Source organism: Euleptes europaea, chromosome 5 (genome assembly GCF_029931775.1).
Source record: "Euleptes europaea isolate rEulEur1 chromosome 5, rEulEur1.hap1, whole genome shotgun sequence".
In the NCBI taxonomy this organism is placed as follows: domain Eukaryota; kingdom Metazoa; phylum Chordata; class Lepidosauria; order Squamata; family Sphaerodactylidae; genus Euleptes; species Euleptes europaea.
Window position 1 is genome coordinate 59,378,500 of NC_079316.1, and position 144,179 is coordinate 59,522,678.

The 144,179-nt window shown below is 42.4% G+C and overlaps 2 protein-coding genes across 4 annotated transcripts; one reads left to right on the plus strand and one right to left on the minus strand.

Moving 5' to 3' along the window:
- Window positions 1-12,266: 12,266 nt before the first annotated feature.
- Window positions 12,267-87,331, plus strand: MXI1 (MAX interactor 1, dimerization protein). Of its 3 annotated transcripts, none has more exons than XM_056850087.1 (6): window positions 12,267-12,622; window positions 28,015-28,147; window positions 50,037-50,066; window positions 83,429-83,543; window positions 85,251-85,422; window positions 86,676-87,331. In XM_056850087.1, exons 1-6 carry the CDS (start codon window positions 12,391-12,393, stop codon window positions 86,837-86,839), a joined length of 846 nt encoding a protein of 281 aa, XP_056706065.1. In that variant the 5' UTR covers window positions 12,267-12,390; the 3' UTR covers window positions 86,840-87,331. The 3 variants fall into 3 exon arrangements, with proteins under 3 accessions (XP_056706065.1, XP_056706067.1, XP_056706066.1); XM_056850089.1 differs by lacking the exon at window positions 12,267-12,622 and adding an exon at window positions 26,727-26,784; XM_056850088.1 differs by lacking the exon at window positions 12,267-12,622 and adding an exon at window positions 27,354-27,511.
- An 11,236-nt stretch (window positions 87,332-98,567) lies between these two features.
- Window positions 98,568-109,910, minus strand: SMNDC1 (survival motor neuron domain containing 1). Its single transcript, XM_056849872.1, has 6 exons — window positions 109,848-109,910; window positions 106,312-106,431; window positions 103,706-103,848; window positions 101,825-101,986; window positions 100,584-100,737; window positions 98,568-99,026 (listed from the first exon to the last, which is right to left on the minus strand). Exons 2-6 carry the CDS (start codon window positions 106,429-106,431, stop codon window positions 98,889-98,891), a joined length of 717 nt encoding a protein of 238 aa, XP_056705850.1. The 5' UTR covers window positions 109,848-109,910; the 3' UTR covers window positions 98,568-98,888.
- Between the last annotated feature and the right edge of the window lie 34,269 nt (window positions 109,911-144,179).

The following is a 144,179-nucleotide window of genomic DNA, read 5'->3' on the forward strand; positions in this document are numbered from 1 at the left end:
CCTTAGCTACTAAAACCTCTGCACTCATATGTCACCACACTGTGACCAAATAATATTCCAAGGGACTTCATCTTGTTCTAGGCTGAAATTTAGTTATTTATCTTATGTCCCGCTCTCTATCCCAGCTAGGGTTGCCAGGTCCCTCTTCTCAACCGGTGGGAGATTTTCAGGGCGGAGCCTTAAGAGGGTGGGGTTTGGGGAGGGGAGGGACTTCAATGCCATAGAGTCCAATTGCCAAAACGGCCATTTTTCTCCTGGTGATCTGATCTCTATCAGCTGGAGATCAGTTGAATTAGCAGGAGATCTCCTGCTACTACCTGGCAGTTGGCAACCCTAATTCCAGCTCAGGCTGAGCTCAGAGCAGCTGACATCCTTAAAACATCATACAATATACAACAATAAATATAGAAAAATAATTTCAATTTTAAACCAACATTCTGTAACACTAAAATCTGTGTGCCCATGTTTCGGCACACAGGCCCGCAGCCAGCCTGCGGTAGAGCAGTCAGGGTCCCCGATTAACTCAGATCAGATGAGGTGGAAAGAAAGGGAAGGGAGGGCAGCTGTGATGGAAACCCTGCAGAACAGCAGTAAATCCCCCAGCGACCCAATAATTCCAGGAGGGATTTTTTGGGAATTTATGCACTGCTTTCATTCGCCATTCTGGATCTGCACAAAGCAAAGAGTTCACTATTTCAGTTTCTGCCTTTCTCTCCCCCAACATAGACCACAATCCAAATAGACAAGATCCTAATCTCCTGTGTATGATTCCTGCTGGCTGTTTGAGGTGGACCACCCCTACTCTTTTCTGCTCACCCCCTGCTAGCAGTGGCAGTGCCCACTGTAGCTGGTAGAGTGGAGGGATCCTACCTTACAAATCTGTAAAATAAATAAAAAGTGAAACCTACATATTGTCTTATATACTCATACTCTGCATCTAGGCTTGCTATTTCCCCACTGAGGGTAGATCATCTTCCTTTAAAGCCATTTCAGCAGTGGGTCATCACCATACCCCGTGGCAGTGAATTATATAAATTAACTATGTGTTGTGTGAAACAATTCTTTTTATCTCCTGTACACCTGCTGGCAATCAATTTAATTGGGATTAGTGGTGTGAATTATGTTGTTTCCATTTTTATCTCATTTTTGTTTCAAAGGTTTTGTTTGTTTTCATTCCATTCATTTTATTTTAATTTGTATTGGTTTCAATAGAAACCTAATTCAGGCTGTAACTTCTTTGTTTTCCATTGACATTTTCAAGAGTTGTACCATTTACCAAAGGGATCCTCTGTGACAAAGTTCAAGCTAATAGGAGAGCAGGCCCCATTTTATTAGCAATTATATTTCTTACGCTACAGAGTGGGCAGCGGGAGGTGTTTAGAACCTCAAGAAGGCGGGCACAGTTGTATAATGTATGTTACCCTCCTCTATCTCCAAATCATTTCTGAATAAATTAAATTTCACCAGTAGAGCTGCCAGTTCCAGGTTGGGAAATACCTGGAGATTTTTTGGGCAGAGCCTGAGGAGGGTGGGGTTTGGGGAGGGGAGGGACTTCAGTGCCATAGAGCCCAATTGCCAAAGCTGCCATTTTCTCCAGGTGAACTGATCTCTATTGGCTGGAGACCAGCTGTAATAGCAGGAGATCTCCAGCTAGTATCTGGAGGTTGGCAACCCTATTCACCAGTCTTATTACATACCTCACTGATAACTTTTCTCCATTAAGAAAACCCTCTGTTTATTCTGACTTGGCTTATCTTCCTGTTTGTTATCAATTACATATCCACATGAGGACCTGTCCTGTAATCCTGTGACTTCTAGGTTTATTTAGGTATCTTTGGTTAGAAACTTGTCAAAAGCTTTTTGGAAAACTAACAGTGAGCTCCTAGGCACACTTACTTCACTGAATCTTTTCAGGATTGTGTGTTTAAGTGCCTTCACATCACAGCCGACTCTGTAGGGTTTTCAAGACAAGAGACTAACAGAGGTGGTTTGCCACTGCTTACAACTGCCTAGCAACCCCGGACATCCTTGGTGATCTCCCATCTAAATACTTACCAGGGCTGACCCTACTTAGCTTCCAAGATCTAACAAAATTGGGCTAGCTTGGGCTATCCAGGTCAGGGCTCTTAGGATTATACTGTATGTATATAATGTACTTTAGATCACCAAGAAATTACTAAAGGTTGGTAAGGCAGGATTTTCATTTGCAGAAGCCATGCTGTTTCATTGTTAGTAAGGCTTCTTCTTCTATGAGCTTAAATATTCTAGCCATAATAATACTTTCTATCATTTTAGCTGGAACAGAAACTGGATTGACAGGTCTGTAATTTCCATCCTCAGTCCTCTGCTAAGAGGCTGATCTTAGTGACATTGCATATTTTTGTCCAGTAATTTCAAATTACTTCTTGTGTGAATGTCTTCTGACCGTGGTGACTTGTTAATTTGTAATTTGTCAGCTAGTGCTCAACTTAATTCTTTGTTATTACCATTATAATTTCTGAACCTGTATCCAAGCCTTTACTAAGGGGTTGCAGTTATGCACGATGTTCATATGAAGACTAAAGTAATTTGTGTGAGTTAAGTACTGTAAAGTTGCTTCCGACTCATGGTGACCCTATGGATAAATGTCCTCCAAAATTTCCTATCGTTAACAGTCTTGATGGCTTCCTTTATAGAGTCAATCCATCTCATATTGGGTCTTCCTCTTTCCCTGCCGCTTTCAAGTTTTCCTAGTATTATTGTCTTTCCCAGTGACTCTTGTCTTCTCATAATGTGACCAAAGTATGATACCTTCAGTTTAGTCATTTTAGATTCGAGGAGCAGTTCAGGCTTGATTTGATCTAGAACCCACTTATTTGTCTTTTTGGCGGTCCATGGTATCCATTACTCTCCTCCAACACCACATTTCAAAGGAATCTACTTTCTTCCTGTCAGCTTTCTACATTGTCCAGCTTTCACATTCATACATAGTAATATGGAATACTATGGCATGTATTACCTTACTCTTGGTCTCCAGTGACACATCCTTACACTTAAGAACTTTTCTACCTCTTTCATGGCTGCCCTTCCCAGTTGCAATCTTCTTCTGATTTCTTGGTTGCAGTCTCCCTTTTGGTTGATGATGGAGCCAAGGAATTTCAGTTTCCTCATTGTCCACCTTAAAGCTGAGTTATTCTGCAGTAGTCATTACTTTTGTCTTCCTGATGTTCAGCTGTAGTCCTGCTTTGGCACTTTCCCCTTCCTGGACACTTGCATAAAAGCTTTCAATTTCTTACTCATCAGCATCTGTAGCTGGGGCATAAACTTGAATCATGGTTATGTTGATAGGCTTTCCCTGAAGTCTGATTGATATTATTCAGTCAGACTTTGCATTATAGCCTCTGACTACCTGTGCTACATCTTGTCTCACTATTAAAGCAACTCAATTTCTTCTGTGTTTGTCATTCCTTGAGTAAAACACTTGTAATTTTCGGACTGAAAATCTTCTAATCCAGTCCACTTTAGTTCACTCACTCCCAGTTTTGAAATGTTTAAACATTCTGTTTCTCATTTTACAATTTCAAGCTTACCTTGATTCATGCTACTCACGTTCCATGTTCCTATTATATGTGTTGAACAGCTATGGACTTCCCTTTTGCATCCATTCATGTAAATGTCTTTTTGGCTTTAGTGTAGTTGCATCATTAAGTATAGCACTACTATAAATACCAATATGCTCATTTTGAGGAGAAATTGCTTTCAAATGCTGACCTTATTCAGCTGGATGATTATGTACAGTAATATGCCCTGATTCAGAGTCCCAAATGCACTTCATACACGGAGTTCCTACATGGTGAGCATCCCCGCTCAGTTCCCTGGAGAAAGGACCTACATACCTTTTGAAATGAATGGGGAAGACCTTGTGATTGGGCAAACTTCCTATGTAAATCCAAACCCTGTGCAAATCAATAAATACATACTTACATAAAATGGGGAAACAATTTTTTACTTCTCAAAAAAATGGGTAAAATTACCTAGTTCTGTTTCTCTCTGAATTGTGCAAGCTAGATGTAAAGATGCACAAGCAAGATAAAATATAACGGAATGGTTAGTACTCATTGTCTCTAGCTCAGATGGGTGGTTTAGCTTGTTTAACCTTTCCCTCCTGCTCACTTCTCCCATTTCATTAAGCAAGACATAGCGTTCTGTGACATAATTGCTTGCAGCAAGATGATATGACAACAGCCTATTCCTTTAGAAATGTACTTATCTTTAGAGAGAGAGAAAATATCTTTAACAAACAGGGCACTCAGTCCTTCATGATTTGAATCAATTATGTCAGTGGGAATTCAATCTGTGACCTCTTTGTTGATTTGCACAGGTTGGCCTCATAATGCCAGGAGAAGCAAATCTGAGTAAGGTGCCTGACTGTTCCAGGGCCTGAAAGTCTTGTTCTGAGATCATGGAACAGGAACAGGGAAATTCTGTTGGACTTCTTAGGTGTACTTTCCCTTCACAATACACAGGCATGCATGAACACGCACACACCCTACAGCTTGCCATTGAAACGGCGCTTATCAATAGAAGCACATGGCTATCTTGGAGAGTGCGAATCACACCGTCCTGCCTGGTTTCTGCCTTTAGAACACATTGTCCCATACTATTATCCATCAAAATTGTCTGGAGTTCAAACAAAGACGCCGCTTCATTTATTACAGCACTCCTCTGGAAATACGCTTCTCGTGAAACCCCAGCCAAGTCTACCAATCTTGATATACCACTTACTTTACTTAGATAGAAAACTAATGTGCTATGATGTTTAAATCACTGAGTGGCTTGATCAAGCCAATAGGAGCACTGAGACTTTGCAACTCAATACATAAGAGTTTTGCTGTGATAGATCTACTGTTCCTGGCCACTGGTCTGGTTTGTGACAGTTAAGGTGTAAGATTGTATACATGTCTGAATTGCTTTTGCACTGTGTGACATATGTGCCAGCCCAGAGGTGTGGAATGTTTTAGTGGTGACCAAAAAAGAACATTAATCAACGTTAATCTGGATACTCATCCATATAATCTTCTGATTGTCTACTACTCCAAGTACACATGTATGTGTACATTGAGACAGCCAAAACTGCTCTAGCATTTTAAATTTAATCTTCCCTTTCCCTGAAACATACATGATTTTTTCAGCATATGTTTGGAGACCTTCTTGAAATATTTATATTTGTTCATTAACAAATATAGTCCTTCAGCGATAGTAGACATTGCCTTCTGTGGCATATGGTATTTTATTAACTGAATTGATCCACGTGGTTTGATTCCATAAAGTGCAGGAACATGGCAACATTGTATAATGTCAATGTATTTACTGTGAGACATCCTACTGGCTCAGTTAATTAAGGTGTGAGGTTGTTTATAGACAGATGTAGCAGCCTAACAGTGCCATCTTAAGCAGTTATATCCTTCCAAGCCCAATGACTTCTGCAGACATAGAAGAGTGTAACTCTTTTTAGGATTGCATTGGACATTCCACTGTATCTTGCAAGTGAGAAGCATAAAAAGACATAAAACAATGTTGAAATTGTACACAATGTCGCTATTTTAGTCTCTGTGATATTATCAGGTATTCCAAGTTAAACCAAATTGTATGTATGTGGTCCTGAAATTACAGATGCAGTTAACATGATCAGAAGCCTGAGCAACATTTGTCCAAATATGTATATGTACATGATGGACTACAACTTAGCTGTCTGTAATGGTGGTGCAGATGGTGTTCTAGATGACTCAGGTCAGGCCTGATTCACATATAAAAGTGCCCTTAAGAAGCCCTAACCATTTAGTTAGTTTTCCTATATCAGATCATATAACTCCTAGCCCGAGGTACACCTTAGTAATGTTTCAGGTTCGTTATGAGTATAGTACACTAGGATACTATTAGAGAATCTCCGCTACCATTTTAAGTTTTTACTAAAATATGACTATTGTTACATAATTAAAGGACAGCAATTACATGAGTCCATAAGAGTTTCTTACCACAAAAATAAGCAGGTTACTTGCAAGGAGCCCTTCAGAGAAGAAGTTCTTGATCAATTCAACTTCTCCTATACATAAGATTTTAACATCGTCTCCTAACAATAGCTAATTGTCCTACTTGATAAGGGCACATATTGTTGTCTAACTCATTATCTCATAACTTCAAACACCAAACAAATTCATCTATCCTTGAAATGTCTTCTTCAAACATATTAAAAATGTTAGTTCATCCTTACTACTTTTTGAGCCCATTCCTGAAAGGGGGGTACATTGCAGTGGCTGGGAGCAGCACAGCTGCGCCGCCTCTTTAGAGACTTTCTGGCCGCTGCGGAGACCAAAAAAGAAAAAGAAAAAAAAAGAATTAAAAAAAGGGGAAATGCCCCATTGCTTGAGGGAACACCCCTTCCCCTTCACACCAGCGCAGGCTTTCACTTCCAGAAAATCCCTGCTGGCATGGCTGTACTGGCAGTGAGGGCTGGTGGCTTCTGGATGCCACCGTGTTTGCCCCCACTCCAGTGTAGGTGCCACCTTATTCCATGATAAGGTGGCACCTATGCCGGTGCAGGGTCACATCAGTTCCTAAGGAGCTTTACCCCCCCTTCGGGAATGGGCTGCCCATCTTAACAAAATCTATATCAAAATAGAGATTACAAATTTCTCATGAATACCTTTTGGCCTTCAACCAACATACCCATCCTTGAACAATATCTCCACTTCTGTGGAGTTGGACAGATGCTCTCTGCACCCGGCCCTCAACAAATAATATCATTAATAATAGGTTAGATGACTTTTAATCTACACAAGGCTCTTATTGTGTTACTACAGTTGTTGTTCCTCTCCAAGGCTTTTCCAATCTGAACTCCCTTCTTGCATGCTTCACTCAGAACCCAGGCTAGCTCTGTTTCTGCGCACAGAGACATTTCCCATGAGGTGTTTTTTGTCAAGTCCAGCAACTGTTCCCTTATATTTCCAGCCACCTCTGTGACCATGGCATGGGGGTTTCATCTGAAAGAACTCCTGGAGCAAATGACAGTCCTAAAGACAACCATCCAATTGCCAGGAAGTGCATGGATAGGAATATATTAAATGCTGTGAATAGTTAGGAGACAATTCCATGTTATGTGACATTATAAAGTTACATTCACAATAGAGAATACAGAGCCACCCATTCATAGTGGTAAAGCCCAAGAGATCTATATAAAATAGATGAAGGAACAAGCAGTGATGCATATTCTTTCATTTCCTTGGCAGCTGAAAGAAAATCCAAAGGTGAGGTTTACAGTGTCACCCCAAGTTGGTCTTCCTTAAGGACCCTTTCTAGTCATCTCTGTGGACTTACAATTGATCCAGAGATAAGCTACAGCAAAGGCCTCCGCAGGTAATGAGAAAAAGGGTGGTGATATAGGGAAGACAGAAAGTGGGAGAATTTCTAACCAGCCAGGAAGGAGGAAACGGACATCTAGGCAGAAGTCTGTGGTGTCTATCTCACCTTTTCTGACTAAAATCCAGAGAAAGCAACTAGAGGCTGAGTTCATGCTCTAGCTTGCCCTGTGTAGGATACCGGTTGCAACTCCACCCCCCAGGGAAAAGGCAGCTATGCCACATGGTCCTGATATAGAAAGCTGGGGAATCACAGAGATGAAATCACAAATGGTTACATCAGAATTAGCACTGACTCTCAAGCTGATGTGCTGCATCTGAATGGCAGTCATCCACAACTCTCTCTCTCTCTCTCTCTTAAGTGGCAATTAAAAGGCAGTAGTCTTTATGATTGGCATTTTAATGTATCTGCTGGACACTCTTGGTTAAAAATAAAAGATATTGCAGAGTGAGCCTTACACGTATACTTCCAGAAATATGAGACATAAATGGAATATTCATTTATTTGTTTAAAATATTTATATCACTCACTTTTAATGTGAAAACATATACAAGGAAGTTTAAAACTTAATGTAAAACCATAAAACAGCATAGAAAAAATAAAAAAATGAATAGACCCACAAGATAAAATTCTATCAGCAGGCCTAGCTATAAAAGGAGTCAGGAAGTAAAATCAACAAGAAGAAAATTGTCGTTAAAGCGAGCAAAAAAAATCAATAAAAGAATATCAAAATTAAAACAGGCCAGTAGCACTTAATAAAAAAAAAACATTTAAGAGGTAATGAAATGTTCAGACTCAACAGTGAAGTTTCATAAAAGGACAAGGCAAAACATGCGATTAAAAAATCAGCCAAGGTAGCATTAAGACAAGGAGCCAAGGATATAAAATTACAAAAAGGCCCCAGTGAATAAAAATCTATGTGCCAGGCACCAGGAAAGGGAGAATGTTCCATAGCCTAAGTGCTGCCACAGAAAAAGCCCTGTTTTGATACACAACCACATTAACTCTCTATCAGCTGCTGGAATGGGGGGAATCCACAAAGCTGGGCCTCTGGCAAAGATTCAACTGACAGGGCTAGAAGACTGCCCTTCAAGTACACTGGGCCACTTGCTTTATAGATAAGAACCAGCATTTTGAATTGTGCTTGGAAGCTAACTGGAAGCCAGTGCAGATCTCTCAAAGCTGACTCTATTGATGCAAGGAATCTAGTTTATACATTTTGAACCAGTTGAAGCTTCTAAACAGAGTTCAAAGGCAACCCTACAACAAGTACATTGCAGTAGTCTAACTAGATGTAGTCAGTGAGTAGATAATTACTTTTGAAAAAGGGCTGGCAAACCGATCTAAGTTGGTTATAGGCACTCCTACATGCTTCTGAGAAGGTTTTATCCTCCATCTGTAGCCCCAGATCTAAGTGGTATCCAAGCTGAGAATCTGCTACTTAAGGAAGAGTACAACTCTGCTCGTAACAGGTTGACTCTGAAAACCCTGACTGGCATGTTTATCCACCAATGGTACCCAGTTTTATTCAGATTGAATTTCAGCTTATTGGTACTTATCCAGCCCCTAACTATAGGCAACAATTAAGGACCTCCACTGACTCACCTGGTTCTGGTAAACAGGAGAAATGGAGTTGGGTGTCAGCTGTATATTGCTGACCCTTCTACCTAAAACTCTGGATTACCTCTCCCAGTAGTTTCATATAGATGTTGACAACTGTGTATATTCCACAGTACTATTTACACACTTTTCATTTGGGATGTATTTAATACCAAGAATGTATGCTATAGGATATAGTTGTCTGTCTGCTAAACGTACAGACAGTGTGGATGGAGGCGGGTCAGTGGTAGTGGAGGAGCAATTTGTATACACTCTTGAAGTGTTGCTGTCACTAAAACTAAAGTTGCTGTCACTAAAACTATGACTGATTCCCATGTTGTGTTAGTATCACATGGACATTCCATATCATATGTAAAGTCTGGATTATGTGTGTAATTCTATACCCATATCTCATAAACTTGGCAATCCATGAGCTTTGGGATGTTATGGGAGCTGACAGTCAGCTGACCAAGCAGGTGTGGTTTTGTGAATAAATACACTTCAGTTCTCCACATAGCTTTCTGCCTCATCCCTTCACCCTTAAGCTTCCAACCCTTTCCTGTTATTTACATCTTGCTTCCCCTACTCCATTCTTCAACCCATCAGACCTCTGTACTTCTCTAACACTCCTGAAAATGCCTCAAAATATGGCAAATTTGGTGAAAATTCAAATATCACAACTGAAATAAATTATGCAAATTATAGCTCTATATATCTGCCTGCCACAGTGCAGTGAGTCATTAACGCAGCCCTTACAGAAAGCATGGAAGACTGAAGGCTTATCCAAATAATAATTTCAAAGGCTGGAAACCAGTGATAATTTTTTCAGAGCTGAAGTAAAATGACAAGAGGCCCACAGTGTGCACTTTTAACCGTACTTCAACTTCTATTCACAACTTTCATTCTGTTGTGCTTCAGAAGCCTGCAAAGCCTGTTTGACTAGAGATGATACTCTGGGCAAAAGAATGAATATGTACACTAAGAGAAATTATACCTCTCTTATATGTGTTCATAAATTAGAGCAGCGCAGTCTTTGTGTGGTGCTGCGAGGGCTTTTCTATTGTTTTATTTCACAGTCAATGCACATTTGTTAATCATTTGTTTATGAGATCCTAGTGTCTTCCCCCCTCAGCAAATACCCTTCTTTTGTGGGGAAACAACAATTTCTGTATTCAAACTGCAGTATCTTATCACGGGGGATATGTAACATATGTGCGCAGTATACCCACAGCTAGGGTATCCATTGAAGTTTACAGCGTTGTTTGTTCTGTGGTAGAGCAAGTGTCAACAAGCACGTATTGGCTAATGCTTGCCACAGCACTGACCCTATTTTCCCATGTCAATTTAGGAATGTTTTAAAAGCATTCTGCATTCAATTTCTAACTTCCAGGGTCTGTGTGTTGTCCTCTGCACCACTCAAATGGAAGCACTCATATAGGCTCTTGAAATGTGGGGGAAGAATCTGATGGCTACCCCCACCTCTAAGCTGTGTGTGTAAACTTTCCCCCATTTCATTCTAGGCTGTGTGACCTTCCCAACAGCTGGGATTCACATCTATTCCAATTTCTTTTTAAAAAATCAGCATTCCCTCTGAGCAAGGCTACGTACCCCATACCTTGCACAAGAACAGGATGTTCCATTGTTAACACTGAATAACAATACTTCAGCCCTCAAAATAAAATTAAGGGTCATTTTCTCATCACTTCATTTAAAAAATAAAAATAATTTCATTATTTTCAGTATGACCCTCATTTTGTTTTTTATTTCTTTCCCATTCTTTATTGTCTTCTCCTACCCTTTTCTCTTCTTCCTCAATTACTGTGTGAGCCAAGCTCATTCCCAGTGAGGAATCAGTCGCCAGTGAGGAATCAGTCACCATCCCAGCCAAGCAGGCAAGGAGCGGGCACAGGAAGAACTTCTCCCACTCCCCATCACCTTGGAGAGTCTCTCTGACAGATTCAAGTCATGTCTAGAAGAACATCTGAGGCACCAGGGAGAGGTACGCAGAGAGATTCTCTGCCTGCTGGTTCCTGCCAAACCCCATCTTGGCCAGCCGGGTTGTCAGCAGCCAGGAGCCAGAGATTGCCTGCTTATGCCAACCTTCTGCCTGGCATGGCTGGGCTTTCAACAGCACTGGCTGGTTTTATAAGAGGGTCAGAACAAAACTGGCATGTCAGTTACACCATATCCTCTCCCCTATAACATTCATGCCTTCTAAAAGAGACAGCCAGATTCCAGAATAACAGCAAGTTCCCAACGTTTACTAATATGTCTTTTTTTAAAAATTGATTTCTTATAATGAATTTTTTTTTACATAGTTAACACACTTTTTAAACGGTCAGCTAAGCTCAAGAGAGATACAATATTCTCTTCAGGCTGTTTTCTTCACTTTTCCTGTACAGAAAACACTTCCTTCTAAAAAACAACCAGTTATGGAGTCCATAACATGAAGCAGCCACACATATGTATCAGGCTGGGAACATACAGCAAACATCTGTGGTCTATACAGTGTTCATGCTTTTCTTACACAAGAACTACTGTTATGTTGGGTTGGGGAGGCAAAGGAATAGGACTGCTTTGTGAGGTTTATAATCCAGTTTCACAAATAAACAGATAGCGTTGTAAAATTGCTTATGCCTGGTTGCTATTTGTAGAATGTGAAAAACAGAGAAAGATGTAATAGCCTAGTCTGTCACAAACAGTTTTTGTGTGTTCGTGCATGTGCATGGGCTTATGTTAATCAATTTTATGCTGAACTGCTTTTGAGTTTATTTAATATTGCATTTTATCCCATCCTTCCTCTAAGGCGCAGAGGTATATATAGTTCTCCTATTTTATTGTCACAAAACCCCCGAAGGGGGAGGTAGGCTGAGAGAAAGAGAGTTACCCATGTTCCCTCAATGAGTGTCATAGCAGAGGGCAGATCTGAGCTGAGGGCAGATCTCCCAATCCAGTACTCTAACCACTGCACCACACTGCTATATGTTAATAGTCATTAGAAAATTAAACCGAAACAATGATATTCAAGTTTGAAATTCTATGGGGTTATTGTGATGGAAGGATTATACAGTGTCTTTTGAGGCAGACTTAAATTCCACTCTTGGAAACAGAAAAATAGAAAGAACAAAATACTTTTAGGTTCACCATCTTTGAAAGGGAGAGAGAGAGAGAGAGAGAGAGAGAGAGAGAGAGAGAGAGAGAGAGAGAGAGAGAGAGAAATCGACGAGCACTAGGACCTGCCCGGAGTCTTTGAATGAAGAAGTCCCTTGATTCATTCAATCTCTCCTAGACATACATACACACACACACACACACACAAACTGCAACAAGAGGAGAGAAACAGAAAGTCAGCCAAAAGGGCTTTAAAAAATTTCAAAGTTTCCATTCGCAGAAGCAATGGGGAAACGTGGCAGGCCGAGGAAGGAATTCAAATGCGAGGATGATGCTGTGGAGCCTACTCTAGGGCAGCAACTGCCAGTGGCAGATAATATGTCCAGGTGCCCGTTCAGTGACATATTCAACACCAGCAGTGAAGACTCCATGGAGAAGATCAACACTTTCCTACAGAACGTGCAGATTTTGCTGGAAGCAGCAAGCTACCTGGAGCAAATCGAGAAGGAAAACAAAAGTAAGTGGAGTTTTGGTTTTGTTTGCCTCCTTCTTCTGCGGCTCCTTAAAAAACAAAAAAACAAAAACCCAGCCAGGCATGTGAGGTGACAACAGAAAATGAAGAAAATGTTTGTGAAGATGCAACAAGACAGAGGGAGCTGAGGCTACTTGTCCAGGCTAAACTATGGGTTAGTTGCAGCCTTACCATCACATATTAGGTCCAGCGAAAATGTTCTGTATACATATGTACATAATATAAAAATACTTTTTATAATATGCACCAAGAGATCGCCATAGAAAATAATTCATCTAAGGAAACCTTGTTTTGTTTAGTTAACTTTAAAAAAAAGAACAACCGTGATGTCTATGAAGTGACCCAAAACAATGTGGTCACGTCATAGATACATTTTGTAGGCATGGTTTTTGCAGAATCCCAAGCTTTCATAAAATGCTCGGAACGTGTTTTTTTTTTTTTTTTTAAGCTCAGCGCAAACTAAGGGATTGATTGGGGGGGGGGGAAGCAAACTTTACGATTGACCAGGAAAAGCGAAAATACTTCGAAGCTTTTTTCTAAAAAAAAAAAAGGGGGGGGGATTGCTTGTTTATGAGTTCCAACTCTTGAGTCCTCCCCCCACCCCCGCAGCCGAGAGGACGTGATTCCCTCTCTCCTCTCAGCACAGTGCAGAAAGGATACCCAGCCGAGTATAAGTGGAAGGAACAAAAAGGGGAGACGCAAATATATATATATATATATATATATATATGGATGGATATATTCCCCCCCCCTTTGGAAAAGGATTTACCAAACACCCCTCCCTCTGCTGGTTAATGTTGCTGTCAGCGAAAATGGTAATCCACAGAGAATCCCTCGTTTGCAACGTCTTTGAGCAGACTCTTAGAACAATAACGTCAGGGAATCGTGTTTAATCTAGTCTAATAACAACCAAGGTCAGGGGTGGGGGGAGAAGGAAATGCATAAGGAGATGCATCGCCTGAGCCCCTGCAGTCGGGAAAAGCCAAAGGTCCCCCCCACCCTCCTCCCCCCCGGTTCAAGTTTATTATTTGTATGTTTGGAGCGCTCTCTCACTGCTGTGGTGTGGGGTGGTCCAAGAAACCGGGCCTTATTACAGATTCATCGCCCCCCCCCCCCGGGTAAATTTCCATTGCAGTTAAAGTAGCTTAGCCTTTGTTGATCGCTCTCGCTTTCTCTTTTTAATGAACTAGTGGGTATCTGTGGATTGTTTCCTGGAGGCTTGTGCGGAGGGCCAAGGCTCCACTACGCCTCCTCTCCACGTAGCAAAGGCCTCGGCTGTCACCCGTGGAAATATTTTTGAGAAGGCAGCGTGTTTTGTTTCCTCGTCAATCCAGTTCTGCCTCGGCCGCTGGGGCAGACTTTCCGGATGGAGAGAGCAGGCCGGCCTTCGCTTCACACCGCCCCGATCACTGAAGGGAAAATGAGCAAAGTTAAAAGGTTCTCCCGCTTTCCCTCTTGGTTTCTCCCTTTCCCTGGGAAGTCACGTAGGCAAACAGCAAACTGGCCAGGTAGCCAAGGGGGGGGGGGGGGAGCTGGAGACAGGCTGCTGCTGGCGTGTGCCGCCCGAGGCCACTTGGCCAGGATGGGACTCATCAGTTTATGTGGTCACCTCATTTCATCAGCGCAGGTGAGGGTGTCTATAACTGTGATGATCTGAAGAAGTGAGCTGTGGCTCACGAAAGCTCACACCCTACCAGAAAATATTTTTGTTAGTCTTTAAGGTGCTACTGGACTCTGGCCCTTTTCTACTATAACTCTGATGAACTGGGCCAGCCTCGCCTGCTTCCCAGTGCCGCCACTCGCAACAAAGGCAAACGACCACAAACACTTTGGGCCTTAAAGTACCCATTCCACCCACCCACCCCAGAGACTTTTAAACCCGATTATTTCGATCTTCGCGTTGTTCTCCACCTCTCCCCCCCGCCACCCCCTGGGCTCCTTTGTCTTATTGACTGCTGCAGGTTAGAGAGAGAACGAGAACGCCTTCAGTGAACACCCCTCACCCAAACAGAACCAAAGCGCATCGTCGTCACCTGGCACTTTCAGCATTGAACATGGCCACGCCAGCTTCTTTCATAGAGCTGGTGGGTGCTGACAATAGTTCAGCCAGGGCCTCAAAGAGCAGCTTTTGCTTACAGTGGAAGCTCTGTTTGGTGTTGCAAACTGTATTTCGGTTTCATGGTATTTTCATACAGCCTCTTCCAATCAGCCAGGAATATGCCGTAGGAGACATGCACGCTTTCACGCCCTTGTAATTAATCGCTTGCCTAAATCGAAATCGCCAGGTGTGTCCACCAGAAAGGCCTATCTTCATTTGGGATGTAAACAAGACTTATCATTGTGATTTTTTTTTTAAAGATCTGTAAAGTTTTAGGACACTCCCCAGGCCATTTGGCTCAAGGGGAAAGATCTACATTGGCTGTGGCTGTAGCAAGCACTACACCATTAATAATAATAATGCCTCAGTGGAGTGCTGCACCCCCTCTGGTCCCCATTGCATTCTGTCGGTTTGTGGGGTCTAATCCCCCCCCCCTCAGTGACAGCTTCACTATCCGGAGAATATAAATTATCCTTTGGGTTCTCTTTTTCTTTTGGAGGATTAAAAAAAATAAAAGAAGAACGGGAAAAGAGTGATGCATTGCCAGTTTAGCTCAGAGCTGCAACGAGTTTCCAGGGCGAACTACGCGTTTGCATGCCTAAAACTTTTTTTTAATGAGCCTCCCCGACGCAGATTGGTGCAACTCTGCAAAGACGTCCACAAGGCCCGGACGCTCGGGCCGCGTCCATTCCCAGCCCCAACCCCCACATTCTCCTGCAAAGTTTCATTGAGGCCACAGCCCACACCGCCGCTTCCTCGGCTGCCCTCTGATCCGCCTGGCTGGGTTACAGTATAATCAGCCTCAGCTCCTCCCCCCTCTCAGAACCACATGGTTTCCACATGGAGACAAACTCCTCTCTCTGGATTGGTCCTCCTCTAACTCGCTGGGCGCGGCTGTTGCGGCCGCCTCCGCCAATGAGAAGCGGCTTTGCCCCCATGATGTCACGCGTTGCTGAGCCTGGAGATCAGTGGGCGGGGCCTGCAAGCGAGCGAGCGTCCTTGTTGGGAGTTGTGGTCGGATGATGTCATAGTCTCCGCTTAAAGCAACAGAGTTCTTGCTCGCGTGAACGGGGCTCGCCGAGTTAAAAGACGTGGAATAACAATAAGGGCACGAATGGGTGCCGCGCCTGGAAATATCAGAGTGCAGTCCTTTCCTGTTTGTGCAATAAGCTAGCCAATGGTAGATCTCCTTGTAAATTCCTGCTAGATTGCGAAGCAAATGATTAAATGTTTTCTCCGTGGTGCATTGCTTCTCTTTAGTTCAGATGGGCTCGGATTGTCTCTAGAGGGGAAAAAAATATCGGCTTTTTTGTGTCTTACGCAGAGAGAGGTTTGTTTTTTGCTGAGCAGTAAAAGTTATTTATGTTTGAAAGGCGGAGCTTCTCTGTATTTACTTTTCCCTTAGCAAGATCTGAGTCCAGCAAGATATCAGAAATTTAATATGGCTGTAAACGTGTAAATACTGACATTTTCCAGAATGTTTGCAACCTACTGTCGCACTTTGCTTAGAGGAACCTCAAAGACTTGTGAATGCAGTGGGGCTAATTCGTTACCGTAAACCTTCGACTGCATGGGATAGTCGGATTCACAGTCGTCTCTTGTTTACTAGCTGTACATTTGATCTGCAGTTTTTCTGTACTGAATTGCAGAGACGTCTTTGCAAGACGAATGGGAGTTTAAGAGAAAGCCGCTGCTTGTTTTAAGTTGCTATTGAAATATATTGGTTTTTTTAAAAAAATATATCAATGCAGAAAGCAAACCAGTCTAGCCTACTAGAAATTCCCGAGGATGTCTTGAGATCTAATATTAGGAAAAACAACATGTGTACAATTTCTTTTGAAAATAAACAAATGAGTATGGGAGTAAATGGAAAAAAAGAAAGAGGGGGCAATCCTGGCCTAAAAAATAGACTAATATTAGCAATATTGTGTCAATTCAGCGACCTTTATGCTCTTATATTTAAAAGATTAGCGTTGCCTTAAAATTGTTTGATGGCATCTTGTACTCCACCTGGCAATTTAAAAAACCCATTACATGTTTGTGCTTCTCACTTTTCTTCTGCCTGTTTATCAGATTGTGGTGGGAGAGCTGAGAGGCGTGTTATATTTTCTGATTCCCATATACCATATGTCATTGTCTTTACACTGCTGGCAACTGCTCGAGGGCAATATTTGCATTAATTTTATAAAGCACAACACCCCAGTGTAATTAACAATAATAGCCATCATTATGGTGACAGCAATACATTTTGCAAACATTTGAATATTTATAATGTGTTTTTAAAAACTGCATCTCAATTTCACTCCTAAATGCCATTTTTAATCAGAAATCCCTTTGCACCGCAGCTCCATTCATTTTCGTTTAAACATGTGCAAGAGTGTATGCTCTATGTCTCTCCAGCATGGCAGATTCACTGGAGAAAGAAGGGCATTTGTTTCAAACAAAGGAAAAGGAATTACTGAAAGAGGTCTCCACATTATTGGCTACAGAACAAACATGTAGAAGAGTATATTTTGACGTTCAGTAGGGAGCAGTTGTTCAGATATGAAATAAAACCCTTTAGCCTCCCAATGCAAGAATGTGGACTCCATTTGTAAGCTCACCCATGGAATAATAAAGGGTTATTTTTTACCTTGTTGGCATCTTTAAAATCCTCCCCAGGCTCCAGAGGTACGACACCTTTCATTTCTCTAGAAGAAGCATTTTGCTTAAAAATAACAGTGACTAATACTGTTCCAACATGATGACAATCAAATTTTGGGGCAGCTGCTGCACCCCTCTAAATGTACACCTGGACGATTTATTTCAGTAATACAGAGTTGCTTTCATGGGTAAGTAATCCTTTTAGACGGTGGTGTAGCTGTGGAGGACAGGTGACCCAAGACAGGCCTCTGAACAGGTACACAAAACATACACAGTGAACAAAATTAATGCAATGCCCATATAGAACACAGAGAAAACAAAAGTTTAAAACTACAGTGATGCGTAGAGATCACATTATTTAACAACAAAACAGATGCATGTCCAAACGTCAACAACTGAATACATTATGGCCCCACAAGGTAGCGAGCCATGTGGGCAGCTGCAATGTGTGAAAGCTCCTTCCTGCATGGATAGGCTTCATTGCGTGGAGACTTTCCAGGACTGTGTGGTAGCACTGATGTGCACACGATTATGTTGAACTATGGGTAAAGTGGCTTTAACCTTATAGATCCCATGAATCGCATGAATGCAATTTTCAGTACTCTCCCCTGGAAGGTCGTAAGGTGTGAAATGGTCCTGAGAAAGGCGTTCCAAAGTCAGGGACCAAAAATGGAGAGTGCTGGCCCGATGGCTCCCTGATGGTGAAACCTCCCAGTTCCTTTAAAGAGCCGTATGGTTAGTTTAAATTTCTATGAAAGCACACTGCATGGGCATCACCTGTTTAGGATTTACTCAGTTCAGGTAGAGATAGAATGGAAAACTGAAGAAGGCTGGAGGGAACAAGGCTGTGTTTGAATGGTATTCGCCATAGAGCCTAAAAACCACTTCCAGCCTGTGAGCCAGCCTGTCATTGCCACTGATGGACTACATAGGGAATATTATCACTGATATTCTTCAACCACACCTATTTCCTTTTAGTAAGAGGTTGCCTGGGAGGTGTTACAAAGAATTTATGGGTGGAAGCTCAAATCTGACAGTCAAAGTGGCAGTGCGGAGAGTCAGTGTGGTTTAGCAGTCAGAGAGTCAGGCTAGGATCTGGGAGGCACAGGCTAGAATCCCCACTTTCCCATGGAACCTTTATGAGTGACCTTGGGCCAATCCTATTCTCTCAGCCTTACCTGCTTCACAAGTTTCTTGTGAGGATCAAATGGAGAAGAAGAGAATGATAAAAGCCCCTTGGGTCCCCATTGGGGAGAAAGGTGGAATATAAATTAAGTAAACAAATAAATACTGTGGACAATATCTTTTAGAGCCCATGTCACTGGTGACTCTCAAAGGGAATATAAGGCTTATCTGTTTATTTGCTGAACGTTTGTATAATCAATAAGGAAAAAAAAAATTCTCATCTCGTGCATGGACCTAGGAGCTTTACTGTCGATATACCTGTCAAAGAAATGTATTCATATTAGTATTAATGCTTCAGTAAAAGTAACAACTTTTATGATATTTGCTAAGTTTATAGGGTTGCCAACCTCCAGACACTAGCTGGAGATCTCCTGCTATTATAACTGATCTTCAGCTGATATAGATCAGTTCACCTGGAGAAAATGGCCGCTTTGGCAATTGGACTCTATGGCATTGAAGTCCCTCCCCAAACCCCGCCCTCCTCAGGCTCCACCCCAAAAACCTCCCTCCAGTGGCAACCCTATAAGTTTAAGGTATGTGGTTGCATATATCTACTCTGGCAAAGGGTCAAATAAGGTCTTGCAGAAGACTGCTGTTCTTCTAGGTCATAGTAATCGTTTCTTAATATATAGCTGCTCAAATATTGAGAATCTCATCCATTATTTCCCCTTTTCTTTCCTTCTCTACCACATATATCTGGTAAAAAAAATGTCTGACCTCAGTGTTGCCTGAAGCCTTAGAAACCAGATGGCAAATAAAAGCAATCTAATGATGTATTATTTTAAATCTCATGATATATAAGCCTCTTGCAGTTTGGATGAGAACTCACTTGCTTTTTCTGAACATCAGGGCTTGGCAGACCTGATGAAGAAGGCAGTGGAAGACAACAGGGATGTGTTGGATGGAGTAGAAGAAGGGCAGACAGAGCAGGGAGAGAGAAAAATGATTCTGCTTCCAGATGTCTTGTTTAGCTTGCAATGTTGGTAACTAGTACAGAGCAAGCCTGATGTCAGCAAAACTGCTAACCACACTTCTCTTACCACTTTGCTTTTGACATGCCACTAGGAAAACATTGGCGCATATCCTTCATGCTTCTTTCAGCTCATGGAATGACAAGTAGCAACTGCACCAGATGGTTTTTGAAATGTCCATCGTATTTTTCATTCCCCAGTAATATTACTCCCAGGATAATAAAATGGATTCATTTATGGATTAATGTGGCATAACATGGCACATCGTGGATTAATGTGGTAATGGAACAATCAGTGGTGGCTACTGATTTAGCTTGGGAAGGGCACCTGACAATTGGCAAGGTTTCTTGTACGGAAGGGGTGCACTTAAAATTGCATTGGTATTGGTCATCCATATGGATTTTCCTGGAATATGTGAGTGGGGATATTGGATTCCTACCAGCTTCTGTTCATGGATTGTCCAAGAAAAATCCTTTTGAACTAGCAATTTCAATGTAAAAATAGCCCACAGTTTCCTCCAAAGGAATGACTCCAAAACCATTCCCATAGGGGGACAATAACCATATCAGAAGAGTCTTAAAGTCTGCTTGTTTCAAACAGGCTACTGCTTTTTGCTGTTTGTCCCTAAAGAAAAATTCAAATGGCCATATACTATGGAGACGACGAATCTTTATGCTCATGGTGACCCCAAATTACTAAATGCTGAGAACTGGGCATGAATGCCTGAGGGTTGTTCACAGAAGTCACTCTCCAAAGTAGCTGGCATGTTCTTCTCTGTTCGCACTCCCTTCTGTGCATGACAAGTGTGCAAGTAGCGTTCCCAACATCCAGGTGGTGCCTGGAGATCTCCTGGAATTGCAGTCCATCTCCAAACTACAGGGATCCATTCCTTTGGAGATTAGGGCAGCTTCAGAGAGTGAACTCAATGGCTCAGTGAACCCTTTCCCCAAACTTCACCCTCCCCAGGGTCCATCACTGGCAACCCTAAGGAAAGGGAAAGTTTCGTCCAAGACCTGGCAACAACACCAGGATTCAATCTTAAAAACTACCTGATCCAAAATTAAAAGTCTAAAGATGGAGATTGGGGAGGGTCAAAGCAAGTATATCTATATCTGTATCTATCTATCTACAGATATATATCACAGGGGCCTGACCTGGATGGTCCAGGCTAGCCGGATCTCATCAGATCTCAGAAGCTAAACAGGCAAACCACCTGTCTTAAGTCTCTTGACAACCCTACAGGGTTGCCATAAGTTGGCTACGATTTGATGGCACTTAACACACACATATTCTCCAGGACATACAATTCTTTTGCACTTTGTGTCTCACAGCATGTAGTTCTAGAATGAGAACAGAGGCTGATAATGCAACCCTAAGCCTTTTACTCAGAAGCAAGTCCCACTGAGCTTAATGGGACTTACTCCCTACTAAGCATGCTTAGGATTGCAGCCTGAATCACAGTAATGTCCAGAGCCTGTACATACCTAAACTGGGATTTAGCAGTGCCATCCTAAGAACCCTTTTCTGGAATATACACCACTGAATAGACCTGAACAGGATTCTAAATAAAGATGCTTAGGATTTCTCCCTAGGTCTCTTATCCACACCATCACAGCAGCTGTCTTGTTAGTTTGTCTTGAGAGATACTGATGACTGGAAATAACTGTTTGGCATTTCAATGAACTTTAGTAGGCTACTCAGTCATCTGAAATCATTTATGTTAAGGTACACGAATTTCCATTTCACTTTTTTCAAGTACTCTTCCTGTTACAGGTTAAAAAATTGCAATCAAATGGAAGTTAGCATTGATTTTCATGGAAGCTGAATATTGTTTTAAAGCCTCTGACAACTCCATGTAATGCCCTTTGTCTGTTCTAAGGCTACAAAATAGGACACACAAGTTACTTTAAATATTCATATTAATATGTTTTTGAATATCGACATTACCTACACATTTTTACAATCTTTGCTCCAGAATGAAAACATCTAAATCCCAGTTTCATAATATATTTCCCTTTATAAAGTGTTTGTAGATGGTGGGAGAACATTTCAACCTTCCTGGAGATACTGTTGCAGTTACTGTTGTGTCCGGCCCCCAGAAAGGTCAAAGGGAATACGCAACACAAAAGTGCTGAATTAGAATTCATCAAGAAATTAAACACCTTCTGCCATACTGGCTTCAACTTGAATTTCCTTGCGTACTTTAACAGCCCATTCCTGAGGTTGGGGGCTGAATGGGCTTATGAGGCAGCATGACCCTACACCGGCATCCATGCCACTTGCGCCGTGCAATCTTGCCCACGCTGGCATCCCGGGAGGGGTTCTTGGGGGGTTCTGGGAGGCGGAGCTGCCGCTGGGCAGCTTCCTATCCCCTTTCAGCCCGGGAATCCCCTTAAGCAATGGCGGAGCTGCCCCACCTTTTTGGTGGCACAGCATCGCTGTTTTCTATGGGGCTTTCCCCAAAAAATTTCCATTAAAAAACAAACAAATAGCCCTTTTTTCCTCCCATGGCAGCCACGAAACCTTTGTTTCTGGCTGCTGCAGCTTTGAGGAATGGGTTGTAATTTCAAATCACTCAACAGAACCATCTTTTAAATGGGCTGTAATCTCAATATATTGTATCATACTACAATGCCCCAGTTAATTTTCTTATGTTTTGGGCTGTTTCTTCCTCACTTAGTCGTTGGTTATCCTATTTCATTACATTTTGTTTATTGGCACCCCATGTGAGGCTGGAAGCTCTGACCTCTCTCATCATCCATGGTATGTCACAAGCTAATCCATTCCAGTCTCTTACACAGAGAATCACACCTGAAAGATCTGCGATGGGATTCACATCAAGCCATTCTCTGCCTGCCCTACCCTTCTGTAATTTTCCATGTAAATAAGTGGAAATTATTTCCGCTTCATAGCATCTGATGAAGTGAGCTCTGACTCTTAGAAGCTCATGCTGGAATAAATGTTGTCAGTCTTTAAGGTGCCATTGGTTTAAGGGACAGTACTGTTTCATATCAGGGCAAACCCAGGCTGTTTGGCAAGCTAGCAATTCAGATCCATGCTTGTGAATGGGCTTTTGCCATGTAGATGTCACCTCGGATTCAATTTGCTGCTAATTGTAAACCAGTGTCACTTACAAATTCATTATGAAGGCTGGCAATACAGGTCTGTTGAAACATCATTTAACACTGCTAATGCACTTGGAAAAACCTTTCACAAATTGTCTTTTGAGGTATAGTCAGTATTACTTGGGGTAGAAAGTACCGTCTCCCCAAAAACCACTGAGCCTAAAACACACTTTCACATGAGGCAGGATCTAATATTAATACTTGCTGTTAGTAGCTGTGATATTTTTGCCACCCCAGGAATATATTTCTCTGTTGTAAGGTAAATATTCTCCAGGTTCTTCAGGAGGGGCTATCAAGTTATTAGGACAAGTTGTTATCTCTCCAGAGTATTTAGAACAATTCTCTGAACCAGAGTTTTCTGAATACATGGATATTATTTTACTCGAAAGTGTTTTAGGGATGGGGTCATAAAGCTGTTGTATACCTCTGGGTACTTTTTGTGTGTGTGTGCAGAAATAAAACTGTAAGCGGTAAGTGGCTGTATTGTGGGGACATTGCTTACTAATGTGCTGATTATAACATCCTAAAAGGAGAAAATTCTAGAGCCACTTCTCTGTGCATTCTGCCAAGAAAAGTGCAACTGGTGTGGAAATTGACTCCCAAGCCTACTATTAAAGAGTGAGACCACAGCCCATTGGAGTCAAGGCTGCTAAACGTATTGCCCTGTAGCTCACATTCACATTCCAATACTGGACTTACACAGCATCCCTGGTTGGAACCTGTATGTGTCAATAGCATGAGTTCTGAGGGTTATTTAATTTGTATAATTTATTCAAATTGTGGTGTTTGGGTTTATGTAGCACTAGGACATTTTGGAAAGTGAAGGTGTAGTAAAACTGGGGGACTGTGAACTTCAGGCGGCTAGAGGCAGGGTGACAGGAATCAGCCGCTTGGAGCCCCCTTGGTGAATGTGGTGGGTCGACTGGAGATCTGCTGCAGTGGTTTCCGATTTTGGCAAGTGCAGTAGATCTACACAGGTTTACCCTATTTGGCGGGCAAAATTCCCATGACAAGTTATTGACTGTTGGGGGGGGGGGTGTCAAAACTTTAATGGAGCTGTGGGAACTGTAAAAGTACAGAGGTTGCTTATCCAGTTCCCAGCATGCTACTAGCTCCCTTTTTGTTTTTGCCGTCAAGTCAAATTTGACTTATGGGGACCTCTGTTGGAGTTTTCAAGGCAAGAGATGTTCAGAGGTGGTTTGTCATTGCCTGCCTCCGTGGCACAGCCCTGGTATTCCTTGAAGGTCACCCATCCAAATACTTGCCTTCTTAGTTTTTGAGATCTGGTGAGATCAGGCTAGCCTGGGGCTATGCAGGTCAGGGCCCTAGGACTAGGTTTTAAGGGCTAGAAGTCATGAAAACTGAAAGCTCTGGAAGAACACCTTGATGCAGTATTATGAAAGACAAATGTCTTGGTCATTTAAACTTGTCTAACCAGATTCCCTACTCCTCCACATGAAGCCTACTGGGTGACCTTGGGCCAGTCACAGTTCTCTGAGAACTCTCTTGGCCCATGTGGAGGCAAGCAATGGCAAACCACCTCCGAATGTCTTGCCTACGGGGTCACCATAAGTCAGCTGTGACTTGAGGGCACTTTCTACCAATCCATATAGATCTACAAAGCTCATGGTGTGAGCGTGGGACAGTTTCTCAATCTAATCCACCTCACAGGATTGTTGTGAAGATAACAGGGGAAGGGGGTATGCCATACAGTGCCCTGCATTCCTAAATTACGTTAGGTTGGGGAAATTCCTGGCAAATAAATAAATAGGTTTGACAATCATAAGCTCAGAGTGGTGCCACCTCAAACTTATTTTTACAAGGCTGACTTACACTCAGACCTGATCTTCCTCTAAAGAGTTCAGACAGACATGCTCTGTTGATGCCTGTGTGATAGAGGTGGGATCATGATGATCCTGTCAGCAGTTTCTTCCCCCTGGCTCAGAGGAGCTGGCCATTAGCACAGCCTAGATGGGAAGCCACCTCTATAGAAACCCCTTGAACCTACTGGTACATTGTATATATAGCATTTTAACAACTGATAGAAAGAACCATAGGACTCTGCCTTGGGGTCTTTTTACCCCAAGCATTCTTTACTTTACTAGAGTTGCAACCCTATGCAAAGTTATTACAATCTGTTGAAATCAGAGGGTTTAGACTGGAGCAAGCCTGCAACGAACTGCACTGTAAGCCTCCATTAACACCTCCTCCGTTCTGTCTTAATCTATTACAAGCTGCAGACTTTAGTTTTCCATCCTGCTAAGCAACATCTGTTCCCCCCCCCTTTTTTGGGTTGTTGCTTAATAGCCATCCAGCTTGTGAAGCGTTTTAATGAACCTGAAATCCAGCTTGCTTCTTTTGTGGCTTTTTAGCTGGCCCTAATAAAGGTAGTCTGCTGCTACTAGTTTTGGATTTATTTTTCCCCCTTGCTGGATGTAAAGTCTGAAAAATTCCACTTGGATTGTAACTTTTAGTGGTTGCGTTTCCAGAGCTTCTTTTGCTTACAGTTAATTAGCATCAGTCAACCTGCAACATAGGCAGTGTGCTATCTGCTCAAGTCTTGCGTTGTTGTTGTTAATTGTTGCACAATGGCTTTGATCTTCAACAATAAAATATTAAGCATTTAATATCAGCTAAAACACATCTGACCAGCAATTACAAATCACTGCAGAAAAGACTCAAAACTAGCAAGGAGGTAAATCTGCCATAATAACGCTAGGGGCCTTTCATGCAGTCGTATTGGGACGTCTAAACTGAGCCATTCGTATCCCGTCCTGATAAAGACTGCAGAATTTGAAAGTTGGAAGCACTCGTTTCTCGATTCGTTTGACCTTGTATTTTTACAACATTCAGGGTGGATTACCAAGAGGGGCCCCAATCCAGGACAGTGCCTGGAGTATCGTTGCTTTAGAGAGCGCTCCCACGTAGAAAACCTACCTAAAATGCAAGATTTTTTTTTTTTTTACTCCAGTGCTCAAAGTGAAGTCACCCCCACTGATTCCAGTGGAAATGAAACTTACTTCCAAGGGTGCGTGTCAAGATTCGGCTGTTTAAACTGGCAGCTTAAAAAAAGAAAATTAAATCAAAACAAAAAATGCATTCTCGTGGTTTAAAAAACAAACAAAAACGTTCGTTGTGTAATGACTGTTCCGATACTTCAACTATAAAGGATTGCTGTCAATGCTAGGAGGGGGGAGAGAAAATTGCGAATCCGTCCATGCAAGCAGTCTGGAATTCAGTTTTGTTCCAGCAGCTCCATCCACGTCAAGGGCAAATGCTTTGCCACAAACAAAACAGGAACCCCCCCCCCCCAATCTTATGCCCGCTGCTGGGTATTAAGTGGCGAGCTTTTGTTGCATGTCAGACAGGCAAGGGTTAACGTTAATGAACCAGTGGTCAGCACAGTATCCACTGCGGACGCGTTTGCTTGCCATTGTCTTTAGACCAAGACTTGGGTCTTGGGTCTTGGGTGCGTGCGTGTGACCGATCTTAATGACAATGAGCCGCGATGGACGATCTCATCCCTCGTTCCCAACCAGGGGTCCATGGACCCCCAGGGGTCCACGAGAACTAAATTAAGGTCTGCGAAACAAAGTTATACACCCATAATAAATTAATATTTTCAATTAAAAGTTCTCTATTATAAAAATATATATTCAAATATTATTCTAAGTTTAATGTTTAACTAACAGTTATGATTAAAGTTTATTTTCAAATTCTCGGAATTTTCATATTGGACCTTGGGGTCCCTGCACCGAACAAAAAAGTCCTAGTGGTCCCTGATCAAAAAAAGGTTGGGAACCACTGCAAGTCTAAATGGTAGCAGTCTCAATTAATAAGTCAGTTCCAGAACTTGTCACCCGCAAGTACCGTAGATGCAGAAAAAGGGGGGACGGGAAAGCCACCCAAAAGATCACACAGCAACCTCCCCCGCCGGGCCAACGAGCCTCATAAGAGAGAGAGAGAGAGAGAGAGAGAGAGAGAGAGAGAGAGGACTTCCCACAATGCACCTGCAGCTGCCTGGGCACGCGTCCGGCACGGAAGCCGCGAACTACATTTCCCAAGAGGCATCGGGGCCGAGTCTCGTGGGTGTCCCCTCCCCCTCCCCATGATTTCTAAGCAGAGGTAAACAAACTGTGGCGAAGGCAGAGACTGACGGCGTCTGCGGCAGGAGGCGGAGGGGAACGGCTAGATCCCAGGGAGAGGGGCTTGGACCACCGGCGCAGGGGTGGAGAGGAAAAGTGTAGGATCGCGGGGAGCAAGCAGCGCTAGGGCGAGAAGAGTGCGGGGGAGTTGGGGGGGGGGCTGAACCGTTGGTGCTCGGATGGCAGGAGGAAGGGTGCGGGGGCAAGAGCAGCGGCAAGGCTCGATGCTGAAGGGGGGGATCTGAGCCAGCCCAGGGCCAGAGGGGAAAGAAGCAGGGCTGGAGATCTGGGTTAAGGACCAGGAGATGAAGCAAGAAGGGCAGGGAAGCAGTTCCGAGCCGGACAGTTCAGGAAGCAGGTGGCTAAGATTCAGGGGACGGAGTGGTTAGATTTACCAAATCTCCCCCCCCCCCCACACACACACTGGTTAACTTACTGAAAGCAGCAAAACAGACTGCCGCAGACTTCCTGCTTGCTATCCTGTTTTGTTGTGTTTATTTCCTGGGGGACTTCTCTTGGAGTCACTTAAAAAAAAAAAGTCACTTGCAAGTGTAATAAGAAGGCCTCCCCTTTGTAAACCAGGAGCTCAGGAGAAGGTCTAGGGTGCTAAGGAGGCCTTTTCCATCCAAGGGCTATGGAACGGGTAGAGATGATCAACATCCAGCGCCTTCTGGAGGCAGCTGAATATCTGGAGCGCAGAGAGAGAGGTAACTGGATTGAGGAAGGGCTGCGGGGGTTGAAGTGCCGCCTCCCCAAGGAAAGATGGAGGTGAATTGTTCCTGCTTGGGGGAGGACTTGGTGGAAGGGAGCTGCACATGCTGTAGAAAAACGGAGGGGAGAAAGTTGCAGTGAATAGCGTAGGGAGCTATTCCGAAGTAAATCCCATGGGTAAGTGCGGTGGGGCTTCCTCCCAGGAAATTGTCTTAATTGCACTGCAGCCTTGGTCTGTCTCTTTCCTGAGATCTGGGTCCAGGTCAGGATGCTCGATGCGAACTTGCAAGTGTTTCCTTTCTTCCTTGAAAAGGAGGTTCTCCCTCTGACAGGTCTCTTTAGTCCCACTTGAGCTCTGGCTTCTGTTTCTCTGGGTTATTTGAAGTCATAAGTGCTCGCTGAAGGTGACGTCAGAGTGTCTTCTCTAAGACTATACATCCTTGGAATCTGTTGCTTGTTTCTTAGGGACTGATCCTTCTCTTCCCCTTTTGCTGTGCAGAGTGCGAACATGGTTATGCGTCAACCTTCCCTTCCATGCCGAGCCTTGGACTGCAGGACCCAAAGCCACCACAGAGGCTGAGCCGGGCCAGGAAGCATAGCAGCGGAGGTAGCAGTACAGGCACTGCTAACAGGTACAATCTGCAAGGTTCTGAAAGGGGAGCTGCCAGGCTGCACCAGAGAGAGTGTTCCAAATACTTATGTGCATAAGGGGCAAGCTAATATGTATTTCACTTGAGCTTTAGATGGGAAGTCCTCTTACTCCCCCACCCCCCCAGTGCTTGGTAATCTCCAGGTTTTTAATAGAAACATTTCCATACATGTTATTTTGGTAGCTGGCTCTTTAAATCTAGGAGAGCCAACCAGCTAGCAGGTTGTCTGCTGTTTGGCTTCTTATGGGTTGTACCAGAGATCTTTTATATAATTGTCATCATTCTTGCTGAAGACTTTCCTATTCAAGGATGCTTATACAAGGATGCTTATACAAGGTTTTCTAGGAAAACCAGTTATGATTTTCAAGTCAGGTCTTATGTGTGTTTACTAAAAAATGTCCCACTGTGTCCAGTGAAGCTTATTCCCAGGTTTAGGGGTATAGTCTAAACATGTTCAATGGGAGAGTAAACCTCTAGGTTTCTGGGGTTAACCAGAACAGTGCCCAAAGAATTTGCTTCAATAGTGCCCAAAGAATTAATCGTATAGTCCTTTGTACGCTACTTCTGTGCGGCATTTTTAAAAACACATGTTTGATACAGCCTAGATGCTGATACCCCAGAAAACTCCCAACTGGACGAATAGTTCGTTAACAGTACGCAAATAGTATAATGCGGAGTGCTCTGTGTCCTTCATATGATATGTACTATGTTGTATGGAAACTGAGCTAGTTTACTAATTGGCAGGAGTGAATGAGGTTACTGCAATACAAATAACTGCAGGGTGCCAAGGGTAAAGAGATAATATTTTGGACTCTCACAGAGTGTCTTATGCAGAGAACTAAACTTGTAGTCTGATTTTTAGCTATGATATTCTCCCATGAGAGAATGCTACAGCTTCTGGTGAATCATCTCATTCAGATGTACCCTAGAACCGTGTTGGCAAACCTATGGCACGTGCGCCGACTCTGGCACGCGTAGCCCTCTCTGCTGGCACGCACGTCTTCCTCCCCCTTCCCTGCACTCCCCGCCGCCCAGCTGGGTGGCTGGGGCTTTGAACCGCACTGCGCCGCCGCACGGAGCGGTTCAAAGCTCCTACCCCCTTTGCTGCACTCCCCGCTGCCCAGCTGGGCGGCTGGGGCTTTGAACCGCGCTGCCGTGCAGAGCGGTTCAAAGCTCCCGCCCCCTTCCCTGCACAAAGTGTTGGCACTTTCCAATAAATAAGTGGGTTTTGGGTTGCAGTTTGGGCACTCGGTCTGTAAAAGGTTCGCCATCACTGCCCTAGAAGAAAGGGCAGTGTTTATTTCTTGAAAAAAATGTGTGTGAGGATTATTGATCATGCAGGGATTATCAAACTTATTCAAATCAAATGATACCTTCCAGTTTAGCCATCTCTTTTTCATAATACCATGCACGCTTCCTGTGGATGCCATTTTAGGTGAAAGTGATATCAAATTAAACGATGAATTAATGCAGATTTGACCATCAAAAGTAGTTTTGCCAATCACAACCTGATAGAGCTAGAAGTGAGGCCATTCCATAGATGTTCAGGCAAAAATGCTGCGTGGGAGAGGAATGTAGAAAACAGCAGAAGTTGGGCTGTGTGCAAGTGTATGTGTATGCAGAGTAAGAGGAAGGAGAAACTAAGAAGGAAGGAGTGAAGAAAACTGGGAGTTAAAGGAAAGATGTACTGAGGCAATGAATGGCTGAGGAAAATGGTTATTTATGCTATAGGGAAAGGACAAAAGGGCGAAAGTGACTGAAAATCTGACGGCTTCTGTCCAGCAGGCAGATAATCATACATGTGGCACTCCATGCAGCACACTGGATAGCCCCCCGACCCCTGCTGGCTTTCTACTTTCATAATTGGTATTTTATTAATAAATTTATTATTATATTATTCTTTGATTTTTAAACCCCACACTCTTCCTATACCAAATAAGATTTATTACCCACCTTACACGTCCCCAGGCTAAGAGCCACAGGGCAAGAGCCCTTCGGCTCGTGCCTCTGGCGAGGAGGGGCCTTTGCAATGTATATGCTCACAGCCCTTGCCTTTCACACCCAAGCTCCACCCAGCACCAATCAAAACACCCCCTCTTTAGGAGCAGCAATCAAGCTTTAAGACAGCAATCAAGTTTTAATCACCCACTCACTCTCTGGCACAACAAACACAATGCTCTCCCTGCAAACCTCACTTAGTTATTTCTCAGTTGATTTAGGTTTAGTAAGGCAAAATTTAGGACTTACCCCTGCCTGTAGTCCCCAGCTCAGCTGATTCAAATGCAGGTTTTTACACTGAGGCATATTAGAACATGTGTAGTTATTTCTTTTTTTTGTAAAGGTAAAGGTCCCTGTGCAAGCGCCGGGTCATTCCTGACCCATGGAGTGACGTCACATCCTGACGTTTCCAAGGCAGACTTTGTTTACGGGGTGGTTTGCCAGTGCCTTCCCCAGTCATCTTCCCTTTACCCCCAGCAAGCTGGGTACTCATTTTACTGACCTCGGAAGGATGGAAGGCTGAGTCTTGGTTGAAAATAAATGATTTAGAATATTTGCTGTGAAGGAATTTTATTCCTTTTGCATCAGCATGAGGAGCCTGCACAGTTTATAATGTTTGGCTTCCTTAGCTAATTCCACAAAATCATGTTTTTGTAGCATTTTCAGTTCTGGCTCATTTTTCCATCTCTTTGAGTCGAGTGGCAACTGTTAAGCACCAGGACTCCCAGCCCTGAAGCACATATATTATCTCAGAAATTTTCTAGTAGAACTGCAGTCTGGGCAGGCATAATCTAGGCATTCACTTAGCATGTGCATCTTTCTTGTTTTCTTCAACTGAATAGGGGGAGGGAGACAGAAAGCAGTGAATTAAGGATTGCTGTGAAGGTTGAAAGGCTGATTATGCTGCTTTTGCTTTTTTTTCTCCCAGCCCTGATATTCCTTGACTTTCTGGCTCTGTGTCTGTCCAGGATGGGTGAGGAACAGATTCCCACAGTCGTTTGGTCTTGCATAAGCATTGCAGAGAAAGCTGGGAAGAGGCAGCACCTGGTGTATGCATGTGAAGGAATGAGGGAGTGTGGATAATCTGAACCCTTTTAATGTCAAAAGACATGTTATGTGGGGAAACCATGATGGTCTGCTGCTATATTTACCATTAAAAGGCGACAGTGTGGTCAGTGGATTGTAGCAATGGGGTGAGTAGGTAGGGTTTAACCCCTTTCTGTTGTGGAAACAGGATATGAGAAATCATCTCTCATGTGCTGTTAGCTCCGACAAGGAAAAGTCTGCAATAGTACAGTTTGGATGCAATTCCCTCCAAGTATAATAGTAGTTCTGGGGATGGGAAATTCTATCTGAGAAAGAGACTGGGAGAAAGGGTTCCCCCCTCCCAACCTGAATGTGGCAGCCCTGATCCAAACTGATCCCCCTAACGCTTCTTTTGTGACATTGAAGTATACACCTGCCACTGTGTTTCCAGATCTGCCACATAATGTGTAGGTTAACCCTTGGATAGAATGCAGATGGCCATGGTGATAGTGCAGAGGTGAGAGCCCAATCATCAAGTTTCCCCCCTCCTAACAGTAGTCTCAGCAGAAGAAACGCCCTTGTGATCAGATCGTCCCTGTAAATTGGTTCTTACAAAGGAGGAAACTAAATGAAAAAGCGACAGCTGCATTTGTGCTTCATGTGCCACATCTCAAAGAAGGTGGGAGAAGAGGAGGGTTGTATCTAACTTATAGAACAAAATGTATATGTGAACTAGGGGAGCAGAGCCTTCCCTGTTATTCCAAATTGTCTCAATTTTGTCAATTCCAGCCTACCTTTGATACCAGAATTCAACCAAGTTGGGAGAAAAGTGCTTGAGGTGACACATGCTCACCTCTGCTTTAGAGATTACGCACGTAAAACAAATGCAGTGAATCTAGTTTGTCCTTCAGTTTTCCTTCCATAGTATAATACAGAACTATTTTTTATGTCCCTCATGTGGTGAGTACCAAGCTGCAGTGATACGCCAACTAATGTGCTAATTGGCAAGACATGAGTAAGGTTGTGAACAAGTTTGCTGCGGTTAAAAAAAATCACCTTGCAGGGTTCCTTAAAATAGAGAGAATATTTTGTAGCTTCAGGGAGTGACCCGCAAAAAGCTAAACTTGCAGTTTAGCATTTCCCCCTAGTTTCTGCGGGGCTCTCTAAGGAGGATACTTAAATCTGTCTGACTGCTCGTTCTGGACTGTATAGTGGAAGTAGATATTTTTACTTACAACGTTTATATGCTGCCTCTTCAGAGACCTGCCCAAGACAGCTCACATAATAAAACATGATAAAATAATTAAATCGATAGAATTCACAACTATTAAACTCACAGCCAGTGTGGTGTAGTGGTTAAGAGTGGTGGTTTGGAGCAGTGGGCTCTGATCTGCAGAACTGGATTTGATTCCCCACTCCTCCACATGAGCAGCAGACTCTAATCTGGTGAACTGAGTTGATTTCCTCACTCCTACACATGAAGCAAGCTGGGTGACCTTGGGCCAGTCACAGCCCTCTTGGAGCTCTCTCAGCCCCACCTACCTCACAGGATGTCTGTTGTGGGGAGGGGAAGGGAAGGTGATTGTAAGCCAGTTTGATTCTTCCTTAAGTGGTAGAGAAAGTCGGCATATAAAAACCAACTCTTCAATAAATCTCAGAAGCATAAAACACCTAGATTCCAGGGTCAAATAGAGTGGAAGTTTTACAGGTCCTACAAATTATAAACTCTGTGACCCCTTGGTCCCCTTTGTTTTGGGCACTTTGTATTTTAGCATTTGCTCATTGTGGACAGAGGGGTTGGGATTGGATGTGCTGTTTATAAAGGGATGTGTATTTTGTTCCATTATAACCAAAGACAGTTTAAAATATCTTCTTGGCTCTCAGTGGCTTTTGTAGCCTTTTTTGTTGATGATGTACTCCACCAGCACTGATTGTGCATAACCCTAAACTGAGTCAATAGTAGTTGTTTAGGAAGAAAGCTTGGTAGCTTGTCCTCTCAATGGCCCTTCGATTGCTGAAGCATTACTGCATGAGTGGGAAATCTAGTAAGTCCCACCCCATGTGTTTGTGCATGGAGACCTTTCTAACATAATCAGGTTGATGAAGTTAAGACGGGCTGTTGTGTAAGCCAACTGTCTCACTAGGTTCATAAAAGGATGCAACAAATTGATGGAGGATAAGAGCACTGGTGGCTATTGGTAGATCTGGTCAGAAGGTCATGTCCAGTTTATGCTGAAAACTAGAAACAAAATAATTCAGACTGGATCTGTCCGTAATCAACTTGTGATGTCTTGTGCCAGTCCTCTGAACCACCTGATCAGAACAGATAGAGCTGAAACCTACAGGGTTTGGGGATCATATGTTCCCCAGTGTTGGATTGCTTCTCCCCTCTCTCCATGGCTACTTTACACTGCTCGCCTGTAAAGGTCAATAATTCCTATAATTCTTTGTCCTTTACCAGCCCCATTCTTAACAAGTTGTTCTGAATTATACGGAAGCTGAAATGTTGCCTTTGGAAGAAATGACGCATTTGCATATTTATACAAACATAATGTTGTGAGCCCAGAATTTGGGCTTGTTGATGTAGAAACTCAATTTCCTTTGCAAAAGTAGGTTTTTAAAAACAAGGCCTAGATCTGCCCCTGACCATAGGGAACATTACATTTGTCTACAATAGAGAAATGTTGCAGATAGAGAGAAGCATAAAACGTCAAGGGAATATTGACTTAGGAGAAGCATCTGCAGAATGAGGTTTTGCTGTATACATTTGGAAACATCTATGTTGATAAAGCTTATTGAGAAATAAAACTGTTTTATATAAAATATTTTCAAGGACAATTGGTTATAAAGATGGCCAAAAAAAACCCCATTATGGCACTGCCAAAAAAAGAAGAAGAAAAAAAGGAAACATTTACTGATTTATGAATCAGTCACTGAATGGCAATGTGCAATGTATGGCCCTCTGCCATTCTTTTTTTTTTCTTTCTTTCTTTCCAAAAAATAGATCTAAAAAAAATCAATAATACAGGTATTGGACAAGTTTTTTGTTAGTCCAGAAGACATTTGACATGACCGATACATGATATAAAAATAATCCTATTTTATATAGTTCCAGGCACACTGTTCAGCCCTTCATGGACTGACAATGAGTGGGTTTCGCACTGAGCTAAAACATGTGCATTATATGAATGTTTTCTTGGCTTTCAAAAGGTACTCCCTCCCCCCTTTAGGACTTTTACATCCCTGTATAGAAAGGTCCTAAACAATCTGTAAGTGTGTGGCTATTGGTGGCGGGTGGTGGTGGTGAAAGGAAGAAACCCATGATTGAGGCAACTGGGCTGATGCACCATCGCCCCAGTCCATTTGTCTGCAATTGATTAGTTAGGATAGAACATACAACCCATTGAAATAATGTGGTACGGATGAGAATCTCATTCAATTGTATATATTCCATCTACATTCTTCTCAACTTGTCATGTGTAACTATGCACAATTAGAACTGTATTGGTTACACAACACTGGCAAGCCATGAAACTGCATAGTGCAGCAAGATGATGAGCATTCATCTGGTAGCATAAGAAATGGATATTCATTTTCTCACTGCCCTTGCCGTCTTTCAGGGTGTGGGAGCAAAGAAGGGTTTAATTTACCCTCCGGGAAATCATCAAATATCCAATCTGTTTTGTCTACGTCGCTCTGCGACAACGTTGCGTTTAACCTGTGATCCCTGATTGGCTGGGATCACAGAGTGAAGAAGCCCAATCAAGTTTTTAAAAAAGGCACCAAAGCAGCTGCAAATAAGGAAAATAATGTCCCCAAAATGGTGCAGAAGATGCTTACTATAGATACACTATAGACACACACCTTTTAGTACTCCGAAATAGTTACTTGCAACACAAATCAAAGCTTGCGAAAATTCGACACATTCCTGCTTTTAATCTCCCAGGCCAACCATGAAACCCTTTGCAGAATACATACCCCACCAAAGTTTATTGCATGCCTTGCTGTAGTGGTATACTATCAAATGCAATCCTTTCGATTTGTATAGCTTTTGAATTTTTCTCTTCCATCTTAGAAATAAAACTGTTGGCGTTCTAAAGTTTGTGCCACAGGTTAACAAAGTTGAGCACTGTAATGATGTCATAAAACTAAAGCTATTTGCATGATTTTTTTTCCTGGTTGGACATTGTTTTTTAACCCCAGAACATTGAATATGAAAGATTTATCCTATTTGTTTTAAGATTTTTTTATCATAGAAAGTTTTTCCCAGATTGTTAGCTCGATACATGTTTTGTGATGGAATTTGGTTTTTTAACTGCCAAAATATGGGGTAAACACATTTTCTAAAAATATAAAGCAATTTCTAAAAATATAAAACAAAGAATATAGTGTCGTGAAGAAATTTTTGATTGTATTGTCTTCATATTTCATACTTCATACACGTGCACACACCAAATTTATAGATTCATGTTTGATATAAAGTCTTATGGGGGGTTTGTTCTGGAATCAGCAGGATGGTGGCACTGGAGTATGTGCTCTGTGTGTGTGTGAGAGAGAGAGAGAGAGAGAGAGAGAGAATTGAAATTATTGTTTTGAACTCCTCGGTGGTCACAGATTCCATTTGGGTGCCAGTTACAACATTCTATACCAGGCAGTACTTTGCGCTAGGCATCTTTGGTGTCCATAACTGTGCTACCTCTGTTTCTGGATATCTGAACTTGCCAGGCAGCACTAGTTGCTGAGTGTCATCCAGGGATGCTGAGAGGGAAGGACTAGGAGTGCAAAATTCCAGGGGGCCTGAATTAACCTGGGGTCTTGGAGGGCTACTACAAAGTGTTCCTGAAGACAGTAGGAACATTTTTGTTATAATCAAGCATGTTGAGGGTGCTCTTGAGAATGTGAGGAGGGCCCTAAGAGAATTTTTGTCTAGGCCTCGTGGTAGCTCTCTGAAGCCTTAGCATCATCCATCCCTTCCACAAAGAGTGAAAGATAAGCCTGCAACCTCTGTTGTAGTTCCAGGGCAGTAAAAATGGGAGAAAGGTACACAAAGATCTCTGTACATACTGAATTGTGATTGGTTCTGTATGTGGTGACCCACCATTGGCCATGCTTCATTTGAGTCCATGTAGCTGCCGGCCAGCACAGCAATCACAACCACATTTCTGTGGTGGTGGTTCATCTCCACATCTTTATTTTGCATCACCTGTCAAACAATGGTCAACTCAGGATTAAGAATACCTCCATCATTTGCAGTTTGATTAACTGAGTGGATCATTGAAGTGCCATCCTGAACATCGAAGTCAATGGCCTTAGAAGGGTGTGTCTCTGTTTAGGAGGCGTTGTCAGTGACCTGATTTACTGCCATATTCAGAAATTTAGCAATGGCTGTTACCAGATGGCTCTTGGCCTATTTTAATAACAGCCAAGAGATATGTTCAGATGATAGATATGAGATGATGGTGATACAATCAGAACAGATGGTGCAGCAGAGAAGAGCACAGAGGAGTAAAAGGACCAATAGAAAACTGAAGGTAGGGTATGAAAATCAAGGAAATGGGAGATTTGCAGCAAGTAATTAATAGATATTCTATCGTTAGGACATTTCTGATATTTTCCACACTCTTCATGTATTCCTAAGTACATGGTTCTCCCATTTTGTCCTCACAACAACCCTGTGAGGTAGGTTAGGTTGACAAACATGGATTGGTCCAAGGTCATCCAGTGAACTTCATAGGATTTGAAGTTGAGTCTGTCCAGTCATAGTTCAACATGTTAACTGCTATATCAATCATACTGGGTGTTTCCATTGTTTTTTAGACTCTTGAACTAGAAGCTCTAACTACTGCATGGTGAGCAGTGATGCTGGAATGTAGACAAATGCGAAGCAAACATTAATGTCTCACTTGTTCCCTCAGTTCTGGAACTCAATAGATAGTAGTAGGGCCGGCAGGCACATCCATGGAGGAATCTCACATATTTAAGGTAACTGAAATAATGTTTCAAGCAATCACAATTACTCACACATAAGACAAAATAAGGTGGTGTTTGTAGCAAGAAGCAAACTTATAGCTGTTCCAGAAGGAAGCTTAACTTCACAGAACAACTAACATGCAATAGTAAGAGCTACATAAGTCCGGTTAAGGTAATCACTTTGTTTAGTGATGATAATTCACAGTGGGTAGCCGTGTTAGTCTGTCTGCAGTAGTAGAAAAGGGCAAGAGTCCAGTAGCACCTTAAAGACTAACAAAAATATTTTCTGGTAGGGTATGAGCTTTCGTGAGCCACAGCTCACTTCTTCAGATGCTCATACCCTACCAGAAAATATTTTTGTTAGTCTTTAAGGTGCTATTGGACTCTTGCCCTTTTCTACTACTTTGTTTAGTGAGCTAACAGGCATTTTGTGAGAATTTTCTCTCACTTTTTGTGAACCAGAATCTCACTGATAATTCTTTCCTGTTTCTTCTCACAGCTGGAACAAGAACTCTGTCAAAGGAAAACACAGGTTCAGCTATAATTTGCTACTGCATCACCCAGTGTTTCCAAACCATATTCCATTTCCCTTTTACCATTTGATCTGGGTAACTTTACTTAGAATGGAACAGAACAATTTCAGATTTTATTAGGACTAGCTCATATTTTGCTTTTAAGACTTGGTGATCTTTATTACTACAGTGACAAAGTACAAGTGTAACAGAGTTGTGGACAGTGCATGTACGTTTCAGTTACTGAATTTCCATTCAATAAACATAGAAGTGGAAGGCCAGTTCTTTCCCAGTCCCCACTTAATGTGTATAATGCAAGGAAAGCTGGCACATTCACAACTGAGGTTTCCCATTTAAGCGTACGGGACGGGATTTTTTATTTTTTTGCACTGGTGTGTTAAGTAAACTGAGAATTAGCTCTTAGGGCATGTCTGCATACTGTGCAGAGCTGCAGATGACTTTTCCATTTGCGCACAACCGTTCTGTACAGTGCTTTCTGGATGCCTGGTATACTGACTTGGGGCATTTGCACAACACGATGGCTGTGCCGCCATTTGCATGGGGACAGGTGCGTTGCTGGCACCAGGCCATTTTGTGCTGGGCCAAGCCAGATTTCAAAAATGTACCTTCTGACCTTCCTGCTGTTTCAGAGTTACAGTAACTTAAGAAAGGCACAAACCTCTTAAACCTGTTGGCACACTTCATGCCTTTCTGTCTACAATGTGCGCTGCAGGCCACCAGTCTGTGGCTGGCGTCCAGTGTTCAGTAATATCTAGCAAGTACAAATATTTGGGGATAGAGAGTTAAATTACGTGTGCCAGATGTGTACAATACAAGAATACTTGCTCTGCTTGAACTCTCGCCTATGGCAAAGGAGAGGCTTGCAGCAAGCCGTGCTTTCTGACAGAACTGGGCTGCTTGAGTTGCCTACTTGGGCATGTGTGTTGTTCATCCTGTTGGCCCAGAAAATAGGAGTGGTGTGTGTTGTGGAAATAGCTCTTGGCTCCTTTCTCTGGTTTTGAATCCAGATGAAAACCAGCTTGAAATTACTCAGGTTTCAGATGCTGCTTAGCTAGATGGCCTTAGATATTTTGGTGATCTAGCACGATTACTTTCCATCTGTTTTGAAATTTAGTGACCGCTTCTAAGCGAAGAGCCTCTGGATAACTGTGGAACCATTTGCTGGTTTACAGAAAGTGGTTTGGTTGAGATCCACCCTTTGGAAGGTGCAGTGCTTTGGGGTGGTCCGAGTGGTCTGAAATGACCTTCTTCAAGGTTGTTATTGATGCAGACTGTGGATCGCTCTGGGTCCCCTGCGTGTGGTATGATAATGGCTATCAAACCAAGTTAGCACCTCGCTGATTGGGGGAGGCCTGCTGTGGGAGCCAGCCTCAGTTATCAGCTGCCAGAGATGGACTTCGTGCATTTCTTAGAAAGTGCAAATGGCTGTAACATAATGATTTGGTAGTTAATCTTCATGCCTACTGGGTGTCAGCCCTATTCCAGTGGGCCTGATGTTATGAGACCTTATTGCCAGAAAGAATATAAAAGTCATCTAGTCAAACCACTGTCCTTTGGGAAAATCCTTCATAGCTGCTAATAGATCGGCCCCTCTGTTATAAGGAACCTTATGACCATTGATAAGTTGAGAATAGAAGGAGCCACGGTGCCTATGTAGAGAATGACCTTTCCTCAACTACTGCTTCCCTGTAGAGCTGCCTCTTTCCCAACAGGAGGAAACAATGTGGGAAGGGGGCTGGACTGGGTGAAAAGCAATTGGGTAGAGGGGCTGCAGGGAAGTTTCATTCATGTGCCCCTTCTGCTGTTAAAATCAGACCTTCACTCTTTCTGTGTCACTGAGGTGGCTACGCAGTTCAGCACACACAACTGCCACTGTTATATCTAGTTTGGCCCTTAAGATACTAGCAGTTGCCGGTGTAGGCAGGGGCTAGAATGAGACCAGGGAGGACCAGATTCAAGTCTCCACTCCTCCATGAAACTTACCATGAAATCTTTGGCCAGCCAGTCTCTCTGTTGAATGTATCTTGTCTTAAATGACATGAAGAAGGATATCCCCTTCCCCAAACTATTTTCTTTTTCTCGCCTCCTGGCCCCATATTCTCTCGTCCCGTATCCTCTCCTCTTTCTCTATTGCCTTCTCTCCTTCCTACCCACTAACCAACGTTTCTTTTATCTGCCCCTCAATCTTCAGCTTTATTATTTATTTACTTAATTTATTCCTCATCTTTGTCCCCAATGGGGACTCAACGCAACTTAGATCATTCTCCTGTCCTCCATTTTATCCTCACAACAACACTGTGAGGTAGATTAGGCTGAGGAAGTATGACTGGCCCAAAGTCACCCAGCAAACTTCCATGGCAGAGTAGGAATTTCAACCTGGGTCTCCCAGATCTTAGTCTGATACTCTGACTACTACACCACACTGACTCTCAGCTGTCCCAGCTTCCTTTACCCAGCAGCCTTTCCCTGGGGAGAGTCTGTCCAAATAGCAAAAGTCGTATGGTAGCAAGTCACGCGGGTGAGTTGTGTGATAGCCTTCCTGGGCCCAGCTAAGTCACACAAATTTTATGGAGGCTGGCACTGAGCCTAGGCAAGTTGTATGACATCAAGTCATTCAATAGCCATGACTGTACATGGGTGATTCACAGAAATTGCATGGTAGTAAGTTACTCAGTGGCTATGCTTGGCCAGCTCCAATGAATCCTCCCTCTAGGTTAGAAGAGAGGGGAGCAGGAGTGGATCGGGATGGCAAAGGGCTCTCTCCTGTACCTTTTAGTAACAAACCAAGGTTTGAAGGCTGGATATACTGTTGTGGTTGCCTAGCAGTTCTCACATGGCCACTCAGCTCTCCTTTCTTAAAGAAACAAATGCATCTTCTATTATTTGAGGGGGGTTTAACACCCCCGATGTGTGTGTAGTTAGATTTCAGATGTTTCTACACAGCTGGGCTTTTTTCAGGTTTGTAGAAAGATCTGTCTTGTCTGTTCACGGCTCCGTCTCTGGATATAAGTAGCTGTAGATGGGGAAACATTGAGAATTAGATATAATGATGATGCATTTGCATTCATTTTGTTTGTGCTGAAGATACAGTCCTGAAACTTGACCTAAGCTGAATGTTGCTAAAATGGCCACCTTACCTTCCTCACTGGTTCTTCTGCCACCTTGGCTGTTGGACACAGAGGTGTGTGCGGGCGCACATGCATATGTGTTTGGTGTGGAAGAAAGAGGGAGATTGATGCAACTGAGCTTTGATCACATTTCTGCTATCTCTTCATACAAAAAAAGGTAAACCACTTTTGACACCAACCAGTCACCACTAGATAATTTCTCTGTAGCTATTTTATCTGGTAGGGAGGCCTTCTAAACATACCCCTATGAAGCATTACTGGTAAATGTTGTGTAATCATCTGGAGGCGGCTCTTCATATGTAAAAATGGCCATGTGAGTGCAGTTGTTATGAGATTGCCTGCATTAATTAGATGCTGTACATAAATCCAAACAAAGACACAGGTCCTGCCCTCAGGCTTACAACCTACAACACATGACACAAGAGGAGGGGAGGGAAAAGATAGATGAAGGGAATCAGTTTAGCACTGTCAAAATATATTAAGTATAGCAAATTTAAATAACCAAATTAGTCTGGCACGATGACTGATGGGAAAGTGGCTGTAGCCCAAGGAAGCTGCACCAAAAGGCCAATCTTTCGGTTGTTGAAAACTGATCTCATTACTTATGAGTAGCAAAGCTTTTGACATTTGTGTGACTGCGTTTTATGGGGACTTGAGAGTGGAAATTCCACAAAGAGCTGGAGGTGAGACGACACTCTGGGGATGCCAGGTAGAACTCCACTCACAAGCGATGGAGCAACTGCTAAACCTGCTAGCTAATGTGGGGACCTCTTCTAATATTCAACAGCTATAGGTTTCTTTCTTCTGGCATGCAAACTCAGTGGAAAAATACTAGATTGTAGAACTGGACAAACCTTAAGGCCTGATGCTACTAATACATGTGGACAAAGGCTGTACTGTGGCGAACCCCTCCACCCCCCACGCTGGGACATGGGTCAGCTTACTGTTTGGAATCCAGTTCCTGTGTTTATGTGAGGGGTTGTCATCTCTTCTTCTGTCAGGCTATAACTGACGGATATAACATGAAGGATATATTGATAATAAGGGTTTTCTGAATGCATTTTCAGTAGGCACTCTGAAAAGAATTGTGGTCAGTGATTCTTGTTTTTCTCCTTTAAGAGAATTATACAGGTGGTGGTGCTACAGCATATATTAAATCCGTGTAAAGAGATGACAACAGTTTATAATAAATTGCCAGTATCATCTGCTGATCCATCAGACATAGTTTTCTATGCTTTTTTAGGGGTTAATGTTGAGTATTCATGAGCTTGTATTTCTAAATGTCGTTTTTACATCCTCAGGAAAGAAAAAAAATAAGGAAACTGGGTTAAGCAGATGTATTATTTACATTGCCTTGCTTGTGTTGAGAGCTTTATGTTGCTTAATATTTCAATAACACATAGGCAAGGTTGCTTAAAGAGTCCTGATGGCCGTTTCTCACTAACTGGATGACATGTGGGATCTAGTGGCATATTGTTTTCTTTGCACAAGGGGTTATTGGATCTTCCATGTTTGCATAATGGTTTAGGGTGCATTACATTAAACACTGCTTCTTCTGAATTCCCATTTATTTCAATGAGACTTGTTGAGCAATAGCATTTACCAGATTGTGCCCCCTTCTTGAAATCTGGTTCAGGACAATGAATGGGACCTATAATGTTGTTGACTTTGTTCTCCCTCTTGGTTGAGTTAAAAAAAGTTATAGATTTGTAGAGAAAGGGGGAGAAAAAACTGGCCAACGATTGTTTCTTTAACCTATATTTTTCTTCAAATATGGTCACAGGGATCATATCACTTCAGGCTTCTTCCATCAACCCTGGATCCCAATTTACTTCTGGGCCCAATGCAAGGCTCTAGTATTGATCTTTAATGCCCTATACAGATCGAGGCCATTTTTCTCTACCTTAAGGCATCTCAAAGTGGCTTACAATCACCTTCCCTCTCTCCCCACGCCTTGTGAGGTAGGTGGGGCTGAGAGAGTTCTGAGAGAACTGTGACTAGCCCAAGTTCATCCAGTAGGCTTCATATGGAGGAGTGGGGAATCAAACCCTGTTCTCCAGATTACAGTCCGCCAGTCTTAACCACGCCACGCTGGCTGTCCCATATGAGCCTATCCATCCACTCTGGTTACCTGTGGGGGTCCTGTGTCAGGCTCTCTCTCCATCTGAGGCCAGATGGGTGGGAACCCAAGAAACTGCCTTCTTGGTCATGGTGCCAAAACTTTGGAACTCCTTCCCCAGGGTGATTCGTCTGTCTCCCTCTATTGTTGTCTACTACCAGCAGGTGAGGACTTTTTTGTTTCGATTGGTGTTCCTCCACTAATTGTCCCAGGTCCTCCTCCTTGGTTGTGCTTGTGTGTTTATATATTTAAGTGAATTGTTGAAACATTTTGTGTATATTTATATTTTAAGTCCCATTTTTATGTTTGCTGCCTTGAGGATCATATTTGGGTGAAAAGGTGGCATGGACATGTTTTAAATACGTAAATGTATTTCACATGCACAGATTACTTTCCATGTAAGACGGAATCCCACATCGTATGTATTCACATTGAAAAGACACTCGACTTGAGTTAAAAGTAAGCTCAGGTGATGGCTCACCCTTCCCTGTCTCCTTGCACAGTTGCTTGGCCATATTGTACCAATGGTGGGATGGATCGTGCTGCTAATTTTGATACACATTTTTTTAAATGTCTAAATTTTTAACTTTTATATGGATATATATATATATATATATATATATATATATATATATATATATATATATATATATATATATATATATATATATATATATATATATATGCTTATGCCTAAAATGGGACCATTCATTGGGCCCTTGTCTTTAAACGTTTTAAATCTCCATCCAAAGATTAAGATCGGTGTCAAGCAAGTGAGGAGTGGTTTTCCCAAGTGGGCAGCTTTTACTGCAAGGCTGTGTTCAAGTGTTTGGTGCAAGGCTGCTTAACTGCTCCCTTAATGGAGCAAAGAATTATGCTGATTGAATTTTGCAGTTTGCCTACTACAAACATTGACTAACTGCAAATGCAACAGGGGAGGTCAGTATTAAAGATCAGAATGGTCTTTCTAAAGTGAAACATTGGATTGTAAAATGGTATAATGGATTTGGGCAAAAACAAAAATGGAAGTTTTAATGTGTTGTACAGAAAAATAATCTTATCCAAGCATATTGATTCATATGTTAGCGCTATTGGATTTGTTGGTCTTGAGGTGCACATACCTATATGTAATGTTACAGTTCTGATTTATTTATTTTAAACATTTTTATACCGCCTTTTCACCTGATCAAGGTTCTCAAGGTGGCATGCATTAAAACCATTACCATATTTGAACAATTAAAAATTCATTTACAGTTATAAAGTAATTCAATAAAAACACATAACAATACAAGAGGAGGATCAATAACCGGCGTGGTGTAGTGGTTAAGAGCGGTGGTTGGAGCGGTGGTCTCTGATCTGGAGAACCGGGTTTGATTCCCCACTCCTCCACATGAGCGGTGGAGGCTAATCTGGTGAACTGGATTTGTTTCCCCACTCCTACACATGAAGCCAGCTGGGTGACCTTGGGCAACTCACACTCTCTCAGCCCCACCTACCTCACAGGGTGTCTGTCGTGTGGAGGGGAAGGGAAGGTGATTGTAAGCTGGTTTGATTCTTCCTTAAGTGGTAGAGAAAGTTGGCATATAAAAACCTGCTCTTCTTCTACTTCTTCTATTGGGGTATGCAAAACGAAACAAACGGGACAAAGCTGGCTTCACTGTAGTGCTGGAGAACATAACGTTCTGGTGAATCTTTATTAAATATGAGTGATTATGTGATTGTTGTGTTAAAAAAATCAACCAGCTTTGCTGTCCCTTGTAGTTGTATCCAAGATTCGGTTTGTGTGTGTGTAATGAAGTTATTACTTGATAAAACTGCTAGGATTTTGTTTACCAGCGTATGTCATAATCCGGACAAACTTGTGTTTCAGCTTGTCATTTTTACACATTCTCTACCACCTTTATAGGCCTTTTCTTCTTTTAAAAAGTTAATATGATGACCATATAGACATCTATGAGGGTTAAACAAAACCTTGCTTTAAAAAAATGGGAACCGAGAGTCTCCTGAATTGACACTCTGCCCACAATTTGACTGAGCTATAATTATGTAGATGCACGGTTTGGTCCCATATATAGGCCATATGTAGGCCTTCTTCACGTGTAATAAAGCATGGTTTGTTACAGGAACAACCCTGGTTTTAGACTATTATGGATTACTCCTGGTATAAATTCAGGTTTGTAGGGAAGTGAGTAAACCATAGCTTGTGGTTCAGACATCACAAACTAGACTTTCTCATGAGAGCAGATGTTATTGAGCTGCATATGGAAGGAAAAGGGCAGTGCATGAATGAATCTGACAATCATCTGGGGTCGTTCTCGTACAACAAATTCTCATTATAGCCTCCAGGACAGTACAGAGATCTGATTTCAGATTTTAGTCAAAAAGATGTATGCAATGTGAGGATATTCTAGAACAAAACTTTAGATTTCCGAGGAGAGAATCCTGCTTATCAAGGCAAACACTAGATGGATTTCCAAATGCCTTCTGTTTTAAGGAGTGTTCCTTGTAATACCGTAGTCTGTATTTAACAACTGTGGAAGTTTTTTTCCTCTCTGCTTTTTTTTTTTTTTTTTGTCTGGGAAAGTTCATACTATTTTTTTGTATGCCTATATGGGCATAAATCACAGGATAAATTTGCCAGCTCCATGAAAAGATGATGACCCTACTCAATTGTGGTGTTTGATGGAAGGGAGATAAGTAATAAAGAGTCTCCTGTGTGAGAGAAATAGGGAGAGCCTGCTGTTTTAATTTTGTTCCCAGCAGTGGGCCAAACTTTGTTCTTTCTGCGCCAACCTTGATGACTGCCTTGATTATAACGTAGGAATTCAATCCCTTGCATATCTTTGGGTTTGTAGTTGTTAATGGAGTTGCCAGGAAAGGGGGATGGGTGGCATTTCTTGGGATATACAGTAAATAAGCCTAATAATAATAATAATAATGTTCTGGTGAAACATGCATATGGAAAACTCCAAGATCTTAAATGCATAAGTTCACAGCACCATGATATTTTCTTTCTAGTCTTTAAATACTGCTGCTTGACATGTAGCTTAAGGCATTTCATGCAGTTTTCACAAGGGCATAGGAAATTTTTTTCTTTAATTTTATTCAGTAGTGAAAATGTACGTATTTTATAGCACACTGCCTAAAGATGAGCATACATTAAATAATGTCCTTGTCATTCATAAATGCAACAATTTTTTTACAACTATTTCTTTCCAAACGCCTACTGAAATGCTGTGTCTAATATCCTGACAACCAGAGTGTTTGTGAGGCCAGCCCAAGAAGTGGACTTGGATGGTGCTCTGAGATACCTATGAATGCAGGCAGACATTTTAGACATCTGTTGACAATATCTCAAAATGGTGGAACAGACTTTCCTGTTCCCTGAAGTCTGAAGAGATGGTTCTGTTGCCTTCTGCTCTTATTCCCATTATTCCCATTATATGCCATTATCTTACGCCATGCGACCACCAGGAACCATGCTCTTAAATCTGATTTATCCTTAATAAAATATACATAGGTCAGTACAATTTATTTTTTCATGGCTAAGGTACGTTCATCCTGCTTTGTTTTCACTTTTATGTTTGGCTCAGGGTTTTGTAATAATTTGCACAGTGGGAGGGCAACTCAACATCTCTCTTCCAGAATGCAGGAAACTGCCCACAACGACTCAGTCCTAAGACTTGGATGCCAGTGCATTGCTGGGGCAGTGCCAGTGTAGTTAACCAGTATTCTATGCTCTCTCTGCAGAGAAAACAAATTGCAAAACAGACTCAACTCTTAAGACATTGAAAACATAGCAACAGCACTGGAGTCCATAGCAACATCACCCACACCTACCACTCACAGAATTACATGTGACAGTGCCCCAGCGTCAACCATATATGGAAGCAGGGCAAGTAGACGTGCTTATATTTTGTCTCCCGGACCTCACTCACATGTAGAATATGACACGGGGAGGAACAAAGGCAGCACAGCACCCTCCAATCTAAGGAGGGCTATGGGATGCTCAGCCTCCCACACTTGTGGCAATTTCTCAGATGGATGTTTGATTCCCCTCCTGCAGACAGATATCTCTTTGACAGGTGGACATACATAAAAGGAAGCATGATCAGTCCAGCTGCATCGTTCAAGCAGTTAGCTTATCAGAGGAAGTCCTCTAGGAAAGCCCACGTTGTCTCCAAGGCAAGAATTCAGATCTCAGGATTGGTGATGGGAATAGTGTTCAAAGAACTTTTTGGGAAATCAAGGGGGATAGAGATACTGGGACAGCAACAAGATAATTCACAGCTGGACATTCACATCTATCATCGCTCTAGTAATTCACTGAGAAAAACTCCTCATGTGGAGGAGTGGGGAATGAAACCTGATTCTCCAGATCAGAGTCCACTGCTCCAAACCACCACTCTTAACCACTATACCACTCTGGCGCCAGGCTAGAAGTTGGCAACCCCCTGGTAAACAGCTAGATGCATATTGTTCATTGCAGCTGTTGGTTGTGCAGTAGGCTCAGCAAGCGTCTAGCACTGCACTGGAAATGGGATCCTTTTGCGTTTCCACTGCTGTTGGAGGCCTGCTCTCTAATAGCCAATAGAAACTCAAGCACCTTAATATGCAGTGTTCAACTGTAGCCACAAGCAGCAAGTGGGATGAAACATTCTGCTCATGCTGCAAGCTGTGGGTTTGAGAGGTAGAACCATGTAGGTGTCCAAGCTTCTATGCCTCCTCGTTTCCCCTTCTGGGGTCTCATATGGTGGGATTTATCTGTTTGGGGAGATAATGTAGTCATTAAGCCGATACTTTCCCACCCTTGTATGGAGCTGCATTGGAGCAGCTCTGTGGTCTTCTGAGCTGCGAGGCAAAAGGTGTTATGAGGGCAATTTCACACATGCTGAATAATGCACTTTCAATCCACTTTCAATGCCTTTTAACGATCGTTTGCAAGTGGATTTTGCCGTTTCACACAGTAAAACCCAGCTTCAGCGTGAATTGAAAGTGGATTGAAGGTGCATTATTCAGCATGTGTGAAAGTGCCCTGATGAGTGTCTGGCCTGCTTTAGTAAGGGTGGGAGTGACAGGCAGGAGGCTGTCCTGCCCCTGAACGGGAAAACAGCCACTCTGCTGAGCCTATGGGAGTGCTGTCCCAACATCCAGTCACCTTTCAGAGGGAGGATGGAATGGTTGGAAGCACCGCAGGAGTTCAGTTTAGGTCTGCCTCAGGGAGAGGGCAGTCATAGCTCAGATGTGGCTCAGCAGAAGAGCAGGTAGCTTGAAGGGTAGCTGTGCCTGGTGGTGTGGCAGAGTGGTTTAGCTCTAACTTTGGGAGGCAATAGAGTACCCGACTGTTAGGCCTGTCCCTGGTGATGAGCATTTAGTTTGACTCTTGGGAGGGGGCATGCTGGTGTGGGTGGAATTCTGTGTGTGTGAAAGGATCCAATCTAGTAGCTAGTCAGGAAAAGCTCCTTTGTTTCTTGTAAGCAGTAAAGAGAATTCAAATCACACTTTGAAGCCATAAATAGCTTAAAATTATGTGCCTCAGCCAGGGTTCGCCTTTGACTATCTGGAGACCTGTGCTGCTGTTCTAGTCTTTAAAACCGACCTGTAAATAAATAAAAATCATCTTTGTTATTTACATACTACACCTGCCTCAGTGATCTCCGTGTTGTACTTGCTAGCCCAAAAAATCTTATCGCATAGCCGCGAACCCAAAGCCTTTACACTTGCTACTCTAAGAACATCTTGTAACTGAAGCAAAGATTTACAGTTAAAAAAAAATCTGGTTCCCCAAAATCATAATAGGCTGTGTGGGTTCTCTGAGTTGGTAGAAAAGGCCTGTCACAGTGGGAATGGCTGATATTCACCCCAAAACGCGGTAGTACTTCCTGTTTTCCCCCGTTCCCTGTAGAGTTACACCAGCATGTTATTGTTGCAATAGTTTGCCTGAATATCTCTAAGGGGGTGGCACTACCACTGCTTTCATGCTTACCCTTTGTCCCCTGTGTGGGAAACGTTGCTAGCAACTAATGAAGCAGAAAAGGGGAGCCAGTACACAGATTTGCAGAGTCAATGTCTGGGGTAGGGGATCCCCACTCCTTGCTTACCTGAATGGGGGGGGGGCGGCACTGTTCTTGCATCTTCCACTGGCGGATCCTGAGGTAGAGTATTTGTAAGTGTTCTGAGCAGAGCAATCTTAGCAATATACTGTAAAGAGAGGCTGTTCTCCTTGGCTTTTTGTGGGAAGTATTGCTTTTCTTTCGGTTTTTTTTTTTTTTTTGCAAAGGTCTCCTTCTCAAGAGTTCCCATCACCAAAGTAACTCCATGTCTGCAACCTCATTAAATGTTAATGCCCTTGGAAATTTTCAAATCTCTCTAAATAAAAGTTCAGTGAACTGGCTTGTTTAGGATAAATTATCCTGAGTTTTAAACTTTTTAAATTATTTCTAATTTCTAATGAGATTCAAGATAAAGAGCCCCTAGATAATCTGAGGCCCTGACCTGGATGGCCCAGGCTAGCCTGATCTCGTCAGATCTCAGAAGCTAAGCAGGGTCAGCCCTGGTTAGTATTTGGATGAGAGACCACCAAGGAATACCAGGGTTGCTGTGCAGAGGAGGGCACTGGCAAACCACCTCTGTTTCATGTCTCTTGCCATGAAAACCCCAAAAGGGGGTCGTCATAAGTCGGCTGTGACTTGACGGCACTTTACAGACACGCACACAAACATACACACACACACAAACACACACACACACACAAAGATAATCTGAGGCTTTCCCACCTTTGGAGTATCATGGCTTTAAGAATGGATTGAATCAATAAGCAAGTGCATGTAGCTGGAGGAAAATCCCAAAGTGTAAGCTTTGAGGATGGGAAGAACTACCTGTTTAGGTATTAAACAAAGCCCCTGGAATCAGGGCCCTTAGTTGGAGGGTCAGTGTACCTAGTTCTTTATATGTGGTATATCATTCCATGTAGTGGAATGTGCTGCTGTGATCCACTGTAACTAGAAAAGAAAAACAGTTCATGGGTTATTGGAATGGACTCTCAAGTGATAGGACTGCTGATGCCTAATCTATTTTTTTCTGGGTTTATTTTCCAGGTCTACGCACAACGAATTAGAGAAGAACCGGTAAGTCACTTAGAAAGTGAATTTTAAGAAATACAACATTGTTTTTAATTTTTAAGACTGAAGTTGTTTTTTGATTTGCTGGGGGACTTTGGAAATGCCACGTTTTTTTTGTCAAGCTCCTTGCAAAGATCTAGCGAAAAAGAAGGGTCTCTCCTACCCTCTCTGAAATGCAAAGAAGTGACCCATTTTTGCAGCTAATCTGTATGCAGAGGAAATACTGTTTCTCTTCTCCTTGCAAACTGAAATCTGATTGGGTCAGTGTCCATACATGAGGTTGCTAGGGTATCGGATTTCTCAAGCACTGGTACATGTTAACAAAAGAGCTGAGGTTTTGTGTGTCTTTTCCCTCCCCCTCATTTCTCTGCCTATCAAGCCTGTCATAATCCCCACTGCATTACAGGGAAATGGCATTGTCCGATAGTTCTGAAAGCTGCTGGCTAGCCATTGCTCCTGGGAAGTGTTCTTGTAACCTGCTTTAGGACACAGCCTGTTTATCCTTGAACCCAAGTTTTAGCAAGCAGTGCAGTTTTTTGCTCGGCTAGTTTTTCCTCTATGACTTTCATCTCCTTTGTAACAGGAGTTAGAGTAATATAAATACTACTGAGACAACAGGGAGTGTGTTCACACGCAGATCAGGTTATAACATTGTTTCCAGGATTGTTGCACCAGGTTTTCCTATTTATAAATTTATCTTCAGGACAGCACAGCAAGGAAGTTGGTTGAATCTACAGTCCCCAGTTTACTAATATAGTCCTGTGGAAGAAGGGGAGAATGATTCAGAATGGGTAACAGAAACACTGTAAACTCACTTCAGACAAGGACCCTTGTTAAAGGAAGGACCAGTAGAAGTTGCCTATCTCCTTGAAATCCATCCCTTCCTTGCAGTCCCTGTAGTTCTGTTTTTCTTTAGTTGCCATCCTGGTTTATCTCTTGACACGGCCACACTGTTTATTTATTTCCTGTTTACTTATTTCCTTCCTTCAGGATTAGGGGGCTGGGTTGTTCTGGGTCAGGTTTATGATTTCAACAAAATTTGTGCTAAATATGTACATACACATCTGAAACACCAGTTTTGGGGGGTGGAATAAGAGGTCTTTCGGGGGGGGGGAATTGGGAAAGATCTAACATAGGAAGTTTAGCTACAAAATGAAGACTAGAATGGCATTTTGAACCTTCAACACTTGCTCCTTTTGGAAAGTAGATCTTTCCCTTGAAAACTCTCTGCAAAGGCTTAAAAACACACATGTGGAGTGTAATATAAACCGTTACTACATATTATGTGTTGGTTTCCTGGCAGTAGGAATGGGGGAGAGACAGAAATACACTAGACGTTTTCAGTGTGGTAAAGCCAGTATGTGCACTAATGGTGAACCCAATGAACAGCTTCACCGGGACTATTCACCGGGGTAGTAAGCTACCCCGTCTGACTGTACAGGGTAGCTTACTACCCAAAACTCCTTCTTTTCTAGCTCATCCAGAAAGCGACTAAAACTAGCACTCCACAATTCAAGTATTGCACAGTTGTTGAAATAACTTGGGACTTGGGAATGTTTAGTCTGGAAAAGAGGAGGTTGAGGGAGGACACAATTGCTCTCTTTAAGTATTTGAAAGGCTGTCACTTAGAGGAGGGCAGGGAGCTGTTCCTGTTGGCAGCAGAGGATAGGACTTGTAGTAATGGGAATAAATTACTGCCAGAAAGGTATCGGCTGGATATTAGGAAAATGTTTTTTACAATAAGAGTAGTAGTGGAATGGGCTGCCTAGGGAGGTGGTGAGCTCTAGGAGTGTGCACCAATTTTTTTCCAGTATTTTTTGGATTGGAGTTTAATAGACCCGAATTTTTTTTTGAAAATCTGGGGGGGGGGAAAGCTGAATACCCATACCAATATGGTTTGAGGGGGGCTTTTTTTTTGCATATCCAAAAACCTTTGGGTCCATTAAACCCTATGGAAATTTTTTGCGGGGCTCCTGGGAGGAGGGGTTTAAGGTAGAGCCACCAAATTTGCAGTGTAGCCGTACAAGAACCCCCTAGTTTGGTGAAGATTGGATCCGGGGGTCCAATCCATCCTCCATTGGAAACAATGAAGGAAAATTTGGGGGCCCATAAAATTGGACCTCAACCCAATCTTCACCAAACTCAGGGGTTCTTGTAAGGAGACGCACCAGGATCTACGCTGCAAATTTGGTGCCTTTACCTTAAAAAATAGCCCCCCCCCCGGGACCCATAAAGTTTCCCCATTTTTCAGCATATCCAAATGCATACCCCTAATGAGCTTGCCCTCACTGGCAGTCTTCAAGCAGCGGCAGGACAAACACTGGTCAGGGATGCTCTAGGCTGATCCTACATTGAGCAGGTGGTTGGACTAGATGGCCTTTAGGGACACTTCCAACCCTGTGATTCTATGGTTACTGCTGCTTTTTTTTTGCTTCATTTTCCACAACAAACTCCCCAGTGTGTTTCTTTCTTCTCTGCTATTTTATGTATCGACACAGCTGAGATTTGCAAACTTTTCAGTTAGTTTGGTTTTTCTTTGTTAACTTTTTCTTCCCACTCTGCACCCCCCCCACACACACACACATTCACACACAAAAGCCCAGAGTAGCATTTGAGCGTGTTCTCTGAGAAACGGTCATGCTGCTGGCGACGTTGTGTGGATATTGCAGCCACGTGGGCGAGACAGGACTTATGTGTCTTTCCTTCCTGAATAATTCCCTCCCAGTGAGAGCTGATTGGTAGAAGGGAATCAAGGACAGCTTTTAATCTTTACCCTCCAGCAACACAGGATCACTCCATAAGGAAGCTTTATATTTATATGTGTGTTTGATGGGCTTACGTGGATCTTTATTCTGGGCTTTCAGCTTCCAAACATTGTATACCTGAGAGCTGTTGCTCAGAGTAAGGTGGGAATGGCTGTTGTAAAGCTGAAAGGTCCGTGTGCTGTATAATCTCCACATACTACTGTCCCTGACCAATGGTCTTGATTCTGGTCGAGCCATTGCTTGACCCCATGCCAACCTTCCAAAGTGTTCTGGCCATTGGAGAAGCGGGGACAGTTCAGTGTTGGTTCCAACAAATATATCATTGAATCAAAGTTTAAACTAGAGCCATTGTATTTCTTGGGTGTGGAGGAACTCAACCTTTGTCTGATGGAGTTTTCTGTTTGTTTGTGGAGTACCTGTCAAGGTGACAGATGAGCTGCTGGAAAAAATGGTCATTAGTTCAGCACCTAAAGTTGGCAGTGGCAGCCTAGCAAAAGGGTACAGTAGTGGAAAATAGGGAAGAGGATGGCAGGGTTCTGGGTCTTGTTTGCTTTTTTTTCTCCCTACCCCTTTCTATCAATATAATTTCATGGGCGCCCTTCTAGCATGGTTCACAGCAGAAATGGCTAAAATTGTCTTCAGAGAACGACACAACACATTTTTTTCATTCTCCAGGAGGAAATGATGTCTGGACTCCAAAGCAAACACCAGGATTGCATCACCTTCAGATTTTCATTGCTTTATCTGTAGTGTCTTTAAGTCTGCAACTGTTTCTGGACTTAACTGTGGCAAGATAAAATCACTGAATCTAATGGCCTTGTTGCAGGCAGTTTCTCATCCCCCCCCCCCACTCTTTAGGTTTTCTTTTTGAATCCCACTGTTATATCCACTGTTGTCACACCCCTGTAATTTTCAAAATTGTCCACTATTAGGTCCCTCACTCAATTTTGGCCCCTTTTGTCTGCAAGCAATGGCCTGTCTGGTGCATTAAATCTTATTTTAACCCATTCAAGTCAGACAGGCATGACCTGGAAAAATGTGGGCCCCAGAGATCATATAAAAAGATCTTGGAGTTGATGCAGCATAATTTCCCCAATATCTTAGAGACTGGGAATATATGTAGGATTCCTAATACAGCCATTGCTGTAACTAAAGTAGCATTATGTCTGAGGTTAATCAGGGTTAGCCTTGACCAGGATTCGGAAGCCAGGATCAAATCCTGACTTCTGCTCTGTCCGCTTGGTTTCAGCCCTGATTGCATCCCTGTGTCCTCCTTTTTCCGACTGTCTGTTTTTCAGGGGTGGGCATCTAGTATGGGGCTTTGCAGAATGCTTTTACTTTCCTGCTTCTGGCTTTTCTGTCACTGGCATCTGGCAGGTCACTATCCGGTAGTCTGTACTTTTCACATCCTTATTTATGTCCTCATCCCCACCCTCAGCAACCTTGGGCATTTTCTGTTTGTACATGCTCATTTCAATATGTAGACACTGGAAAGGTGTTGGTTATCGGTCCATACAAGGAAGACTGTCTAAGGACTAGGTTTGTCCTAACTTTTAAAAAAAATCCTGGGCCAAGTCTATGAGACTCTTTTCAAGATGCCTTTATATAGCCTTGCACAAGTGATAATTTGGAAATAGGATGGATATACAATTTTGGATGACCGTGCTTATTTTTTCTTGCCATTCAAATTCTTTTTAAAAATATGACATTGATCCACAGTGGAGCAGGACATAGCACATATTGTTTCTCATGGACAACAAAAGATGTGCCTATAATGGCTAAGTGATCAGGGCCTGCCCTGAGTACCCTGACTGGAAGAACTGCACATTTTCATTCCTTGCATATTCTTTGAATGATACAGTACCTTCTTGGGAACTTCTTTTCTGAGTGCTCATCTTGCGATGCTGCTGTAATGTTTAAAGGCCTGCAGCCACATGGATGTAGCCAGTCATCTTACCACAAAATCATTGACCAGCTGAAATCAAGGGTACCTATTTTATGGTAAGGCCCTTTGTGATTGGCCATACCAGTATGGTCATGGGCCTCATTATAGCAGCTACTGTATTCTGTAAAGGTAAAGGTCCCCTGTGCAAGCACCGAGTCATTCCTGACCCATGGTATGACGTCACATCCTGACGTTTACTAGACAGACTTTGTTTACGGGGTGGTTTGCCAGTGCCTTCCCCAGTCATCTTCCCTTTACCCCCAGCAAGCTGGGTACTCATTTTACCGACCTCGGAAGGATGGCAGGCTGAGTCAACCCTGAGCCGGCTACCTGAAACCGACTTCCGTAGGGATCGAACTCAGGTCGTGACCAGAGCTTTTGACTGCAGTATTGCAGCTTACCACTCTGTGCCACGGGGCTCCTTACTGTATTCTGTACAATATACCTAAATTGGCTCCTCCTATATGTTTTCATTGATTTCATTCTACTTAAATTTGTATGTGAATAAGGAGTATAGAATCAAAAAGTTGGAAGGAACCACCAGGGTCATGTAGTCCAACCCCCTGCACAATGCAGGAAATTAACAACTACTTCCCCCTCCCCCACTCCAGAGTAGTTCTGGAGTGGGCCAAAGAAGCATTCTTTAAGTAATATATGAGCGTGTCACTACAGTCAACATCTTGGAACAGTTATTCTTTCCTTTGTCAGAGCAGAGAAATGCCTCATGTAAGATGGCATTCAGTTATCCTTCAATTTTTATAAGCACTTGTATTCAAAATAAACCATATTTGGAAAACTTTCTGTGTGAATTATCTGGGACAATTTTTATCAGTTAAATTATTTTAATTTTCGATTGGACAATCCATCCAATTGTGCAGCCCTAGAAATACAGGCCCTGGAAAACTGAGTATTTCATCATAGCTTCCTGGTATTTGCATGCAGAATCAGCAAACTGGGCAAGAAAGGGGCGCAGTCATGACTGCATATGTTTTTATTTGTCATGGTTTGCTTTCACTACACTTCCTACATGTTTGTTTTTGTTGTTCCTCAGAAACTTATTAGCTGTTAAAGAGGTGCAAGCTTTTGCCTGATTGGTCTGGTTAGAAATCTCCTTCCTGGTTGTTGTTCAACCAATCCCCCTACATATTACAACATTTTAAAATGATTGTATGCCCTTGTGTCCATTTACCAATTCATGACAGGCACCTTGGTCATGTTCTCTACTAACTCCATTAGTAAATGACTAATGGAGCCACGACTGGTTCAAGATCAAAGTAGTGGATGACTTCATAAACCCACTGAAAAGCCCCCTGCCCCGTTTTCAGCAGAGTACACCAAATATATTCAGAGGCATACAGATTCATGGGTACATTTGTGCAAATTCAACATTAAAGGAACTAAATAATTCTGATCCCACAGCTCCAGGTAGAGAAAGCATTTACAAATGGAAAATACAAAACAACTTGTACTAGGACAGTGTGGGACAAAGAATTGAATGTGACAAAAAATGCCAGTTTGGGCAGCAGTTTGAATGCTGCTGCTTCAGCTATCAACAACTTAAATGACAAGAAAAGGCAGCAGAAGAGACCCTAACCTCTCTGACTTAGGCTGAAAGTAGATCCAATGAAAGTAGGGCAGGTATTGCATTCTTTCCTAAACGCATGATAAAATCTGCTCACACTTATTCCAGAGTTGCATACTGTCATGCTGAGTGAAAGATTATTTTTTGTTGTCTGTTATGTTCCAGTCCTAGTTGACTTGTAGATGAACCTTGCCTTGCTTTTAGAAGAGTCCATCAAGGAACTTTAATTTAGCCCTTGGGTTGCTGTGTTGTTACTTAGCTTTAGTGGTCATATACAAGAGAATCAGCATTTTGTATGGCTGGAGCCAAGTATTTTAAAAATGGCAACAAAAAAGAACTAGGTCATCTGAGAGGCTGACAAATCGTGATGTCACAAGGTTTTGTGCTTATGCGACAGTATCTTGAAGGTGTCCTGGGACTCTTACAGTGCATTCCTAAGGAGAGTTACCCCAGTCTAAGCCCATTGAAATGAATGGGCTTAGGCTGGAGTAACTCTCCTTAGGAATGCACTGTTAGTCTGTTGTAGCAAAAACAACAGAATCCTCCCAGTTTGTATTTTGAGAAGGTTGTTTAATTCTGTAGTTGTGGTGAAAGACCCCAAAATATTCAAACTCTGTATTGTTAAGCATGGAAATCAGATGGATGTTTTGCTTGATTTTTATCACATAAATTCTGAACCAACTCCCTACACATCTCTTGAGTCTGTGGTCTTGTCATCTTTCAATGGCACACACATTATTGCTCACTCGTATGCACTGTCCCTTAGTCTGTTAAAAATATTTTTTTACATGAGCATGTTATGCAATTGGAATGATTTATGCACTTAAATATTCCTATTTATCTATCATGTGTGCTAACTTTAGTACAAATGGCAAGCTTTTAAAATGGTAGCATTTCTGATGTTTGAGTTTAGGCCTTTGCTGAAAATAAACTTTTGTCTCATTTATTAATTGCTACTCCTTGTTGTCGTCTGTATTTGTTACTTTTAACCTCATTGGAGGGGATTGAGTTCTGTGGTGAGAAATGCACACAAGTAGTCAGGCTGTTGCTTCCTTGCTTTCATTTAAAAGTGCCTGTTTTGATAGACATGCATATAGCGTTGTCATTTATCAATTGGAAAAGCTAGACCCACCTGAGTCACCGAGAAAGGCCTGTTTTGTTTCTGAATCAAGCCATCACCAGCCCTGTTGACAGAGAGTTGGATGTGGATCTGAGTTCAAGTTCTATCTCAGCCATATGCATGACAGATGACTTTGGGGACAGTCTGCCTTACAGCATTAACAGTGCAGTCTTCTATGGAGTTGCTCTAGCCTCAGCCCATTGTTTTCAGCAGACAAAGTTGGAGTTAACTCTGCAATAGGATTGCACTGTTAGTCCCCTAGTCCTAAAATGACATTTATCTGGCTTGCTGCCATTGGGAGGAGGCAGTGTTTTGTAGTATTTGCCTTATTTACAAAAGTACAGGTATAGCACAGGTGGAGGCAAAGAGATGTATTTTTCCACATCAGATCCCCAGTGAGAGAAATGCTGCACCTCTCTCTCTCTCCTTCACAGACCATGTAAACTGTGCTTTCTTTTCACACAGCCACACACCCGCCTCCTCTCCAAGCTTGAGGAGTCCTTGAACAAAGTAGTTCCTAACACTAAATCCCACTAAGGAGTTAGCTGCAGTTGTTTTAAGATACATAGTTACCATTTTGCCCTTGGTTCTGGTTAGTGTTGCCATCCTCCAGGAACTAGCTGGAGATCTCCTGCTATTACAACTGATCTCCAGCCAATAGAGATCAGTTCACCTGGAGAAAATGGCTGCTTTGGCAATTGGACTCTATGGCACTGAAGTCCCTCCCAAACCCTGCCCTCCTCAGACTCCGCCTCAAAAACCTCCCGCCGGTTGCGAAGAGGAACCTGGCAGCCCTAGTTCAGGTTTTTCCTAGCTACTAGGCCAGGGCCAACTCCCAAGCTTATTACAGTATTTACAATAGTCTCTAGCCCATACCATGGAAATCTGCCATCTGCCAGCTGAGTAACCACATTTTGCAGCCATAGGTTGTACCAGCTCAGATGTTCTGCATCTTTTATTTAATTTGCACAATCAGGGCTAAGGCTATTGCATTTGTTTGTCAGAGAGCTTGAATTTTGGGCTGAGCGGGTTATAACCAATGGTTCCTTTAATATCAGCAGAAGAGCACTTCCCTCAGCAGGGGGAGTGATCTCCCCCCTATTCTTCTGTACCACTGCAGACCACTCTCATCACATCTACCACTGTTCCTGGGGGTTCCTAAACAAGGGGCAGAATTTTGGGGCCTCCAAAGGCTGCAAGAGAAGAAAGAAAATTCCATTCTAGTAATGGTGTTGCACTCAAGTTTACTGGATATAGCCCACTTTAAAATAGTGGATATAAGTTGAAGCATGGGAGAATCCATTCATTAGCCAGACTTGAGATGCAGGCTGCAGGCACTGGCCTAGATTACCTCTTAATGTTTTAGCAGCAGAGAAACTCTGTGTCTTGGAGTCCTGTTTCTGTCAGTTTAGGATTGTGAAAGCACCTTAAGTTGCTCATAGGCCGGGAAGCTCCTGTTGAAAAGGTGAAGTAATAAGAGCATTAATTTCCCCAGTTGCCATGGACTGTTACGTTTTTAGAGGTTCTTGGTGTTCTGACCCATCTAAGGGTCTGCTAGATAGTTATTTTTTCCCAATGTACAGATTGTTGGTCAGTGTCCTACAATAAACTTTTGTTTGTGAACGTAGAACAGCTGCAGATCCTCGCCAATAGGTTATGATCTTAAATGCATGTGAGGGATATGTCTAATGTATATGTTTGCTGCCAGAATGACTGCTGCTTTCCCATGCCTTGTGGGTGCCTTACTATCCAGTTGCCCTGATTGTATGACGTGGAGTCTTTGAGGTTTGGGTCAATTATATCGATGCCTGGGAAACTCAAAGGGATTCCCAGATGTGGTTATAATTGGCCCAAACCACATGGATGCCTGTCCATGCAAGGAGCTAATCGCACAGAAAAAACAACCATGCCAATTGCGATTATGACAGCAAAAAACATGGAAACTTGGCCTTAATTGAAACCAGGGCTGCAGTTCTGCCAATCTCTTTTCAGTGTCCCACGTGTGATGTATTGTGTATGTTAAGCAGGGTAGATAAAATAATTTTAAAAAATTAAATCAGATTTTTTTAAATTAAAATTGAATTTTTAAAATTTTAATTGGGTTACCCTCCTAGTGCAGGTTCTGAAAAACCAAGTCAGTGACATTCTAAACTGGTTGTGTGCAAAGGAACAGAGCAGAGAACTGGGGTGCTTCCACACAGGAGGCAATTCTACATTTTGTCCTCATTGCTGCAGTCAACGCAAAGGAAACCCAGAAGGGAAACCATGCCATCACTGACAGTGTCCCCTATTTCTCCCTCCTGTTCTCCCCCCATGCAGAGCAGAGCTGGGGAAAATTCAAAAGGTAGATGTTGTGCAGAAGGCTCAAAAAATCCTGCTGCAGTTTGTGGGGAAGAATGCACAGTGTGAGTTGCATGAGGAAGCAACCTCAAATACTCAGATGTGTCTTGTAATAGCGGTTTTAAAGCTGCATTGAATGATAAGTATAGAGTCTATTGATACCTGAAACATTTTTATGAGAACAAAAAAAATTGCTAAATATTAAGCTAGCATTTGACTAGAGTACATTTTCAGCATTATACTTGGTAAGAAATTGCCATGCTATGGGAAAGTTTGCGGAGCACAGACCCAACTTTACATGATACTAACTAGATAGTAATGCAGGAATAGGAACTTCCTTGACATTGTTCGGATATCACAAGCAGTTTGTTTGCAATGGGCACAAACTGACTTGCTGTCGTATTTACTCCCTCCCCTCCCCTGCCCTTTCTTCTCTGGTTTGCAGGGTGATTGAAGACTTTTTCTGGTTTTAGAAGGCTTCAGTTTAGCTCCAATTTATTGTGACATCTAAATGAGATTTCCTGGACAACTGGACTTTATTTCTTCTGTGCGAATTAGAACTCTTAAGTCATGACAGAAGTACCGAATTGTGGTGCATTCAGACATTGCAATTCACTGGACTTCTGATATTAGGAAATCTTCAGTTGTGCTCTCAAGCACCATGCCCTATTTGTGCCCATCACAAAGAAACCTGGTGGTTAATAATGTCTAAATGTAGTCATGATCACCAATATATCTCAACATGGACAAATCTGTGGATATTTATATCCATAGACTGGAGCCAGAAACAGACAAAACAGCCTGAGTAAAGCCCTGGGCTTGCAGAGAAATCTGAAATCTTAAAAAAATAAATAACACACTGGTTGGTTTGTTTTTAAAAAACCCAAAATAATAGGAGCTGTGCCATAGTTTTAAGAAATGAATGCCCTCAGTAGATATTGGTAGGCAACTGCAATAGTATTTCCAACCTTCAAGTCATGGTTTCTGTCACTGAAAGGCAAGGGGAGGGAAGAGGGCCTTTTCCAGGCCTGTTTTGGCCTTTGAGGAAGAACTCCCAGCAGCAACCACCATGCAACTTGCTACCTCATGACTTGTATGACATGCATGACTTACCTATGTTTGGCTGCTTACTAGTTTTCTACAGCAGCCCTCCCATTAAGTCAGTGCAGTGTAGCGGCTGCAGTTTGAGACTAGAATCTGGGAAACCCAAGTTTGAATCCCCACTCTGTTGTGAAAGCTCACTGGGTGACCTCCGGCCACTCACACATTCTCAGCCTAAAACCATAGTGCTCCCTGCGGTTCCTAGAGCTACTCTTTGCACTTCCAGTAACTACATAAGGCTGCATTTTTTTAAAAAAAATCCTGCTACTGTGCCAAGCAACTGGACCTAGGGCCAAGGTATTCCCCCCCCTCCTATTGGGGGCTTGGCAGCCCTAAGTGCCATATATCAAACACACATTCCCAAGACAGAGCAAGTAATTTCCTCCTGTTTTACAATAACTCCATGAGCTTGATTTTACAATAGCATATAGTAACTTAACCATACTGTGAATGCCATGTCTGGAAACTGATCAACATGCTACATTCTTAACTGGGGGAGGGGAATGTTTAGAAAATGTCTCCTGGAAGCATTAATGTACTCGGGAGTGGAATGTCCATTCCCCCCCTCTTCCCCTCCTTCTTTTATCCTTCCATTCTGCTATCCTTATACTCCCTCCATTCAGACCATCCACTTCTTCCTGCCATTATTTTCAATTTCTGTGACAAAGCATCAGCCAAAGAAACCATTTACAGTGAAGGAAAAGGATTGATTTCCATAGTATATTATGGTTGCACAATTGGGAGTTTGTAGTTATAAACCTTTTCCAGCATCTGCATTGCTTATGATCCAGTCTGACACTGGACATCAACAGTGTCTTATGCATACCCCTCAATGTTTCCAGATTCATGTCCAACGATTAAAGAAATAGTAATTGGCATCCCAGTATTCCATGTGTTGCTCTGCCATTATGCAGAATTTGCACACTCACACACTGTAATAATGTTGATTGCATGAATCCCCACTGCTTGTCACCTGCGTTGTGAAGGGCTGATTCATACTTGTATGTACCTTATTCGCTAGTGCATTATTCTGATCTGTTCACCTTCCTTAAAATTTAATCACTGGTGTCCAGTCCAATGACCCATGAGTTGCACTATGGTCATGGAGTGGGACTTTTTCTTGAAATTCTGCTTCTGAATATCAGGGGACCCTTGTGAACAGGAAGGGGACAGGGTGAGAGGTATACAGTGTAGCTACTTTGAGCAGTTTTGTCCTGTAGGGATAAACACTAAATAAAGTGGGGAGGGGGGGATCAGTTGAAATGATCTCCACCCACTCCACAACCTCTGCAGTTGGAAACCGATGGTAGGATACAATCCATGATGTTTGAAGTGATGTCAAGTGATAAGAAATCTCTACCAGTTGTATTTGCTAACTGTTTCATACATGCATGTTATCACTTGACATTGCAGTCATGAGCATGCATGCATGAACTCATCCTTGGGTACATTTGGAGAGAAGGTTTCTGAGCTGCGTGGTTGCTGAATTGCATTTCGTTTGCTCTTGCGGGGGCTTTCCTTGACTGGCTTTAAGAACCTTACCTGTCTGCACAATTTTTCCTGACTCATCCATGGGAGCTGATTCTGTAATGTGTGTGGTCAAACCACAAAATAATTGTTGTGGGTGTGAAGAAACAGTGCCGTAACTGTGCTTCACAAAGGCAGAAGCTTTTAATATGAGCTATTTTGGGACAGCCTGGGGAAGGAAATGACGGAAATCAAAACAGCTTTTGAGAGATATTATTTATAAAAGGCCTGTTAGATCATCTCAGCTTGTTCCCTGACTGACACAGGATGTGCCCTGATGCTTCATTTAGTCTGTTTTTGTGGGGGGCAGGACTTGGTGTGTGAGGGGACAGGGATATCCCCTACCATCTGAGAGATCTCAGGAGGCTTATATAATGATATAGTTCAAGCAGGGTGGGCCATTCTGATGTCTGTTCTGGTTTGTATTAAGCACTGTATACGATACTAAAAATGACATCAATCTGATAGTACTTTCATAGTATTAATGCTACTACTGAAATCCCCAAGAACAGAAATTTGGTGCAAATATTAAAGCTACAACATTATTATTTGTAACAGCCTTAATAAAACACAGTATTTCTTTCACAGCTAGGGTTACCACTGTCTACTGTCCCTGTTCCTGCTCCCCTTACAACAGCGAGACATACAGAAGCTTTCCTTGCTGTTTTTTTCTCTACACAAGAAGAGCATCACTTGCTCATTCATCATTTCCACTTTCCGTTGCAGATCTTTTTTCTGCACCCTGAAAAAGAATGGCCACACCATACTCAGAAGCTGGTTTATGCATTCATCTGAAAAGTTTTAGGAACTTGCTTCATGTGATGGCAGTAGTTTTTCTCTCTTGCTTGTGATGTCTGGATTTCCCACAATGTTTTCTTTGATGCAAAACTATCTTGTCCAATCCTGCGACATAAAATCTTCTGCACTGCGGCTTGTTTGGTATCATCTGTGCTTGTCCTCCTTAAGTCTACCAATGTCCATGCTATAATATAGGTACACATGCAAAACCTCTTCTGCAAAGTAGCAGAGAAAAATATTAACAGTGTTCAACGAATGACCTCACAATCCCAAATCTTCTAGCAGAAGTGGGTTATCTGTTGTATAGCAAACAAGAATAGCTATAGAATTTCGTGATCGTTCAATCAAACTCTGTTACATTCATAAAGAAGGGAGTTCCAGTTCCACGTCTAGCCAGCATGGTGTCATGAGAAGGATGCTGATTTGGAATGGCAGGTGGGGACCACGTATGCCACCCTGCACTTCTTTGGGAATGTGCAAGATAAAAATCTAATAAAATCAATTAATAAACTTTCACTATATTTTATTAACTGTTCAAATGACTAAAAGTAGAACCTTGGTAAATCACTGGGCAAAAGCTGTAATTGTTGACTAGGAATTTCTTGTTCCAGTATTGAAAAGAAATCTAAACAATTTCTTATCAAAGCATCCTTAATATTTAATATAATCTGGAAGGTTACATACAGTCATTCCATACCAGACATTGTTTAGGCAATAATTCTTAAGTGTCCTGAATGCCAGCAGACCTGAGGGCCAGAGGCAGGTAGTGTAGTCAAATAGCAGTTTGAAGGTCAATACCTGGCTGTTGCAGGCATGGGTCCAAAGTCGGTATCAGAAGCAAAGTCCAAATGCCAAGTCAAAGTCCGTTCCAAGGTCCAAGCCACGAGAGAGTGTCAGAAGCGAAGTCCAAATACCAAGTCAAAGTCCGTTCCAAAGTCAAGGCCACAAGAGTATCCGGAGATATAAGAGTCCAAAGAGAACACAAGGTGGTGGTAACAAATTGTTTCCACAGTGGCCTGGATGCAAATGCCTGCTTAAATAGGTCTAGGGTGAACCAACTGTTGCTTGTTACTCTGTCTCAGCATTCCCTGCCTGGTGAAGCTCATTAACCTCATCACTGTTGTCAGGGAGTGTTCTTCACTGGACTTGTAGTCTAGCACCCCTTTTATGATTGTGTAGTAATGCTCTGAGCCTTTTGCACCTCTACTTCAGCAGCTTTGGGGGGGCGCTTTCTGGTGACACCACCTGTGGCTGGCCCTTTGACACAGGTGAGTCCCCTGTGCTGGGGGGCTGTAGACACGGGGAGGACTCATCTGTTTGTGGCTGCTCAGCCTGCTGCTATTCCTCCCACTGCCTGCTACTTCAGGGTCATCGTCCTCTGAGGAAGCCTGGGCAGGCTGCCCCATGACACTTAAATAAGATCCATGTACTTTTTTAGAGTTTCACAATTAACCTTTCAGTTGCCAAATAACTCTAAATCAATTGTGCCTTGGGTAGCGGGATATCATTGTCTCCTGCATTTGTTTTACTAGAATACATTAAACACATGAAACACAAAAGTGTATTGTACAGTAAGTGGTTTTGTATGTTGTTTTGTATGGTAACAGTGTGATCCTAAACGGAATTACAGCCATTTAAGTCGATGGACTGGTTAAAATTGCACTGTAAGAATATTTATTTTGTTTTGCAGTCATGTTTATTTTGCATCAAGTTTGTTGCTTTGGAAGCCTAGGTGTATCATTTAGGTACTGGTAAAATACTGCCTGAAGCAGATTCTGGTGCAGAGTGCAGGCACTGTGAGTCTTGACGCTTGAGACAGGGAAGAAATTTTTGCTTTGGATTGACAGGAGCTGGTGATTGTTGTCTTTGCATTCCCGTGCATCATGGCTCACTTGCTGAAGTCCTCTTCAATGTGTCGTTTGCTGCATTGTGGCAAATCATGATCTGACCTTTTATACAAGGAGAGTTGGTCTTTTTCATCTTTTCCAGTTCTGTGAACTCCCATTTTGTCCCCACACACTGAATACAACTGGGAGGGCGGGTGGGATATGCATGAGCTATGTTTCCAGGCCCCTGAAATGCCAGTGAAAAGCATTTTATGTGATCAAATCCAAATTAAAGCAAGGACTGCTAGTAGAAGAGCACTGTGGAGACCGCAGACATTTTTGCTAGGGTCTACAATAATTAGATGATACAAAACACTTATCCTGACTCTCTGGCAAGTGTGACTACAGATGTTCCTTCTCCCAAAGCAAACAACTTTGTTCCCTTGATGCCTGAAGAAGTAAGAAAGCAGATCTGAAGAACAGTTTGTCCCTGTAGGATATCTGAGGTAATATGACCCTCTAAGGAAATGTGCAGTGACTGTGTTCTCTAGCTGACCCTTTCTAAATATCCGTTGGCTAGAAAAATTAGATTATGGGCTTTGTATTTGCTGGATAAAGCAGATTTTGGCAACAGAGGGGCCCCAAAAGTCAAGAGTTTGATTTGTTGCCATGTGAGGGAACTGCCTGCACAACAGAGCAGCGATAAGAACCTCTGGAATCCTGCACCTCAGTGGGAAGTGTTTGTGTGTGTATGTCTGTGTGTTTAAGAGAATGTTTTTCCAGCAATCTGTGTAAAAGCTTACAAGTAGGGGAGGGAGGGTTTAGGCTGAAAATAGCATTCGCAAAGGAGCAAGTTCCAAGAAATACATCGCACATTCATTGGCTTTACATAGGTCCTTCTCAGGGAAGGTGTATTATATGGATACAACCCAGCAGGTAGTGTTAAACTAAACAAGCTAGAGTCCATTCTTTCTCTGTTTTCTGAAAAACAACAAGCTACTGTCAGATTAGTGAATTTGTGACCCTGTTTTATCCCAATTATCCAGTTACCCTGGCTTCAGATTCCAAATAGGATGGAAGGTAAAAAATTTGGCTAGTGCTTAGGTTTACAAATGGAGAAAGGGAGCTTTTAAACTGTGTATATTTGTGAAATGAAACTTCTATCACCAGTATAGTGTGATGATGGGGGAAGCTGCATACATTCTGCTTTTATAGGATGAAGAAGAGCTGGTTTTTATACCCTGCTTTTCTCAACCTTTGAGGAGTCTCAAAGTGACTTACAATCGCTTTCCCTTCCCTTCCCCACAACAGACACCTTATGAGATAGGTGGAGCTGAAAGAGTTCTGAGAGAACTGTGACTAACTCAAGGTCACCCAGCAGGCTTCATGTGGAGGAGTAACATTCTGGGCCCATTGAACTGAGCAAATTCTGTGGATGTTTTTCATATGATGTTTGAGTTGGGTCTGAATAATGTAAAAGAGAGGGCAGAGACTCTGTCTGGTGACTCTTGGCAAACATGCAAGATGGTACTTTACTTCTACATGCCACTACTGCCTATGGCAGTTTGCTGAATCCAGGGGGCAGTGTACCACAGTACAGGTACATCACAGAAAGGTACCTAGAGTGCATATTTCTCAAGTGAGTGAGTCAGACTACATGCTATTGTTTCTGAGATGAAACACTAAAGGGGGTAGCACATGTAAATAAATGTGTGACGTCCCTCTTTAGCTTTCAGATGGGTGTTTGTTGATGTTTACTGATGATGTCTCATAGAATGGCCTGCAGCCTTGGAAGAAGTAATATCTCACCTACGCATCCCTGGATGCATCTGCTGCTGCCTAGTAGTGATTTTGTATAAATGAACTGGTATGTTTTTCAGCTCTCTCTCTTGTGCAAGTCATGGCTAAAAAGGGCTGCTGTACCTAGGCATGCCCTGGGTCAAACACTACTTTCCCCATGTGGTTTGTGTTATCTCATGTGGTAGGTTGCTCTGCACCGAGGAATCTGTTCACATGAAAAGCAGGAGATAGGAGCCTCCTTTTTTTCTTCCTTTTTTAAAGCAAAAACGGAGACTGCAGGAATGGGAGCTAAACCCTGCCTACTACTGTACCTCCAAGAGGTCATGGTACAGACCACAAGGAAGATCACCTTTTTCACATGATCACTAGCACGCTGTAATCCATTTTGTTTACTCCAATATAAAGTTTGATATTAGGCTATATTGATGAAAACAGCCCCAGAATCCTGTCTCATCCCTTCTTTTTGTCTAACTATGGAATATGGAGGTCAGATTAGGCATTCTGACAGCCAGTATTTAGTTCTTCATCATGTTCTGGGGGGGCGGGTATCAGAAGAGGTTCAGTGTTGGGGGCTATCAGTTGTTCTGTACTTGTTCACAAGGCACCATATTCTGTAGCTTGCTCCCCAGAGATACTGCATTGACTTCCATTTCTTCTGTATGGACTATGCCCTAATCTGTCTACACACACCTCTCCGACCCTTTCTCCTTGGGTATTCTTGCATTCTGTGCAGGAGTGAATTCAAGTCCTTCCATGGCAAACGTTGCAGATAAGCTCCTCTAAGCAATGCTTGCTAACTGGTCTGTAGCTGCCCTTGATCTTAGCACATTCAAGCCTTTTCATTGTGTGGGTTACCTAGAATCCACTAGAAAGAACTCTCTGCTCATTAAGAAGGATTCCAGAGGATTGCATGTTGAGTTTCCTCCCTCAGCTTTCAAGGCAATAGCCCAGTGTGCAAAAGAGACTGGTTACTGTACTGGTCCAAGAAATGCTGGCTGTTGTCCAAGAACTGGATTTGCAAAGGTTCAACATCACATTTAATGGGGATGGAGTAGAATGTTAGAGGATTTAAAGAACAGGGGTTGCTAATATTCACGATTAGAAACAATTGGAGATTTAGAGCTGTTTTTAAAATGGAAAAACAATTGACTTCCAGATTTATGCACAGTTCAGGTTTAGCACTACTTGTAAACATTCTGATAATACAGATAGTGACAGTGAACCTAGATATAAATGTTTCCTGTCAACAGATTTTTTTTAAAGGATGTTGAAAGGATACTAAATTAAAATGAATTTCATGGGCTTAACTAGAGAATAAGGGCATGGGATATATGGCCAGTTATTTACAGAGTGGTTGTTTTATTGTTATCTTAAAACCAGCAAGTGCCCACACTGCTAATGTTTATGGCTGATACTCCTGTAGTAAGCTAATCCTGTAGTTCCCTTTTACCTGCTGTGGCATGAACCAACATCAGCTGGAGTGGTGCTCTGTGATACGCAGCAGGGCAGAACAATGCTGCTTTGCCCCTCTTGCTGCCTTAAAGGCCTCCAAGTCTCCCCAGGAAGTGAGTCAACCAGTAATATTGTTCACTACTGGAGCAAAATGTAAATATCAAAGCAATTTCTTATCTGGTTTTTGAGGCTCCATTGGGATGCAAAATGGGCAAGGGTAGTTTTTGTAGCCATTGCTGTAAGAGTTTGCAAAGGGGGATGGGCAGTGTCTAGAAAACAGTTTTGTTGCTCCATTGGGCTAGGAATAGGGTTGCTAGGTCCTTCTTCGCCACTGGCGGGAGGTTTTTAGGGCGAAGCTTGAGAAGGGCAGGGTTTGGAGAGGGGAGGGACTTCAATGCCATAGCGTCCAATTGCCAAAGCCGCCATTTTCTCCAGGTGAACTGATCTCTATTGGTAATTCACAGTGGGTAGCCGTGTTAGTCTGTTTGCAGTAGTCAAAAAGGGCAAGAGTCCAGTAGCACCTTAAAGACTAACAAAAATATTTTCTGGTAGGGTATGAGCTTTCGTGAGCCACAGCTCACTTCTTCAGATACAGCTAGAATGTGAATCCATCGGTCTTTAAGTAGAGGCTGGGCTGAATAAAGACCTTGCATTCATGGCCCATTACCAATGCTGATTTCTCCACACCCATCTCTCCCCTGGACATCACAGACTCTTCTGCATATCACACCTAATCCAATCAAGCCTGCTATTGACATTTACATACTGTTCCTCTACTTAAAGACCGATGGATTCACATTCTAGCTGTATCTGAAGAAGTGAGCTGTGGCTCACGAAAGCTCATACCCTACCAGAAAATATTTTTGTTAGTCTTTAAGGTGCTACTGGACTCTTGCCCTTTTTGATCTCTATTGGCTGGAGATCAGTTGTAATAGCAGGAGATCTCCAGCTAGTACCTGGAGGTTGGCAGCCCTAGGTAGGAAGACTGGCAGTTGTTTCATGAGAGTGCAGGAATATTTTTGGAGTGGTTTTGCATTTGGGGAAGAAGCATTTGAAAGGGTTAAATGTATGTATGTATTTGAAGGAGTGAGGTAGAGGTATTTGGAGGTGGCTACCTCTTATTCATAGGTCAGTAGCTGGAGAAAGTTAAGTTGTATTGCTTGCATTCCCCATGGCACTCATCTGTGGGAAAGGGATTCTATAGGGGACCCTTTGTAGCTTTCTTTCTTCCCACAGCCAGGGCACCACCTCTCGTTTTCCTTACTTAACATCTTATAGGACTGGGCTTTGCCTAAAATTAACTCCCAATTAGTCTAGCAGCAAACACTGGCAAAAATATTTTGGATCATGGGTATGTTCTTACATTGTCATCCTAATAAATTACTCTAGAAAATGGAATGCAGGCTCCTAAAATACTTCAGGTGTTTATGTGGTAAATTATACAAAGTATCTTCTGATCAGCTGAGATTTTTAACATAATAATGCCTGCAAAGGATTTTAAGCGAACAGTGCTTTTCTTTTGGCATGAATAATTTGGCAAAAGGAGTACAAAAGGCGATTCTTTATTTTTTCCCCTTTGAAATGGAAGTAGGCAGATTGGATTTTCATGTTTGTTTTTGCCAACTGTGTGCTGAGAATAAAGTCATATGTTTCAGGGGTTGTTAGTTTGTATTTGAGAGCATGTACCTATGTGTGGAGTTACTGGCAAAAAGCCATCCCTGTTACTGTGCGTGGCTCAAGGGCTTGGAGCGCTTACATAACACTGTAGCAAAGGAAATGCCGGCTCTGTGGGCCCCTAGTAACTCGCTGCCTTTCCATTTCTGGTTTTGTTACTTAGCAAAATCTTTGGTTTCGTCCTTTCTCTGCTAAAGAACAAACCGTCCAATAGGAAAAGACCCTGAACTGGCTGCAGCCAATAGACGAGGGGTTGTGGGGGAGGGAGAGAGACGTGATTGTCTTTTGGGTTAGAGATGAAGCGAGCCCGTCAAGTCATATGATGGCTTTTACAAGATAAGCATATGACCTGGGGATTGTTTATGGAAGGGGAATCCTGTTTGCTACTCACAGCACTCTCTGGGCATGCAGAATTTATGCTTCTTATTACTTGGCCCTGAACTTATTCTCTTGCAATGATTTATTAATATAGGCTTGCCTGCTTGTCTCCAGCAATTATTTCCTTTAAACAGTTTTCCCCGCAAGAAACTGTTAACTATATTTTAATACTATCTATTTTAAGAAAAATTGAGGGTTTATAAAAAGCTATACCTATTACACAACAAACAACCCGTTTTTCCTTACTTTTCCCATCACTGATGAACTCTGTTTAAGCACATTGTAGTTGGGGAGGGGGAATAAAATTAGACTTTGGCTGTGGTTAGAAGTAACAAGAGGAGGACCCCCAAGGGCTTGTAAGGGGCATTTCATTTTCTTCTCCACCATTCTTATTTCCTCTTTACCTTCTCTGAAAGCCTCTATAGCCTTTCTCCTATTCCAGGTTCCTTCTGTACTTTGCACCCATCAACCAACCTACCTTTTTCTGCCCACCCCCCGTCTTCAATTTTCCCTGTTGACCTTCCCCTGGCAGCCTGTACCTGAGAAAACCATGGCCTAGTTTTGCTTTGAGTCCAGTTACATGGTGGGGAAACCGCAAGGACTTGCAGGGCACAGCTCACCTTCCCCTTTATCCCCCTCCCCACACTGTTTGCTCTTTCCGTCATCCTGGCAACACCCATACCCTCACCTTTCCCTGCTTCCTTCTCTCCATCCCACCCACCAAACTACCTAACCTTTATATGCCCATCTTCAGCTATATTTATTATTTCATTTGCATAATTTATTTACCTTATTTATCACCTGCCTTTCACCACAATGGGGACCCAAAGCAGATCACATCATTCTCCTCCTCCATTTTATCCTCACATTATTATTTTATCTGAGGTGGGTTAGGCTGAGAATGTGTAACTGGCCCAAAGTCACCCAGTGAATGTCTACGACAGAGGGATGACCTAGGTCTCCCAGATTCTTGTCTGAACTTCTGATCGCTACACAACACTGTCTTCTGTGGGTTGGCTGCTGTTTATTTATTTATTTATTATTTCAACTTACTACCCCGCTCTCCCTGGTCGAACAATACCATGTTGAACAACAGCAAGCAGCCAGACCTGGGTGAGTCATGCAAGATATGTGACTTGCATGGTAGGGAACAGGCCTGGCAGCAATGAGTCCTTTCTCAAAGACCAAAACCTCCCTTGAAAGGGCCTTGCCTCCTCCCACTGCTTTTACCTGACAGAAACCAAGGCTTGACAGCTGGCATTGCATAGCAATAGCCACTGAGGTTATTAAAGCTACAAACACTGCTTCTATTATTTTTATTATTATTTCTAGAGTTTTATTTAGATACACAAACAAAACACATAAACATAAAACATAAACAATCATATTCATAGTTTATGTGGAACTTATTTTTTAAATTTTCATTTTAATAGTTCACTTCTTTTTGAATTTCATTATTTTATCTTCTCAGTGTATTTTCTATTATTGAGGGGGGGAGGTTAACCATTCCCAGTGTACCTTTTTTTCTGCAAACCTGGAGCCTTTTTCAGGTTTGTAGACAAATCTGCCTTATCTATTCATAGCTCCAATCTCTGGATTTCAGTGTCCACAGATTTAGCCACATTGAGAATTAGATATATTGACACTTCGTCTTTTCCAGGGATATTTATCTTCCTCCACTGTTGTCCCATCCCTTTTAAGGACTAAGGCCTTGATTAAGTGTCTCATCGCCAGGCTTCCTCCCTCACCCAAGATTAAGCCGTACTGGCCCCTTTTCACAGCAAACACAGTGGCATTTTATGAACACTTTCCTGGGATTAAGCCCCATTGAATAGTCCTCAGTAAACCTGATTAGGATTGCACTGTGAGTCTGTGGCATTCCCTGTGGCAAGCCAGGGTAGCTATAGGTTCAGTGGAGTGGGTGGAGCGTGCAGGGCTGAAGATGGAGGAGGACATACAAATATTTCTGCCCAGTCTGTGGTCCCCATTTTTGTGGTGTTAGTACTTTGTATGCTTGGGCGTTTGCAATAAGGCGCTAGAGAGGGAAGTTGTCATTTGGATTTACCTTTAGCCTGAAGGAATTATAAGTGTACAAGAAGTACACTTATACTACAGAGCTCTGCCTTCTACTGAATCAGACCCTTGGTCCATCCAAGTCAGTATTGTCTACTCAGACCGGCAGCCGCTTTCCAGGGTCTCAGGCAGGGGTCTTTCACATCACCTATCTGCCTAGTCCCTTTAACTGGAGATGCCGGGGATTGAACCTGGGACCTGCTGCATGCCAAGCAGGTGCTCTGCCACTGAGCCACAGCCCCTCCCCTTGGGTTTTGTAGAGGGTCTATGCACTAGCATCTGTCACCACCTAGAACAGGCACATTGATGTGAAGGCTCCATGTTATTGGTGGGGAATCCTTGCTGTGAATGGTTCTTTCGGCTGCGGAACTTCCACCCTGCACAAGCATTGGCACCAGCTTCTATATGTCCCCCCTAAAGAATCCTAGATAAGTGAGATGATACAAAGCCCACTGCACTGGTGTCACCTGTGTGTGTCAAAAAAAAAATCTAGCTCTTTTATCTATGGGGAATATGCAATTAGTATTCCTAAACCATGGGTTTTGGAAGAATTTCGGTCTGCACTACGCCTAAGAGGCAGAAGAAGCAGTGTCTGGCTTTGGATACGCACCGTACAGTAGGACTACAGAGCTATGCAGTAAATGCTGATAAAAATAGGCTTCCTCCCAGAGCATTATATAATCAGAGGGAGTGATGTCATTTGTAACTGTGGAGAGTAGTCTCTGAAATTGCAGCCCTCCGCAGATGGGCAGCCACTCTCCAAGTGGGAGGAGGAGGAGGAGGAAGCCTGTCTGATTTGGTGACAAATGCAATGTGGGGTTTTATGCATTGAGGAAAGGAGATACTGACACAGTCTGGCAGGGAAAGCAATCCATCTCATCACACGCACTGGAGTCGCACACATTTTGTTCCAGGAAAAGAGAAAATGTGCATCCGTGCAGGACATTTCAGCCAGTGCAGCCTTTCTCCTCCCTGCATTCAAGGAGCACCTCCTCAGACTGTTCCTTTCTGCACAGCTGTTAAAGGCACAGGCACCTCATCTTCCTTTCCGTGTGCGCTCCCTGGTCCTGCAAGAGTCTCTATTGCGTTGCTTTCAAATAGACGCAAGCTAGTACATTTTTTTTAATTCATAGACTTGATGGGCCAGTTTTCATGGTGGAGAGCAGTTTTCTGATGAGGGGTGCAGTTGTTGCAGAGTTCTAGACAACGTGGTTTTACACAAGAGTTTAATGTGACCTACGAGTTGTACAAGCAAAGAGTTCTGTGTGTGTTAACATGTAAAATTACTTGTAGCTTGTTTGAAAATGTAAAAAAAACCAGTGTCCTTTTGTGGTGAAGGGGGCAAATTTAAATTGAGGTAGGCTTCCTGGAGTCCTCTCTTATGATTTTCCTCAGTAATTATATCATATACAAAAAAAAATTTATTTAAAAACTGGTACTTTCTGTCTCTGCAGAACTCACACTCAGAGGGCCTTACTTCAGTGTGGTGTAATGGTTAGAGGGTCGGACTAGGATCTGGGAAAACCAGGTTCAAATCCCCACTCTGTGATGGAAGCCGGCTGGGTGACCTTGGGCCAGCCACACACTCTCACAGCCTAATCAGAGGGTTGTTATGAGGATAAAATGGAGGAGAGGGAAAGGAAGCAAGCCGTTTGGGGTCCCCGCTGGGGAGAAAGGCGGGGTGTAAATTAAGTAAATAAATAAAATAATAAATAATTCTCCCCAAGTAAAGGCAAGGTGTGAGTGTGATATGTAGCCAGGTAAACCAGGAGCCCCGTGGCACAGAGTGGTAAGCTGCAGTACTGCAGTCCAAGCTCTGCTCACAACCTGAGTTTGATCCCGATGGAAGTTGGTTTCAGGTAGCTGGCTCAAGGTTGACTCAGCCTTCCATCCTTCCGAGGTCGGTAAAATGAGTACCCAGCTTGCTGGGGGTAAAGGGAAGATGACTGGGGAAGGCATTGGCAAAACACCCCGTAAACAAGGTCTGCCTAGGAAACGTCGGGATGTGACATCACCCCATGGGTCAGGAATGACCCGGTGCTTGCACAGAGGACTGCCTTTACCTTTTTACTTAAATGAGGCTACTTTGCTTATCTGTTTATATGAGTAAAAACGAGAAAGCTGCAGTAATTGGGGTCATGTGACTGCTGGTGGCTACTTCAGAAAGAAAGATAGCTGGGGCTGCCAACAGCCCGGAGAAAAAAATGTTCCACTCCTTTAGTGGAGATTTAATGGGATGTTATTTACCAGATGATGTTGTTTAGCTCCCTGCAATGAAAAACCTTCAGCTGCCTATTTTCACAATTTTAGCCTCTATTAAAGGGGCAGAACTTTTTTCTGCAGGCTGTTGGCAGCCCTAATAGCAAAAGAGAATTTCCCACCTTCCCTCACCCATCTGTCTTCTACCAGGACTGCTTTCATTCCATACAATATGCTTTAACCTAAAACTAGGTTTTACGTTGTTGCTAAAGTTGTTGCTATTCGGGCAATAGCTGAAGTGATGGAGGATCCTCACCTCGGTAGATATGGTACTTTTGAAATAATTTACCTGCTAGATTTTCCCCTCACAGAGAAGGACATTTTCCACTGTGATCAAGAATCACTTCCCATTCTGTTTACTGACAATACTGGAAGTAATAGCACTATGTGATAAGAGCAGGAATATCTCCTAATGGTAAATTGTAATACATGTATGAATGGTGCCAGTGCTATAACTGCTTGAATTTGGGGGGGGGGGATATGGTAACCACAGCAAGAAGTTTAGTTTGACAACCAGAGCTGTGCTTTCCAGCATTCTCCAGAACATGGAGAAATAGTAGTGCAGAGACCATCCACATGCCACGGAGATTGTCCTTCTGTTTTGCACAAGAACAAAACAAACACAAAAAACACAGCAAATCAGTTTCTAGAAAAATAGGATCATAATGAAGGCAGAATGGGAGTGCATTGATGACAATGTCATTTGGACCACCATTATAGGTGCATGTACCAAGGATAGTAATTGCTCTGCACTTGGCTAGTGTGGGGGCACTCTGACAGTGAGACTTGGGGGTAAATTAGCAATGCTATCCCGTATTTAGAGGTGCTTTTTCTTCTTCTGTTTTTCACACTGTGTCACTACATAAAATGATGTTTGGTCCCCTTGCCTGACACTTGGACTGCCTTTGGGGGTTGTGTTGAACAAGAGCTCCTGTAGTCAGGCAAGAGCCCTTCAGACTCAGGAGAAGCATTTGAGTTGCAAGTGTGTACACATCCCGATTACATATAAGGATTGGGCGGAGACACTAGTAACTGGGCCAGAAGGGTTCAGCTGAACAGTTCATCCCATTTTGCTTGCTTTCTTTGTGATATCAAGCTGAACATGGCCCACACCCATCCTGCTCAGTTCCCGGGGTGCCTGAAAGAAGCTCGGTGTACTCTGTGTGCCCATTTTAGTGATGTTCTAGGAAACAGCTATGTAGTGGACACTGATGCAGGAAGGCTGGGGCTTTCCAAAAGAGTGGTTACCAAAAAACAGTGGCAGAACCTTCCTTCAGGCACAATTTACCAGCTTCAGCCTCTGGCCTAGATGGAAAGTTCAGCTGTCACTGAACACCTGACCATCCATCAGACCACCCCTTACCCTCCTTCAACATCCACTGGTTTGTCCTCTTCCACTGTTTGGAAGTCACTGGCTGAAGGACAATGGCTGCCTACAGTACATTAGAGCAAAACCACATATGATGTATAGTTCCACAGCCCTTTTAGTGAAAACAGAATGCAACTTCTGGAATGCTATTTTAAGAGGGTCTCATTTTTTTCTTTCCACCTGCCCCCACTCTCCTGCAAACCCCCCACCATTCCTAAGCAGCTTTTATCTGGTGGGGAAACCACTGTGGAGAACTTGGGCTGTTGGTGGTGGCAGTTTTCACTGGGAAAGGGGCACTGAAGGATAGGGTTAAAAGGCTTTTCCAAGAATAGATTTTGCATGAATTACAAATTGCAGGTGATGGATTTACCACTTTGCCACCTCCCAAGGCCTCCTGCCTGGAAAACCCTAGGGGTCACCATAAGTCAGCTGTGAGTTGGCGGCAAAAAAAGAAGAAGCTCTGTCTGTTCTGTTCAGTGTATATCATCATCAGTTTCACAGTGATACAGGGAAACTTGCCTCTGTGTTTAACAATTAACACCTGGTTGGCCACTGTGTAAACAGACAGCTGGACTTGATGGGCCTTGGTCTGATCCAGCATGGCTTTTCTTATGTTCTTAATTATGGGACTACTCATTTGTTTTATACTTTATTTATTACCCTTTAATCTCACCCTTCCTCCAAAGAGCACCGGGCAGCAGTTTTCTCTCCTGTACTGTATCTTCTCAACAGCCCTGTGGGTTAGGCTGAGAGAGTGAGTGGCTGGCCCAGGTCACCCAGTTAGCTTTATGGATGGATTTGAAGACAGTTCTCTGTGGTCCTGATCTGACATCAAACTAGTACATTACAGTGGCTCAGTATAATTAAACGGTGGTCTCCGTGAGTCCCATGACGGCCTGTTCATTCTGGTGAATGAGTCGCTAGCCACTTCAGAACTTGCTTTGTTAAGGTAGCACCCTGACTTGGGATTGGAGGTGGGTTTTGAGTTAGAAAGCCCTTTGTGAGGCGTTCGCCCAGTGCACCTGTTGCTAGGGCAGACACCATTAATTGTCTTGCTCTCTAAAGACATCAGTTGTCAATTTTCTTACCTTTTCTGAGTTGGGAGGCCCTTTTGACAGGATGTGGATTAGCTGTCATTGTTTTAGGAAAGACGCTGAAGTCACAGCAGGAGTTAAAGACACATAGTTAGCTTTCCAGATTTTAAGTGTGGTTTTTTTTTAACTTAAAAAGAATAGTGCATTAAAAAAATCAAACAAAGGCATTCCTGTGCAAAGTCCTTGTTTGCCAAGTCGGAGAGCCTTGAGGCTGTTTTTCCAAGTGAATTACAGGGCTTTTGTCAAGGGAGGTTTAGAATGCAAACTCTGACGGGCTGTCCTCTCTAGTGGGTGCTGCTCTTCTTCTGACAGTTCATCAGCCAAACCCCTGACCCCACCACCCTTAATCATCCTTGCTTGTCAGTGATATAATTGCATGATTACCCACTCCTCGCCCCCCTCCCCACCCCGGGCTCCTTTCAGATGACTAACAATGGTGGATTTGAAATACAAGATGTAAATAAAGCACCCAGACAAATTTTTCGGCCTCCAGTGGGCTTGAGCTCACGCTCTCCTCCTTTGTCTGCGAACATGACTGATGAAGGCGTTCAGGGACAGGATGCCTTCCGTGCCAACGGAGAGGCTGACGTCATTGTGTTATCGATCTGGGGATTTCAGTTGCACTGGCGGGTTGTACACAAACGAATAGCTAGCAACTTTTTATTAGTCAGTTTAGATCGGAAGACCACTGCCAACCGTTGCAGAGCAGAAGAATTCTCAAGAAGTAATTTGGCATGAGTTCTGAGATTAGCTATCATTACTGGGGTGGGTGGGAAATGTATTGGTGTCATGCTGTGCACACCAGCCTGCTTCCTGTTGTAGGCTTCTGTGCACTGCAACCTAGCTGACATTGTTCCGTGAAACCCCACAAACATTGATGGTATCCAATAAATAAAATATCATTTAAAATCCACCTTGTAATTATTTGTTAATTTTGTCGGTGGCTTGTCGGTGTCGCGATTTAATTGTAATTATCTTGTTTGTATTTGGGGTCTAAAATATGAGATGTTATCGATTCGTTTACCATTTATAGTTTGCTGTAAACGTTTAAACATTTTCCAAGGGTTGGAAAACTGGCAAAGAGTTACTTGTGCACTCTAGGACCATCTTTGCCCGTGGAACCTGCATTTTCCCATGCTGGTTAATCATCTGGGCACTAGGCTGACACTTAAGCATGTTAAAATGGTATTCTTTCTTAAAAATCAGTAGCTGAGCTGATAATACATAAGAATAGGTATGTGGGCTAGATTGTGAACTTGTTAATAGTTAAACATTTACATGATAAAAATGTCAATAATTTAAATGATGGCTTTATTAAACAAAATGTACATCTCTAGTGTTTATCATCACAGAAGAAGAGGTTCATGTTTTTAAGCTATGTGCATTTGGGTAACATGCTAGCGGTATAAATGAAGACCCTTTGATCAAAACACATTTGATTTTATAATTTTTAAATGCCTTTATGTTTTAATTATTTAAATAGGTGAGATTGTAAATCTGAATATTCTATTTATGATTTATAATCAGGTGGTTATTTTCTTATATCCAGTTGATTGTTTGTAATCTACTTCCTCAACTCTCATTTTAATGTTTGCTTTGCTAGGTTGACAATGATTTTCCATCTTTTTCATTTACTATAGATTTTGAACGGGGTGAAAATGGAGATAAAAGTGGACATGTTTGCCACGGATGATGCTGGAATAATTAGTCCTATTTAAAGGTAGCAAATGGCTACCTTTTCATTCTCATGTTAAACTTTTTTGTTGTTTAGATTTAAGCCTGCACCTTAGTCTGTGTCTGGCCGTGAGTGGAAAATCAAGCGAGTAAGCTGATTCCAGACAATATCAAAGTAAAGCCCCCTCTAGTCACTGAGTTTGTGGTAATACCTGTTCACCCACTCTGTTTGATGAGAAGGCTATGACCCTTTCTTTCTAGGGCCAAACTAGACATAATGGCGTCTCTGTGGCTGCTACAAGGACGCCGTTGCCATTTTAAAGCCGTTTAAAAATGCAGGAAGGGCCCATTCCTGATTGGGCCAGCAGTTCAACAGGCTGAGGTACTCTTGATCCCCCCACCTGTGCCTCATTAAGTGCTGAAATGGCTGCACCCCCATGGCTGTTTCAGCACTTGAAAAGGCATGGAGGGGGGAACAAGAGTGCCATGGTGTGGGCCTCTTCAGGACTGGGCGCTTGCGTCATTCTTAAATTACTTTAAAATGGAAGCAGTGTTTTCATGGTGGCCACAAGGATGCCATCACGTCTAGTATGGCCCTGAGGGTAGGCTGACAACCAGTGTTTTGCTGTCAGCGTGAAGGCTGAATTAGTCTGTGTTGTATGAGTTGTCTAGAAACTCCAGCTGGCCCAAAATACAGTAGCTGGTCTCCTGACAGGGATAGGTTGCTGGAAGTACATGATCTGGCATTTGTCAGTAGATTTTTTTTTGTTTTCTGATCCCTCCTAAAAACCCTGATTTTGGTGTCTACCTAATAGGTCTTTGGACCACTCTTATATTGTATGAAATCTCAGATTTGACAGGGATTACCCTCTTTGCCATCCACTTGTTGGATTTGTACAGGGAAGGTCACGTTGCAGAATTTTTGATAGCTGTTGCATTCTGTTTCTTCCCCTGGAGAACGGCAAAGCCCCAATCCTTATCTTTCAGAAGTGTGCAAGACTTCTTATTTACACAGGTATTCACTGATTGGAACTAAGCTGATTGAGGGCAGTCTTGTTAGCAATTGCCATTGATATCTGGTATTTTTTTATTGATTTGATAGGATTGCAGGCCTTGTGTCCTCGTGATGAACTAGGTTTTTGTGTAAATACGTTCCAGCTTAACCCCCCCACCCCCAAGGCAGGTGTATTTGGGATTTTTGACAAATCTGGTATGTGTGCTAACATTCATCAGGAGCTTGACTTATGGATCCGATGCTATCCAGTGGATAGAAAGTTGTAGCTACGTCCAAAAGCCCTTGGTTCAAGTTCCTCCAGTGCCACAGACCCCACTGCGTGAGTTTGGAACCGCGCCTATCTCTTGGCTGAAGTTCCTTACCTGTGAAATAATGACCACAGGTGGTTAAGAACACAGAAACTATACAGCATGTTAGAAAGTATAAGTGCTTTACCAAGTTAGTTATTGTAGCAAAAGGTTCAGTCTTGTCTAGCTAGAATTGGATCAAGAACAAAAGGCCAGTTTATTCATGCGTGTACATTTCTTGGTTCAGTGGGGGCGGGGGGTAGCTGAATTTGTGAATTGCTGCCATTGAAATGTGTTGGGTGATGAGGTGATGTTAGATAATAAGAAAGCTCTGGCCTGTGGTGCTGGCTGTTTCACACAGGAAAAGACATCACTTGATCTCATTGCTGATGTGCGCATACCAGCATGTGAGAATGCCCATGCCTGCCCATTCAAGTCCTTTTCTGTGGATCTCAGAATCTTGCTCTGGGTGGGCAAGCTGTTCATTGTTGAGGGCTATCATCAGAAAAATATCTTTGGAGAGGAATTGTGGAAGGAAATTTGCATATTATGATACATGCAATTAACACAATTTGCATACACATTGAAACAGCCAGGACACAGCTGGTGTACTTCTTGTGCTCAGTGTGTGATATTTATCATGCAGTATTCTCATACAAGCTCCTTGTTGATCCATAATAGGAAACCTCTTGAATAGGTTCTCTAAAAACAGTGACTGGATGTTGAAAACATTACAAGAGGTGGGGAGGAGGGGAAAATAATGTGGTGTTCTAGCATGTGGCCACTATGTTTATCTTTGTCATTATGGGCTGTGTGTAAGCTGAGATTTTCTTCATTATGCCAAGAGTTTATATGATGGATGTCGCTTAATCCTTGCCAAACAGATAATCACATTTGTGAAATTAGTTTGTTACATGTATATTCCACTTTTCAGCCAGATTGGCTCCCAAAGCGTCTTACAAAGGTTCTACTAGGGAAAATATATAGACTGTTATTATAGTATGATACTGAAACAGAGCAAGTTAAAGACTGTGTGATAAAATGGATGCAAAATAAAGGAGAAAGTATACACATGAGTCAATGGAAAAACCTTTGGACTAAGGAAATAAAGTTTACTGAATGTCAAGTTTTAAGAGAAAACGGATATAAAATGTTTTTAGATGGTACATCACACCTAAAGATATTGCAAAAGCCAACATGGACTTTAATGGCAAATGTTAGAAATGTGAAAATACAGATGCAACATTTTATCATATGTGGTGGACATGTAAGAAAGCAAGGAAATATTGGATAATGATACATGACAAAAGGCAAAAGATTATAAAAATTAAGTTTGTGATGGACTCAAAAAGTATGTTATTAAATATTTTACCAAGCAATATGTCAAAAACACATTATGAACTATTTCAGTATATGATGGTGGTGGCAAGAGTGGTATATGCAGCAAAATGGAAAGCAGAGAAATGCCCAGATTTAGATGAATGGATTGAAAAACTAACAGAGTATGCAACTATGGCAAAACTGACATCTTTTATACCTAATAGGCCAATCTCAGAATCTCAAATTATATAACTAGAAATTTGGAACAAAACTTAATTAAATTTAGATAAAATGAAAGAGATTTAGGCAATAAGTAATAAATGTGTTCATAGATATGAAAAATATATGTGGTAAACAAAGAGCAATGTAATTCAATGAAGCTGACAACAGAGTTGTAATTTTGAATGGCAAGCTTCACATATATTGTTATATTGTTTTAATGCTTGTTTTTGTTAAAAATTAAAAAAATATTCAAAACAAAACAAAAATTCAAATGGATAATGATAGATAGTTTAAACAATGGCTGCTATTGACAGGCACTTCCCTCTCAGATAATTTTCATTTCTGAATCTTATACCAGGCCAGATAGCCTGATAACTGTGAGGGAGATGGTGGGTTAACTTTTCCCACAGTGTCTGGGGCAGATCACTCAATTAATTCCTGTGAATATGTCTTGCTAAACATAGTGCTCTCTTGGCAAACCTGAAACACTGTAATTTTAGGAAAGGATGTTGCTTTGGTTCTCCATGTGAGCTTGTGTCAAAACAATTGCTTAGATCCACGTTGTCCTGGTGTCCTTTCACTCGCCTTTACCCTGTGTTGTTCTTCTGTAGTCTGAAACTTTGAGCAAAGCTAATCAGCAGGAACTGAATCCTCTGAAGCACCTTGTATACAAGTGGCCTTATAAAGTTTTATGTATACGTTTTACCCTGTGTTTCCTAGTAAAAGTGCAGCAGGCCTTCAGCCCTTCTTATATTTCCTTCTATTATATTTCATTAAAGAGCATCCATCTAATCACAGTGATTCCCAGAAGATGGCAGTTGGCAGATCGACAGGCAGATTTGATTGCCATTGCCAACTGCAATTATGGGGCCATGAGGCATGGGTGAAGGGACTGCTGGGAGCATAGGGACCCCAAAATGTAGCAAGGAGAGGGTGGAGGAAGTGTCATTAGCAAAGTTAGAAACAGGATTGCAGTGAGGAAAGGTAGTTCTCTGCTTTGAATCCCCAAAATGACCCAGAGCGAGGCCCAGCTTTCTTAGTGGTTTACTTGTCAAATGCTTTGCTGATATCACAGATGTTCCTGTGTGTGTGTGGTTAGAAAGGAGGGGCGCTTGGGGAAGCCACTGTGCTAAATATGTGTATGACTTGGCTTTTGCTTAAGTTGGCAACACATGTACCAGTTTGGAAACGTTAAACTGGAGTCCCTTGGCACCTTAAAGACTAACAATTTTTCCCCAGTATGAGTTTCTGTATGTTGTATTCATGGAGATGTATTTATGCATCTGACTCTCAAACGTTTATGCTACAACAACCTTTGTAAGTCTTTCAGGTGCCATTGGACTTCTGTTTAATTTTGCTGGAATAGACTAACACAGCTACCCCTCTGGAATTATTCGTTTGGAAAAGTTAATCGGTATCGGATCTTGTGGCACAGTAGATGGCTACAACCTCTCCCTCCCCAAGCCTTCAAGACCAAGACAGTGGATAGCAAGGGCACCTGTACTTTGTATCTCCTTCTGCAAGTTCATCTGATTGAGGAAAGCATCAGGATCGTAGCAAAGAAATACAGTTCACGTCAGAAGTTTGACACAGAAGAGTCATGCTGTTGAGTGTCAGGCATTGGTATGCTGAAGCACCAAGGTTGCTGCAATTCCCAAGGGAACTGGATAGCACCGTAGGAGTGGGGAAGGTCTGTGTCAGTGCAAAAATACAGCCTTGCTTCTAACCGTGTTTCTCCTCATTGCAGACGAGCTCACCTCCGCCTGTGTCTAGAACGTTTAAAAGTTCTGATACCACTAGGACCAGACTGCACCAGACACACAACCCTTGGGCTCCTCAACAAAGCCAAAGCACATATCAAGGTAAGAGTTGCATCGGCTGCTGCTTTTCCAGCATCATCCAATATGCTCGATTTTGTAATCAGACCACGATCCAGCAGGTATATCTGAGCTAGGGAAGGGTAGTGCTGTTCCAGGGTTTTATCGCAGGACATTGATTTAAATGAGAGCTGTATGTTCCATGTGGCTGTATCCTTCATGACACTCCTCGTGGGTGGTGTGTTTTATACTCTCTCTTTCTCAAATGTATCTGGTATATAGCAGTAACAGTGAGATACCTTTGTTCTCATTTTGAGCCGTAAATAAGTTGAAAGCGGGTGGTAAACAAGATATAGCTCCAATCCGAAGCATGCTGCACTTGGATCTGTCAACCTGAAGATTGAGGAGTCTTTTGAATTAATTTGGCTGGAACTGGCTAGAGGGTTCAGTGTGGATGTGAAGGACTCTGGTTCAAGTACTTGTTCAGCCTGAAGTGCCTGGTTGAGTTTCAGCAAGACACTCTGTGTCTCATCCTGACCAGGCTCATATGGTGGTGGAACAAAACCAATGAAAATGTGTTTCTTATGAATGTGTAAATACCATTAAAACAACCTTTGTCCAAATTTGGCTTTATAGTCTTTGAAAATGAAGGTTTAAAAAAATTGTGATGTTGGGAGGGATCAAAAAGTCCCTCAAGTCAAACTCCCAGAAGCAAAGCAGGACCGGTCAAATATCAACCCACACGATCCAGTCCACACACTGTGCCATAACTGGCCACACATCCCATGCCAATTAAGTACAGTGCTCAGACGCCCCCCAGTTTTGTTCTTTTCATCTCCAGCCCAAATCCAGACACACATTTGCCATAAGCAAGGAGCCAGGAGCTGCGGATAACCAGAGTAAGTGAGTGAGTCAGGTCACTTGCTACATGGAAAGGCCACTGAGTTGCTATGTGTGGTGCAAATGTGTGTTAAATCTATGCAAACTGTAAAGACTTTGTAGAATGTACTGAAGCGGGGCAAAACACACACCTAATAGCAGATAAGAAAACAAATAGCCATCCTGTGTTAACATAACACGGTAGGTGCCCCTGCCTGCAGCTTCCCAGCTCCTCTCCTGATGGTTCACTTTCACAAAGGGTAGTGCCAGGCTCACAGAGATCAGGCTGTGCTTCAACACAGTGGAACAGTTCGGGCTTAGCAAGGGAGGGGAACCCTGCTTGCTTAAATGGATGGCATTAGCCTGAGATGACTCCGAAGAGTTATGCAACGCGCCAGCCATCAGGAAACCCCGTGTATTGGCCCAGTAAGATTTCCTAGCTGCAATCAAAGGAGTCTGCAGTGGATTACATAAACTGTTATTCAAATGGCCAACTGCTTTGAAAAAAATACTTAATAAACCATCGAAGGCTATGCCAACCACCACATTTAAACAGAGGGGAACGTATTAAAAGCAATCTGATCAAGGCCTGGCTGTTTCTGAGTTAGGGGATCCAGATCCACTGGTGGAGGGGATCTGTTAACACTTCCCTTGTGAATTATGCCTGATGTTCAGACTCGCCTTGATTTTGTTATCAACCCAAATCCAGACTGAGATGCACTTCAGCGCTTGGTGCCAGTGGCGAACTGGTCTAGTGCCACCAGAGAGCAGAAATTCGTTTCAGATGTTAGCAAGAGGGAAGGAAAGAAGCAGAAAACAGCTGGGCAAGGGATGCAAATTAATAAGTGCTGGGTTGTCTTTTTGTCATGGCAGAAACTTGAAGAGGCTGACAGGAGAAGCCAGCATCAGCTTGATAACTTGGAAAGAGAGCAAAGGTTCTTAAAGCGAAGACTGGAGCAGTTGCAGGGCTCTCCGGAGATAGAACGAATACGAATGGACAGCACTGGATCTACCATTTCCTCAGATCGCTCTGATTCAGAGCGGGGTGAGTATTTTACCTGTAGCTTTAACTTTGTGGCCATTATAGCACTCGGACAAGGATGCAAAGCATGGAGTTTTTGCTTCTCTTGGTTGCTTCATCCTTTAATAGCTTTATGTTGGTTCAACAGGTAAGAGGACTTGGCTCCCCCACCATCTGGTTATTGTCTATTCTGTGCCTTTTCCCCTTAAACAACTTCACACATGGTTCCAGATACCAATTTTAACCCATGGAGCTATACGAGATCCAGTGCTATCTTTTTCTTTTTTTATGTTTTATTCCCATGTTCTACTTTTTTAATGATTAAATGTACTGGACCATTCAAAGATGTGATCTTCCCACCTGCTTTCAAAGGTAGTATAGTCCTGGACTGTGCCATGTGTTTTTTCTGAGCCTTTGACCCAGCACTCTTAATTCCAAAGATACATACCTCAGTCTATCCAAATGCCTTCTTTCATCTCTTCATCCATCCTTCTAATTTGTGATAAGAACATGAACTGAGCAAGTTAAGCAAGGGTATCCAGGTGACCTCCATTATTCATTCACAGCGCAGAATTATGTGATCACCCCTCCAATGGCAATTCTGTCAATGGAATTTCTCCCTCCCCCACCACTATAGCCCACTGAACTCCCCAAAAATTCTGCTCTTGGGGGACACAGGATCTACTGAAACAGAGTAGAGAATTAAATTGGAGGACTGTAGTGAGAAGGGAAATCAGTGACAATTGCTCCCCTTCCACAGGCGGAAACTGGCCTTTGGATTCGACTACTATATTATAATTAACATTTCTTCCCTGGTGTGCGACAAAGCTCCTCCATATAGTTAAAGAATGGGAGGGGGGATATCTCTTTTCTGGGTAGCGTGACTTCAAACTGTATTGGTAACTAATCCATGATCAGGTTATACCAGTGTTCTATCTGCAGCTCGTTAAAACCAAGAGCCTTCTAACTGAAACGATTGCAACTATAAACTGTGTTTCTCTATTTTTTTTTGCTCTGGTAACCTTGCCAATAATTAAATGCAAGTCCCAAAGTCTGCTAAACTGGGAACCCGTGTTATTTGGTACACCCCAAAATGTGTCGTCATTCCTTCAGAGCACTGATATGACAAGGCTGGGGGTTTTTTACCCTTCCTTGCCTTGGTGTGCTCATAGCAGACTGTCCCCCAAAAAATCTTATGACCTGACCATTATCAGTGCCCTTAAATGAACAGTGACCTTGCACTGGCACTAACCTAAGTGTGTCTCCTCCTTTTGCAGAAGAAATCGAGGTGGATGTGGAAAGCACAGAGTTCTCCCATGGAGATGTGGATGATATCAGCACAACCAGTACGAGTGACATTGATGACCACAGCAGTTTGCAGAGTGTTGGGAGTGACGAGGGTTACTCCAGCGCTAGCGTCAAGCTCTCCTTCACTTCCTAGAGCATGGTGCTGGGGCAGAGCTGATGATCTCTTTGGGGCAATTGAAGTTCTCGCGGCAGGGCTTTAGATACAGTGTTTTTCTTCTCCAAACCACACATCAACAGCTAAGCTTGGAAAGATGCAACTCTAGAACAGCTCCATGGGCCAACAGGAGGGTGGGAAATCCAAAAGGGAATCAACCACTCTCCAAAACTGTCATAGCCCCAAATCCCGACTTAGCGCTGAATCCATAGCTATTTTGAAGTCTTGAGACGTCACTCCAGTAGTCTTCAGTTGGACTGAGTTGGCTTCAGCTGGACTGCCAATGTATAGTGGAAGGTTTTGCTCAGAGATTATTTGATTGGAAAGAGGGTCTTGGTGATTCAGGCTCTGATTCTTTCATAATTTGTCACATTTCCTGAAAAGTGACCATTTTTCGCCCCTTCCCCATATCCAGACTTAACAAACTTGTTAAGACCCTTTGTGGTGCTATTAAAACAAAAGTCTGTCCAATATATATGGTAATAATTTAGCGTACATGGGATATCCATGTATATGTCCCAAGCTGTGGGATGAAGTAGCTAAGGTGAGTTTTTTGGATAGCCTCTCCCAATGAGTTTGCACAATATTCTGAACTACAAATCTCCCTTTTTCAGGCTTCTGAAAATTCCAGCACTCAGCTTAAAGCAGATTTTCCCCCTTAACTTAAAAAAGAGAACTGTGAAGTTGGCCAGTTTGTGTACTCTCACCAGCAGAAGCTAGTCCAATCACTGCTTTCTACCCACTGGGTTTCTCTAGCCAGCTTTGATCGTTACCTGAGAATAATAACAGTAATAGTGAGAAGCTCCGCTCATGCCCTGTGAAAGAGAGGTGCTGCAAATCTGGAAGTAGTTCCCATTCAGCTCAACTTTCCACTGGACATTGTTTCGAGGCAAGAGCTTGTTGCTACAGGGTTTAGCACGAGGGTGTCAAGCTGTAATTTACCAGCACACAGTGCAAACTGCTCTCTGGATTCAGTGGCTGCCGAAGTAACTCCTGATATAGAGTGTGATGCTGCCATCACAGAGAGCAAAAGGCAGACAGACGAGCTGGTGAAAGGAACGATGTTCAGGAAAGGCACAGCCTCTGTTCTGAGCCACAATGACCTTTTTTTTCTTTTCTTTTGCAGATTATTTTGATAAATGTTTATAAAAGTGTTCAGGTGACAGAACCTACATGCAACAATGTCTTTTTAGAACTCATAGGCGTGATTCTGCAAATGTCTTTTATAAATTAACACCGAAGGAAAGGGGCCTGTTTTTTCCTGCTGCCAGGCACAAAAGGGACAGGAACTCTCCTTGGGTTTTATGGCTGTTCCTTTGGTTTCCTTTTTGGAATCCCTTTGCAAACTTTGCCACCTGGATCCTTATCCTAGTCACAGATCCATAGTTAACATAGCACACCTCTCACTAGCAACAGTCTGCCCGCATGGTTCTCCAGGGAAGGTTCACACCTGTGCGGAAACCGTTGCTCTTAACAAAATAATATTGTATCCAATGTTTTATTTTTATTTTTTTGAGATCAGCTTTCTAACCTGCACTTTGAGGTCTTCTTTGCTTTTCTTTAAAGCTTTTTATCCACAAGGATTCTTATCGTTCCTTTATCGTTTTAAACTTTGCTCCTTTTTTTTAAAGGAGACCTCATTTATGACACTTGTTTGACTTTGTTCACCTTTTAAGTAATCCGCCGACCCCTAATTACTGAAGAAAAAGAGAAAAAAAAGAAAAAAATGCTTTATAATACTTATAACTTATTGCTGATTATAATTAATGGGTTGTTAATTGCAGTCCTGTAGATTTAATTTTATTATTTTTAGATAGGGCTGGGCAACAACAAAAAGAAAAAAAAACTTTAAAAACACACACAAGGTAATCCCATTTAGCAGTGCAGTGGAATTGTGTTTAAATGTTAGCAATGGTTCTGCTTAATAGTAGCACTTTAACACCATTAAACATTTCTGTATCTGAAATGCACTGTGTTCTGCCATCTTGGTCACTCATCAAACTTATAATACCCATGTTTGTTGTGCCGGGAAGTTTTTTTTTTTTTTAAATATATATATATATATATATATATATATATATATATATATATATATATATATATATATATATATATATATATATATAAAAATCTGTTGGCCATGTGATTAGATGACCCCAAATGACTTAATCGTGTAGATTTTGTCTTAATACAGATATGCTGTGTGTATTTAAACCCATGTTATTCATTCACTCCAGAGCTATTATTCTGTCATATAATATACCAGACACAAATTTTAGGACTTCTGTCATGAAATAGAAACATAATGCCACAGGGTTATAGTGTGTTTATAGCAGGGGGTTTAATTTTTTTCCTGTTTATTAAAGCGTGGATCCAGTTGTTTATCATTATCAATTGATCTCCCCTATGTGACTATATAACACTCTGGTTTACTGCACGTGGTAATCTCTCCCTCTAGTGGCTGGAATAAGAACCCACTAGTTGTAGTTAAGAAGGGAGACAAACATTCAGCTGAATCAGTAAGAGTGACTTTCTAGAACAGTGATGGCGAACCTTTTAGAGACTGAGTGCCCAAACTGCAACCCAAAACCCTCTTATATATCGCAAAGTGCCAACACGGCAATTTAACCTGAAGAATCTCCCTGAAGGAACCATGCAAAATAACAGTAGCGGGTTAGCTATGCACATGCTAATGGCTATGCAAACAGGAACAAAGGAGCAGGCGAGTGGGAGGGGTGGAGTTTCTCCTTTTGCTTCGAGACCGTGAATAGGCAGTTTTAAATTCGCATTTTAAAAAAGAGCTTTTAGCGAATATCAAAACTGACCATGCATAAATGGCCAGGGTATCTGTTGTGGGGAGGGGAAGGTGATTGAAAGCCGGTTTGATTCTTCCTTAAGTGGTAGAGAAAGTCGGCATATAAAAACCAACTCTTCTTCAAAGTGAAACTTGACATTTGTAACTGAACCATCAGGAAAAGAGGTAAATGATTGGGGGAGAGACACCTGGCAACCCTAAGGCAAATATATGAAGCAAAACCTGCTCTATATTCAGAGGGTTCCATCTGAAAAAAAACTCTGCAGGGGGGCTTATTGTTGAGTTCTGAGGATCTGGATGGGGAAAATGTGCATCTGAATGGCAATTCCAATGCAAAACCTCCCATTCATAAATGGCCAATAACCCCCCATGCAGAGTTTTGAATCAAACATTGCTTTCCCCACCCCCATCCCCGAGCCCCGACCTCCTCCTCGCCGCCCGCCTTGGTGCTGCCGGCCCTCGAGCGCGCATTCAAAACCCGGCCGCGCTGTGAGGGGAGGGGGAGGGGGAGGGTGGCGCTTTACCTCACACACCACCTCTTGTGTGTGTGTGGGGGGGGAATAAACCAGAAATGGGGCGGTGAGGAGAGGCTTCGTGGTCGACTTTTGGTGGGGGTGGAGCCTCCTCTGCCGGCACGCGGGTAAGTGGCCCGGGACGGGACCGAAAGTCCAGACGGGCGAGGCAGCGACAGATGGAAGAGGTGGAGAGAGAGCAAGCCCGCTTCCCGAGGGACGGGGCGAGGAACCGGCAAGCCGACAGAAGACGGAGCGCAGAGACGTGGCGGCGCGCTGCCGCACCCCAGCTGTAGCCCCGCCGCCCGGTCGCGCCTGCGCCAGTCAGAGGACTTGGCTGGGGACGTGGGGAGGAGGGCAGGATGTTTCAGCCCTAATAAGGTCTTGGGGGCGGGACATCCTGCCCTCCTCCCCACGCCCCCAGCCAAGTCCTCTGACTGGCGCAGGCGCGACTGGGCGGCGGGGCTACAGCTGGGGTGCGGCAGCGCGCCGCCACGTCTCTGCGCTCCGTCTTCTGTCGGCTTGCCGGTTCCTCGCCCCGTCCCTCGGGAAGCGGGCTTGCTCTCTCCACCTCTTCCATCCGTCGCTGCCTCGCCCGTCTGGACTTTCGGTCCCGTCCCGAGCCACTTACCCGCGTGCCGGCAGAGAGGGCTACGCGTGCCAGGTCGGGCACGCGTGACATAGGTTCGCCAACACGGTTCTAGAACTACCAATTTGGCCCATTAATCTGCACGTTTGATGCTATGGGGGTCTTCGCACTATCCTATGGGATTGTCAGAATAAATGATGAGAAGTCATATGAGCAAATTTGCTGCTCTAAGCTGCATTACCAGCCCACAGCTAGTAATTTCACAAGTCACAAAATTGGCCATAGAAGCTCTTTGGGCCTATTAGTGTTGTATGGATGGGAATCACAGTAGCTTGATTGTAATTAGGGGAATGCTTGGTGTTCGGAGCCTAACACTTGCTTTTATTTATTTTTTTTGGAGGGCGGGGGGAGACCTCAGGTAGAAGAGCTTGGGAAAATGCTGCCACCCCATGGCAGACAGTACTGGGCCAGAAAGAACATTGGTCCCTCAGCTCCTTATGGTGCATGCAGATCACATCTAGGTGATATTTCTGGGATAGAAAAATGAGGCACAGCTACCTATACCACATTTCACACACACTTGATGCTTCCATAAAATCACTGTAGCCCTTGGTATAAAGGCTTGGTGAAATACAAACTGGTGTTTTAAGATACAAGAGTCAGTATTTGTATGTCAGCATCATTTTCAATCTGTCTTAGAAAGAAGAAAAGGGTTGTTCACATCTATGCAACTTACCTTGAGTAGTGTATCTCATTTCACCTATTATTGCCCATCGCTAGTGAGACAAGCAAACCACAGTAATACATTTATTGCCTGAAGTGTACCAGCCTTCTACCATCTAAACTGGCATCGTTGTTGATAGAACCATGTACTGATTTTGTTAAATTGTGCTCTGTCTTGGAACTTCCTCACAACATTTAGAGATCCTTTATATAGATAGATAGGTGCACATGCATTTCTTCTACGAAAATCCTGTCTTTCTGGTGTTTATAATTTAGTTTAGACTGCTAAGTGTTGGTCATAGTACTTAAAAAAGGACTAATTTTCTTATTAGAACTGACCAAAATATAAAATAGCTTTTGAGTTCCCTAGAACAGTTGATGTACACAAGACAGATTTCACAATGCATTGGAGAATTTGGATTCTAACAGTATGCCCTGGAAATGGTTCTTTCTCTGCCTTGTTGTTTGTACTTAACTTACAGCCTGATGAAGTGTCTGAGAACTCAAAAGCTTGCACTATTTTGGTTGTTTCCAATAATAAGATATTACAGTATTTGTTGTCTTTTTTATTTTTTCCATGGGCCAATACAACTACCAAACCTGCTCTTTTGCACTGCTTAACCTTTGGTCAGCCAGTGCTAAGTGTCTTGTCTCCGGTGTTTGGGTCCTATAGCATATCACTCCTAGGAAGGGTTTTCCGTCAGTGGAATGGGATCTCCTTGCATTCCTGTTCCCTCTCCCCCCTGAAATGCTGTTCCTGAGACACAGGAGACCTTGTGAACAGCTTGAAGGGCAAGCTGGAAGAGGAAAAACAGCAAAAGAACCCCTCTCTTCCATTAATGGAAATTTGCTGTGGGCTCTAGGCCCATGCTACTCCCCTTTACTAAGCAAGAAACCTTTATTGGAGAAGGGGAAACAGTATGTCTCATAGGCTCTTTACCAGCGCATCAGGTTTTTGCCTCTTTGGGAAGAATTCTTAGCCTTGTTTGCATTAGTGTTTCACTGTGGCCTATATTGAGGTTATTTTTTAAAGATGTTAAAGCTGCTTTGATTCCACTAATCTGGATGGAAGCTTATGGCTAGCACTTTCAAAATTGTGTTGATACGCACCCTGGATTTACCAGCCTCCCGGGAACATCAGTGGATGTTCACTCACTGGGAAATTCTATTGTCTGAAAGGTTAAAAGCATAGAAGTCAGATCATAGCCAAATGTCCATTTTGAGAGAGAAAAGACAGCCCAGGTTTTTTCCCTAAGCTACTTTTAGAGATCTTGTGTGTGCAAATAATACTTAGGGTAGCTCTAGCCATCCTAAAAAGTAGATGTAGAAACTGACTGATAGTTGGATTATCCATTCATTATATCTGAAGAGAAACTGCACACTTTGGAAGTTTGGAATAAACGAAGCTGCCTTCTCCTGAGTCACAGCATTGGTGCATACAAGCTATATTGCCTACCTAGACTAGCAGCTCTTCTTCCACCTGCCGGTTGAGATTCTTTAAGCTAGAGCTACAGGGACTTAACCCAGCAGTTTCCCCATGCCAATTATGTGCTCTTCCATCAATGTGTGTTCCATGCCCACCATGGATATCTGACTCTGATAAGTGATGGTAGAGAATGGAAAGAACTGTGACTTCATGTCTATTCTCCCCTGTATGTTGTCCTGGCCGAAGCCATTAGAGTGGCTTGAATTATAGCCTCATTCCTTTGTGGGTTATGACTCATAACTGGGGCTATATGTTATTAGGATTTTACTATGTTACTGGAATGAATTCTGAGGTTATGCCAATTCACAACTGATAGTTCATAGTTGTTAAAATTGGGATCTTAACTTAGTAGTTAATTCCTTTGCTCTTCATTAAAAAAAAACTATATAATTCAGTTCTGCTAGGACCTGGTTAACTGGTCACCAGGGAAACAGTCATTGCCTTCAACTGTAGCCAGGATTACTTATGTGAACTACAGGAAATGGTGAAACAATGATTACAACAGTTTCCAGTATCAGAAAGCTGAAGTAATGCTGTCTCCATCAAATCAAGGCGTGGTTCATGCAGAATGAGAGCCTGCTAGACTCTTTTCCCATGGCCTAGTCCCACAGCCTCACTCTCTTCACAAAGCTGTAGTATTTTCTTCTCCACTTCCCTAATACTATATTCTGATGCACATCCATCACCCCACTACTTGCTGTGAAAAGTTCCAAATGATAATACAATGATTTCCAAGTTCCTTCACTTGTATACGCTGGCTGAGAAATTAGAAAATAAGAACTACTGAGAACAGAGCAATCAACATTCCATGTCACTTTCCTCTGCAGCCACACTGCCAAGATAAATTTCTTGACTGTATGGTATGCTGGACTGTCAACCATAATTCATTGGGGCTCATCAAATCAGACATGGTTATATACACCAGTGGCATTAAAACTCCTATTCTTAAAGAGCCTAAGAACTAAAATTATAACTTTCCCCATTAAAATTTGGTATGTATGCACACAACCTACTAAGCAGCTGAGGGTGACAGTAGGGACTTGAGCTATGCCTGAACAGCAAAAGTCAATAGCAATTAAGAGCTCCTACTTTAAGATTACTATGCTATGCACTATTCTATCATGCTTCAGATACCTCTAGTATCTGTGTAGCACCCCACCTCTATACTATTTGTCATACAATATGGTGTGGGTTTGATTGTTACAGTACAACTACCATTGCATATGACAACCTGGTTCAGTGAAGGGAACAGGATTAGACAACATCTCATAAGATCTCTGAGCAGATGGTAGCTGTGGGAAAACTGAACATTCTACACTGGCCCACTCTTCAGCCCATCGTATGTTCATCTGTCACCAGGCAGAGGATTTAGCTTTCATTAAGTGTTCAAAAAGCAATTTTTTTTAGACATAGTAAACACTATCCTGCACATGGCAGTAGCTGGACAAAAACAGTTAGTAATTGATGAACAAGTTATGTGGACAGGATTTTCCAATGGCTTTGACCAGGGGCTCAAACGTGTGAATCAGGCATCAGTTTTAATGACTATGCAGAAGAGATTAATTTCCTTCCTCATTGAAGTAGAATCTGTGGCCCTGACAATGGAATTACAGTAGCATCATGTAACTTTGATACACAGCTGTTATTAGAAATAGATCTGGGCCCTAATCTAACATACACTTAATTCCACATAGCAAAGTCCTTTCGACTTCAATGGGGTCAAACATGACCAAACAGTATATGGCCAACATGACCAAACAGTCAGAAACTCTCCTCATTGAAGTGGCAAACAATCTGTGAGCAAAGTTCATGATGCAGATAATCTGCAGCAGAAATGAACATGGCATGAATGGGAAATAAAATATCAAAACCTACAAAGGTACTGATTGCCCTTCTGCCATTATGCAAGAATTGAAATGTAGCAAAAAAACAACAACACAAAAAACCCAAACAGGTTCCTGGAAGGGACTTCAGGTCATCATGGACAAGACATCAGGCAGGTATTTAAGCAGGCACCTATTAGATGTTTTGCAGATCTATAGGTAATTTGCAAGTGCTGTTAGCCCCAGCAAAGTATTTAAAAACAAACCTGAAGCCTTATATGTTCCCTTCACTATACTGACCCCTTTCCATTAATCCACAAGCAAGCAAGAATATTGCATAATTCTCCAACTGGCAGTAACCAGAGAATGTATTATGCTTGATGTGTTCCTCACAATAGCTTGCTAGTTCTTTCAAATTACTAGAATGGATTAAGCCTCAACAATAAAACAACTATTTTGTGAGTGTAAAATGCCTTATCTATGACACAAAGCTGTCTATCAAATCACCTCAAGCAAACATGAAGATGGTTATCACAAACAGAAATAATGCTGCTTTGAAGAATTTCTGTCTTGGTGCTTTTGTTTGGAATAATGTGACGTTCATATTTGGCATATATTAAGTTACATGCTGCGTGTATTAACTTATTTTTTAAAACCACAACAGCTGGCAGAAAAAAAATTGTTTGCCATTTCTTATCTGCTAAGCCCTACAACAGTCCTGCTAAACTGAAATTCTGCTAGTGATATTCAAACTAAGGCAAAAGAACTTGAAACTCTAGCATGACGTCTGTTTGAAAATCACATTTTCCTTATACCTGCTAGCTTCTGAAGCTTTGATTACTTTGCTATTTTTTTAAATGGTTGATGAAACTTTGGTGTAATTGACATAGGACTTAAATTTGCTGCTCTTAGTTACATTCTGACAAAATGCAAATATCGTTGGATGTAAAATATACCCAAGACAGGTCTTTAGACCAAATACATTTCATCATGTTCTCATTAGCCAGACATACAACTCAGGCTTGTGCCATTATAATGTCCTCTAACTGTTAAAAATGCTTACCAGCAAGTCTTTCAACATTTACTGAATTATGAATTTTCTTACCATTCGCACATAAAAGGGGGAATTACATGTACAGTTTTTATCTAGTGATACTGTACTTGTCTAAGAATGCTGTTTTAAGCTTAAAGAGAGCTATCCTTTTGACATTTTTTTTCTAATATCTATATAGCTTGGTGCAAATTTATCTTTTCAGTTTCTGCTATCACAACTTTTGTTTCCTCCGAGATTTCCTAAACTTTGGTGCAGTTACTGTAACGGTGCTGTAGCCAGTTGCTACTTTGAGGAACTGAATGATACAACACAAAAATAATCCAAACCAATCCTTGACTGGCGTTCCGACTGACCAGTGCCAGTTCTTCAAAAATCAATACTGAAATGCCGACCACACCTCTATCTGTAATGGTGCAGGGATGGTGCTGACAAAATATTACATTTTTTCCCATCATTGTAAACAGTCTTTTTTGTGCGGACATCTATATTAACTTGTTTAAAATACACAAATAAATGTTATGAAATTTTATTTCTGGTAAGGTTTTATTAACCTCCTCCCTTTCCACATCACTAATGTGAAAAAGCAAGCATTAAATAGATGGGCTGCCAAAAATACAACTAAAAACGGCTATCCTGATAAAATATTTCAAGGCATTGCTCTGCCTACAGCAATCGGAGGTTCAGGTAGGCCGTTCACTGTTGAGAACTACAACTCACCATTCCATGTAGGTGTATAACAGTGTAAACCTATGCAGGGTTACTTCCGTCTAAATCCATTGATTTCAATCAGTCTAGACAGAAGTAACTCCTCATACGATTGCACTGTATGTCTCCCATAGGCCATACAGCAGAAGTACCAAGTTCCTTTGCCTATGCTGGACGTGTGTACTGCATCTTTAAGGCACAAAAAAGCACCCTATCCCCACCCCTCAGTTGTTCTTGGTACTTCCTTCTCCTTTCCTATTCCTTTGTCCCTTTTTCCTCTCCCAAAGATCCACATCATAAACTGTTTTTGAAACTTGACCCCATCTCAAGAGTGGATTTTCATATGGTACAGAAGACTCTGTTCAAGCAGACAATCAAAACTTCCTTTGGTGGAGTGGAACTGGTTGCACATTACTCTGGCCTGAATTCAGGTCATGTCCACTCTTCACTTTTACCTGCTCTGAAAGCAAGACAAATACTTCCCTTTAAAGGAAGATACCTAGTCACAAAATAGTGTAGAATTAACAGAATACGGCAGCTTCTTTGTTCACAACAGATTCAGAATGCAATTGAAGTACTTCCATTTCTAAAGAGCAGGATTAACTGAAGGACATGCATTTATGTATATTTTCACACACTGACCATATAAACAGCAGGGCCCATGTCTTTCTGCATTTTCCAGTGAATACCAGTTTGATGATTCTTAAGCCCAACTTAACCAAGTAACGTTTCCCATTAGACAGCAGTAACAATCCAATTTTCTTACATTCTGTCTACAGTTCCCATGATCATTTTGACAGTATTTTTACTTTTGCACCACAACATTTTAAATTCTGTGGGGGGGATATAGCCAAGAGGTTTTGAACACTTTGTTTTAATAAAAGTTATACATACAAAACTGAAATCAACACAGTCATAAAAATCTCCTCCTCCTCCTGCTAACAGAAAGAACATCCCAATGGATGGACCCTAACCTACTAGGTATGGATTTTAGACTCAGGCAAGCTGACAGACACTTTCACTAATCAGTGCATCAACAAATGCTGATGTTACCTGATCTCATTTTAGTTAAGAAAACAAATTACAAAAGGGAACTACAACAACATAATATACATGGGGAATGGAGTCCATATTAATGAGCAATACCATCGAATTATTTAGCAAGAGAAATAACTAAATTCAGTCTTGTTCATTAACTTAACCCCTTATTTTACAAAAATAATTATCTACAATGTATACAGGGCTATACATTAACTTTTTGCTTCAAACACATTTCAAGATCGAGAGATGGCACTACTACCATAAGCAAAACATATGGCAGAGGGAAGCAACTGCATCTGCAAGATACAAAAAGGCCAGAAATTTTACATATGGTTTTCCAAATAAAATCAAAGTAGCCCAGCAATGCTAATGTAGCTGAAGTTAGACATTCCTTACAAGAACCTTCCTGCTGCATTTAATTAGCTGGATAAGCCAAGTTTGATTCAGCAGAATGGTAGCAAACTTGCTGGACATTATTAATACCACAAATGTATCAAAGAACCTGCCAGTTCTCCTGTGGAAATAATTACTTCCACTTAACTCCCAATACTTAATATTTAAAAAATGTCAATCTACTCTGGAAAGTGACTAGAGAGATCTAATTCAGCCCATGGCTAGACTCTGCAGATTTTCATATCTAAAATGTTCTGTTCATAAGGAGGAAAGATTGCCCTAACTTTTCCTGCCCTGCGTATTTCTTGTTAATCTGAATTTCAAACTGCATTATTTTTGGCTCACAATTCATCACTAACAGGAGAGCCTATGGCCCATGTTTTTACAATTGTGCAAACCAGGGAAGCAGATGTGGGCTGGGGTCAATTAACATTTGACCTTACATTCGAACTAGGATGAAATCCAGGTAAATCTCTTACAGCTGGAGCAACTCTATAGAGATAGCAACCCACATTTGTCCCTGCAGCAAGACAAGAGACTGAAAGCACATCGGCAGGAGCACAAAAGCTGGGGCAACTATTTTATTATACAATGGTTGGTTCTGGCAGTACCCTCACTAAATGCCTAACTGAAAACTTTCTAGAGATCTGCAAAAGGAATTTCCTAAACAAACATTTGACTTGTGTATATTTATGCTAAGTAAGTTCAGTAACGGGAAGGGGTCATCTCAACAGCTATTCTTTTACTTAAGGCTTGTACCTGCATAAGCCAAGTAATGGTAACAACCATTTTCACTATGCACCAATAGTTTACTTTTAGAAAAATATAACAATAAAAAGGTAAATGTAAAGCCCTGCAGAGGTGACGTTTAGCAATTTCCCCCTCTATTACTGGGGCATTAAATGTCTGACATTGTACTTGGATGTATCTTGGTATTGTGTCATGGGTTTGTCAGCAATTCCACATGTCCCAACTCCAACTTTCCCTGTTACACTCTCAGGAGAAGCAAAGATGCTCCGTTTTACCTGTGGAACAAAATAAAAAGTATAATTTGTATCTATTTCAAAGTCACAAAGAACTGTTAGCAACAAATCACATGAGTACGTGAAGCTGCCTTATACTGAGTCAGGCCGGTGGTATAACAAGGTCTGTATTGTCTATTCTGACTGGCAACAGCTCTCCAGGGTCTCTCACGTCACCCACTGTCCAATCCTTTTAATTTGAGGTGCCGGGGATTGAACTTTGGACCTTCCACATGAAAAGCTGCTCTACCACTGAGTTATGGGTCAATCTACCACTGAGTTATGGGTCAATGGTGTATATGGATCAGTTTGAAAGCAAAGCGCAGGCTTGAACTTAAGACAGTGATTTTTCATGACAAATCTGAGATTGGAAACAAAACACCTGCATTCTGACCAGGCTACTTGGCAAGTTAATTTCAGCAGAAGAAACACCAACTCCAATTCATGGAAGCAGAATCTTCTATTCCACAATGAAGGACTAAAGGAAAACGTGACATGATAATGGCTTACTATTTGTACAAGAGGGCTTCTTGTAATAGCTTGCTTGCCTTACAGCCCAAAGAATCTTTCCCTGCAGACTACGTTAAGGACATCTTTAAGCTGCTGCAATATATTCAGCGTTTTCTCTGGATTCTATCATTCTGTTCCACTGATGCCAGTGCATTCCTCCATCAAAATAATCCTTTCACCAATGAACAACCTCTCGCATTGGCAGAATACTCCTTGTGCTGGAGCAATATACCAGTACGGGCAGAAGGGAATAGTAAGAGCGATTCCATTACAATTTAATACTAAAGTGCAACACAACAAGGACTTAAGTCACACAGGCCAAAGACTTAAATGTCAAAACAAATCTACCTGACTCACAAATTCTCTTATCTTCCATCTGATTTGAGAAGATATACTTTGATTCAAATATACTTTACTGAAGGGGACCCTAACATTGTTAAGCCTGTGGGTATTACCGGAATAGAACAGGTAGTTGGTGCCACCAACTGCAAAATGGCTGCCATGCCGGGGGGAGGGGGATGAAAAAATGTTGGGAGAGTCCAAAACCAGCTTTCTTCCTATGATGAAGGTAGCTGTTTCTGAATAAGTGTCAGAAAGCTGATGCTTCCTAGGCAAGACTGGTGGAAAGGCAAGACTGGCTTGTTAATTTGAGGAAGAAGGAAGTGGGTGCCAGGAAAGATATGAGCAGGTGCCATGTTGGGGATGACTGTTTTACTGCATCCTTGAAACTATAATGCGATGAGGGCCAGAAAAATCCTTAAAACCCGAGATATATGTACTGAATAGGTGACACGATGGGAGCATCATAGGGCAACCAATATGCTCCAAGTTTTACAAGCATAACCTAGCTTTCCCTGCTATTTTTACTCCACTTCCAAATGGCAATTATTTTAACAAAGTATAAAAAAAACTATAAAGGCATCTCTTTTACTGTTCTTGTTTTGCCTACAGTATTTCTTGGAGGAAATATCCCACTGGTGCTTTACAGCTGTTTAGCTCCTCTGTAGTAAGTAAACCTATATTTGGTAAATATTGACAGCCTATACAAACCTGGCCTTTTTTGTTTTTTGAATAGGCTCTGTTGTTGAACTGTTGCCATTTGACTTTCTGATCCTCTCGCTCTTGCTCCAGTTCTTTGATTCGCTGGGCCTTTTTCAAAGCTTTCTTCTTTTTATATTCTCGCTGCTGAGCAATCATTTCTTTCCTTTGAAAAGAGTAAGGCAATCAGGTTACTTTTGGGCAGCAATTTCCCTTTTAAAAAAATCTAAGGATCATGATGAGTGATAAATAGGAACTCGCTGTATAAGCAAACGCCATGAGGGTATATTTTCATACCTCAAACTTGATGGCACTAAGCTGAGCTGTTTAATTTTGTATTAGCAACCCTACATTCACACTTTTACCCACCTGAACTATCTCATTTTTGAATGATCAGCAGCTCTGCAGCAGTATAAAGTAATGTCTTCTTCTGGCAGTTACTTCTACATAACAACTGAGCCAGAAACCCTGCTTTAACTTCTCTTTTGGTCTCAGAACATGTAGACAAAAGCAAGGATACACCGATTAAGAGAGTCTCACCTTGGGCTAGGTGAATGTATAGATAAACTCTCAGTACAATGGGGCTTCAGCTGTCCAGGCCCATTTCATTCTCCAACTGTAGAAAGTGTTGTCATTCCTTCTGTAAAGCAATCTGTGCATTGCAGGTTTCAATAAAGCACAGCAATCCTACTTTCATGCACTACTAAGAACACAGGCTCTTTTCAGAAATCGCTTGAACTCTTTGCTAAACAGAGAATAAATCTGGGTTTAATCAGAATTTCCCAGGATAAAATAAGCTACCTTAACAGGCTCAGAGTGATCATCCTGAAAAAATGGGGAGCGACTGCCCACGCACCAAATTTAAGCAGGATGGTAAACAACCACTTAAATTTAATCATGTAAAACATAAGTGTCTATCACAATCCCAACCCACTATTTGCCTGATACACAATCTTTCACAACTGAATCAGCTCTGGGATGACCAAAGCTGTTCTGAATCAAGATAAAGAGGTTGCCCTAGGAGGATCTCTAAAACCTGGGCAGCTAAGGTAATATCCAAAGCTTCATTCTAAAAGGACAGAGTGGGAGAGCTCATTTGCATCACCTCTTTATCATACCCTATGCAGAATAAGTTTACTTCTAACACTGTCCTCGTTGTAAAACCACTTTGTGGAGCAACAGTAGCCTGAGTACAGCATTAGCTTAATTGCTAAAGCGTACACTGGATACTGAAAACAATTCCATCTACTTACTTGGACATAGGTTTGTTGCCACTGTCTTCTTTTGCTTTCCTTCCTTCTTCCACAGGTTTCAGGTTCAGCAGGGGTGTGACCTCAGCATTGCCATATCCCGAAAAGGTGACTGCGGCTGTACCATTTTCTTCATCTATTTCTTCGATTTCAGCTTCATAACACCTGTAAAGATATCATGGCTGTAAGCATGTGAGTAAAGGTTTAACACTCAACCCTACAAACTTTTAGACTAGTATTTCAAGTTAGACCCAGAAGTAAAATATCATTGTTTCACTAATCAGTACAGTGGTTCCATTATCTTCTGCTACTGCAGATGCAAACATTCTCCCCCCCCCCCCCCGCCCACAAAATATTTACCATAAGAAAAGGTTTTTCTATAGGGACGAATGATTTGAAGATCAATCTTGGAAAGAGCAGGCTCTAATTTTCACTAATTTTCCTAACAAGAAAGTCATTTAAACTGTAATTTGGTAGTTGCTCCACTGAACTCTTCTAAAAGTATTAAAATACTAATGTGACAAGAATGGCACTGTACTAAGCAGCACTGGTAGAAGAAAAAAATAGTGCTTTCTACAAAGCTAACTTGAAAAACGCAGTGAAATATATAAGGGACTTTTAGGAAACAGGTTTACAGTGATGAATATTGGAAGTTGTTACGAATATTATGATAAAAGTCATGTTTATTCTTTGCAATTTAATCCTGGTGATAAAATTACATAATATATGCATCTATGAGCCAATAATAAAAGGGTTTTTTTGTTTTATTTTTTATGTTAAAAGGTGAGCTCATCAAAGAGATTTGTTTCTTCCAAAACATTATCCAAAACAGGCAGTGCAACCCTAAAGGGGGGGGGGGCTGCGGCAGGTCCAGGGACAGCACAGTTGTGCTGCTTCCTGAGTGGTTTGCTGGCCCGCTACCAGAAGCCAAAAAGGTAATTTCCTCAAAAACCCGTGAAACTGCTCCACTGAGTTTCATGGGGCCATGCCACCATTTTTGCTGGCATAACTCAATGTCAGCAAAAATGGGTGTTCCTGGGGTGAAAGGGCTTAGGGAGCTGACTAAAGTCAGTCCTGCCCCTGGGAACACCTTTTTGGCACCAGCACAGCCCTTGTACAGGAGAAATGCTGCCGCCGAGGCTGCTCTGGTGACAGTGCCTTGCGGCTCCCCAGCACCAGCGTAAGTGGCCCTGCAGTGGCATAAGTGTCCATTTAGATGGCACAAGTGGCACTTACGCCACTGCAGGGGTCACGCTGCCTCCAAACCCCTTTCAGCTCTCCCTTCAGGATTGTATTGTTAAAAGCATCGGAGTACACCAGTTTGTATTTACATCAATGTATTTAAAGTGTGATAGCTGTGCAGAAATCCTAGTGGCCGAGAAAGCCCTGCCATTGCTCAAAGGTAGTAAGTGACTTTTCTCCTCAAACCCAACCAGAGTGGTCATGCTAATGGAAAATCCCTCTGGAAGCACAGGCAGCACATGAGCATTGTCCCTGTATCTGCCAGGGGATTATGCTGCTTGCTTCCCAATGAGTAGGAAGACTTTGGCAGAGTTGTTGATATTGTCCAGAGCTAGCTAGCTTTCATGCACATATGCAAGCAAACTTTGCCGTCCTTCTAGAGACAAAGGGGAAGAGGGAAGACTTGGGATCAGAGATGGCCCACTCGTTGGCATATCGCCTCCGAGTGCAGGTCTTCTTTGTAACAGTCAGCCTTTCCATCATCCCTGAAGCAACAATTGGGGAGAAGGACTGAGCTTACATTCAATGCTCAACTAGGCTGATCCTCAAAAGGTGGGGAGAGTATAAACCAAAGGGAAGTATCTTACCATGGAATTGTATTATTTCATGTAACTTTTAGAGAAGTTTGTTTTCTACACTTACTGTCCATCTTCACTCCATATTGCCATACATCTGTCTCCAACCTTCCAAGTATGAACGGGCAGAGTAGAAGCAGAACTATCAGAACTTGTGAGAGTTTCTGAAGGTTGTGTTGAAAGAAGGTCTTTGGTTAATTCTATAACTTCCTGGACAGAAACAAAGAACAAGTCTTCAGTCAATGCTGAAGTCTTCCCTACATTAAGAACAACTACTTATCAAATGTGGCTTTATAATAAATGATGGCAGATAAACAGCAAATTAAATATTTCCTCATAGTTTACTAAGGAACCTGCTGCAACATTTAGGGCCCCATGGGCCCCTAAAGAAATTGTCCATGTGCCCTTTCATGTACCCAGTGTCTCCTTTAAACGGTGCTAACTAAATATTCAGTGCTGTTACATGTACAGCATCAGCACACTACTGCAACACCCACAGCCAATGGATCTGTAGCATGTTACAGTTGTCCATGAAGCCTTCAAAAAGCAAGTTTAAATAGGGCACCGGACACAAGAAAGAGTGCACAAATACACAGGAAACTGCCTCCTACTGAGTCTGACCATTCATCTATCAATGTCAATATTGCCTACTTTGACTGGCAGTGGCTCTCCAGAGTCTCAGGTACACGCCTTTCATATCACCTACCACCTGATATTGTTAACTAAAGATGCTGGAGGTTGAACCTGGGACCTTGTGTAAGCAAAGCAGGAGTTCTTCATTAAGCCATGGCCCTGCCCCCCAAAAGGTATTCTTGCCCGAGTCACATTTAAATCGGACCTTATCAAGTATACATCCATACTAGTCCTGACCTGGTGCACACAGCACCATATCTCACTTCAGGAAATGCATGGGGAATACTAACCTCACAGCAGGAGAGACCAAGAGTGTAATGGAGAAATCACAGGTTGGCTGCTTTTTTCTACTTTGATTAATTATAAATGTGATTTTATCACTGGGTATACATGCATGGATAATGCAAGGAAGTAATGCAATTTTAACAGCCATTACAAAATAAAAGGTAGATCACAGAAACTGGCAAGCAACTGCTTTAGTGGAAGGAGACAGACATGCTGGCGTTCAAGTTTCACACTGACCTTGCTGAAGCAAAGTGGGGATTACTGAGCCTCCCGAAAAGACTTATTAAAAATAACTTTAACATTTATAAACTGACAATTATGAGAGAAGAAATATCTTCCTTTTCATTGATGATGTTCACGAGTAAACAAATGCTTGTTCCAGTCCCAAAACCACATTTCAGAAAGCTCTCTGTCACAATTAATGTAACTGACTATTGTAAAAAACAAAGTTTCTCAGCAATTTAATTTTGCTGCTTGAGTAAAGGGTAAGTATTCAATAATAATGTCAGATACACACAGAGAGAAAATGACATATTCGCTAAGAAAGACCCCTTGGCTTCCAACTCATCTATACTTAAGAAAATAATGATTTAATACAGGTGTATTATCCGATGTAACAGTCTTGGCTTTTTTTCTCCAAAACTGGCACCCAAGTACTAAACTTTGTGTAAAAGTCTGGTTTTAAGTAAGTATGTGGCAAAGAATATGAGCAGGACACATTATCATAAAAACTATTTACAAAATGCAGTGTAGAGAAGAGACGGAGAAGCAGAATTATTGTTAGGCACACTTGAATCAGATTCTAAAGATACTGAATGTGCTTTCAAGCAACACTCAATTTTTCTTATATTTTTCATAAGTGATTCCAGCTTAATATTTTGTAACTTCTTTAAAGAAAAAAAGAAAAATTCAAAGAAATACAAATATGCAGATGCTCAATATTGAGAATTAAAATGCATAAGAAGTATTTCTACCAGGTTTTGTTTCTACACACACATAAAGAGTTAACTTCCAAGCCTGTTTTGTGCAAGTCAAATATGTAATTAAAATTGGGAACAGTAATACCTTGTATTGGCAACCTTCTGGTTTCATCCCCACCTCTGGAGAAATTCACGTCTTCTTTCCCCTTTCTGACAAGCTTTGGTGTGGCATGGTAAGAGGGGCCAAACACATTCACAATGCCTCTCCAGTCACTCCGTCAAGGGAGGGAAATGATGCACAGATCATCTCCTCTGCAGTGTACAAGTTCTTTTCCACTTTACAGGGGGAGAGCAACAGTGCAATCTGCCCCCCTCCCCCCAAGCTCTTGCAAACTGAACAGAGGGAGGAGAGGGATAATACTGCACATCACATCCTTTAATGTGGCAAAGTGCTTGCAAATTTCAGGGCAATCCCCTTCCACTTCTGTTCAGTCTGCAAACATCTTCCTTAAGACTAGCCCAGAAAATACACTGCCCTCATTCTAAATCTGCAACGTGAGTAATATCCTCACTTGCTACATGGTCGCTGACTGGCTGAAACCACTCCAGGAAGTAGAGGAAAAGATGGTGCTGAAGAAGGAGCATTTCAAAGAAACAAAGAGCACCAAGAATTATTTGGGCCCCTTCAAAAATGTTTGATGGCAATCATTACATACAACCCTTCTTAATACTTCCAAGGTATATTCCTTGTCAAACAGGAAAAAGATAGAAAAAGTTATACGAAAAAGAAAGTTTTCATATGCAAAGGGCAAATATTTTGCTTCCTAATTCTTACCTGCAAGTCTTTCTTTAGTTTTAGTAAATCTTCATTGTCTCCATTTCCAGTCAAAGCAGCTTCAACTTGTTGGAGCTGAGCTTTATAGCTGGCTAATTGTTTTGCAAGGTCTTCTGACATCTGCAAGAAAAAAATACAGAAAAGTTGAACAAAGTATCTGAAAAACAGGCTTCTGAAGGTAACATGGTCACTACAAATTTTAATAACTGACAATGTCACCCTAAGCAGTTATACCTGTTTAAGATCACTGATTTTAATGGACTTAGAAGAGTGTAACTTTGTTTTGGATCACACTGTAAGCTTACAGAAATCTACTCCAAGTCTCTAGTACATATGTATTTCCAGAGATCACATTTACTTAAAACAAAATAGACTTTAAATTCAAGTTGATTATATCAATGTAAGGCTAATGAGTCTCCAAATTTCCATTAACTGTTCAAAGGACAAAACAACCTAACAACTTCTCATGATTATACATGCATAGCCTTATGAAATCATCTATATAAAGTCACACATTAAACCACTCAATAAGATTTGTGAAAAGCTCCTTTATCTTCCTTTCATGAACTTGGCTTCACTTTACTGAGGAAGCTACCTTACCCCTACTTTCAAAATTAGTCAAATGAAAAAATCAGTCATGTTTAGTTTTTCCCAACACTATGTATTTGTTTGTATCTGTCCTTCTGCCCCATTTGTCACTTAAGGTAGTTTTCATAAACTGTTATTTAACACTGTAGTAAAACATTACCATAAGAACAATTTATCACTCTAGAAGCAGCTAATTCTATCATCCACTAACACTTTGACTGATTTCTTAAAGATCAGGAGGGCCTGAGCTTGGTTGGTCTTACAGAACAATTCATACATCAACCAGGTAGCCTTTGATATAGAAGGCACCTGAAGCCTGAATGGGGCATAACCAACTGTGTCTTAAAACAACCAGCAGCCAATGCAACCACTTTAATAAGAGCAAGGTATGATTGCTGCTATAAGTTTTACTTAAGAATTTTTACAATCTGTGAGTACTCGGTGATTAATAAGTAGAAACATAATAATTAAAACATCAAAATTCAGCCATAAACATCAAACACCAACAAATTAAACTGCAAACCACATTTAAAACCATGGGAAGAAAACATTAAAATTTTTGTTCTGAACCAATGCACCTTCACATTTCTCAGCAGGAAGACTGCAAGCAAGAGACAGACACACCGGAAACCCCATTTATAACATGGTCAGTAATTACTTTACTCAAGCACACTGTTTTCTGTGGCTGGTTTCCCCTACTGGTTAAAACCACAGAATCACATGCGAATGTGAAGTCCCAAAGTCAACACTGCCAGAAAGGGGACTGACCATTATGTGACCCACAGAATCTTGCACATGCTCAAAAAAACAAACACACAAAGTGGTGAGAAGAAGTTAATTTCGGTTCACTGGGTTTTGGCTTGGCTGTTTGCCAATTGGAAGAAACCTAGAACAAAACTGGAATGCCTCTCTCACTAAATTTGCATAAGCAGATGCTGACCTTGATTACTTAGTGGTGACAGAAATAACTACTACATACCTCCAGTGTTCCTTTGCTATAGTCACATTTCCAAACCAGAATCCTGGAGCGGTATTGACAAGTAAAGCTGCCACAACCAAAATTTTCTCTCGTACACAAATATTTAAAACACAGGAAGCATTTGGTATGTCAAACAGCCACATAGCCATTATCTGGCCTTGGCCAAATCTTTGTCTCTTAGCCTTAGTTTCCCATCTGTATAAGGGAATTAACTGTAAGTCTTGAATTGATTGTGTTTAACAATTTTTACTACAGACTACCCAATCTCATAAAAGGCCCTTTCCCTCAGTCTCTGTTAAGGTGGAAGAGATGGAAGTAGCAGAAAAACTGGAATGCAGGATGGGGGCACAGATACCACACTTTGACAGACCTCCACAACAAGAGTTAATGGTGGTATTTCATTTGAAAATGTAAACACCTGTAGCAATCTAAACTCATGGATCATTTATAATGCAACATAAACTAAATAAAAACACATAAGTACAATACAATAACAGACTGTTAAGTACAAAGCACAAGTTATTCACTCCATACTAAAAATAAACACTACTGCAATTCTGTACAGATCAGAGAAATACAGGGAAATATGGAGAAATATAGGGAAGCAGAAGGAAAAATGTCAAACCACCAAGAATTCGTTAAAAAGCTTGTAAACACTTACAACTGATGAACTAGAAAATATATTGTTAGAAACTAATAGCATAAATGCATAGGGAAGGTAGGTATGTCTTGTGGTCAAGGATAGATGGGTTCCCAACGGTTACTAACTTCCAAGGTGAAAGCTGAGTCTGTGCAGTAAAAAAACAAAGGTGACTAGTGACACTTTAAAAATGAACACACATACTGTGATATGAGGTTCCGCACGATGAATTGGGCTCTAATCCACCCAAACTGACATCACAATAAGTCTGGTGCCATCACAACCTTTTGTAGAGAAGTATGAAACTACGTTGTGAAGCTTGGCCAAGTGTTGAGAAACAAGGCCAGGGTCAATCAGGAATGAGGTGAACCTTAAGAGCAAGAGGAACTAGAACGAGAGTTTGTGTTTTGCGGTGATTAGAATCAGAGGGCCCTGACCTGGATGGCCCAGGCTAGCCTGATCTCAGAAGCTAAGCAGGGTCAGCCCTGGTTAGTATTTGGATGGGAGACCACCAAGGAAGACCAAGGTTGCTGCGCAGAGGAAGGCACTGGCAAACCACCTCTGTTAGTCTCTTGCCATGAAGACCCCAAAAAGGGGTTGCCATAAGTTGGCTGCGACTTGACGGCACTTTACACACACACACACAGAATCAGAGGGTCTGGGAGATCCACTTTCATATCCCCATTCCACCACTCAGCTGGGCTGGTTACTTTCTCCCAGCCTTACCTACCCCACAGGGTTGATTCATTGTGATGATGCACACTGCCCTCAGCTCTTTGGAGGAAGAATGGGACCAAGGAGCACCTGACAGAGTTATTAGGAGGATCCGTCTAGTTTCGTAGGTGGGAAAATCAGAAGGGGGAGGCGCAGACCCCGGGGGAAACAACTAGGATAGGGGAAAGATTCGTCACGGTAAGGGGCGAAGGAGAACACAGCCCTCCGCTGCTTTGTGGAGCCTTCGTTAGCGCCATGCGCGTTGTGCCCTAAGCGGGGGTGGACAGTCAGAGGCTTTGCTGCCTCTGACAGCCCCCACCCCCACCCCACCCCCCACCCCCAGGGCCACAGCACCCTTGGCACTAACGACGGCTCCACCAAGCAGCGGAAGGGGGAAGAGAGGCGGCCGGGGCCTGCACCGCACAGAGGAGGAGAGAGGGCCTAGAGAGGCCTGAAAAGGAAGGGCGCCATGCCTAGAGAAAGAAGCATCATGGACGAGAAAGGTCCTAGAGAGGCCTGCCGCACGGGGCTCGCAAAGGAACGGGGAAGACCGCGCTCCCTTCCCGCGGGATTAAGAGGGCAAAATGCGAGGCGGCGGCGGCACCCGAGCCTCACCTTGGCCTTCGGCGCGGAGGGCCGTCCTCGGTCTCGCCAGGCCTCGACGAAAGCCTCTGCGCGCGCGCGCACGTCCCCTTCCTGCCGCTCTTAGCGACGACGCAGAGAGCCCCGGTCGGCGGAAACGAGCTCTCGCGAGAAGGTCGCGCCAACGGAACGGGAACCGGGACTCTGTCACGTGACCACCGAAGACAACCCCTAGGAGGGACAACATCCACGTGCTTAAGTCGATGCTCCCGCCTCTCTGGCGCAGCCTATTAAACGCTTCACGTGCAGGGGGGGAATGGACAAAGGAGTCTCGAGAATAATTGTGTAATAACAGCAGACGTGTAAAATGCCCGGGTAGGCAACCGTTTTGTGCGTTTAGAAACAATATTTTGACGGCCCGTTTTCCTGCCGGGGTTCCCATCTTTTTTATTTTTTTATTTTGGCAACTCTCCTGCGCTGTTGGTTTTAAAAGAAACGGGTATGCCGCAACATCTGACTGCTCTGGACGAGAGGCTGCCGTAAGGAGGGAATACGGAGCAACAGAATGGTTTGCAATTGGCAAAGCTGCCAGACAAGGATATATTGTCTCTCCCTGTCTCTTCCGTCTGCGTGTAGAACGTATCCTAAGGAAAGGTGGATTAGATGCAGCAGGGGCTGGATGGAGACGTTCCTGGTGATTTGATGGTGGAGCTGGGGGTGGGAGCTCATCAGGAAGGTGATGCCAGAGTCCACCCTCCAAAGCAGCCATCCCCTGCAGAGGGACTGGTCTGGGCAGTCCAGGCAACGCCAGGAGAACTCCTGCCCCCACCTGGAGGCTGCATTGGCAACCCTAAGCATCAGGGACATAGAATGTGGAGAGCAGCTAAAACGGGGAGGAGGGGGAGAAAATTATCGCCTTCAAGCCCCTCAGTTTGATGCATCCTATAGTGGAAAATGTTACGTTATACTTCCTACAGTTCCTCAGGAGCCTCTCCCTGACTTGTAACATTCATAATCAATACAAACATCAACCACTACATCCATTTCCAAGGGTCCCAGGCCAGAAGCAAGGCGTGCCTCTCAAACCCCTGGACTTTGCAAATTCTGATCTTCCAGTTAACAGAACCAATTTTCTATGGGAAATTATGTCTGTTGAATAGGGGCCAAGTGGTTATTGAAATTCTGCACGTTGGATAGAAGTACCTGGAATAAGAAAAAGGAGGAACGTGACAAAGAATACCCCAAAGGTTACCTTGTAGTTCTCCAACTCTTTTCTTCCCATAATTATTGATGGCCTACGTATCCTTTTTTTCATGTCCCCACAGTTCTGTTGCATGAAAAGAGAAAAACACAGCCCTTACAACAGACTTTTGACAAAGAACATGATTATATTAAAGCACAGCAATAAAAAATGAGTTAACATTTCTTGTTTTATTCGCATGTTTACCTTAACTCCTAAATATTGTCATTCAGTCTGTAGCAAAGGACAACTACAATAAACTACAATCAGCAACCGGAAAGGATGTGTATAAAACACTCACTTTTAAAATATATTCCCTTGGGTCAAAAGTTACAGTAAACGAATTCAGGAAGATGGGACTGTCATACTGGTATTATGTGATTTAAGAAGGCTGGGGCGATTTGTGTGCACACGCTCATAATCTGGGTATTTAGAGTGTCTGTGACATAAATTTGTAGTGGAGCTTATTTGAAAATAATGTGAAGCTGTTTTTGCAGAGTGACTAGAGTTAATGGCACTAGTAGTGGGCTAGTAGTGGAATAGTCTCTTTAAAAGAGAACGTTATATCCTTGCTCATTCATATGCGCTAAAATGTAAGGGAGGGTTGTAACACTGGAGGTGTGGAAGTTTTCAGGTGGGGAAAATGAGGACACTCTAACCAATTGGCAATGAGAGGCAAACAAAAAAGAGTATTTCACACAGTACTTAATTGTGGAGTTCATTTCCATGTGATGTTGTGATAGTCCCTGGTTTCGATGGCTTTCAGAAAAGTGTGGAAGAATTTGTGCAGGTATGGGTCTGCCAGTAGCTGTTGGGTGTAATTGGAAAGTGAAGCCTACAGGTTAGGAAAAGTGAACTTCTGGGTGCCAACTGTAGAGGGAGAGCAAGTTGCTTATATGATATGGAATGGATAACACATTAATCAAAAGCAAACAATTATTTGAATTTTTTTTGTAAACTATCATAATTATAGACTAAACATGGGTAGAATTCAAATTTGCAAGATCTACTTTTTTTTAATGGAACCCTGAGATCTACCATCCCAGAACCAGACATAAAATGATGGTGCAGGGTGTGAAGTGACTCAGTCCTTGTTTTCTTTCTCATTATTTTAGGGGATACTCACAAACGACAATTTTTTTTACAGCTTTCTTTCCCTTCCCCCCTATATAGAGACATTTTTCCTAGAATAAAGGCATAGGTTGCTTCTGAGATCATGTTACTCAGGAATTAGCCCAACCCAGCCACTGAATCCATGACAAATAATTTGTGGATTAGGCAAGTAAATTTGCAGAGAATAATGTGTATGGGTGTGTGCAGTCAAGTCACAGCTGATTTATGGTAACCCCATAGGGTTTTCAAGGCAAGAGATGTTCAGAGGTGGTTTGCCATTGGCTGCCTTCGCGTGGTCTGAGCGAGTCCAGAGAGAACTGTGACTGGCCCATGGTCACCCAGCAGGCTTCATGTGTAGGAGTGGGGATGGAATCAAACCCGGTTTTCCACATTAGTGTCCGCCACTTTTAACCACTACACCACACTGGCTCTACAGAGAATAATAGTTCATGTATAATCATACGCTTAGCTCTGTCACTGGGGTAGGAAAACCAGTACCACTGTTTGATGCTGTGCATATTAATACTGAGAAGGGAGTATCATTGATTGTGCATAATTTCAGTCTTAGAAATTACAAAAAACAATGCCATTATTGTGATGCTTTGTGTTGAGGGTATTGCTATCAGAGATGCACATTACATGTCCTACTTTGTTGAAAATTATCTTATAGGAGATCTGAATTGGCATGGCAAACCTTTTTTCCTTGATCAGCAATAAATATTAGCCAGAGAAATAATAGTGGAGAAAAAACACACCAAAACATGGCTGCAAAGGTAGTGACAACAGAGAATGAAGTAGCAGATCGAATGAGGGAGTGGGGTGGAAGGTAGTGGAAAGAACTGGATATGGCACAGATCTTAAACCCTAAAGTGTTTCCCAAATAAAAATGGGAATAGTCCTGTACAGAAGTACATGAGTGGAGCTAATAAGGACTTTAGGGCAGAGACAGATCTGGGATGGGATAATAATAATGATGATGTCATAAAAACTGATTATTTCCTAGTTTGGAGCTGCATATGTAGAAGAAGGACAAAGGTTGGTCACTTTTTGCCTAGATGAAAACAGATGTCCAAAGTATGAACAGGAAAATAATTGGCAATGGATAGCAGGAGAAAGAGATTAAGATTTTTAGAAGTGATGGTTGGAATATATTTTTGTATGGGGTTTGTCACCCTTAAAACATGGTAAAAAAAGGAAGAGTGATAATTTAAAGCAATATATACATGCTAGGTTTTACATTCAACTTGCACTTGGGATATAACAAAACCGTTTCACATGTTGCCTTTGAAAACAGTGTTGAGCTTTGAGGACAATCCATCTGTTCTTTTCCCTGCAGGTGTTTGTGTGGAGCACTAGATGGCAGTTCTGTTGCATTATTTAAAAAAAAAATTTTTTTAAGTCCTCTACCATTTCCTGCACGTTATGTGGCCAGTGATAAAATAAAGTCACTTTGGGTTTATTGCAGGTCTATTTTTTATATCTAACCTAATGGAAATGTGCTCATCAGCACATGCGTTTTGAAACTGATTGATGTTGACTTGGGGCAGACACTGTATCGCTTGCTTTCCTAAGCACGACCTCGATGCACCGACTCAACAACAAATATTGCAGGAAAGGTTATATGGTTTTGGGTTCCTTTTGTAGTATCCAAAAATTGTCTTTGAAGACAGACAGTGCCATCCTAAGCAAAGTTACACCCTTCTAAGTCAGTTGATAATAATAACACGCAGGGAAGACTGAATTCGAGCCTTGGAGCAAGAGCTGTGAGCAACAGCTGACTTGGTGAGGAACACTGAAAAGGGTCATTTCAGGCTTCTTTAAGAAACTTGAAACGATTTCAAATTCTGTTCAGAGACCTTCAGTGCAGAGACTTTTATCAAGTTAAGAAACTTCCTGACTTTTTGCCTAGCAGGTTTGTGGCCTCTTATGGGTGGCCCTTTCCCAAAGCTATCAGAAGGGCTTAGCAAGCTGTAGTACCTTTACTGGATTGCAGTAGCCTGCTGATTGGTGGTACCTTTTCCTTAATTCACAACATTTCCCCCCACAATGATTTCACAGTTATCAGTGTGTGAAACAGAGAAAAGGAGAATGATGCAAGCCACTTCGGGTCCCCATTGGGAAGAAAGATTGGGCATAAATGAAGTAAATAAACAATTGTTTTACATACTATGGGGTCAATTCACATGAATTAAACGCTGAGAATGTGGAGTGAGTATATCTGGGCTGAGCTGTGTTCATGGTAGGGCAGGCCTAATTCTCACAGAAATGGCAACCAGCATCTTGGCCATACCACTTCAGGCTGGAGATCCGGGCTCAAATGACCAGATGCACTGTTACACAAACAAGAACAACAAAATCTATGTAAGTAGAAAACCACAGTGTTAAGAAGAAAGCTAGGCTGCACCCATTCCCCATGATATCTAGTTTTCTACAAGCATTCAGTCATGCAAACCCTCACCAGCAGGGAGTGAGCAATCACACAACTGCTTCTTCATGAATTCACCGTGTATCTCATCCCATGTGTACTGTACCAGTGTAAACCTACTTCCATCAGTATAATAGTGGCTTTGTGAATAGGGTTGCCAACCTCCAGGTGGTGGCTGGAGATCTGCTATTATAACTGATCTCCAGCCGATAGAGGTCAGTTCACCTGGGGGAAATGGCCGCTTTGGCAATTGGACTCTATGACATTGAAGTCCCTCCCCTCTCTAAATCCTGCCCTCTCCAGGCTCCACCCCCAAAATCTCCCAGTATTCCCCAACCCATAGCTGGCAACCCTATTTGTGAATGTGGGTGAAGTAATCACATAATTGCTGAATGACCACATGATCACTTGTGATCCTATAAAAGCTCTTGTGTTCTGTGAACATGGCATAGATTTACTGCCTGATGAAGCATGTTTGCTGGCACAGGGAAACTGACGTAATGGTGTGTTTTTTCCCCTCAGCAGTAAGGGATCTCAAGGGTCACATTCAGAGACCACAATTGTATGTTGCCCAATTGGTATATAGAAGAATTTCAAACACAGCAGTAAGCATAACATTTTTCCTAGGACCAATCAAACATCACAAAATAGTAAGCTTTCATGTCCCCTTAGAACTCTTTATCAGGCTGGATGTGAAGTATTTTAAAAAGTAGCTAGGAGGAGAGTATGTGGTATAGTAGTTAGAGTGTGGGACTAGGATCTGGTAGATCTGGGTTTAAATTTTCTAATTTCCGTGAAAGATCACTGAGTGACCATGGGCTAGTTACACTGTCCTGGTCTAGCATACCTCACAGGATTATTATGAAGATAAAATGGGAATTGACAATACGTATGCTACCCTGAGCTCATGAACACATGAAGCTGCCTTATACTGAATCAGACCATTGGTCCATCAAGGTCAGTATTATCTTCTCAGATCGGCAGTGGCTCTACAGGGTCTCAGCGTGAGGTCTTTCACATCACCTACCTTGGAAGCCAGTTTGGAAGACCTGAGCAAGGCTGTTAAGGATAGGACATTTTGGAGGACATTGATTCATAGGGTCGCCATGGGTCGGAAGCAACTTGATGGCACTTAACACACGTACACACTACCTTGGAGGAAGGGTGTGATTAAATATCCCAGGAGTCTCTTGAAATCTGTCTTTCACTCAACACCATGTAATCTAGTTAGTCTGCATAACTTCCCGGTTTCCATTTTAAGAAAGCTACAAACTGCAGACTTTGGGCTTTACCGTACCCTGACACATCTTTCTGCATCCCCCTCCCCCAGTTTTTGTGAAGTGTTCTGGGGAACTCACAAGCTTGCATTTGTCCTTTTGTGATATTTTGGTTGGTCCTGATAAAAAAGAGTTGTTAATAGAATCCAGTGACACTGACCACTGGACAGTGTTTAAAGAGGGTATCAGATTACAGTGCTCTTCTAAATATTTCTTCATTCTGCTCCCTGGGGCATTTCATTATAGGCTAGGGTAATAAAAAAAAGGTCTATTTCTGCCTTAGGCATTAATGTTACATATCTGGATATGACTAATAAAGGAGTTACTTCCCACAGTGCTACTGATGACCAATTTGTACAGCTAGAAAGGAACAAAACTAATTCTGGTCGTGTTCAACAGAAAGCAAGCAAATCCCAGGAATGAGTCAGAGAGTGTGCGTGATGTTTTACAATAAATGAAGGGAATGTGCACAATCACTTTTTCTTGTGTATAGACAATTGAGCATAAAGAATAGTTTGCACTTCTGTTGTTCACGTCTGTATCATCTATATATCTGTTTCTCAAGTGTGGACAGATCTGCGGATATCTAAATCTGCGGATTGGACCCACACCGAGAGAAAGGAGATTTTTCTCCAAACTCGGGCCCCCTAAATTTGCAGAAACATCCCAAAAGTGTCAAAAATTATATTGGGGGTTTAAGACCCCCAAAGCAGTAACGTTCTATCTGTGCATCTGCAGATTACTTACCTGAGCCACCAATGCGGCAGCTCTGGAGGGCCCTGCTGGCTGCTCAGGGCTCTGGGTCTGTGTGTGCTTACATGCACATTGCTTGTTTGTGTGCATGTAAAGCATGTTCCTCTTCTTTTTGCCACCACCCCAAGTTTGCCACCATCCAGCCTAATAATCTATAATAATCTATCAAGGCTACTGGTTACAGATCTAAGGACAATAATAGTAAAAACATAACACTAAGCTAAACTTAACAACATGAAAGAGTTACCTCTGACATCCCCCCTGGATGTCTGTGAAACAAATGCACGTTCTGACACCCACCTACTCCATGCAGGGGAATCCGACCTCCAGCATTTGAACAAAGACAGATGTTATAAAGGTAAAGGTAGTCCCCCTGTGCAAGCACTGGATCATTACTGACCCATGGGGTGATGTCTCATCCCAACATTTACTAGGCAGACTATTGGGGTTACCACACTTTGTATTCCCAGCGATGTATTAAGAGTTTGAAAATGTTATAAAAAACATCGCTTTAAAAGGGTTTTTGGATACCACGGCTTATAAATGGTTGGAAGACGTCTTCACAGCTAAAGGGGCCAAAGTGCGAACAGTATTTTTTATAACGTTTTCAAACTCTTAATATATCGCTGGGAATACAAGTGCGGTAACCGCCTATGTTTTACCAGACTTTTAACCCTTCCTGCCTTTGCTGGTAGGAAGCCTCCTATCCAATCCAGATTCAAAGAATTCATCCCCACGTGGGAAGGTGAACCCCAATCTCCCCATCAGCCTAGGGTGCAATACCCATATCATGTTTTACAACTGCTATCCAACTTGCCCTCCCTGGCAGGTAGGCAAATGGTTATCTCTCTGTTGTAATACATCTCTGCTGTCTGACCTTTTGGTGTATTTTATGGCTCTCTTCCCTAGGAAAACAAGCAGCTGTCAGGATCCCAGGAACTCCCTGGTGCACTTCAAAGCACCTTACATCTCCAAGGCATCACAACCTCTAACCATAGTTGGCTCTCAAACCACAGCTTGAAACCATGATGAAAGTTTTGGAGGGGGAATGGGTACATGTACCTGAGAAAGAAAGAAAAAGAGGGAGAGGAGAAAGTGCACAAACCCCAGCGGTGTTCCTCATCATGTCCCATAATGTCTAAACTGGCTAAATGGTCAAATGTCTTTAACATGCTGATTCACCCTTATACAGTACCACAGATCTTCACCTTTAGTGCCTGATTTTTCCAAAATAATAACATGAGAGATCCAACATGTCTCTGCAGTCTGGTTTTTAGTAGTTCCTTTCGGGGTCTCACGTTCATTCTTTCCATACCCGAGACTACTCCCTCTTGCTTTAAAAGCTGTTTTTCTCATCACTCTACATTGTAATGAGTTTATGATTCATATTTTTGCAGCCCCCTCATCATCTGAACCATGTCAGTGTGAAGAAGGCTGAGATGAGAGATGACACCCAGCATGAGCATCCTGAGTACCAACAGCTGGTCCCAGCTGGAGTATTAATAGCTGTTACCATGCTTCAGACCCTTGCAACCTATTGTAGCAGCAAAAGTTTCATAAAATAAGAAATAAGAAATTTCAAGCCAAAAATCCAAATGTTGAGAAGTATATTTGGGGGAAAACAGAAGGAATTATAGGTTACAAGGATTAAGAGATTTGGCTGTTCTCTGAGTACAACTTTGCTTGTGTACTGGGCCAAATCATGTGAGCGGTGTTTTTTTTTTAATAAGGAGTATTCAGCTGATTCACAGGAAAAGAATGAAGATTTTATTTGCAATATGCATGAGTGTCTCTGCTAGACAGCCCTTCGGAAGGGGAGCATATGGTTGTTATCCACAAGGAACAGATTAGCTGGGAGCATCCTAGTTTGCTGATCAGTGTCTAAAATAGCATCAAGCCAGCATGATGCCTGCCTTACTGTGCAGTGGTGTTTCACAGTTTCGGCCGGTATGCAAGCTGTCCACTTCTGGAGATCTGCCACTAAATGCTGACTTCCTTAGGGCCCACTACCAGAGCTGGATACTTGTGGGAGAGGGACTGTACTTCCCCCCAAAATCCCTAGGCAAGCAATTTGGAGTGACAGCTGCTTTAATACCTGAAGGAGTCTGGCAGTGAAATGTTTTCAGATAATTCTGACTTAAAAGGTAAAAGTAAAGGTAAAGGTCCCCTGTGCAAGCACCGGGTCATTCCTGACCCATGGGGAGACGTCACATCCCAACGTTTTCTAGGCAGACTTTGTTTGCGGGGTGGTTTGCCAGTGCCTTCCCCAGTCATCTTCCCTTTACCCCCAGCAAGCTGGGTACTCATTTGACCGACCTCGGAAGGATGGAAGGCTGAGTCGACCTTGAGCCGGCTACCTGAAACCGACTTCTGTCGGGATCGAATTCAGGTCGTGAGCAGAGCTTTTGACTGCAGTACTGTAGCTTAACACTCTGCGCCACGGGGCTCCTAATTCTGACTTAGACAACAAATAATTCTACAACAAGATCAGGTAAATCAGCACAGTAGAAACTTGGGGATATTTATCTCCCAGCTATGACTAATCCAGTGCACGGTGACTCATCCAGTGATGCATTTATCAGGAACCTTTCAGACCTTCTGGCGTTTCAGCAAACAAAACCAATGACTAAAAACATTCAATTTTCTCAGGCTAATTGAATCCCCAAATCTATTGCCCTCTAATCTATCAGCCTTTCCGTTTGCCCAGAATTCTTTAGAACAATGAGGCTGCTGCATACAGGTGTCACAGAAAACTTTCCTCTGGTTATTTGACTCTCAAGAACAAATGTTATAAATATTGGTAAGCATATATTTTTAATACAGATGGCAGGATGTCGCAGCAGGGTTTGGGCAAGACTGTCAATTGGCCCAGGCAGTTTGACAAATTTTGAAGCTCGGGAATTCTTGGTAAACGTCAACACTTTCTGGCTGGCAAGAAAGAACCAAATAGGCACACTTCATGTAGATTTCGTGCTGTTAACAAAAAATGAGTGAAAACTGGCGTGCCTTGTTTGGGACCAATTCTACTTTAAATAGGTACCTTAAAATAAACAGAATTGAAGTCTGAGATAATTATATTCCACTTCTGGATTTAATTATTTATTATAACATTTATTCATCGTCTTTCTCCCATATAGTTCCCATGATGCATGCATCTAACAAAACAATACAATGATTCAAAGTGCTGGTTCTTATCATTAAAGTCCTAAATGGCTTGAGTTGGCGTTTTCCTAGTGCATACTGTTTCTGTTGATTTTCTTTGTCCCACCCACCTGCAGCCCACTTTTCAATTATTGGGCTGTCATAATCATTAACCACCCCCTCTCCCCCACAGACAAGTGATTTCCATTTTTTTAAAAAAAACAACCCTATAATAAGCTATATAATGCTGCTGTGTTGCAATGATCATTCAAACAGGTTCTCTGAATCTCCAGGTTTCATTTTTTTTAAAAGTGAGTCTCCAGCCTTTTCCCTTGCAGGGATATGCCTTTTTCCTTGTATCTCCATGAGGGAAGGGCATAGAGGTTTACTTAAAAAAGAAAGAAAGCTGGGAATTCAGAGAACCTGCTTGAAATGTCATTGTAACACTGCAACGTTATACTGCTATTTTAGGGCTGTTTTTTTAAAAAATAAATAAGGGGGGTGCTCTGACGCCCCCGATAATGCCACCAATGACAACAGCACGCTCCCTTGAAAATTCTCATTATTTGAGCCACCTGCGGAAGAAAATAAACGGACTCCCCAACTGTAAAAATGCAGGGGGGGGGGGGGCTGACACACAGAAGAACCCTACCCAAACTGATTCCAATGCTTGTGGATCAACTTGCAAGAAAATCAGGAGTAACTCCAGTGTGTGGGAAAGGTCTTAAGACTTTGTCTGTTGAAAATCCTGAAAGTGCCCGGCAAAGTGTTGATATTTACAGAAAGCTTGGAGGTGTTTGACTCAGTATCATGTGGTGGAGAGAGCCAGAGCTTCCACTGACGAAACGAGCTTTGACTCTCAAAAGCTCATATCCCCAAAACCTTGTTGATCTCGAAGGTGCTACTGGACTTGGATCTAGCAGTTCTACTGCAGACAAACATGACAATCCTCTGAAAAAAACTTCCACAGCCTCATCTGGTTTTTTCTTTCATTATCTCACTCAGCTCATTTTTCCTGTTTCTTGGGGGAATTAACTGAATGAGATGACAAAGCCATCAGCTGGAAATTAGCCCTTCTCGACTTTCAAATCTTAGAGATTTGTTGACTGTATGGAAGGCCATTTCACAAAGACATCCTCATTTCATCTTTAGTCATGCTGTCCAGAACTGTACAACTTCCATTTACCAGATCATTCAGTGTAATGCGTAGATCATCTCTCAGCCACAGAATTCCTTGGAGATTCTGGGTAACTGTGAGGGCACCCAATGTATTCCTGTAGATGTTTGCTTGGAATTCATACAATGTTTAATTTATTCCCTAGTTAGAGGTCACAGGATTGCAACCTTAGTTATTTTAGGCCACAGAATCAAAATGAGCTATTTTCCTTCAGCCCTAGAGGGTCTATAATAATAATAATGAGTAAGATCTACACTAAAGTCTACAGCCCTGCCTTGGCTATAGAAACAGTTCCCCAGAACAACTTCTAGAGTTTTGCTTTAGCACAGGTGCTTCAGACACTTGCAGTACATCCATATTTTCTTTATACATGCACTAAATGGTTTGTCCTGCATGCACTTAGCTAGTCAACACACATCCCTGTTGCTTCAAATATGCCTGCAGGGAAGTTGCTGAAAACACTTTGCAGCTAAATACAATAAGGGCCTATCAAACTACCTTATTATTACAGCACATTAAATTGCTTTTGGGGATTGTGTGCAAAGATCTGGAAAAACGATTTCATTTGACACTCATCAAAGCCAGCAACGACGTCTGCTATACAAACACTGCAGAATGAAGCCTCTTTTTTTTTCAAGCTGTTTTCACAGTTGGGATGAAATCACAGCTGTATAGATTTTGGAAAATAGCACCGTGCCATTGCAATAAACACTTAAGTGCTCCTTAGGGACTCAGATGCATACAAATCTCTGCAGTTTTCTTCTCTTGAGAGTTATTTGTGGGGCCAATTCATACAACCATTTAGGTGTGGTGAAGTCACTGTCTGGGTGGGGTAGGGATAGGTTATGAACCACAAACCTGCCTAATGAGCTATGCAGGCCTGAGTGTATTCAGGCTGAAAATGAAGGGTCAGCATCAATACCTTTTGCAGTGAACTTGTATAGGTCAAATTATGGTCAGTTTCACATGCCTGTTCATGGTTGGCTGCTTTTGTGTTTCTCCTGAATTAAGTTTTTGCAGCCTACGATGTTGTCTGACAATCAACTGCTATGTTAATCGGGGGCCAAGGGATTCTTTCATAAGTGCACCTCCAAGCCCTACGGCAAGGGACCTTAAAGTCTGTTCTAACAAAGGGGCAAACATAAGGCAATAAATGCCAATAGAAGGGCCCATGGCAGGATAATAAGAAGGAGACAATACTGAGTTTTTAATCTTTATTGAACATATATTTTTAAAAGGAAGGAAGCAATAATAAAATAAGTGGATTGAAAGAGGCAATATATTTACTGAATTTAGGGAATTATTAGGGCACAAGTAACTAGATGGAATAAAGAATACTACAATCATATGGGGAATAAGTGGGGGAGACTATTGAGTAATTTTGGAATGTCAGTTATTGTCCTTCAAGCCCCGATGCCCTGGAAGTTGATTAATCTAAGGGAACCTCAGAACTGAGACTAGGGTATATCAGTGTTCCCATGGGAATGGACTGCTTCCTCATGTACCGGCTCCTTAATTGTACATAGCCTGATCTTAATTATTCAGGTATAATATCAAACCTTGGCCTTCCTGCAACTTCAGACACTGTAAGGCTTAAAAAGGAAGGGGAAGCTAAAAGTGTGCCCTCTGGCAAATGGGAGGGGGGTCTTTTGCAGTATCAGCTATACCAGTGGTTACCTCAAAGAAAATGTCAATACGGTATGAAGCAGCAGTGAAAAAGACAAGCTCTATGCTAGGGATTATTAGGGATTAGATGAAAATGAAATGTCCAGCATCACAAGTCCTTGTATAGATCTGTGGTGAAACTGATGAGCAGGAGATTCAGGACAAGCCAAAGAAAGTACTTATTCACACAACATTTAATGAATGTATGGAACTGTTTGCCATGGGATGTGGTGATGATCACCAGGGCCATTTATGCATGTGTAGTTTGCATCATGATCACCGCTGGACTACTTCAGGGCTTCGTTGAAATCATGCATGATTTTTCCGACCTTTAGAAGTCGCTTCGGTGTCCCACCATATTTCCCCCGCGTTTTCTGGATGCCGTTTTACCACAGTGTTACATCTGCGTCAAGCCAAAATCGATTGCCACGTCTGTGGTGATTCTCAGCTTTGGTTGCAAATGGCTGCTTGGTTCAATTTAAATGAAAGAATTGCCACCGTGGCGATCGTAGGGACTGGTGATATATTTCAAAGAATACAATACAGCCAATTACAGAGCAGTATTCACAGGGGCAGGGAAGGACTTGCACAAAAAATGGGGTGGCAAGCCACGGAATCACAACAACATCAGGCACTGTGCATTTTTGTTGCCAATGCATAAGTACTCTGTGAATTTCTTGGGGGGGAAAGCCCCTGTGCATAGTATTTTGAGAATTCAATTGCAAATACTATGCATCTAAAGAGCAGCAAATCCAACGCAAACTAACCATGCATAAAAAGCCCAGCTTAGATGTTTTTAAAAGATGGCTAATTATATTTATGGAGGATAATCCCATCAATGAGCATTAGTCATGATGTCTGAATGGAACCACCATGTTCATAGGCAGTATACCTCTGAATGCGAGTTGCTGGGAAGACAGCATCAGGGGGAGACTTCAACCTCTGTGCTCCTGATGTGGACCATTGAAGGCAACGGATTGGTCACTGTGGGAAACAGGATGCTAGACTCAATGGGCCATTGGTCTGACCTCCTCAGGAGTCTTCTTCTGTTCTTAATCATCCACTAAAAGTACAATCTGCACTTTTGCTCAGCATTGTTTGACCTATATTAAAAAGATTTGTGATGGTGAGCAGATGGTGAATTATTCAAATGGCCTATTCACCTTGAGGAATCTTACCCTGACCAGACTACTCATGTCATGTATTCCATAGTGACAAGAGAAAGTACTCACTGATCATCAGTTGGTGGAAGTCCCAGAAAGAAGAGTCCTAACCTGTAGACTGTCTTTTGGTGGATCTGAAAGGAAATCTGGGTTAGACTACCCAAATACCTGATTCTGAATCTTGCCACTGAATATGCTGACTGCTGTTGGGGGAAAAATGGCATCATCCGGTTATATTGAATTGTCTGTCCCTCTCTTTGGGATTCAATAAGCTCCCATTAAATAGGAGGTTTTGCTTGCGTGTTTTTTTTGGTGGTGTGAGATAGCAGCCTGTCACTTTAATCTGCAGCTGTGAATTTAATGATAGTACAAATGAAAAGCTGTTGGTAATTAGATTTCTGGGTGTTTCACTAATTATTAGCATTTAAAGATTTTATTTTAGAAAACTAATTTGCAAATTTAAAAAAATGCTACAGAGATGCTACCATGAGCAGGGACCCCCCCCCCCATTTTCTTACACCTGAGTGACAGGATAGATTAGAAAGATTTTTTTATCGTAAAGGAAAGCCTAGGGTATAGTTGCATACCAAAAAGTGAGAGTTTTGGCAGACAAAGCTAGCAGAGCAGAGTATGTTGTAGTTCTATTTCGCTTCTTCCCAGAGGGTGGTTTTTAGTGATTATGGGCCCCCAGAATCATTGCTCCCACCCTCCACCAGGGCTAAGCAAAGGGCATCCCTTACCCTATGCAAAGTGGACAAGAGCCATTGCTAGAAGCCAGCTGCCCGAGCCCTGGATGGAGTGGGTATATGCAGCTGTCGCCAGGCTGGTTGCCTAAGTTCCAGATGCAGTGGGCATGAGAAGCTGTTGCTGTGAGTTGGTAGCCTGAGCCAAGCCTCAAACAGGCTGGGTGTGAGTGGCAGCAGCAGCAGGAGGAACCTGCTCCTTTTCTTCTTTCCATCCTCTGTCAGGTGGTGGGGCCATGAGTTATTGGGCACCCCCCACAGCATGGGGCTCAGGGCCATTGCCTTTGTTGCCCATTGGCTAAGACCACCCCTGGTTCTTCCTGAATATTGGTTGCTGTTTAAACCAGAGATGTACAAGCTTTCCAGCCTGAGGGCATCTTCTGGGTCTTTATCTGCTTAGGGGGGCTATGTGTCTTACTATAACAGAGACCTCTGGCCTGGCTGCTCTTTTCCCTGCTGCTGTTTCACAGGCTGGTGGAGCATGGGGTTCTGCAGAAATTAATTTTTTGGGAGGGGGCAAAGTCTTTTAATTATACCTGTGGGTTATTGTCCTGAGTGACTGTAGTCTTTACTCTATTGGCAACACAACCCACCCATCAGGCACCATAATGTGGTGCTGAAGAGAAGCAACAAGAATGATAGGGAGCTCTTCCTGAAGGTGATTTACTGCATGGTATGAGACCACACATTTGAAAACTAACATGTAACAAAGTGCTTTTATTTTTTTCCATGTAACAATAACAAGGTAAGGTACTAGAAAGACATGTAGCTTTCATTTGTCTAATGAATGACAAGATTATAGGATTCTAAACCAAGTTAAAGCCATACTCCTAACGTTGCATTTCATAGCTTTTACATGGAATCTGCCTTTGCTGTTGGAAATATAATACCATAATATAAAAGAAAACATAATACAAAGATCATTCTTTGAACAAAAACTGGAGTCTTTGACAGTCTTGGCCAAAACAGTTGATAACTTCTCATATAAACTTCTCTTTGGGATAGATCTTTAACTTTTCTCTATGGACACTCAACAGATACAATATAGACAATCAGTTTGCACTAATTGTTGAATGTAATCATGTCTTCACTCTGTGCAGACTGCTAAAGGGTTGTTCAAGTGTTGTAACTGGGAGGGAAAGTATAGAAAGAATGGCCATTTTAATAACGGAGCAAATTGGCATGTTCCAGTAGCTCAATGAGGCTCATATTGCATATGTCAAGCAATTATGAGTGTTTTTTTGCATGTCTTTGCATGTCTTCTTGACAAGTCATACCAAATGACAGATTTCATCCACAAAGTTTTCAAATTTGTAAAATTGCTGGATGGAATTGACATGGGCTAGGAAGTTTTTCTTCTTCAATGTAGTACATCTGACATGGATGTACTTTCAGCAAACCTTAAGCAGGTTGGTTTTCATCACTAAAACCAGTCCTCAGTGAGATAACAAGGGAATCCAGGTAGGGAATGTAGATGGATAGCCGGTAAAACTCTTATGTACATTGTTTGGGAGCACTGGCCCGATTTGTCTCCCGTTTTGGTTGTCTTGACAGTTTATCCCTCAAAAATCTTACTGGTCTCTAAGGTGCTGCTGGTCTCGAACTTAGCTGTACTTACATCAGAATGTGTGTTGCAGGCTACAAGAAATATATTCTTCAGTCCAACCACTGAGGCCTCCTGATGACTAGATGAATTGTTCCTTCCCCCTTTCTTGTTCTAGTTCTCTCTCTTTCTCTATTGTTTCTTCCCTTACAGTATTATCCACTGAAGGTCTCCCCCTCTTATCTTTACAAAATCAAACAAAGAAAACCAGCCCTGTTAAGTTGCTACAAAGACAAACAGGGCTGACTGAACTTGAAAAGCTGACAGCCTGAGCAGCTTCATGATGCTACCTGACAGCCCAGGAGGGGGGTGCATTGCCCCTGCTGGGAAGTTCTGGAGGACCTGACAGCTGGGAGGGGGCATTGCCTCTGCCAGGCAATGGGGGGGCTTGAGCCCCCTCCAGAGTTTACACCCCTGTGTAGGAGCCCTCCTTTAGCCATTAAAAGTAGCGATGCTACACTCATAGCTAGGTGTCACCATAAGATTAATCTTTTTTTGGATTAATAACATCATTATTCCAATATTTTTAAAATATAAAAAGGTGAAAATGAATGTTTAGATGTTTATGTGGGAGTATGTGAAAAACAACACGGTAGTATATTATGTCATTGCTTGTTGGGCTTTTAAAACTGACAACCTTTTTGAGTAAGAAAAACAATACAGAACCACAGATAAAAAGTGGTAATTTTATTGAGCCATCAACAGCATGACTCACTTTTGTGCTTGGCATTTTCCCCCCTTCTAAATTTAAGATAGCCTGTGAATGTTACAGTGAGCTGGATGTTGATGAGAAATATGGACTAGAACCCTGCCTTGTGGTTTTTTATGCAGGATGTTAACAGAAGAATACTGATGCTTTATAGACTGCTCCCCTCCGCCTGAAACACACCCAAGTACCTCACAGCTCTTTGTCTCCATCCCCTCCTTCACCATTCCCAGTTTAAGCATCTCCTACACAGTGTTTCTCTGCTTAATTAAAGTTTGCTGCAGAAGGAGCCAGAGTGGGCTGAGAGAGCATTGATAAAGAGATGACTAACAAAGCAATCGGCATGTGATTAAAGTGTGGGTTGCAAGGCAGAGATTAGTTCTCCTTGAGTCTCCAGCTTTTTATCTTGGCTCTGTTCTAAAATAAATCCTTGTTAATGATACTGAGGTCTCCCATCCTACCTATCACACTGTATTAGAACAAGCAGGACAAATGGAACCCAAATTTTAAAAACTTGTGATCCACTAGAGTTGCGGATGATTGGCTGAATTGCACTAGTGTGTGGCTGCAGTGTGTGTGTGTGAGAGAGAAAGAGAGAGACTCCTTGGGGCATTTTTCACGGTAGATTTTGCTTCTGTTTTGCCACGGACTAAAAAAAACACACGATTTAAATGTTTTTTTCATGGCCGCGATTTATCCCTGTTGCCTGGTGGACAGAGAGTTAGGAGAGTGGGAAGAGATAGTGAGTTGACAAATGTATCTACCTCCATAATGTGCATCCTAGAAAATCATGTCTCTTAACTTGAATGACTATCAGTGACTATGAGTGAGAATGAAAAACAATAATTGTTGGGACTTTATACAAACAGGTAATCCCTGCAAAAGATGCTTCCATTGTCAACCCCCCCCCACAAACTCCTTGACCTGCAGTTAGTAATAACCTAGCTTCTGAGCCATCTAGTGTGGAGTGGTAAGTGTGTGCACGTCAGAAAAACTAGAATGCCACTCACCAAAGAAAGCATCCCAGGAGTACAGGAATGCCAGGCAGGATTTTATCATTTCTGAAAAGTATAGATACTATGTTTATGTAAACCAAATGAGCTCATGTAAGTGAAGGAAAGTGGCCTACAAATGTTTCAAACAAACAAATATGACCCAATGTGTCAACTTTAATCGGCTTTAGTAAAAAGCACTGCTTGCTAAATGTCCCCCTGGACAGGATATATTCTATAAAATAAAATGACTGCAGCTGGTGCTTACAGTTACTAATAAAGATCAAAACAGGAATTATAAATCATGTTCCAGAGTAAATCTTCAATTTTGCTAATCTAGTGGCTGTTACCTTTTGTTGCTATTCTGTTCTTTGCCTTGGGAGAGGTTTTTTTTAATTTTTTTAGATGCAGTTAGTTCTGGATAAACATATGCCTCAATCTGAATGTTTGCATTCCAAACAGAATATACCATTTCCATTTACTGATTTGGCCCTTAGCAACCAGGCTTGTCTATAATCTAATTTAGAGGCTAATTCCAACATCAGGTTGACCACATGAAAGTCATTGGAACTGGAACTGATTTCACAATGAAACTGTAAGAGTTGAAAGCCATTCACCATCTGGCCTTTACCATATAACATCACTACACCAGTGCCCATGCAATCTCTCCCTGTATTTGCTGCTGAATGCCTCCTCTAGCCAACCTGATTTCCTGTTGTTTTTCTCACAGTATTTCTTTCCCCTTTGACACATCTACCTGCACAGCTACTGTGTATGGCAGGCACAGAAGGCTGCGTAGGCGATGGAATGCAACAAGAACAAAAAAATGCCTGAAGAGGGGGTGGAGGAAGGCACTGTGGGGTTTAGTGATAAGATGCTACCACTGAAGACCTGTGAGCCTGCAGGAGATGTAAAAGTTCCTAATATCTGCAAAGTGAAGTTGTGAGGTGCCATTTAGAGATGGCAGAAGGTCCATCGCTGTCCAGATGTGGTTATATATGGCTGGTAATCATACTGGTTTTGCAATCTATTGTTTTAAACAATGGAACAGGGTAGAAAATAAGCATGCAAGCTAAGACACAAATCCCTTACTTCTTGGACTTTTGGATCTCTGGTGATATCACTACAGTTAATGGAAGGTATAACTTCAATGAATGTTCCTTTTTATTGCAATTGAATATGTCTGAAAACCACTGAGAATCTTGCACACCACTATTGACATTTCTGCCCACCCCCAACACCCCTTGTCATTTCCATGCCACTGAATTACATTTAAAACCTTTTTTTAACAGACTGGGTTAGTCAGAAGACTTTAAAAACAAAAAGTTAATTACCTGGGGCTTCAAGTCCTCTCACATCAGGGCATATTTTACCAACATTTACCAGCTGTACCTTAACTTCATTTGTTTCATTGTGGAATCTAATTAAATGATACAGCTTGCTTTTGTTGTTGTTACAAGAGATTTGGGATTTGATACCCAGTCAATTATTAGCTTGTTGCTCAACTAGATTATACATAAATATCAGACAATACAACGTCAGTGTTATTAAGGATCAAATGAAACACGGCAGGGTCAGACACCTTGGTTTATTCATGTACCTGCACTGTTCACATCTAGGATAATAAATGATATGCCTACTTTTTAACTACAAATGGTGCAAGTGGGAGGAAAGAGCTAAATTTGCCCTTTTCCTATTTTTCTTCCCTGAGCACTTCCAGGGTTGTAGATGAATTTGGAGCCTAAAGCAAGGGAGGTTAGGCTAGAAAGGGGATAGGGTAAAGGTCCTTCCACACATGCCCAATTTCTTATGTAAAAAGTAGAGCCCCGTTATAAGGGAATGAAGCAGACACACAAAGAACAAATGTGGCTGTCCCAGTCATGCCTCATTTGACCTAAGAAAGTAGTTACACAAAAAGAAATGTTGAAAGTGCTAGTAAATTGCAGGACCTGGAAATGCTTATCTAATACTCTTGTCACTGGCAAGTCAGTTTCCTGGGATTTGTGTTGACATGACACTGACAAACATCTCCTCTCTTGCCCTTCAACTTGCATGTTTTCATAACCTCTGGACCACAGCTGGATGTGAGCCATCCTAAGAATCCTAAGTTTTAAAGTGGAATAGGACAAAAAGATAATGAGATTTTAACAACAAGCTACAGGTGGCATATGTGCAATCCGTTTATTCCTTTTGGCAGATAGGCCTTGTGATGTAATTTACTTCAAACAGAATGTAGCTAATGTACTTCCTGCCCTGACCTGAATAACCCAGGCTAGCCTGATCTCATCATTTCTCAGAAGCTAAGCAGGGTTGACCCTGGCAAGTATTGGGATGGGAGACCTCCAAGGAATACCAGGGTTGTGACGCAGAGGCAGGCAATGGCAAACCACATTTGTAAGGTCGTTTTCAAACTGCCTTTATAATCCATCTGAGCAGCGGATTACTAGTGGATGTGTGTGTCAGCATCACAGGGCTCTGCTGCTTTATATGAAAACTGCTTTCTCCCATTTTCCATTCTTCCTTGAACTTCTGAATTGCTCCAGTGTGCTTTTTTAAATATCTGGAGGCACTTCCTAAAGGACCGCTTTCCCCTCACCACCACCTTTTTCTGTGCAGCGTTCTTTTTTAGCTTTTTAAAAAACATTCTAAGATTTGCACTATAGCGTTATAGTGCTATAGCAGCACCATTGACATACCTGTCACTGTAGCCAGAAAAGAACAGGCCACCAAAAAAGGCAGGAAAACAATAGCGGCACTGTTTGAACTGGCCAAGGTGCTTTAGAGACAGCTCATAGATGGATTGAAATGAGCTGTATGGACACCCATCTCTGTATCGCTTTACTTGGAAACAGGCCAACAGTAGACACCTGGTTTAGAATGGTAATCTGAAAGGGGCCTCCATGTTCAGAGGCAGAATGCCTCTGATTGTCACATGCAGTCACCAGGTGAGGGTTGTGTGCTTCCCTGGAGCCTCTGACCAGCCTCTGTTGCATCCAGGATGCTGATGGATCACTGGTCTGATCCAGCATGGCCACTCTTATGTTAAGATATCTGGTCATGGAGCTCCTGAAGCTCATGCTGCAATCTGTCCTAAGGTCCCAGCCCTCCTCAGTTTAGCACAGTTGACCTGAGGGAAGCCCTGACTTCTGGTGTGGCTACAAGACAACAATATATGCTGGAAAGTGGCTGGGCAAAAGGTGAAGAGGTTAGGGAAAAACCTCTCTTCCATCTCAGTTTTAATTAGCTTTGCACAATTTTGCTTGCTGATATCTTCCACCACTTTAACCTTTCAGTGCTGGGAGAGGAAGCAGGTCTTCACCAAATGCAAGAAAAAAATAACCCTCAGAGCAAGAAAGAAATGACAAATGTGATAGACTAAATAACTAATGGAGGGGAGGGGGGAGGAAACAGTTTTGAGTCCTGCTGGAGATTATTGGAGTTCCATCTCATCTTCAGAGAGTCAAAATAATATATATTATTTATGCTAGACCTCAGCTGAAGGCAAAATAACCAGCATAAGGAGTGATGTCATAAAAGAGTCACATTCTCAATCAGTTATGCTTAAGGTAAAGGAATTTACAATTATCCTGAGGTTCCTATTTTTGAGATGCATTTGAGTGAAACATTACATTTTTGCAGAAGGCACAAGTGATTCATCAGCTAATGGGATTTTAAAGTCTAGCGAAAGTAGGTGTCATTATCCCTCATGAAGGCCTGCATGAGACATGCATTTGGTTCAGCACATAACACATTACTACATGCTCATTCACTCCAGAATGGCCAAGCCACTCTCCCACTCCTTGGCGAATCCTTCAGCTGAACTATCGTCATGGACAAGTGACTTTTTGATGACAAAATGCTCCCACCTTGGGGATGAGTAAGGTGGTTGTTTGCTCATTAATGGTAGTTTGTTTAAGCCAAATGGCAAGTTAATTCCAGAGACATGTCTCTCTCCACCCCCCCCCCAGTTTTGTGTGTGTCAAAATACATGATCATGTTTCACACAATCCTCTATTAGAACAAGCAAATGCCACCACTCTGAAAACAGAAAGTTTACAAATGGCAACTGGGCCAAAACAGCAACTATTCTAGAAAGGGGCACTACAGTGCTAAGGAAGTCATTAAATGGGTTTCTTGACTATTCTGTGGAAATAAAGGGTCACTATGCAAGGACCCAGCCCTGACCTGGATGGCCCAGGCTAGCCTGATCTCCTCAGATCTCAGAAACTAAGCAGGGTCAGCCCTGGTTAGTATTTGGATGGGAGACCATCAAGGAATACCAGGGTTGCTGTGCAGAGGAAGGCACTGGCAAACCACCTCTGTTAGTCTCTTGCCATGAAAACCCCAAAAGGGGTCGCCATAAGTCGGCTGCGACTTGAAGGCACTTTACACACACATACATACACACATGCAAGGACCCTTGTCACCACAAACTTGAGGACAGGTAATAACATGAACAGGTTTCATTTGTATGGTGCCTCTCCAGACTTGCTAGTGGCAGCTCACAACTTAAACAGTGAAACAGAAAGGCAGAGAGCACTATGAACATTAAAAAAGCAAATCATACCAATAACAACAAAATTAGAAAAATCTGTACCGTTAAAACAATACTTAGGATGGAGCTGCCTAAAATGATGTTGATAAAATAGTCCTCAGGCTAGGAGCCAATCATAATACAACTAAAAAAAAATGATGTTGAGCTAAAGGGGTTGAGCTAAACACTGTCTAGTGTAGCAACAAATAAATATGTTTCCATTGTATAGTGTGCACAACTGTATTTAAAAACACAGGGCCTAAAATAAAATACAGGCTTCCTAAAAAGCACAAACAATTATTTGTAACCATTTATTCTTTGTGCTTTTTAGGAAGCCTGCATTTTAGGCCCTATGTTTTTAAATACAATTGTGCACACTATACAATAAAAGTATATTTATTTGTTGCTACACTAGATAGTGTTTAGCTCACCCCCTTTGCTTTCCCCTCACTTTTAGGTTGAGTTTCTTTCCCCCCCTTTTTTCTTTAGTCATTAACCAATGGGTGCCTAAGGGTGAATTGCACAACTGCAATTCACTCAGCACTCATGGAGGAACTAGCTATGTAGGAAAGTGCATTTCCCAGGAGCATTCTGTTTTAGGTAGAATTATAAGGAAATGTATATTCTCATAGTAGGGTTGCCAGGTTCCTCTTCACAACCAGCGGGAGGTTTTTGGGGTGGAGCCTGAGGAGGGTGGGGTTTGGGGAGGAGAGGGACTTCAATGCCATAGAGTCAATGCCAAAGCGGCCATTTTCTCTAGGTGAACTGATCTCTGTTGCCTGGAGATCAATTGTAATAGCAGGAGATCTCCAGCTAGTACCTGAAGGTTGGCAACCCTATCTCATAGCCAAGATACTATGATTCAGTCACACCTTGTTGTCTGTCTCCATCTTCAAATTGTGTTATGAAATTACTTACAATCCTGTTCATCACACCCTAAATATCAAAAGGGATGTATACTCAGCTATTCATGTATAAATGTTGTTGCTCCCATAGAACAGAAGAGTTAAAATGCATCCTTGATAGCATAAGGAGTCGGGCCGGGAGTAGTCATCATACCAGGAAACAGGCTCTGAAGTTACAGCAAACACATTAGCATTTGATAGTACAGCCACCATTAGTTAGCACTTGTTACATTTTGTGAAGAGTTCAAAGAATCTGGCAGCATTTACTGAGCTTAAATACAACACACAATTACATATTACACATCAGAACGTCACTGCAGTGAAGCTGCAACTTCTGAGTTATGAGGCTGTCCTTTACTGAAAATACTTTGGCTCCATTTCCTGCTGGATGCTCAAAAAGAGAAAAGGGTACCAGAACACAGACTCAAGGTGAAGGGATGAGTGTAGCCATGAGCATCCGGGTGAAGAAGGACATAGAAACTATGATGTGCTATAAGCTAGAGACATAGAGGTGCCAGCTCAAGGTTGGGAAATTCCTGAAGATTTGGAGGTGGAGCCTGGGGAGGACATGGATAATGCCGTAGAGTCCACCCTCCAAAGCATCCATTTTCTCCAGGATCTCTGTAGTCTGGGGATGAACTGTCATTCTTGGAGATCCCTAGGCCCCACCTGGAGGCTGTTATTCCTGCAAGACATCTATGTCTTTTTGTGGGGGGGGGGGGAATACCATCCTCATCCCTCTTCTTCTCTGATAGCTGTAAAAAAAAAAAACCCTACTTATTCTCCAGCACTTTTGAGTGTCAACACACTGTAGAGGAAAAAATAAGGATTCAGGTAGGATTAATGAGAGAAACATTCATACTTTCTGCCATTGCATTTCCTCAGTGCGGGGCCTTTCAGACTAAGGGCAAAATTATACCACAAAATGAAGTGTGCTTCCCCTTCTTTAGACATGTGTTGGAGGAGGGGCTGTGGCTTAGTGGTAGAACATCTGCTTTGCATGTGAAAGATCCCATGCTCAGTCCCCTGCATCTCCATCTAAAAGGACTGGGTAGTAGGTGACGTGAAAGACCTCTGCCTGAGACCCTGGAGAGCCGCTGCCAGTCTGAGTAGATGGTTCTGACCTTGCTGGGCCAATAGTCTCTATCAGTATAAAGCAGCTTCATGCATGTGTTCAACCCCTTTGGCTGCTTCCATGTATCTGTTGATGAATTCTGGTGATGTCATTGTCAGCCTCATCAACTGTAGCATTTTCTGCGTTGTTTCCCTGTTTTTAGACCTGATTTGTGAGGATATTTTTTCACTTTAGACACAATTGAAGCCCCAGACATCCACATATGGGTGGGCAAACCACCAGTAAGTCTTCATACCTGGTGCTACTGGCCCTTTAAACCTCCCCCTTGTTTCAAAGCAGCTTCCATTCTTCAGTCTAATTAGTTACTCCCTGTCTACTCTCCAGGACCAGAGTATTCCTGAATGGCTCCTTAATCATTCCAGTTTGAAAGGTGGTGGGATACCAGGAGACTTTAATCACTGTTTTCTCTGCAGCTAAACTGACTGTTAATTTTCTTTTCTTATTACGATTGTAGTCTGGCACTTATGAAAATAGAATAATAAAAAATAGCAAAAAGTCACTTCAGGAGAAGTAGTGATTAAAGCACTCCCTTCTTTTTCCACCATAGAAAAATGAACAGATGAAGGACCTAATCAGAAATGTTGCAGCTATAGCACAAGAACCAGAAGTAATAAATTAAGCACGGAGAAGAAGTGAAACAGAAGAGGCAAGTAATAACATTTAAAGGGACTTTTGAAGGGCAAAGCAGGACCTTGGCTGAATAAGACTTACTTCCAAGTAAACATACAATAGGATCTTGCTCATGGAGAGGCGTTGCTATGCTTTTAAGGGGAACATAACACTGTGTTAACTGCAAGGTGGAATCCCAGTTTAAATTCTACTTTTAGATTGTGGAAAAGGAATCCTTCCACACCGCAAAGAGTATGAAAGCAACAGTGGAATCTGATTTAAAAAAAAATGGCTTCCCCCAGATTTTCATTTTAAAAGATTCTAATTCCTATAATTGCAGGAAAATATCTAATAACCTCATGAGCTGCAGTTTGTGTTTCAAGTTTGAAGAAAAAGAGAGCCACAAAAATGGTCAAAAATGCTCCAAACTCCTTTTATAGGTATTTCCAATATAATGCCTGTTTTCTATTCTCCTGTTGCTCCCTCACATCTTTCCCAGCCCTACCTGCTAGCTTCTTTCCTTGATTTCTGACTCTGTTTTCAAACTACAAATAGTTCTGTCAGTCAGGATTGGGCGAAGGAGGCAAATTACTATTTATTAGCATAAATTCTGGCTTACTTAAGTACAAAGTCTGGCTATGATTAGCCACAAACCAGATTAAAAAAAAAGGTAAAGGTCCCCTGTGCAAGCACCGGGTCATTCCTGACCCATGGGGTGACGTCACATCCTGATGTTTACCAGGTAGACTTTGTTTACAGAGTGGTTTGCCAGTGCCTTCCCCAGTCATCTCCCCTTTACCCCCAGCAAGCTGGGTACTCATTTGACCAACCTCGGAAGGATGGAAAGCTGAGTCAACCTTGAGCCGGCTACCTGAAACCGACGTCTGTCGGGATCGAACTCAGGTCGTGAGCAAAGCTTTGGATTGCAGTACTGCAGCTTATCACTCTGCGCCACGGGGCTCCTACAAACCAGATACTGCAAATTAAAACAATTTACAAACCAGATACTGCAAATTAAAACCTGGACTGCTGTCTGAGTTTACTCTTCAGTTGCCCCAAAGCAGCAAGGGCAAAGTGCTGAGCTTTTTTGTTTTTTTGTAAACGGCTTTTTCTGGATCGCGTCACACACATGCCCTTGCTGCATCAACTACTCATTTAGTATACATGCAGGTGTACAGACCATGTACACAGTAGTGAACACATGGGCAACACTGTCACCTTTGACAGTCACTTTCACTGCCTGTGGAGAGATTGAATCCAGTTGCCCTTTCCTATTTCCTCTCCCCGCCCCTTCCTACACACACATTCACATACAACCGATTGGGGCTGTTGTCTACCTGTCTGGTTGCTTGTCCACACAGCAACCAGACAGGTAGACAACAGCCCCAATCGCTTGTATGTGAATGTGTGTGTAGGAAGGGGCGGGGAGAGGAAATAGGAAAGGGCAACTGGATTCAATCTCTCTATCCTTGCTTGTAGAGGCATGTGGACATGAGTGACGGACCCCAGTCTAGTGTGGTTTGGTGTCGAAGGGCACATTTTATATAAAAGCGGTTCCAGTGTACAAATGAGAGAGTCCAAGGGTGTCCATATTACAGGGGGTATAAAAGGGTATTGTTACACAGAAGCCATTACAGCCTCAGGCTGGTGAATTTTGCCTGCCTACTCACACATATACATAAAGGGACAACGCTGTAATTTTGTCAAAAGGAAGCAATTATTTATCAGAGGTTCTAGTGAGTAGGAAGCAATTTACTGTATTTCTTGGGGTGGATATAGAGAATCTAATCCTGATAATGGCACCAGCTCACCGAGTAGGAGAGACCTAGTTATTTCTAAATCTTCTCTTGCCCTGTTACTTTTTTATTCTATTTCTCCTGTGATTTTTAACATCCGCCCACAGCTTTCTGAGTGGTGCATTACACATAATCAGCCTGTTGTACGATTACCTTTTGGGTCTACAGAGGAGTTGTTTGTGCGCCATTCTTCTTAGAACTGTATACAAAAAAATATACCGATTTTGTTGCTGCAATGCAGCAGAACTTGGCATTTTCACTTTTTCCTATGTCCAGTCCCTCTCAACTTGTAATACCTGGTAGGAGAAAGGTCTGGGAATGACAGCAAAGTGAAATAACAATACTGTGCTCTGTGGAGAAGATATTTCTCAGTGAACAGTCTCTGGACAGTTCTTGATCCTAAAGTCACATAGAGCATCTACACGACATTGTGCTCTGGCTGAGCTCTAATCATTCTCTCCCTGTTCTCAGTGCATCCTTTCCCAAATCTGCTTGGATCTGGTCTTTTCAAGAGTGCAGTATTATGCACTCTGGATTTTCAAAGCTCCTGCCCCAACAGTGCCATGCCATTTTCAGCCAGCATGGTGTGGAGAGCGTGGTATAGTGATTAAAAACGGTGGTTTGGAGCAGTGGAGTCTGATCTGGAGAAACCGGGTTTGATTCCCCACTCCTCCACAGGAGCGGCGGAGGCTAAATCTGGTGAGCTGGATTTGTTTCCCCACGCCTACACACTAAGCCAGCTGGGTGACCTTGGGCAAGTCACTCTCTCTCAGCCTCACCTACCCCACAGGGTGTCTGTTGTGGCAGGGAAAGTCGGCATATAAAAGCCAACTCTTCTTTTTCTTCCTGTTGTCAGCCCATCACAGCTGACATTTTTTTCTGCTGCACCACTAGAGGGCTTAAAAATCAGTAACAGCTGTGTGTGTGTAAAGTGCAGCCAAGTCGCAACTGACTTATGGCGACCCCGTAGGTTTTTCAAGGCAAGAGACTAACGGTGTATTTGTTGCCCAGTCAATCAGCTGCTAGGCTGAGAAGAGCAGCCACACTATTAGAAGTCATTTTGCAGGTTTGTCCTAGGACCAGAAATCTGTCCCGGGCACCTTGGTGCGGCGTGGACCTCCGCCACCGCCCTGGGACCTAAATCCCAGAAGCAGTAGGCCACACCGGTGCTGGGGGAGGTGTTCCGGGAACATTTCAACTGGCGGAGCCGATGTTAGTCAGATTCCTGGCCCCTTTTGTCCTGGGAATGCCCCCTTGAGCAGCAGCAGGACCTCACCACCTTTTCCGGTGGCGCAACCTAGCTGTTTGCTATGGGGTATTTCCACCTTTTTTTCATTTTTTACTTTTAAAAATTGTGCTTTTTTCCCTCTGTGGTGGTGGGGAAGCCTCTGAGGAGGTGGCATGGCTGAGCCACGCCCAGCTGCCTAGGGTTGCCAGCTCCGGGTTGGGAAATACCTGGAGATTTTGGGGATGGAGCCTGTGGAGGGAGATGTTTGGAGAAGAGTGGGTTTGTATATGCCGACTTTCTCTACCACTTCAGGCAGAATCAAACCGACTTACAATCACCTTCCCCTCCCCACAACAGACATCCTGTGAGGTAGGTGGGGCTGAGAGAGCTGTGACTAGCCCAAGGTCACCCAGCTGGCTTCATGTGGAGGAGTGGGGAAACAAATCCAGTTCACAAGGTTAGTGTCCACCGCTCATATGGAGGAGTGGGGAATCAAACCTGGTTCTGCAGATCAGAGTTCACTACTCCAAACCACTGCTCTTAACCACTACACCACACTGGAGAGGGGAGGGACTTCAATGCCATAGAGTCCAGTTGCCAAAGTGGCTATTTTCTCCAGGTGAACTGATCTCGATCGGCTGGAGATTAGTTGTAATAGCAGGAGATCTCCAGCCACCCCCTGGAGGATGGCAACCCTATGGCTGCTGTGGATCCACACACACCCCACCATCAGGAATGTCTATGAATAAATGTATGATATTTTTGTTGCTCTGCTTCACTTAACCCTTACCTCTTATTCAGTGTTGCTACTCAGTTTTGAGTTTCTGGTCCAGGATAATTATTGAAGGAGCTTGGAGAGCTAGTAGAAATGGATAGCTTATTGTGAAGTAGTTCATTGAGATATACAATTTCAGCTCCTGAGAGACTTAACAGTGCAGGAGAGAATTTACCCATTTGCCCATCATGAGTAGGACATGAATGAAGTCTTGTTCCTGTTTTCATTCTAGAACCATGATCCACCATAGACAAAGTGGAAAGTTTTTTTCAGTCAAATATGATGAAGCACAGAGCAAGAATCTAATTATCAAGCCATGAGTTTTCTATGAGAGAGAACTTGAATTAGGACACACGTAGTAATGAAACAGAGCTGGGTGTGGGAGATGAAAAGGAGGAAGTGGGGAGAGAGGAAGGTTGCAGTTGCCCTTCTGAACTGAAAATATCGCTTCCTTTGTGTGGTTGGAAATCTAACAATTTCTGAGTAATCAAGCAAAGGGTATTTCCTTGTGGTGCTAAGAGGATCGCCTGTAGTTTTTCAGTATAACTTTCCCACCAGGGGTTGACTGGCCATTTGACTTACAGGAAAATTTGGAAACCCTAGAGACCGGAGTCCCTTTTCCTTCCCATGCCATAGGTCTGAACAGGACTGGGCCCCTTCGGTGTTTGCAAAGTGAGGGGATTTGAGCGGTACAATGGCGTTGGCATCCCTGGGGATTCCCCATCATCTGCTTTGGCCCTCTGCTCAGATTCAGCCAGCAGTTCCAGCACTATCATTCTCACCTCCCTCTCTCCTTATTACTGCAGTGCTAACTGCTGGTGGTGCAGGAGGAGGCAACTGGTGAGCCAATCCTGATCATTGTTAGTGCTGTAAAATCTGAGCCGAGTAGCCTCTGAGGCACTGGCTGTTGGGATTTGGCTGTACTCGCTCCCAACCACGAGTGGCCCTTCAGGCCAGCAGCCCACTTGGAGTATCCCTGGGGAGTTAAAACGGCCCATCTGTTCCTGATAAGATGACCTAACATGTTGATTACTTTAGACTAATTATTTTAAAGCAGTTAACTAAGACGTATGCTATAGCAGCACTGAAGTCCCTGCACAGAAGGAGAACAATCCCATTGCTTTAAAAGTGCATATCTTATAGCTTTGACAACAGCAAGCAGTGGAGCAATTAATTAACATAGGGAGAAAGTGAAGCAAGACTGCAAATTGCAGTGGATACTACACAAATTAAGTGTTTGCATGTTTATTTATACCAGTACAGTTATGTTTGGGAGTTCCTGTAACTAGGGGGAGAAGCCATAGCTGCTTTCATTTGTCAGAAAACATCAGGTGTCCTCAATTAAAAGGTAATGCTAATTTTGATTAATAGAGCTACTGGCGGTGGTGATGCCTGTCCTTTCACTAGGGTTGTCAACCTCCAGGTTTTAGCTGGAGATCTCCTGCTATTACAAATGATCTCCAGCTGATAGAGATCAGTTCACCTGGAGAAAATGGTCACTTTGGCAATTGGAATCTATGGCATTTAAGTCTCTCCCCTCTCCAAACCCCGCCCTCCTCAGGCTCTGCCCCAAAAACCTCCTGCCAGTTGCAAAGAGGGACGTGGAAACCCTACCATCCACCCACTCACCTGTCCTTCTTCCCACTGCTTGGAGGTGAGGGAATGGTAGCGGCTCCTGGTTTCCCTCCCCCATCCACCTGCCATTTTGTTTGTGTCATGGCATGTGGGCTTGCTTGGCTCTTCCTCCCCAGCAGCTTACCCAGATGTGTTCCTCTGTCTCAGTTTTTAAAAAAAGTTTCAGATTTTTCTGTAAACTTGGGGGTCTCCCAAGTTTGTCCAAAAAACAAACAAACCTCCCTTCTCGCTACATGGTGCTGATCCTCAGATTTAAGTATCCACAGACGGGGCCATGTTGGGAATTAAATATATTGCCCCCCATAAAGGCCACGTGTCTAAATTTGAGGCCTCATTTGAGCTTGAAGCCTAGGGGAAATGGTCCTCCCATACACCCACCCTCCTCCTGATTGGCCCTGTTCTTGATCAATAACTGGTTTGTCATCCAAGATTAAAAGATGGTTTAGAACCCCATTTGTGGGCAAAGAATAGCCACCCCAATTTGTTAAAGTGCCCCAATTCATACATCATGTATAGTGTCTTAGGTCAAAGATTGGAAAAGACCGTCATGATAGGAAAAGTTGAGGGCAGCAGGAAAAGAGGAAGACCCAACAAGAGATGGATTCTCAATAAAGGAAGCCACAGCCTTCAATTTGCAAGATCTGAGCAAGGCTGTCAAAGACAGGACATTTTGGAGAACTTTCATTCATAGGGTCGCCATGAGTCGGAAGCGACTTGACGGCACTTAACACACACACACAGGTCAAAGACTGCCCAAACCAGGAAGTCTTTAAACTCAATTCCACATGTGGATGGAAGACAGAAGGCAAAGGAGAGCAGACTGCAGTATTAAGTCCAGTAATGTTAGTTCACATCATGGTGTTTTATTTGTGATATAGCCAATGTATATGAAGGTCACTGAATATTCAAAAAGCGTTGTATTGTCACTAGGTATTATTATTAAAGCTTATGGCACAGCTTTAAATGGATTAGAATTTTCTAATGTGAAACGTGCCTGATCCTGAAGCTTTTCGCTGGCTTTTTTGAACCAAGTATTAGTAAATAGGTTATGCTTACATGCTGCTGTGTGGAGAGTTAAATATGGATCAACTGGAGAAAGAAAGAAAGGTGCTCAAAATAGAATCTGAAAAAAAAACTGCATTTGGTGAAACAGAGCTGTTTCACTCCCACACAGGCAAATAATTAAAGCACCACTGAACACTGTATACTCAAAGCACACATGCTAACCATGTAGCATATTTCCTTAAAGATTAGTATTCAGGGGTGGGTGGGATATAACACTGCCCAAACATGGTTTCCTGAACAAGTTTCAAGTTTAACCAATTAGCCTCCAAGAATGTATCAGCCTTCTTCATTTACCTGCTTCCGAGGAGGCACCTCAGATTCCTCTCCCTTGCCAGGCTCCCATCTTGCTTCTTCCAGTGATAATGGCAGTTCTTTCAAATGATTCATGTCTGCCAGCCTTTTGTAAGCGCTTTAAAATATACTCAAGATAAGACATAAGAGTCCATTATTCCATGAGGTAATGCTATTTTTGTGGGGAGGGTGACATCAGATGTAAGGTACGCGACAGTTTTCTGCTTTGCCTGGTTGATTTCTGTTTATGAGGTCATTATTTTCATGCATGCACACTTCAGTCAAGTCTGGGCACAATCATCTGGTGTTATCATAATTTCATAAATGTATCTTAGGGAGACTAAAGATAGCAGTTAGTTTTAAAAACATAACTCCCCCAAAGCAGGAACAGGCAATGTAGGGTTTCTAGATGGACTGTTTCCAGTGCATTTGTGTAATCCCGCAGACTCCTCTTGTTCAGGCCCGGTCACACAGCCCAAGTTTAGGGGTGCAGATGCTTGCCTCTGCTGACTGTAGGTTTGATCATCTAAGCACCAATGGTTCTGTGAGGTATCTAGCACAAGTCTTTCCAGTCCCACTACCAGAGATGCTTTTAAAAGGATTTGGAAGGGACAGACCGTCTGCAGGCAAGGCATGTATTTAACCACTGAACTCCCCATTTCCATTCTATCAGTTCTTTTCCCACTGACCTCCTGAAAGAGCTTCTGAGAGCCCATATTAGGGTTGCCAACCTCCAGGTACTAGCTGGAGATCTCCTGCTATTTCAACTGATCTCTAGCAGATAGAGATCAGTTCACATGGAAAAAATGGCTGCTTTGGCAATTGGGCTCTATGGCATTGAAGTCCCTCCCCTCCCCAAACCCCGCCCTCCTCAGGCTCTGCCCCAAAAACCTCCTGCCAGTTGGTGAAGAGGGACCTGGAAACCCTAGCCCATATGTATAGGGCAACTGGAAGAATAACTGGAGTAACTCTCTTTAGGATTGCACTTTATGGATACTTACCAAATAGTGATCACGGATCTTCCATCCTCCTGTTTAGATTGGCCCACAAGCTGTCTTCTTGGGCCATTTCTGGCTTGTTTTGGATGCATTTCTTAAAAGTAAATAGACACACCCAGAAGTACCATTGAGAATGTGGAGGAGCTACGCTTAAGCAGGATGAACTGAAAATTAACCCCACTGAACACAATGGCTCAGTTCAGGCATAACATAAACCATGGTTTATTAAACTGACAATCATTATCGTAGTGTCTGAATTCATACCACACCACTAACTCTGGCTAGGGTTTGTCAAACAAGGATCTGAAACTACTGTTTGGCATTGGTTTATTAACTACAGTTATTCCTGACTACTAGTTCTGCAAGATGTATGGATGCAGACATGGTATTTTGTGTCCTAAAACCCTCACACACTCCCCTGCTACAGAGGTGCCTGACCAGAGCCATGGTACAACTAGGATTTGTTTTGGCAAACCAGTCTGCAAACCCTGGTTTTACAAACTATGTATAGTGAAAAATAAACCATTGGGACTTTATTCTGAGTCAACATACATAGGATTGTGCTGAAACTTATGTGAGAATCATGGCTCTTGCATCCACAAAAAGTAGTAACTTGCTTGCCTTTGCAACAGAATTTTCATTGTGTGGCTTCCGTATTTTTTTAACTTTGTCATTTGTGGCTGGGTTTAAAGGCTTTGGGAGGTGGGTCAATTTTGTCCTGCCCAGAGTGCACCAAGTTTCACTTGCAAATTCCTGTTGTTTACGTTCAATCAACAGTAGCCTAAAAATACCCAGTGTGATTATTTGCTCAGTGTCATATCAGATGACTAATACTTGCTGTGACCTGTTAATCTATATAATTTCACCACAGCAACAATCACGTCCCTGACATAGCTGTGGCACTGGCACACTATTCAGCCTTGCAGGATGAGACAAAGGAAAATGTTCTTTCTGTTCAGATTACGTGACAATAGGTTTTAGAGTTAGACAGGTTTTGCTCGCTTTGCAACCCAGGAGGATACACCTATGAGACAGATTTCTCAGTTGTTTTCTTTTAAGTTCGCCAAGGCAAGGGCTGTATTTTTTTTTTTACCATCTCATGGAACCAACTGCTGCTTAGAGTGGAAAATTAGAATCTAACTTCCTTGAAACTATCAATAATCTAAAGTAGTAGGCCTCTAGCTAGAGTTGCCTACTTTGGGGTGGGATTTGAACTAACCTCAGGTGGGATATGACCTCAGTAGAGTCCACCATCCAATACTGCCATTTTCTCTAGGGGAATCTATTTCTATAGTCTCGAAATCAGTTATAATTGTAGGAGAACCCCAGGCCTCACCTGGAGGTTGACAACTCTCTTTCTGGCTGTCACAGTTGTGTTTATTATATGAAAACTTCT

What these genes read in the sequence shown, in the direction of transcription:
- MXI1 (XM_056850087.1), top strand. Translation starts at nt 12,391, where the DNA reads ATGGGGAAACGTGGCAGGCCGAGGAAGGAATTCAAATGCGAGGATGAT. An exon ending in AAGCCAAAGCACATATCAAG is followed by an intron (nt 83,544 to 85,250) that starts GTAAGAGTTGCA and finishes TTGTCATGGCAG; the next exon opens with AAACTTGAAGAGGCTGACAG. An exon ending in TCGCTCTGATTCAGAGCGGG is followed by an intron (nt 85,423 to 86,675) that starts GTGAGTATTTTA and finishes CTCCTTTTGCAG; the next exon opens with AAGAAATCGAGGTGGATGTG.
- SMNDC1 (XM_056849872.1), bottom strand. Translation starts at nt 106,431, where the DNA reads ATGTCAGAAGACCTTGCAAAACAATTAGCCAGCTATAAAGCTCAGCTC. An exon ending in AACTAAAGAAAGACTTGCAG is followed by an intron (nt 103,849 to 106,311) that starts GTAAGAATTAGG and finishes GTTTCTGTCCAG; the next exon opens with GAAGTTATAGAATTAACCAA. An exon ending in ATATGGAGTGAAGATGGACA is followed by an intron (nt 101,987 to 103,705) that starts GTAAGTGTAGAA and finishes ATATCTTTACAG; the next exon opens with GTGTTATGAAGCTGAAATCG.